The following is a 144,179-nucleotide window of genomic DNA, read 5'->3' on the forward strand; positions in this document are numbered from 1 at the left end:
GTCTGCCCTCCATTCTTAAAGCTCCTAGGTGTCTAATACTAGGTCTAGTGTGTTCCAGAATTAGTTAAACTCTTAATTCATCAACCAACATCAATTAGACTACAACTTATGCAAGAAGGACCTAAACCGGAACAACTACTCACTCATGATCATACTGTTTCAAGTGATCACCCATGCGAACCAGATTAAGTTTAATATTTTCCCAAGGTGTTCCAGCGTTGATTAAATCCTTAATTATTTAATTAAAATCAATTAAAACATAGAGTAAAACATGGGTTTCACAAGAAAGAGTTCAAAGTAAACAATAACCAACTTATAAACACATTTAGGTTTAGCTATTTCAGACATGCAAACCCAGTTTAATTTTAAACCTTTATATATCCCTGGAATTGTATTAGAGATGCAAAGAACATGAGCCTAAGGGAGAGAGTTAGGATTAGAACTTGCCTTTGAGATTTCGGTTAAAAATCCCAACGTCGTCTTCGTAAATTTCTCCAGCAAACGGCCGTAATCCTCCTATGTTCCTTCTCTGCCTCCACTGTCGTGAATAGGGTTTCCTAAAAACCCTAGGCAGAACTTAATACGTATATTTATAAGTTTATATAAAACCTAAATTCAATCCAAACCCTACAGTGAACCTAGCCGGCCCATAGAAAATCCTAATTAAATCTACGTCGGCTACCAAGACTTGACTTCTAAAACAAAACCCTAAAGTAAACGTTAACTAAACCCTAATGTAAATCAATTAAGCATTTAAAAGAATTAAAATACAAAAATACAATTAACTAATCAATTAAATAAATTAAAACACCATAATTCAAACAAGTCACAATTAAGTCAAATCCTTAAAAAGTCAATTAAACATAATTCAAAAACAATTAATGAACAGATAATGAACAGAAAACAATTAATTAACAGAAAGCGATTAAACAAAATACCGAGACTATCCTTTTGAAAATTAGGGGTATTACATTCTTCCCCCCTAACAAAAGGAATTCCGTCCTCGGAATTCGCTCTTACTTTCTTCCAAAATTCCCGAAAATTGCGAGCGAATGACATCTTCCCGTTCCCAAGTAGACTCAGCCTCATTGTGATGACTCCACTGAACACGAACCAAAGGAATAACTTTATTACGAAGAATCTGATCTCGGCGGTCGACAATACGACACGGTGGCTCTAAATAAGTTGCATCCGGTTGCAACTCAATCTCCCCAACATCGATATGCTGATATCGATCCTCATCTCGCAGAAATTTCCGCAACATGGAAACATGAAACACGTTGTGAACGCGATCCAAAGTATCCGGAAGTGCCAACCGATAAGCGACAGCTCCAACGCGATCCGTAATCATGAATGGACCGACAAACCGCGGAGACAACTTCCCTTTCTTCCCAAAACGCATAACACCCTTCATAGGAGATACTTTAAGAAGAACCTGATCCCCAACCTGAAACTCCAAAGCACGAGTGCGACGATCAGCATAGCTCTTCTGCCTACTTTGGGCAGTACGCATGCGATCTCGAATAAGAGCAATCTTTTCAGAGGTATCCTGAATGAACTCAGGACCTAAAAATCGATTCTCTCCAACCTCTATCCAACAAACAGGTGATCGACACGGTCGACCGTATAACGCCTCAAAAGGTGCCATCCCAACAGTCTTCTGGAAACTATTGTTATAAGCAAACTCCACAAGTGGCAAATATTCCTCCCAGTGGCCCTTGAAATCCAGAACACACGACCGAAGCATATCTTCCATAATCTGATTCACCCTCTCAGTCTGTCCGTCAGTCTGAGGATGATAAGCAGTACTAAGGTGTAACTCCGTACCTAAAGCCTGCTGAAAACTCTTCCAAAATCCAGATACAAAGCTCGAATCCCTATCCGATATAATAGACAATGGAATGCCATGTAGCTTCACAATCTCTGAAATGTAAAGCCTCGCCAACTGCTCCGAAGTGTAGTCAGTGCAAATAGGCAAGAAATGAGCTGACTTGGTCAACCTATCCACAATGACCCATATGGAATTATGCCCCTTGAAAGAATTTGGCAACCCTTCCACAAAATCCATAGATATGCTCTCCCATTTCCACTCCGGAATTGGTAGTGACTGTAGAGCTCCTGGCGGCCTCTGATGATCAATCTTAACCATCTGACAAGTACTACACTGAGAAACAAAAAGAGCAATATCCCTCTTCATACCTGCCCACCAAAACTGTCGTTTCATATCTTGATACATCTTATCGCCTCCCGGATGAACAGAGAACTCAGAGTGATGAGTCTCAGTCATCACATCCTTCCTCAAATTATCAGCAGAAGGTACCACTAGCCGTCCCTTGTACCTTAAACCTCCATCAGCCCCAACATAGTAGAATGGAACCTCTCCGGAAGCTATCTCTGTGACCTTGTCGACACACTGCTGATCAGTGAGTTGTGCTTGTAAAACCTTGCAAATGATGGAAGGTGTAACCACCATGCAAGCCATAAAAGCATCTGACAACTCATCTACATTCTTCATAGCATTCCACTCAGTAGTGAATAGAGTAGAAAGACCACCAATAGGTCGGCGACTGAGTGCATCCGCCACTACATTCGCTTTCCCTGGATGGTATTGTATAGAAAAATGATAGTCTTTTACAAACTCCAACCATCTGCGCTGTCTCATATTCAGCTCCCGCTGAGTGAACAAGTACTGTAGACTCTTGTGTTCACTGAATAATCTGAAAGACTCACCCAACAGATAATGCCTCCAAATACGCAAGGCAAAGACCACTGCTGCCAATTCCAAATCATGTGTCGGATAATTATGCTCATGAGGCTTAAGTTTCTGAGATCCATAAGAAATCGGTCGCTCCTCCTGCATCAATACACATCCAAGACCCTGAAACGATGCATCCGTGTAAACAAGATACTCTATCCCGCTCCGCGGAGTAGCCAGAACCGGTGCAGAAGTCAGCTTCCTTTTCAGCTCATCAAAAGCTCGCTGACAGTGTTCATCCCACACGAACTGTACACCCTTCTTGGTCAGATGAGTGAGTGGTCCTGCTATCTTGGAGAACCCCTGGATGAATCTCCTGTAATATCCTGCCAGACCGAGAAAACTCCGAATCTCTGTAGGTGATGTAGGCTGTCCCCACTCAACCACCGCCGAAACCTTGGCCGGATCCACTGCGATCCCCTTTTCTGACACCACGTGACCCAGAAATTTCACCTCCCGCTGCCAAAATTCACACTTCTCGAACTTGGCATATAACTGGTGTTCACGCAGCGTCTGCAAGACTATGCAAAGATGTCTAGCATGATCGTCCTCCGACCGAGAATAGATCAAGATGTCATCAATAAAGACAATAACAAACTGATCCAAATAAGCCCGGAAGACTCTATTCATTAAGTCCATGAACACTGCAGGTGCATTAGTCGTCCCAAACGGCATAACACGAAACTCATAAGAACCGTATCTCGTGAGAAACGCTGTCTTAGGAACATCCTGCTCCCTAACCCTCAGCTAATGATACCCAGAACGCAGATCAATCTTGGAGAAGTATGTGGCTCCCCTTAACTGATCAAACAAGTCATCAATCCTGGGCAAAGGATACTTGTTACGAATCGTAACCTTGTTCAACTCCCTGTAATCGATACACAGACGAAGCGAACCATCTTTCTTTTTCACAAATAGAACCGGTGCTCCCCAAGGTGATGTACTCCTACGAATAAAACCCTGGCTGAGTAACTGCTGAATCTGATCCCTCAGCTCTCTCATCTCTACCGGTGCCATCCTATAGGGTGCCCTAGCAATAGGCACAGTGCCTGGAGCTAAGTCTATCACAAAATCGATCTCGCGACTAGGTGGCAACCCTGGAATCTCCCGAAATACATCCGAGAAATCCTGTACAATTGGTATGTTATCCAATGACACAGTAATCCCCTCATCCTTTTCCTCCTCCATATGGAACAAATAGGTGCTACCGCCTCCTTTAGAACGTGGCATAGCTACTACGTACATATCCTGACCAGGTATAATAAACATAAGAGATCTAACGAAACAATCAACTTGGGCATGGTAGTGAGACAACCAATCCATCCCAAGTATCACGTCATAAGTGTGCATGTCCAGGACCAATAGATTGGCTAGAAATCTGAGTCTGCCAATATCTAGTGTCACAGGCCCATCACTCTCATGTACAATAGCTGTATCACCCAATGGTGTAGAAATACCCTGAGGTCTAGTGCATACCCTCGTCCTCATTCCAGATAAAGCAACAAAAGTCCTAGCTACAAATGAGTGTGTAGCACCCGTATCAAATAAAACACGTCCATATAAACCATGAATAGGAAACTTACCCTCAATAGTCTGAGGTGCCTGAACATCCTGTGGCTTGGGGTTATACACCCTGCCATAATGCAACTGCTGTGGTGCCTGTCCCTGAGTTTGTGGCGGTGCCGGTAAAGCCAGATGTGTCTGTCCCTGAATCCGTGGAACCTGTGGAGCTGGTAGAGGCACTGGCCCCCTCTGTCCCTGCCGCACATACTGTCCCTGTCCCTGTCCCTGTCCTGCTTTAGGACACTGCCTGGTGGTATGACCATACTCTCCACAAGTGTAACAACTACCCTGGAAAGTACCAAATGGCCTCCTCTGCCGATTAGCCTGTGGCTGACCCTGTCCTGCCTGTGGTCCCCCATTCTGTTGCCTCTGAATGGGTGCCCCATTCTGATGAGCATCTGAACCACCCTTGTGCTTCTTCCAAGGCTGTTGCCCTTGGAACTTGCCTTTGTCATTCTGCCGGTGACCATTGCCATTCCCCTTTTCAGCTGACTGATTAGTAGAGTCTTTATCTCCCCGCTTCTCACCACGAGCCTATCTGATGTCCACAGTCAACTGATACTGTTGTAGAGCGGCGTCTACCACCTGAGCATAGGTAGTATAGGCTGGACTACCTGTAATAGCTCTCTTGATAGACCACATCAGTCCCTTGACAAAACTGTTGCGCTTCTTCTCCTCTGTATCCACCTCCTCCGGTGCAAAGAGAGATAAGCGTGTGAACTGCTGCTCATACTCCGCCACTGTCATGTTTCCCTGCTGCAGACTTAGAAACTCGGTCTTCATAGCTGCCCTGACGGCATAGGGAAAATATTTCTCATCAAAGCGAGCACTGAACTCATCATAAGACAATGTCATCCTCTCCTCTGAGGTGGTAACTGACTCCCACCACTGTAGTGCATCCCCAACTAACTTGAAAGTAGCAAGCATCTGCTTCTGAACCTCCGTGCACTGAACCAAACGAAGATGACGCTCAATGTCCTGCTTCCACTGGTGAGCTGCTCTCGCATTGGTTGAGCCTGAGAACACAGGTGGACTCCCCTTTGTGAAAGAGCTCCTAGCCTTTCCCCAAGAATCCGTCTGACCCACTGGTGCTGGTACAGGTGCCTGCTGGACCTGGGGTTGGTTTCGGAGTGCAGCTGTTACCCCAGCCTCTATAGCCCGAGCAACGAGGTCATTGAGGTGAGGAGCAATCTCTGGATCTCTGTCCCGACCCTGAGTCTGTTGAACTTCCTCCTGCTCCTCCTGAAACCCTGGCATTTGCTGCTCTTCTTCTATTTGTTGACGCTGTAGGAGATATTGTTGCCTACGTGCCGCTCTCCTTTCCTTCCTAGTTCCTTGCATGTTCTGTCCATTTCTAGCGTTAACCATCTGTTAACACGACAAGACAGACATCAGTACCATTTCTATATGAACCATAAGGAATACAATGAATCCTAACTTAAGCTCTATTCAAGAGAACGCTACGCGGAAGACTTAATACGAAAACATCCTAGAGACACTTGAACCTGGAGTGCTCTGATACCAACTGTGATACCCCTCGGATCCGAGACACGGGTTGATCAGGCCCAGGCCCAAACCCGAGGGAATATCAAACAATTAATATGTTATAGCGAACATGGAATACAAAATGAATTACGAAATGAAAGTTTAAAGCTGAAAAGAAACTAAAAGATACTCCTTAAATAATTAAATACTTAAAGTTGATAAACCAAATATCCATAATTTGAACAGCTCGGGAATCCATCTCTAGTGGACCCCTAATAAAAATCTCACATTAAATGAAAGTAAAAAGAAAGATAAAACCCAAATCCAAGATCTGGAAAGAAATCCTACATCGTCGGTAGAATGGAAGATCGTCTCTGCACAGCACGAACAAGCTCAAGCCTGGAACTGACGTACACCTGAAAAATAGGAGTGGGTCAGGCCCACGAACAAGTTCTATCCTACTACAATCCAAGCAGAGACTCGATACGCATGTACATTCTAACCAATTCAACAATAGCTAATAGTCCATACATATGTATAATCACACTACAGGACTCTCACTGGACTATGGAGAAGGTCTCAACCTGAATAGAAGGTAACATGCGAAAACGCACCCATAGGTGGGCATGAGTACCTAGACCTAACAGGGTACACCACAACCTCCCATATCCAGCTACGCATCCTACTGCATATACGCTCCCTAACCGACGACTTAGAGACTCAAGCTCATATCGCGATACCATAAAAATATATATAAAGTCCGATCCTAACTATCCATCCAGAATCCAGTTAGTCATTCAGCTTGTGCAGCTTCTTTGACTTGAGCATAAGTAGGATTTATTTTGAAATCCATTCCCTTATTCCATGTAGGTAGGATGTAGTATTTTTAAACTAATCCGTCCCTAGTATGTCACCGTCCCATACCGGTGCATACAATCCATCCATCCAGTAGTTGGCAATACAAGTATATATGTAAATACCAACTAATCCATAAATTCCACAATTGATAATAATATATTACATATAGGCATCAATTGTTCCACAATAACTGGCGAAATTTAAATAACTGTTTACATTAATTAATTCCATACAAGGCATAATAGAACTTTGTAAACTAAAATGCTTGTCTTATACCACCGTTGCATGATTCTCTCATAATTTATTGCATAGAGAATAAGTATAGACATCCTTTAATCCGTGCTAATCATAATCAAAATATATATTTGGACATGCTTAGTTTATACCGCTACATAATTATCCAAGAATTGATATTATATTTAACACATGTATAAATCAATTTATCCTCTATAAGCATATAATAATTCTGTAATCTGACATGCTTATATTTCACCACTGGAACATGATTTAAATCTATAAAATCATTCTCAACAAAATTGCTAAAACCATGTTGAACAATTTTGTAGCTTCACATTTAAACAGTATACTAACTTGTGCAAGAATTCTATATTGTTCAAACTATAATACAAGGTGATTAATTATGCATTAACAAGGCTCTTGGGAGATTTAATTTGCTCTTAGACACCTATGAAAACCTCCATTAAGGCTTTGAATTAAACTGGAACCGTTAAAATCCAAGTACCTAAGCAAAACTCTCGCTGAAACTTTAAAAAAAATGGAAAAACCACATTGGAGCCGGCTCCAAAAATAAGTGGAGCCGCCTCCACCCTATTGGAGCCGCCTCCAATAACATATGGAGCCGGCTCCACTTCAATGGAGCCGCCTCCATTGAAGGGTGGAGCCGCCTCCACTCCTCCCAGCCTCCGTCTTCTCCGACGCCGGTTATTTTCTGACATTTTGCTCGGCTGCCCTCCATTCTTAAAGCTCCTAGGTGTCTAATACTAGGTCTAGTGTGTTCCAGAATTAGTTAAACTCTTAATTCATCAACCAACATCAATTAGACTACAACTTATGCAAGAAGGACCTAAACCGGAACAACTACTCACTCATGATCATACTGTTTCAAGTGATCACCCATGCGAACCAGATTAAGTTTAATATTTTCCCAAGGTGTTCCAGCGTTGATTAAATCCTTAATTATTTAATTAAAATCAATTAAAACATAGAGTAAAACATGGGTTTCACAAGAAAGAGTTCAAAGTAAACAATAACCAACTTATAAACACATTTAGGTTTAGCTATTTCAGACATGCAAACCCAGTTTAATTTTAAACCTTTATATATCCCTGGAATTGTATTAGAGATGCAAAGAACATGAGCCTAAGGGAGAGAGTTAGGATTAGAACTTGCCTTTGAGATTTCGGTTAAAAATCCCAACGTCGTCTTCGTAAATTTCTCCGGCAAACGGCCGTAATCCTCCTATGTTCCTTCTCTGCCTCCACTGTCGTGAATAGGGTTTCCTAAAAACCCTAGGCAGAACTTAATACGTATATTTATAAGTTTATATAAAACCTAAATTCAATCCAAACCCTACAGTGAACCTAGCCGGCCCATAGAAAATCCTAATTAAATCTACGTCGGCTACCAAGACTTGACTTCTAAAACAAAACCCTAAAGTAAACGTTAACTAAACCCTAATGTAAATCAATTAAGCATTTAAAAGAATTAAAATACAAAAATACAATTAACTAATCAATTAAATAAATTAAAACACCATAATTCAAACAAGTCACAATTAAGTCAAATCCTTAAAAAGTCAATTAAACATAATTCAAAAACAATTAATGAACAGATAATGAACAGAAAACAATTAATTAACAGAAAGCGATTAAACAAAATACCGAGACTATCCTTTTGAAAATTAGGGGTATTACAACCTTTGTGAGCTCCTTCTAACTCAATCTCTAGTTAAATCGTCGGCCCTCGTGATGGCAAGTTCTTAATTTCTTAGATAAATCGTAAGCCCGCGTGGAGGCAATTTATTTTTCTTTGTATATTGTTGAAAGCATAAGAGTATGGGATCAATGTATGTGGAGGATTGTTGATTATTGATTTGTTCCGGGGGCGAAGTGCTTGATTCTATTGATTTGTTGGTGTGTTACTTGAGGTTTTGTGTGGTTCTTCGCTTACCCTTCATCTTAGGCATTCTAATGGAAAATCTAAAGGGTAATCTTGGCTATTTAGACCCACATTTCATGGCACACCCCCCTCTTAACCAACATCCCCATGGAGTTCAAGCTCCAATTCCTCCAATGATTCTTCGTGATCATTACAATATTCATGAATACCATGCACCAACTTACATCATGCTTCCTAACTTTGGGGCCAACCAATATGAAATTAAGCCCGAAACCATTCAAATGTGTCCACTTTTCTATGGCTTAGATGACGAGGAACCATATAAACATCTTGATGAATTTCTTGAAATATGCTCCACCGTGAAGTACATGAATGTCCCGGAAGAAGTTCTTAGACTACTTTTCTTCCCTTTCACTCTAAAAAATAAGGCAAAACATTGGTTCAACAATTTGGGGGCAAATTCAATAACTTATTGGATACAAATGCAAAATGAAGATGATATTTGGCATCTTTTTGAAAAAAAATGAATGAAAATTCATTGCATAAGTCTCACATTTCTCGGTTGAGTTATGATTCAATTAATAAAAAGAGAACTTTGAAAGTATATCAAATTGAGAGTCCAATGGAGATTGTTGCCGAGGTTAAAACTCTCACTCAAAAACTTAATCAATTTTTATTGAGTCAAAAACCGGTAACTCAATCATCTCCTCTTCTTAATCATCATCTTTATCATTCTTGTGAGCCATGCATGACTTGTTCAAGTGTATTACACACTACCTCCAATTATCCCCATGGACATATGCTTGATGAACACTATGAACAAGTCAATGCCGCATTTGTTTACCCTCTTCCAAATGCTTATGTTCGGTGTGGAGTGAACATTCAAATCTTTTTCAAGCTAAAAAATTTCAAAACCGATATATTCCTCCTCATCAAAGAAATAAAGGTTCAAAAGGATTTGTTTCATCCTCTTCTTATCATCAAAGAACGAATCATTTCTCTCATCCTCAAGCTTATAATTCTCAAAGTAGCTCTAATCATCCTCATGCACTTTCTAGCAATTCCACATTTGAAGATAAGGTCTTAGTGGCTTTGGGTAGTTTGGAAATGAACACGAATTTGTTGCATTCTCATTCTTAATCGATATCAAAGCTTAAGTCTCAAATCGGGATGACAGATAATGCATTAAAAGCAAGAAAAATTGGTAAATTGCCTAACCAACCCGAAAGGAACACAAAAGCCCAATACTTTATGGAAGTAAACTCTACATCAGGGTGCCCTTCTCAAGAGTAAGTACAAGCAATTACCACTTTGAGAAGCGGTAGGCAAGTTGACAATAGGGTTGAACAACCAAGTGAATATAGTGAATCGGTGCAACCAAAAGTTGACACCCGTCCCGTTTCCAATCCTACTCTTACTTCCTTGGAGGAAAATGTTCCAAATAGGAACTTTCAACCCTCTCCATCATTCCCTCAAGTTGCAAGGTCTTTCGAACCAAAAGCTCCATTTCCTTATGCTTTAAAAGAGACTTCGCCTTTTGAGAGGCAAGAAGGAAAAATCCATGACATGATGGAGGTGTTTAAATAAGTAAACATAAATTTCCCTCTCTTGGATGCAATTAGGCAAATTCCGCCTTATGCAAAAATTTTGAAAGATCTTTACACGCAAAAGAGAAAGGGTAAGGGACAAGGCCCTAAAAAAGTGTTCCTAATGGAATAAGTGAGCTCCATCATTCAACATAACACTCCATCTAAGTTCAAAGATCCCGGTGCTCTGATCATTTCATGTGTGATTAGAAACTATGAAGTTCGTATAGTTCTTCTTGACTTAGGAGCAAGTATTAATTTGATTCATTACTCCATGTATGTCCAACTAGGTTTGAATGAGGTGAAGCCAACCTCGGTGGTGCTTCAATTAGCCGATAGATCCATCAAAACACCTAGGGGCATGGTTGAGGACATTCTCATTAAGGTTGACAAGTTTTATTTCCCGGTTGATTTTGTGGTTCTTGACACTGAACCGGTTACCAACCCTACCAATCACATCCCAATTATCTTGGGAAGGCCATTCCTTGCCGCTACAAATGCAACCATTAATTGTAGATCCGGAGTTATAGACCTTTCTTTTAGTAACATGATGGTTAAGCTTAATGTTTTCAATGCAAGTCGATATCCCATAGATGAAGACGAGTGTTATCTCATAGATGTCTTGGATGAGGTTGTGGAGGAGTTTATTCCTTCTATGATTATAAAGAAACCAACCGAAGACAATCTTTCATCTCTTCAGTCCGAGGATCCCCTTGCATCTTGCCTCCTTGAAATGTATGAGAATTGCGGGTTTGATAATAAAGGGTCAATAAGTGTAGTTAATGAATTAATGGAATCCGTTACAAATTTGGATTTTTCACCCTGGAAGGTTCCAAAAGAACCTCTTCCACCACTTTCTAGCACTCCACCAGTCCCATCGTTAGTCTATCCACCTACTCTTAAGCTTAAAACTTTTCCTCCCGATCTTAAGTACGCCTTTCTAGGCCCGAAAGAGACTCTTCCGGTCATCATCTCTTCAAATCTTGAAAAAGATCAAGAGAATACTCTTTTGAATGTGCTTAAAGAAAATAAAGAAACTATTGGATGGAGTGTGGCGGATCTACAGGGAATTGACCTTTCCATTTGCATGCATCGCATTCTTATAGAAGATGATGCAAAATCTTTTAGAGATGCCCAAATGAGATTAAATCCAAACATGAAAGAAGTGGTTAAGAAAGAAGTTGTTAAGCTCTTAGATGCTGGTATAATCTATCCAATCTCTGATAGCAAATGGGTGAATCCAACTCAAGTAGTTCCCAAGAAATTGGGGATTACGGTGGTTGAAAATTTGAAAGGTGAGGCAATTTCTAAGCGTACCGCCAATTCATGGCGTGTATGCATTAATTACCGTAAATTAAATGCCGCTACTAGAAAAGATCATTTCCCTTTGCGATTTATTGATCAAATTCTAGAGAGATTAGCCGGGCAACAATATTATTGCTTTCTTGATGGCTATTCGGGTTACAATCAAGTAGCCCTAGACCCTTTAGACCAAGAGAAAACCACATTTACTTGTCCTTTTGGCACATTTGCTTATAGACAGATGCCTTTTGGATTGTGCAATGCTTCTGCTATATTCCAAAGGTGTATGATGTCAATTTTCTCAGACATGGTGGAAGAGTATCTAGAGGTATTTGTGGATGATTTTTCGGTCTTTGGATCTTCACTTGAGGCATACCTAAAAAATCTAAATTTGGTGCTTAAAAGATGTCGTGAAACAAACCTTGTTATTAGTTGGGAAAAGAGCCATTTTATGGTTCAAGAAGGTATTGTTTTGGGTCATGTCATCTCAAAAAGGGGAATTGAGGTTGATAAAGGAAAAGTTGAGCTTATTTCTGTATTACCTCCACCTTTTACGGTGCGAGAGGTTAGCTCTTTTTTAGGTCATGCTGACTTCTATCGCCGTTTTATCAAAGACTTTAGCAAAATTGCTAGACCCTTGTGCAATCTTTTTGCCAAGGAAACCCTATTTGCCTTTGATCAAGCATGCTTTGATACTTTTCATAAATTGCGTGACTTATTGTCATCTGCTCCTATTATGCAACCTCCCAATTGGTCATTACCATTTGAAATCATGTGTAATGCCTCTGATTATGACATGAGAGCAGTTTTAGGGCAAAGGGTAGGAAAACTTCCATGCGCCGTATACTATGCAAACAAAACCCTCTCGGAAACTCAATTGAATTACTCCACCACCAAGAAGGAATTACTTGCCGTAGTATATGCCCTTGATAAATTCTGATCTTATCTTTTATGATCCAAAGTTGTTGTCTATTCTGATCATGCTGCTTTGAAGCATCTTTTGACAAAAAAAAAGAAACAAAACCTTATTTGATAAGATGGATTTTGCTTCTTCAGGTTTTTTGTTTTGAAATCAAAGATAAGAAAAACACCGAAAATGTGGTTGCCGATCATCTCTCAAGGTTGGTAGTAGAATCTTCCCCGAGCCCACCAATTCATGATTCATTTCTGGATGAACAACTCTTCCAAGTTTCTAATGGACAAATGCCTTGGTTTACCGACATTGTGAATTTTCTTGCAATTGTCAAACTTCCAACTAATTGGTCAAAGCAAGCAAAGAAGCGTTTCTTTGCTAACATCCAGAATTACTATCGGGAAGATCCTGTCTTGTTTCGATATTGTCCGAATCAAATTGTGAGAAGGTGCATTCCAGATAGTGAAATTCCAAGTGTGCTTGTGTTTTGCCATACCTTTGCATGCGATGGGCATTTTAATGCAAAAAAAAGACTGCTTTGAAGGTGCTTCAAAGTGGGCTATTTTGGCCCATCATCCATAGAGATGCCTACAATTTTTGCAAGGAGTGTGAGAGATGTCAAAAAATTGGATCAATGTCGAGAAGAAACATGATGCCCTTGACAAATATTCTTGTTGTTGAAATCTTTGATATTTGAGGCATTGATTTTATGGGTCCATTTCCTATGTCTTATGGATTTTAATACATTTTGCTTGCCATTGACTATGTTTCTAAGTGGGTGGAGGCTTGTGCTACCAAAACCAATGATTACTCCGTGGTTGTTTAATTCATTAAATCCAACATATTTACTTATTTTGGTATGCCAAGAGCTATAATTAGTGATGGAAGAAAGCATTTTTGCAAGCAATTCTTAAGGCAATTATTTCTTAAGTACTCCGTTACTCATAAAGTCGCCACTCCTTGCCATCCTCAAACAAGTGGGCAAATAGAAGTTTCAAACCGGGAAATTAAACATATTCTTGAAAAAACAGTTAACACGACCTGGAAAGATTGGTCACGCAAGTTGAATGATGCTTTGTGGGCTTACCGAACGATATATAAGACTCCCATTGGCATGTCTCTTTATAGACTTGTTTATGGGAAGCCTTGCCATCTTCCGGTTGAGTTAGAACACAAAGCTATGTGGGCGATTAAAAAACTCAATTTTGACCTTAACAAAGTCGGAGAGAATCGGTTACTCCAATTGAGTGAGTTGAAAGAATTGAGACACAATGCCTATGATAATGCCGAACCTTACAAAGAGAGAACCAAAGCTTTTCATGACAAACACATTGTGAAGAAATGTTTTGAACCTAGTCAAAAAGCTTGGCTTTTCTACTCTAGATTAAAACTCTTTTCTGGGAAGTTGCGGACCAAATGGGAAGGTCCGTATGAGATCATCTCTGTTGCACCTCCTGGGGTGGTTGAAATTCAAAGTTTAAAGAATGGTAACACATTCAAAGTGAATGAGCAAAGGTTGAAACCCTACATTAAGGGACAAGTTTTTTCAACGACATGTGAAAGCTGCCCTTTTGATAGATCCAATCTATGAAGAGATATAGTGCTGCACTCAATGTTCTCAGAAGAAATCCAATTTCCTGCATATTCTTGCATGGTTGATCGATCTCAAAAGAAGTTCGATCGATAGAACAGTCATCTCTGCATCCAATCAGCTCTCTGTTCCATTGTGCGAAATATTCCTGCATATTTCAGCTCTCTGTGTATCGTGCGAATTGTCTTCCTAATCGATCTGAAAATTTATCAATTGATCCAGTTTCTCTTGGATCGATCGAAGTTCTATACTCAGAAAATTTTTAGATTTCTGCATATTTCCTCTCTCTGTGTATCGTTCGAAACTGTCTGCAGAATTTCAGAGTTTGGATCGATCGAAGTTTGATCGATCAGAATCTTCTACAAATAAATAAATAAATAAATTAAAATTAAAAATAAATTAAAATAAATTAAAAAAATAAACAAATTTCCACTTCAAAGCAGCATTCCGTCTTGCTAGAGACGTTAAACTTAGCACCCATACGACACGTTGTGTCTTTTATCTCTTGTATCATACATGTTCATTTTAATTCTTATTTATTTATTTTTCTTCCATTTTGTATATAGTTGCTTTCATAAAATGAAAAATACCAAAATTTGTTTCACCATTGTGCCCTTATTAGTAGTCATGCTACTTTCGTATTTTCTAGGGTTTAATCTCTTATCTCTCTTGTATATTGTGCCATATTGCTTTAGAATGCTTGGTTTGGTTATTTTTATCCCATTTGATATTTGATGTGAGTTTGCTAGTGTGGTTATTCAAATAGGTTGTTGATTCCAAGTTTGGGGAAGACCATTTTCATATTGGATCATTGCTGAGCCTCATGTCTTTGCCACCATGGTATAATCTTTCCATCTTTTCCATTGTTGTCATTGCATATTGAGGACAATGTATGGTTTAAGTTTGGGGGTAAGGTGACTTTGCTGCAATCTACTTAAGTTTGAGACTTAATTGCATGATTAAGATTTGGGATCCATTCAAGCTATGATTTTGATCTTTTGAGGACTGTATTGCTTAAAATTTAAAAATTGCTTGACTTGAGAGTCCAATACTCCTTGTATGCCTTGTGGATGTCATTTAGGAGTAAATTTTTCGAAAGATTGATATCTTGCTTGCATTTGTGGTCCATATCATCCTGATTTTGTGATTGTTTTGAGATTCACTCTAGGATTCTATATTAGCACAGGCGCAGACTATCATTCATTTGTGGGGTACATGCTTTGTTGATTATTGATTTGGTTATATCCCAATTGAGTTAGTAGTGCATTGAAAGCTTTCATCTTGACAAAAGTGGATAACAAACCTTTTTCACTAAGTAGCTGGGATTCTAGCCTCATCAAGTATTGAATTTCTCGTGCCGAAAGGTGGAGGGCCCAAACTCTAGGTTAATAATTGAACTTGCTAAAAAAAAAAAAAAAAAGTTGCAAAAGCAATTAAAAAACGAGGACTTCTCCCAAAAGGTGAGAAGTGGGAAATGATTAGATGGAGGTTGTTTTGATTTGTAACCTAGTTGATTTGAGCTTGTAAGTCCTTATAGGTATTTAAACACCTAGTGTCCTAAAGCCGTCTGGTTTGGGAGTCATTGACCTAACGCTCGATCTCATGGATCGCTACACTCCAACAAATATCATTTTTACCGGCGGTTTATTTACGTATGCTGCTATTAATTAATTATTACCGGTGGTTTAGTAAAAACGCCCTTATTTGTATTTATACCGGTGGTACATTTAAAAGTGATGGGAAATATTAATTATTTCTGGTGGTCTTTTTAAAAGCGCCGAAAAGGATGAATTATTTCCAGCAATTCTTTTTTAAAGCGCTGGAAAATTGAAACTATTTCCTGCAGTCATAAACATTGTGCCGTAAATATTTAATTGTTATTATTTTATTTATCATTATTTTTTCCTAATATAACAGGTTTTGGGTTTAGGTTATGTTTCATATCGTGATTCCTTTCTTCTCTCTTACCCACGACATCAGGTCTTGGTGGTGTGTGAGGTATGGCTCAGGGAAAAGCACAGCGGCTGTGGTCGATTGGTGGTGCGGGTCGTGCGTTGGTGGTCGATTGGTGGTGCATCGGAGGTTTGGACAGTGGTGGTTGAAAGGTTGGGCTCTTGTAAGTTATAAGTACTTTAAACCCTAATTTCCCCTTCTTGTTCTTGTGATGAAAATTTGCCCAAAATCAGACAAAGCTTCTCTCTCATAACCAAAATAATAATCGTAGTGTGGGTACATGGTACTGTTATAAGAAAATATTTTTTTTCAAAGTATAATGATTTACCATAATTACATGATTTTGAGTTTAGAATGAAATCCCAAGGTTTTAATTATCCATGTGAACTTACACCATGTAATTTGATTGACAGTTGATGAACATTTGTTCAGAAAAATAATCTTGTTGAAATCACATATTACATTATAGGTTTCCAATAGAATTAGGATGTTTAGAGGATGCCTTTGTGTGCTTAGTCGTCGTAATATTAATGGTGATGGAGGGATATGGCGTGACCCAATCTTAGACTAAAGTTGTTATTGAAACTCCATCTTTTAATACATAGGGTTTGATTTTGCCTAGGAGCGATGAATTATTGAAGACTGATGAACAATTGTTTGCCAAAGATTTTGGCAAGATTGTTTTATGGAACATAAGAGAGAGGACCAGTAGGAATTTAATACTTCTAGGAATTCGAGATGCAAGTAGATACAAGGTTTTAAGAGTAGGAGGTTATGTGGAGAGCCTCGTATCACTTTTCATGGGTGTTTGAACAAAAGAAAAATTAAAATTAAAAAAAATCAAGTTATGTCTTTTCAGTTATTATTGTAGTTGTTTTTATTTTTTATTCTTTTGGTATGTAATGTAATATAGTTTTCATCCATTCTGAAATGGTTTCATCTCCAGTGAAGGTTTTAACCTCATTGGAATTGATCCTCTCTGTAATTTTCTCAGGTATCCAGAAAGTAGGTAATTGAGGCCCTCTTCCCACATCTGAAAAGGCCGTCTAAAGCATAGATACTACACAATTCACAAGTCAGTGCACAAGGGTACTTATTTTTTTGTAGGATTATGGAGTGTGAGATTAAAAATATAATACATAAGTGAAATCAGGTTGGGTTCTCACTTCTAAGACTATATGGCATTCTTATTGAGGTTTGGAAGTGTCCAGAAGATGATGGTGTGTCTTGACTAATAAAATTGTTTAAACAAATGCATACTAATTTTAGCTTAGTCAAAAAAAATAATCTTACTGATTTAGGTACGGAATGAATAAATAAATAAATCAAAAAAAGAAAGATCTTAGTAATTTATCCATTACCAAACAAAAAAAAAAAAAAAGATTTTATAATTGTGACTTTTATATTGTTCTCAAATGTAGGCTGTTGCAAAGTAATTTAAACTCAGTGAGTCTGAGGTTGAAACACTGGGAAAAGGGAAAATAATAATTTAGTGTTTTGTCCTTGTCCAAGCCCAATCTCCATGGCCCAGATTACAACACTCCAAGAGTAGGGTTCTCAACATTGTTTCTATTATTTTTATATCAAGAATCAAGTTCTGGCTGGAGTATTAATTGTTTCTGGCAAATATGATGTTCATGAACAATTTAATACTTTATGCTCATAAAGCCTGTCTAATGATTGTATGGCGCAATTTGTTAGGTGAAAATATATTCAAATCCAATGTAGTCTAAATTTAATATTGTTTTTTCTTTTTTAGTTACTACATTCCTTTTTGGATAAGTATACTAATTACTATATTCCGTGTCTAAGAATCCTAAATTTGAATATGGTAAATCTAAGACTTGTTTTTTGTTTCATTTTGAATTCTATACTGGGACCAATGCATTATATCCGAAGAACATGTTGTTACCTTATCTGGTTAGTAGTTGAAATATGAGTCCTATTTGGGCAGTTCTAGTTTGTCTGTTGAACCTTCACAGATTGTTATTTTAAACTGATAGTAGTTCATCTGATGCCTCTTGTTGTTGTTGTTGTTGGCTTATTTATTATTATTATTATTTTGGGTGTGTGTGTGGCAATAATGTGTTCCTATTTATTTGGTCCAAAATCGATGGCTTATTTATTATTATACCATTTTACAGTGTGAATGAGTATGGATAGCCTAATGGAGCCGATGAAAAAAATTTCACTAATTATTTGGGCACAATTGCCCGTAATGGTCGCGCAGCTCCCTTGTCTTATAAAAATTGGAGGAAAGTCCCTGAAATAATTAAAGAGGACATGTGGATGACAGTCCGGGTAAAATTATTTTGACTCTTCACATCTTTGAAATATTTGAAATACTCGATTCTTTATTTATTTATCTTTTATGTTTAGGGCAAGTTTGTAGTAGAAGAAATCTCAAAAGATTGGACATTATCATCCATTGGTCATAAATGGAGAGATTGGAAGAGTGAGATAAAGAGTAACTATTATAAAATTTGGTGTACAGATGAACAATGATATGCAAAGCCACCGCCAAGTGTTGAGGAGGACCAATGGGATTATCTCATTAGATATTGGCATACAGATGCAGCACAGGTAATTCATAATGTTATTTAGGTTATTTAATAATATTAGATTTATCATTCCATGTATGTAGGTATATTCCCATCTAATGTGTATTTAGAGAATTGGATAATGCTTTTTTTTTTTTTCAAACGGTAAGGATAATGCTTATTTACAATTGGATAATTAAAAAGGACATGTGAATTGGTGGTTCTGGGTTGCTGTTTGGTTGCTTGATTTGGCTGTTGAAGTAGGTGATTTTTTTTTTTGACATGTCACTAGAATTAGTTTCTAGCATTTTTTTCTAGTATTAGTTTCTAGTATTGTTTCAGTCAAGGAACAGATAAGAGCAAGAAGGATGGCAAGCTAGTGATGAACATGCTGCCAAAATGATTGTAAGTATTTTTTTAGACCATCAATTCTTTATTTCCTAGTTTGATTAAGTGTAAAATATGAGTACTAAAATTTATTATATTTGATGTTTTATATTTTTTTTTTTTTTGTGTTTCCTGATCCATTCTATGTATGCAGACACAACTAGAAGAGCTTGCTAGAAGAGCTTGCTGCAACTCAACCTTCTAACCTAGATGAACCTTCACCCCATGATTTTTATGCCCAAGTTAGGGGAGAAGATAGAAGGGGCCATGTTCGGATGTATGGCTTGGGATATTTTTATTAGCCCTTGACATTTTGAAACAAAACTTATATGTTTTGGGATGCTATTGAATTTTAATGCAATTTTGTTCTATGTTACATATTAAATTTAAGTTGTTAGATGTATTCTGATTGGTAAATTATATTTGATTTCATTGAATAGGGAACAAAATAAAATATTTTACTAATATGTAAATTAAACCAGAAAATAATATTTTTTTTTAAAAAAAAAATTAACACATTACCGGTGGTTTAAAATGCTCCTGAAAGTAAAAAATTCTACATTACCGGCGCTTCAAAGTGCCGGCGTATACTTTATACATCGGCGGTTTAAAACGCCCCCGAATTCTACATTACCGACGCTTCAAACTGCCAGTGTATATTGTTAAAATGACAGTTTACTATAATATATCGGCGGATAAAACTGCCGTTACTTAAACTTTCACCGGCGGTTATATGCATCCGCCGGTAATTATTACAACCCCGGCGGTTTTTTAAAAACCGCCGGTGAAATCTAGCGGCGGTGCTTATACCGGCGGTTACACCAAACCGTCGCTAAAGGAATTACCGGCGTTTTATGTATATTATAGTGGCAGTTTCGACCGCCGCTGAAAACTTTATTTGTTGTAGTGCTAGAAAGCTTAATAGATCACTACATTGAACCATGCTTCCATCTTTGATCCTCTAGGTTAGTAAAAAAAATCGAGTGAAAAGAATAAGCGCACCTAGATGAATAAAGCTTTAATAAAAGGTCCACTCTTTATTTTGATGATCGGGACTAGATTTGTGTGCTAATTTGAGGGTAAGGATGTGATCATTTCTTTAGTTGGCTTAGATAGCAACATATTTGATGCCGGTCCACTCAAAAGAATTCTAAAGTTGTTTTGATTTGCATGATCATCGTCTTAATGTGTGGATGACCGTATTTGCTTGCTTGATGTTGAGATTTTGGGAGATTGCTTAGAAATGGTTGAAAAATTGCATACTTGAGGTAGTTTTCTCGCAATGTTTGTTTGCAATATTGGTACCTCTTTAATGAGAATGAGCTTAATGTTTGTGGGTATCATTTCTGGAAACCCTCACGAGACTTCACTCATCCACTGGGGGTAACTTAGGGATTTAAAAGGCTTGTTGCATACGCTAAATGCAATCGTGTTCCCTACGAAAGTGGCGTTATCCTTTTATTGCTTTTTAGTTCATAGTTGTATAGTTGTTCATTTCATTCATTTACTTTATAGTTCATTGTTAGGGACTAGCAATATTTAAGTTTGGGGGTGTGATGAGCGCTGAAAAGTGCGCATTTAAACCCCTTAAGCTTGAGTATTCTAGGACCTTTATCTATCTTATTTTCCCGTTTTAAATTAATTTCATGTTATTACCCTTTTCAGGTGCTTATCCTCAAAATAAGTCAATTCAGCTAAATTAGAGCATAAAAGAAGCTATCTCAAGCTGAATGGAAGAAAGGAGCAAAGTAGAAGCAAAGTGGAGGAAATCAGCAAGCTTCGATCGATCAGACATATTTTCTATCGATCTCACAGTGATCGATCAAGCCTTGCCAAGATGGATCAAACCCCTTGTCCTTATCCTCAAGAATTTCCATCTTCGATTGATCCAACTTTCTTTCAGATCGATCGAACTTTTTTAATCTTATCCCCACCTACCATTTTTGTCTTTTTCCCAAAATATCCAAAAAATATCTCAGATTTGTCTCTTTCCAAAAAAGCGCCGCCAATGATTGATCGATCTGGTCATAATTCAATGGATCTAGCCACAGTTTGATCGATCTCATCTGAACTCAATCAACCGAACCTCCTCAAATCCGAAATAAAATAGAGTCCAGCTCATTAAAAGATGGCTCATGGTGCAATCATTCAAAGTGCCCTAGTGCACGAGACTTGACCATTGGGTGTGACACTTGAGCTACCTATAAATGGATTTTGAGCCATTTTTATAAAAATGAGCAATATACAACTTTAGACATTTTTTATACACTCTTGGAATGGAGGCTAGAGATTAGAGAGACATACACCATTCAAGAGTTCTTCCATTCATCTAAGGTTTCCATCAAGGAGAAGATACTTCCTACCATGGAGATGGCCCTTGAGGGTTAGATGACTACATCAATGAGTGGCTAAACATCTTCTTTGGGTTAGAGTTAGCCCTAAGCATGCCTTCTAGACCTTGATGTTTTGTATTTTGAGGGGATTTGTGTTGTAATCTTGTCTTGACATTTGATTTATATATGAATCTTGTTTTTACAATGATTTGTGTTGCTTAATACTTCCAAGTGATCAATTCATTCTATTCATTTGTCTATTTATGCTAAAATAGATGTTCATGTGTTTATTTCTAAGTTTTGTGTTATTAATACATGTCTATGTGTGTTGATGCTATGAATTTAGATATTGTTAAGACATAGTGCTTAAATAGAAGACTCTTGTGGTTTATGTAACGGCACACCCGCCCACAGGGTTATCACAGTTTATTTGATGGTTCATACTCATTTATTGATGGATTGTACCTCTACCTTAGTTTAGTTAGTTTAATTTTCATGTCCCTAGCTTAGTTGTAGTGTAGTTGCCTTATTTTCCTAGATAAGAGGCCAATCCATGCTTGTTGTTTAATGTTCCATGCTTGCGAATGCAAGTACTATAATTCTCTAATTTGTTAATGTGTTCATTGTGAGCTTAAAGGAAGGATTAATAGCTTAATTTAATAATTGTGCTATTCACTAGGTTGTCTAGATAATGTATACTTAATTAATCATTCATACTTGTTGATTCAATCATTCACACCTCTTTGTATTGCAACACATGTTTCCCGTCATTCATTACACATTGAGTGTCTAAAAATGTGATGTTTAGTGGTGACCTCTAAATCCCAAGACCTCTCATTCTTGTTTTCTACCCTTTATTTATTTTAATTGCTTTGTACTGAATTTGTTTACATTGTAGCTTAATTAACCAACCAAACAACCTTTTGATCATTCGACCTACTAGTCCGACCTTGTTTTCATTTCAAACATTGCCCCTAATCCCTTGGGACGATCCATACATTCCCAAGCTATGTCAGTAGTTAGAGGTAGTAGTGGCACTTTATAAATTTAAGCTTGGCCACACTTTTCATTGCAATTTGGGTGTTGCGATGACCACGTACCAGCACCAACCTCCATCACTTCATTTTCATCTTCATTCATGTTGGTGTTAATTTGAGTCAATGATTGTGGTTCCATCTAATTTTCTAGCAACCAAACACAAAGCAAAAATTATAACTCAGGACATAGTATATCCTATATGCACAACAGTAAACAATAAACAGTCTGCAATCTAGTCAAATAATAGAATGCCGCCAAAATTTATTGAAAAATGAAAATAATCTACTACGTCTCAAACATTCTCTATCGACTTGTAATAACCCGAATTTCTATTTAGGATTTGGGAGTTGCCAGTGTGATTAACTTGTTAGTGGTTGAATTTTTTATAAGCAAATTATATTTTTCAAACTTTCGTAAGAAGCTTTTTTTTTCATGAGATTTGAGGGAGAATTTGGTGGTGGGCTAATCATTTATTAAGGATAGGTATGAATTGTTTGGGTGCACATAATACATTTTACATGGTGATAAAGTTAGTATAAGTAAGGAAATTAATAATATATTTAATGTGATGATTATATATCTATATATTGTAATGCTTCTGGGAAAAGCTTTGACCCACCTTTAGTATATTACATATATATCAAGTATAAATAGGAAACCAAATAGGTAAGAGGTTTGGCCAGAATAGGAGCAGAGAAATCATAGAAATAAGAGAAAGAAAGGAAAATGGGGTGTCCGACCGTGGAGGGAAGGAATAATACATTGAATTTTTGGGCGTTACACTACTAATCAATAGATCAACCCCAACACAAACCCACTTACAGATCTAATATTATTCACATTATGCCTATTTTCATGTGTGTGTTTATATATATATTTACACACACACACACACAAACCCATCTACTGATCTAAACAACCATCAAACCCTAAAAATCAATATCAAGAAATTACAAATTTCAAAACCTAAAACGAACAAAAAATAAGTAATTTCAACCATAAAATACATCAATATTGAAAAATATCTCTTAAATATGTTCAGATCTGCTCCAATATGTACATATCTTATATTTTTTTTTTTCCTGAATGGTGTTTTTTTGTTTTATATATAAAAAAGATGTTGTACAATTACAAATAGGAGATTAAAACCTCCAATAAAACAAAACAATAATGGACTAAATCCATTAGCCAATCACAACAAACAAAAATTAAAAAGATAAAAATTCCAGCCCATTTAGAACATAACAGACCAATTGATGCACTTGAAATTTCTTGTGATAAAGCATACTAAGAGCATAAGTCTTGTCAATCCAATCCAAAAAACGGCCAACCTGAGCACATAACCAATTGCACAGCTCTGCAACTTGAGTGCCACTATAATGAAAAAACAGTTATCAGATCCTGTAGTGTAATACTAAGATATGCAAGCACATCCCAAACTATGGCTTGAACCACATATTCAGCATCATCCTTGAATCCATTATACAGAGCTGAATTTCTCATAATCCAAATCTTCCATGTTGTAGCCGCAAAAAGTGCACACAAAAACTTAGATTTGGTATTGTGTGCACTAGTTTGTATCACAAACCAATCTATAATGTCAGTTTAAGAATTAAGTCTCGGCCACTGTAACTGCAGCAGGTTGAACAAGCTAATCCAAATTTCCTTGGCATACACACACTTGAATATGTACATATCTTATAAAATACCTTCAATAACTTTGAAGACTGATGAAAGAGTTGTTTGGAAGTCGAAGAGAGAAAGAGAGAGAACGCTCTGATAGGAGAGTTGTTGAGTTATAATAACAGAAATTGATGTAGTCAGTGTGTCGTTTAAAACTTTTAGCACCGTAATTTAAGCAAGAAGTAAGTGATGAATAGTGTACTTTTTTTAGCTCCGCCTTTTTTTGAAGAAATACAAATCACAAAACCAAAGCTTCATTTGAAGCTTTGAAAATTGTACCAAAAACGAAATGAAATGGGTTTGACTTTTGGCTTTTTTCGATAAGGCCCAAAATTATAATTGGTGTTACCAAACAGCTATGGGTTGCGGTTTCCAAAATTTTAAATACCAAATTGCAAAATGAAAAATGAAAGGGTTACCAAATGAGGCGTAAGGCATTGAACTTATTTATTCATCCAAAAAGCCTTTGTTACCATGACTTGGTAAAAGACTTTAGGACCCTTACATCTCTGATGAAAATCTAAATTTTTGATTAAGTATGAAAAAATAAAATTTTAAAATAAAGATATTTTTAAAATAAATTTTCCCGGTATTTACTCATTAAATATTAAATAGCCAAATGTGATTTTATTATCAATTTTACATTAGTTTTTATGAAGAATCATTTTTTTCTAAAACTTTCGAGAATCTTACTTTATACTAAAACTGGATTTTTACATTTTTGATTTAGTGGGAATTCAATTTTCTTTTTTATTGAATCCAAATGAGAAGTACTTCCTTATTTACATTGTAAACGTAAAGTAAAAAGATAAATAAAAATTGTAAAGATATTTGGAACCATGTAGTCGATCAGATGACCAAAATAGATTACCTGTAAATCTTCATTTTGCCATTAACCGATCAGATCACCAAGTAACTGATCAGATGCCACCATGTAATTGATCAAATCATTTCATGTAATCGATCAGATGAACAAAATAGAGAACAAATCTATTATTGCAGTTCATCATGTAATTGAACAGATCACAGATCTAACCGATGAGACGAGTCTATGCAACCGATCAGATGAAACATGTAATCGATCAAACGATGTTCCAAATTTGATCTAACTGATTAGATCATGGCATCTAACCAATTAGATGGTCCTAGATCTGATGTAATCAATCAGATGGTCTCAGAGAAGCGTACCAACAGATATATTGACCAATTGACCTCATATGAACTTACCATATTTCCCCTAAACGGCTATATTCTTCAATGGGGCTATAAATACACAATGTATGGATATTGTGGATAATGTAGAACGATATAGAGAAACATTCTTGAGCACCAAATAGCTTTTGTTCTTCATATTCTCATCATCTCTCATACTTATTATTCACAGAGTAGTGAGGTTCATTTATATTCATTTATACTATAGTTGTGAGTTTTGATTTGCATATTAATCTTTGAGAGATGTATTATTATGCAATAACTTTCTACCTACAATTTATTGTAAGGGTTGGTGTGACCCAAAACCTAAGAAAAGGAGTTTCTCTTAACAAAGAAATAGGAAACAAGTTTGCTTCAAATTGTAAGGGTTGGTGTAACCCAAAGATTGGTGTAATCTTGTAGAAGTCTAAGAGAAGATTTTTCTCTTAACAAAAATAAGGAAAAAGGTGTGCTTCTTGTACCGGTTTGCTCTCCAATCGTAAGAAGAAGTCATAGTGGATTGGAAATTCTCAAGAGCGATTTTGAGTCGAGGAGTAAGAGTTTCCCAACCTCGTAAAAATCATCGTGTTATAGTTTACAATTTCTCTTCCCTTATCTCTATTTCAATTGTTCTATTAATTGCTTACTTTCATATCTTGATTATTGCATAATTGTTATAAATTGTTTGTTATAAATTGTAAATCTATAAAATTAAAATTTGACCATTGTTTGCCATAGAATGTATTCACCCCCCATCTAAAGGCAATTCTTGGGTAACATAAAGGTCCTAATATACTATCAAATAGATGAATTGTAAGCATATATCAAGGCAAACTTTGAGCCAAACACCCACTCACAAAACGAATCATCATCTCTCTCTCTCTCTACATTTCCGTAGTCACCAACTTTTTCTCTCCAATATAGCTTTTTATGTTGGATCCAAGACTTCTTAATCAAGCTAAAAGTCAAAGATCAAGTTATATTTTTTATTAATGGGTCAATCAAGGATGACAACATGCAATTTAGGGTGGGAATGTCATCCCCATCCCCATCCTCATCTTTGTTTAGAATAGCTACCTCCATCCTTTATTAAATGAGGTTAGGTTGGGGCGGGGTGGTGACATGTTTTATAGAGTATTTTTGTAATTGTATTTCGAATCTAATAAAAATAAATTTTGAGTTATGGTAATAATATATATATTTTTTACCTTATGCGGATAAAAACCATATTTAACTTCTCAGTTGGAACTTGAGACTTAATATTATCGTAGGAACATCAAAATAATATGTAGAAGTTCTCAAAGAATAATATGGAGTAATAGAAAATGATATTTAGTGATTTAAATAGTAATAAACTAGCATTTTCTTATTATATGCCTAATATTATTTAATATAAGATAAAGTAAAAAGACAAAATTGTAATTTTTCACAAGACGAGGAGGGACAGAACGAATTTTCCCCATTCCTGCCTTATAACCATGTGAGTTTTTTCCATTCCAAAACCATTTAACCACCCCCCATAACCATTCTAAACGGGGCGGGGTGGGGTGGGGCAGTTATCCGACAGGACGGGATATTTTGCCATCCCTAGGGTTAAGTAAGTCAAGCTTTCTTGGACTGGTCCAACTTTTCATAACACAGCTCATACTTGCTCTAATTGGACTTGATTAGGGGGTTTAATACGGGACTTGACACAATTTTTATTTTTATTTTTTGCTAGCATATAAGTTTACAAAAAATGGTTCTTACTTGGGGTTAAGGGGGAAAGGGGGTTTATGTACTTTTATTTATTTTTACCTTGACAAGAAAGTCACACATCCATTTGGCCTCCATGAGGACTTGAACTCTCCCTTCTAGTGAGAAAATTCCACTAAACTACAACCTCGGTGGTGTGGGGGCGTTTGGAGGAGAAGGGGTTTGTTAAGTTTATATAATAAATAGTAAAACTCTTATAAATAAATGGAGTAACCTAGGGGTTTAAAAGTCTTATTGTATAGGCTAAATGCAACCGTAATCCCTACGAAAACGAAGTTATTTTTGCAATGTCCCTGAATTTTCTGGATTTTTTAAATATTTTATTTTATTTTATTTATTTTTCGTGCCTCGTTTTGTGTGCCACGCTGGCCCCGAGGGCTATTTAGGTCATTTATTGAGCCGAGGGTTTTAGAAATGTATTTTTATTTATTTTAAGTCATTTAGAAGTGACGGGATTATTTTTAGGATTTTTGGAAATTCAGGACAATTTTTGGGCTCATGAATTTCTCCCGATTTTGCCATTTTCATTGAGGGAGGCCATTCCACACATATATACATACACATATATCTATACATTAAGGCAGATATTTTGGGGATAGATAAGGCATTGCAATGGAAGGACAAGGGCAAAGGGGTAATTTTGCCAAAAGTGGGAATCAACCATAGGTTGACATGTGGCACTTGGAGAACCACATTTGGGGTTTGGAAGACAAGGCTAACCCTTGTTTCCTCTTTATTCTCGGCCAAGGGCCTTCACTCTCTTCCTTTTTTCTTTCTCGCTCTAAATCTATCTATACACATATATTTCAAGGTTTCCAGGCCATTTTTGAAAGGTTTAGAATGAGATTTTAATGAAGCCATAGAATGAGAAGTTAGAGAGCATGGCAAGGGATATCATTCGACACCAATATTTAAAGGGTTTGGGGATTTCAAAATTTGGGATTGCTTTAAGGCTTGTTTGGCTTGCACTTAGAGGTAGGGATTTCTAATGCTTTAAACTTTGTCTTTCATTGAACACCCTTGCTTGAATTCTCTTAAATTCATCCTTAGGTGTTAAATTGTGGATTAAAATGATAGTGATATGTTTATGTGGAGAAATCATGCTATCATATGGGCAAATGTGTGTTCTTTTCATGCTAATGAAGTATATGATGTTGTTTTAGTGTAGAATTACATGAAATGTAAATGCTAGCATGAATTGGGATGATGTGAAATTCTATGATGAGCATGCTTGTGGTTGGTTTCAATAAAATGTCATGCTTGTGCTTGAATTCTAGAAAATGTTATGCTTATATCCTTTTTGGCACTAACAGATTGTGCACTTTCTTGGCATTCCGCTTCTCCAATTCCAATTGCAAATGGTTGCATTTTTGCTTCCATATTTCGCTCATAAGATGAGTTGTCTTTCCCTCTATGCGCTTACTGAAAATCTCACATAAAAATGCATTGCTGATCTTCCGACATCTGTTCTGCCTAAAACTCAAAATCTTTCTTCAAACCTATCTGAAAATTGGGTTCACATTGTGAGTTGTGTTTGCCTCCTTGCGCCCTATGCCATGGTTGTCAAAAATATGAAATTGAAGTTAATTTGATGCAATTAAATCACATGCATGGCATGGTAGGACAATTGAATGAGAAACACATTAGGTCATCTTAGAAGGGTGACAAAGTCGAATAAGATTGAAAAGTAAGCCATCTTAGAATGGGCGAAAAAAATAAATTTAGAAATGGATCGAGTATCATGAGCTCGGTGCTAACTTAAACTAGAGGGAGCATGGTCCGGTGTAGGACGTGTAATGTTGGTACTAGGTTCTAAATGATCAACAAAATAAGGCCAGGGATAGTATCAATCTCGCCTCGGTAAAGTCGGTTAATGTAAGTGGGAATTGGGGTCGGTTTGAGACTACGTTCAGAAATGGGTATGCATTGCATTGCATTTGCATTCGTAGTGCACAAAGTTGTATCAATGCTATTGATGATATTAGTTTGTGGTTTAAATGCTATAAAATTCCCCAAAGCATGATCTCGGTTTCTCTTAATCTCCAATGTGTGATGTGTGGCTCAAGGGAGTTCAAAGTTGGCGCCTTAGGCATTTTTTATTGAGCCTCCGTGCTCACCCTTTTCATTAACATTTTTCAGGCTATGACAATGGCGCAGTTGAGGATGGACCCTCACAAGTGTAGTTAGGATTGACGGAAGTACCATTTTGTAATATTTTGTATCACGTGCTTAAATTGATGTAAAGTGTTGTAATTGTGGTCGTAAGGGTCTATACTTGTATCTATAATATTTCGAACTACTTTCGGTTCATTTCAGACATGTAATTGATGAGAATTGCGACTATGTTCATACTTTAAAGATTTGAAATGAAAGATGACTTAAAAATGTATCTCAATGTTTTAAATTTATGCATTAATTTCATTAGCTTGTATTATGCATGCTTGTGAGTTGGAGTAGGGGCAAGGAGGTAAAAAATGACCAAATAGGTGTTCGGGATCACGAACGGGGGCAAAAAGTGGCGAAAACCCATTTATAGGCTTATTTGAGTGCTCTCTGCTCAGCTGCGAATGCTTGAATTGCACGCTGAGGTGCTCAAGACATACCTCGAGCGCTCTCATGGTGCCCATTGAACGCTCCGAGGATGTCCATTGAGCGTTCGGGGCATGCGCTGGGGTGCTCGTGGCACCTTCCGAGCGCTTTGAGGACGTCGACAGAGTGCTTCGTATTAAAAATTAGGTACTATTTTTTTGAAAGTTTTTCATTGGCCCCGAGCTTCAATGTATGGGTCCCACTGGGTATTTAGAGGGCTTAGATCACTATGGCCCCCAAAATGCGAGCGGAATGGCCCGGAATGACATTTTTACCCTTTTTAGCCCTAAAATGGGTGACGTCGAACCAATTTATTTTCTTTCATTTACAAATGACTCTGAGTGACTAAATATGACCTAGATGATAGTTGTAAGGTCCCCAATGCGCTGCATGGTCCAAAAGGACCAAATTACCTTTGTAATCCTAGGTAGACCAATTTGAGGACGGAGTTGATTCTTTCATCCGTAAGTGAATCAATTTGATTAGTAATGACCATTATGACTTTATTATGGCCTTTAGTACACTGTATTGGTCAAAATGACCATTTTACCCTTGGGTGTTCCTAGGTCGGATTAGGATCCGGTTAACGATTCGGACCCCGGGTTTGGGTTGTTACAATCCTCTTATTGTTTCATTATTTATTTATTTTATTACTTATTATAATTGCTTTTATTTCTTTCTTTGCTCATTGTAAAGAAACTAACAATATTTAAGTTTAGGGGTGTGATAAATGCTTAAATATGCACATTTTAGCCCTTAACCTTGGATATATTAGAACATTGATCTATCTTTATTTTCTCGTCTTAGTATTAATTTGCTTTATGCCTGATTCTAGGTACTTAGGACTAAAGTATTGGCAAAGAGGAAGGGTCAAAAAAAGGAAAAAAGCTATAGAAAAGTGATCTACTTGATCGATCAAGCCTTTAGCTGGATCGATCGAGTCTCGACAGATCGAGTGGGTTGAGAATCTTTTAAAACTTCAGAAACAAGCCCTCTTGAAGGCCAAGCCGTGGTGCACGATATAACTAACATTGGTGTACGGGGTCTAACTTATTTGGGCAATCAAAGTCAACTATAAATAGATTTTGTATCCCCAATTTCATATATACACATTTGGGATCAAATTGGGGGCTCTCTACACACTTTGTCTCTTTAGGGTTTCAACACACAAGAAGAAGAAGGCAGAGATGGAGCTGAGATTGGAACTGGTTGTTCTCATCTTGAAGACTGTCTTCCTTTTCTCCATGGCCGGCTAAACTCTCCATTTAAGGTTCGGATGAACCCTAAGCTTATGTAATTATAACTCATAACTTTATTTTTGGGGGAAATTGTAATTGTATAATTACTAGGCCTAGAGAATTCTTTGTTGGTTGTACCAAGCAATGGCATGCTTTATCTCTATATCAATTTTTTATTCTCTTCATTTTGTCTTGTATTTGGATGAATTACGATTGATTTCTACCTTGAATGCTCTTTGTAATTGTGTTTAAGGATGACCTTACATTTGTGCTAATTTGGATACACTTGCTATAGAATTTGATGAATTATACTCATTCTTGATGAATTATACCACAATGTTGAGTAGTTATGTGGATAGTCCATTAATGAGGTTGATAATTCATACTTATTGAATGCATGTGTAGCATTATTCGCACCAATATCACCCAAAGACGCCCACGTTGCTTGCACCTGCATCATACTATACACCGATGAAGTTGGAGAGAGAGAAAGATAGGAAAAAGGGGGAAAAGAAGACCCAGAAGATCGTGGTGTAACCGTTGTCTAGTCTAAAAGAGAGGGGAAGATGAATGGATTGCACACACATATATTTTTTTTTCTTGGACTAGCAAGTAGGATTCTCCCTAACAAATCGGCCAAAATCATCTCACGACTCTTTATTTTTTTGTATGTCTATGAAGAATTAAACCATTAACGAGAAAATACTACTAGGCTATAAAAGGGGACCGAGGGGTGTTTGTTACGTGACTCGAAACTTCATATGGCAAAGTGTATAACTCTTCTAAATATTTATTTATTTATTTATTTTTTTTAAAATATAATTATTTATTTATTTCTTCTTCTCCTTTCAGTATATAAAACACAACAAAACTGTTTTATTTTTTTGACAATCCAAATGTAGAAATTCACACTATTAGTAGTATATTTCATTTCACTCCCGTCGTGATCAAATGAACGGGTCCCTCAACAAAAGCAGCAGTGCACATTTTCCAACTTTTTCCCGCTACATTTTTTCATCTTTTTCTCTCTCAACTTTTCCCCTTTCATTTTTCGCGGAGAAAAACAGAGGAGAGAGAGAGAGAGAGCCATTGGCTTCACTCACTTTCTCGCTCCTCATAGTTTATCTCTCTACAACCTGCTTCGTAACTGACCCAACACCATGAACTCGAGAGATCTGGCTTTGATCTCAACGGCCTCTCTCTTCGGCGCTGTAGTATCTGCAATCGCAACCCGTTTTTTCTTCAACCCTAACAAAAAGCAATTCTCTCGAATGGATTCGTCACTCCACGACGACGTACCTGAGAAGATCACTTCATCGCATACTCATAGCCCCTTCGATCCCTCCAAACGCAAAGGGTTAGTCAATAATGCTGATTTTATACTATTTAATACTCCGTACTTAAAATCTTCTTGTAAGTTCATTTGAAGCTCTGTTTGGTTTCCGGGAAAAGTGAAGGAAAGAAAAACCCATAAATTAACTTAAAGGAGACTTCACGTGGCTCACTTTCAGAGAAAATGAAACACTTTTTAAAGCTTAGTCAAGCTAGTTTCTAATTTTTTTACCTTTTTATTTTAAAGATTCAAATTTTTTTTTTTTTTTTTTAAAACGAAATAATAGATTTTGTTTTCAGATATTATGTCCTTTTATTTTTCCAGTAACGCCTTTACGAGTTTATACTATTCAATACTTGAATATTCTTGTAGAACTGTTTTATCATTTTAAGCGCTATTTGATTCCCTAGAAAAACCAAAGAAAAATTCTCAGAAAATATGAAATACGCAGCTTTTAAGTAAATAATTTTATGAGGCTTACTCAACCAAAAAATAAAATACTCAGTGTCAAGGAGATAAGTTAACAAGTCTTAATACTGTCTTATATATATATATATATATATATATATATATATCTAATCCAGTTAAAAAATAATATATATTGTTTTTGGTTATTATGCCCTTTTAGTTTGTGAGCAAAGCAACAGAGCGAGGGTTTTTATAGATCATGTTTGGATGCAGGTATTTGTCATGGGATGACTATTTCATGGCAATTGCATTTCTGTCAGCTGAAAGGTCCAAGGATCCCAACAGGCAGGTCATATATAGTTGTTCTATTATGTTTTTTTTGGGGTTCTGTTGTTCTTCATTTTATGTAGAAGAGTACTGAAAAAGTGGAAGGATATTATGCTTACTTTTGATGTGAAAACATATTAATTTATGATTTGTTTTACCAAGTAAAATCATTTCGGCCCTTATCACATTGTCTCACTGGTCCCTGTAATTGTGAAACTATATATACAATATGCTGTTTGATAAGTATAAATGATTTTTTGGTGCTTCAGGGAGGAAAAAAAAAGAAAAAAATCTGCTGTACTTCACTTCTTGAATCAATGTGTATGTCTATATATATACACACACATCTATATCATGGAGTGCCTGCTTGTAATGGAAAAGAATGAAAAATGAGAATTCATGTGCCCGACCCCATTCATATGGGTTAAGGCGGGGATGGTCATGATGGGGATTATGGGGTGCATAATAGTCTTTGTGTCTCTCAGCAATTTCTTGGAGTGCAACATTTGGCACCTAAATTTTTTGATAGTAAAATAGTGGTGTTGAACACTTCAGGTAACTTGATTCTTAGAAATTGAAACCTCAAGAGTAGATTCATAAGTTATGATTAAGATTTAAAACCACCATCCACCAAATGTACAACATACAACAAAAACTTGCTTATATTTGACTTGAAATCCATGACCTTTCTTAAAATAACATATATATATTTTATATGGTAAGTAATTGTGTATTATCAAGTACACTTAATAGAGGGACTAATGATTATTTTAAGTTATAAGCAGTTAGTAGGATTACCAACCTTATAAGCATTGCTTAAGGGCCTCCTACAGGCTCCTGAGTAAGCTAAGGGAAGAAGAAAGCTTCAGTGCATCAAAGCAAGTACCTTGCAGTTTTGATTGCACCTTTGTTGTTGTAAGCACAAAATTGACATGGAGTTGCATTAACTAGTGTGGTGCCACATATATAATATTCTTTTTTCTTTTTTTGATAACTAAGAATACCATGTATATACTATTCATATTATGACATTTTAAAGAGGGTGGATGGTACCAATAAGGGGTGGCAAATTACGACACGACAACACGATACGAACACGACACGAGTTAAAAGGGTTTGGGTATGGCATAAACGGGTTTGGGTCATAAAAGGGTTGACACGATTAACCTGTTTACTTAACCGTGTCGGGTTAGGGTTAAGGGGTTCAACCTGTATAACCCGTTTATAACCTATTTAACTCAACATGTTATAATTGGGAATATGATCTATATAATATGTTACCTGTTTAAATCCAATTACTATGGATATTTAAGTCATTTAAACGTAAATCTTGTCTATACCTTATGATTTTTCTTTTTATTTTGAATATTTGGGTTAATTATGACAAATTTTTTCTATTATTTAGTATTTGATTAAATATTAAATGTCTCGTTTTGATAAAAAGGTCATTAAACGGGTTAACACGTTTATTTATTTAATAAACGGGTTGGGTTAGTGTTAAGGATTCTTGACACGATTATTAAATGGGTTGGGTTTGGATTTACCTATTTAGTATAATACCCTTATATCGACACGACACGAATACGATCCACGAACACGAATTGTCACCCCTAGGTACCATGAATCAAAGCAAGAATATATATTTTTTCCTTTGTTTTAATTCTTGGAAAATGATTGAGGAAGACCAAGGGCTATAACCTTGTGATCTCCTCTACATTCTTAAGTGGAAGGTCGAGGGTTCAAGTCCCATAATGGGCAAAAATTGGGGTGTGAATTTCAACTAGGAAAAAGAAAATGATTGAGAAAATTATTTTTCTTAGATGGCTAAATAGAAACCTGTTCCTCATTACATTTCTTATTGGTTGTAGTTGTATATTCACATATTTGATTATGTCTATGATTTGTAATTCTAGAATGATTTAACTTATAGAAGAATAATTACAAGGATTTAAAATAAGTAGAAATAAAACTGAATATATGTAGTGTAACTTTAGTAAATCTAGAAATAAAAATGAGGATGTAGTGAGGATTGAGAATCAAGACTCAAGAGGTACAAAAAAGTGAACATCTTCTCTATTTAAGCTCAATTATTCATAATGAAGGAGAAACTAGAGATGACCTTAATCATAGAATAAAAGCAGAATGGGTTAAATGGAGGAGTGCATCTTGTATATTGTGTGTTAGGCGTATCTTCTTATGATTGAAAGGGATGTTGTATCAAACAGCTATTAGTCCAACCATATTTTATGGCAAAGAATGTTGGGCAGCTGCGAAACAACATATGCATAAAGTGACTGTGGTGGAAAATGCGAATGAATTAGAAATAAACTGAGAGAAAATCGGTTAAGATTTGGACATGTGCAAAGAAGACCTTTAAGTGCGCTAGTTAGGAAAAGTGACATAGTCCACATTGAGGGTAATACTAGGGGAAGAGGAAGACCAATGTTAATGTGGGTAGAGTTAGTAAGGAAGGATATGATAGCATGTGGATTGATTGAGGTTATGGCTGTAAATAGAGCGGAATGGAAACATAATATCCATATAGACAAACCCCAGTAGTTGGGGTAAAAGGCTTGATTGTTGTTGTTGATGTAATTAGGAAAATAACATTAGGAGGAAGGATTTTCATACAGTTTGTAGAATGGGATTAGTGAACATGAAAGTATGCTTTTATGATTACTTTACTAAGGAGTAACGGGTGGGTGGTGTTCATAGCCAAGTTGTGGGTGTGGGTGTGTGATCTCTCTTAAAGCATTTGTGCAATTTCCTATATCCCAAAATTCTAAATGATATCCACCAGTGTATTGCATGTGGTTTACTGCTGCAAAGTTTGTTAGGTATTTAGACAAATACATAGCAGCCTTTCAAATTTTTAGGCAGTAAAAGTATTTGCCGTCTCATGGAAACTGAATCTGTTCTTTAAGTGACTCCTTTGTGCTATCTGCTTGCAGAAATAATCCCTAAGGGCATTTGAATATGTTAAAAATGGCCGAATTTACCTTTCTCGAAAAAAAAAAAAGGCCTAATTCTATTTAAGCTTTTTGATTGTTGTGATGCTTCCTTATCAGTTGTCATAATACATGTAAAACACCAACGATGCGTTATGGTTGTGTAGTGTATATATATATATATATATTCAAGAATTTAGTTATACATTTTCCCTAAATGGTTGTCTTAAGGTTTGAGTGAAATTTCAATTTATATGTTAGTTAAAATGGTCAACATTTCTTTAGCATTTTGACATTGTCTTTGCCACTGCAATTGTGTGGAATACCATTAAGGCCTGAATTCCTAACTTTTACTTCCCCCCCAATCTTGTGTTCTGCTTCTGATCTAGTTTCTTTCCGACTAAGTTTGATCTGTTGACTTGAAACCAAATTCCTTTTTTCCTTTTATTTGTGTGTGTCACAGGTTGGTGCATGCTTGGTCAGTGAAAATGGTGTAATACTTGGTAAGATCACTTACTATTAACTTCTGAGCATATGTTTTACAAAAACACAATATATTTGGTAGTTTTTATATTAAAACATTGCTTACAAGAGGGAGAAAAAAGAAGAAGAAAAAAGGGCAACCTCAAATATATAATTAGTTGATCAAGAAGAATGCTTCATATCTACTTTAAATGTCTTCTGATGCACATGGTTGATTTGGGGCAGTGTTAACATCTACAAGACTACAACCAGAAGAATTTCATAATTCATAGTTGGTGGAACTGTTAGACTATTAATTCTTGGGAAGGATCCGTAGACATAGATAAACTCTTATTTTAAGAAATTTGAATACATTTGGAAAAGGTAATTCGTTATTAGGGAATATTCTCTTCTTTCAAGTGTCATTTCTATTTTCTATGTGGCCAAGAATAGAATCTTATTTCTAGTGGTCTCATTGAGGGATGGCTATTGCTGATTGCTGTACATGTGTCTGCTTACTGATGGGCCTTTTACTTACCTTTTAATGTGCTGTAATTTTGCTTTGAAGGTTTTCCATAATTTTCATGGAGTGTTGGCTTCCAGAAAAAACATGCTATGGAAACACTTCTTCCCCCTATCATCAGTCATCATGGTCATCAGGGGTCATTTGGAAAGGAAGAAATGTAATAAACTAAACTACACAAAATGCAAGAGAGAACTTAGTTACTCCTTGCAATTGGGTATCCGCAATTCAGCTTTTCTAAATGGGTATATAGGACAATGCTAATTTAGGAATGGAAGAGAGTTGTCTATTGTTAGAATCTCTCTCTCGTGTTATTTGTGGGGAGGTATAACAATTATAAATAAAAGGCAAGGAAGAAGAAAATTAGAAAACCAAAAACACTGGACACTTGGAGACATAAACAATGGTCCTGGTCTTTTAGGATCATGAAGAAAAAGCATGCTACGGAAACACTTCTTCCACCTATCATCAGTCATCACCGCCATCAGGGGCTATTTGGAAACGAAGAAATGTAATAAATTAAACTACACAAAATGCAAGCGAGAACTTAATTAGTCCTTGCAATTGGGTATCCTCAATTCAGCTTTTCTAAATGGGTTTCTAGGACAATGCAAATTTAGGAATGAAAGAGAGTTGTCTATTGTTAGAATCTCTCTCTCTCTCTCTCTCTCTCTCTCTCTCTCGTGTTATTTGTGGGGAGGTAGTAACAGTTATAAATAAAAGGCAAGGAAGAAGAAAATTAGAAAAGCAGAAACACTGGACACTTTTAGACATAAACAATGGTCCCGGTCTTTTAGGATCATGAAGAATTGGTTGCATCCTTTATAGGTAGCCCATCTCTTTTATTGCCTTTTAATTTGGTCAGGGCTTATTTCTTTGCATCGATAATGGAATTGGAAGCATAAACCTCACTTTTATATGTTCTCTTTTACCTTTGTTTCTCCTTCCCCCTGTATTGAGCATTCTGATGTTAAATCTGGTATATCATGCTACTGTTTCATCTTTTCAAGGAATTTATTTATTTTATTTTTGTTGATAACTCTCATTGAATTTTATTTCAGTCAAGTTTCCGAAACACTAATAATCAAACTGAATCTTAATCTATATAAGTCTTAAATGTCAGAGTTAAGTCTTATATGTAAAAAATACTGATCACACTTACTATAGTAATCTTGAGTTTTAAAAAACACAAGATTTCATGATCATAGTTAAGTTCTACATGTTGCAATATTTTGCTGTTTCTAAGTAATTTATCTTTGGTCAGGCATTGGCTACAATGGATTTCCACGTGGTTGTTCAGATGACAAACTTCCATGGTCAAAGGTTGGTAATTTTTTTTAACATAAAATTGATTGCATATATTATTATGGATTGACTAACAGCAAATTCATCCTCTCACATATTAGAAATCCAAGACCGGGGATCCACTGGAGACAAAGTATCCGTAAGTGTTTCACTTTCGTGAACTGTTTTATTGATTTCAAGTCATTGACTGATCTAATAATAACATTTTGTGCTGCCACTGAGTGCATTGAGCAAAAGACATACCCTGCCTATCATAACCACGGCATACTAATTATTAATGCTGAAGCTTCATTAAAACCTTCAGCTTAACTTCTTTACTTTTATATGATTTTGTCCATATCTGAGTTGCTGTCAGTCCATTTTAATTCTCGTGCAGTTATGTTTGTCATGCTGAAGTCAATGCTATCCTTAACACAAATCATGCATCTGCTGCAGGGCAGGTTAGATCCAACTTTATTCTGAACCTTGTTCTCTGCATATCTTGCTTTTGTTTATGTACTCTCTCACAACTTTTTGTGGATATGCTGGTATAGTGAACTTTCTGTTTGCATATCATTGTGAAACCAAAACGGAACTTTTATTAGTGTTAATAAAAATAAAAATTAATCTGTCATTTAGGTTATATATTCTTAATGTGATAATACTAAATAGTATGTTCTCTCTCTATTTCTGTGCAGAGGCTTTATGTTACAATGTTTCCATGCAATGAATGTGCCAAGATAATCATTCAGGTGAAGTCTCCACGCTTCCTCGTGTACTACTACTGCAAAATACATAAATTGACCTTGGAGTATGCAAATGCTTAAATTTGTGGTGTTGATACAAAATTTTGCTCATTTTTTCTTGAAACCTTGATGAGAAGCCCCTGGAAGAATGAAGAAATAGAGGTAAAAATATCAATCACAGAGAGCTTAAAAGCCTACTGGACATAAAACATCCCTGTAAAAGAGAGGAGGGTCATGAGAGGGGGTCGTTGATGAATCTCACTCGCTGCTCTTGCTTGAGAAATGTGTAGACATGCGGTGATTGATGGAATGCGGAAGGTGTATGGCTGCACTCTATAGTTTGCACCAACATCCTCATGTTATGGAAAATGCTATAATAACTCAGGAAGAAATATCTTGGCAAAAGTACTGAAAGGAAAAATGAAGAGAGGAGAAAGAAAGATACCATAAAAAAAGTGACATGTTAAGCCTTAATGGCATTTTCTTACAGAAATTTCTGGAATTAACTTTAGACATGGTCAAATCGGAAGCATGTCAAGTATAATCTTAGTGTTAGTGAACAGACTTCTTTTGAACAAATTTTTTTTTTTTGTTTCATGCTGATTGATTGAAGGGCATACAAGTATTTTTCCTGAAAAGTGAACCCCTTAGTGGCATGTAGCTTCTCTTAGACTTCTGAATGGTGTTTCTTTTTTAGTTTCAATTGAGTCAATTATTGATTCTTACACCTTTTCCTTTATTTTTCTCCATGTTTTGTAATTGCCATATCAAGATCTGAATCTCTCTTTCCCCAGTCAGGTGTTTCTGAAATTATCTATTTTGTGGAGAAGAGGTTGAACAATTCAGACCATACGTATATTGCTTCTCACAAACTTTTGTCAATGGCGGGTGTAAAAGTAAGTCTTGCTTCTGGCTAAAATATTTCTTAGGAAAACATATTCATCAATTTGTTTTGAATTAAGTTGTTTAATTCATTAAGAAACTGCTTCACTTAGTCTAGCTTACAAATGCACTTTAATGGGTTCCTTCAGTTCACTTTGACTAGTGGTGGTGCCTTTGACCAATGGTAAGTAGAAGGCTTTGTTAGCTGAATTGATATAGGGGCCTATTATAGTCCACCACGACACTCTTTTATGTAGTCTTTCAAAGGATGCAATGACTTTGCATTTTTATTTTGTTTTGATCAGAAAGGAGAAAATGAATATTGTTAAAGATGGCGGATAGAAGAGTACTAGGGAAAGGATCAAGGATAGAAGAAAAATCTAAGCACCATATATATATATATATATATATATATATATATATATATATTCACACAAATGAAGAAAAAGTAGAAAGAAAAACTTTAGTGGCTTGCAATTTTGATTTCTTTCTTTTTGGTTGACAAATTCTGACTGTAAACACATTTGGAATATTTTTGGACTGTTTCTGATATGATTTCATTAATTTTATTTTAGGTTAGGAAACATCAACCTCAGATGAACCGGATATTGATCAAGTTTGAAGATCCCTAGTTCCTTCCCCGAAAATCTGTTCTCAAGGTTTGCTCCATTTTCTTTTAAGTATATGTATCAGCTCAAGCCGCGACGTTTTACCATGGTGGTGCTTCTTTACAGGCAGTAGATGTGAAGACATCGTTAGACCTATTTAAGTCATATTATATGGTGGCCGCGGGAGATAGAAATTATAGAATGGTGGTGTCTGAGTGTCTGATTAGTTAGCGGCATGCGGGAATTGAACTCAAAAGTATTCTCGCCTTTGGTTGTCAAAAGCAGGATTCAAAGATCTTATTATGGCTCTCTCCTATCGGAGTCAAACCAATTCTGTGTTGTAAGATGTGTACACTCTGTTTTGGAACTATGCCTACTAAAGGGGTTTGCATTTTGCCACAGTTTTAGGTAAAATGGTAGACATTGTGACTGCATGGATGTGTTGCCATGACACAAAAATAGCAGAATTTCTTAAACTGGAATTCAAATTTGTACTTTTATCAGTAGTGACTTCTGCATGCAGCCCCTGGCTAAAAACTGTGTGTGTACACACACATATGTATGTATATCTTTACGCAGATATTTGAATCAAGTGTAGAGCACAGCAAAAAATTAACTTTATCTATAAATTACTATACAAAAATAGAATTACAACTAAAAGTAGTAGTAAACCTTGATGAGTATTGTGACTGCTGATTGATGTGGGTGAAGTCTACCTAGTGAATTTGGAAACTTCCAGTCACGAATATATCTTTTGTTGTTTTTATTTGAAAATTATTGGAGTCAGATTTAATCTTCTCAATCACAAGTTCTAACCTATTAGTCAGACGGATAAGATTTAAGTCACGTAAAGAAGTGGAAGTAAAAATAAGAACAGAGAGTGTGAAACCGTTAAAGTTCAAAATTATTTGAGAGAGCCTTTCAACAGGTGGGGGACAAGGCAAAGTTGTTCGAAGATAAAAAAGAAAGGGTCGACACCTAATTATATATTATTTATATATGTTATGTGAAATATAAAATGCATTTGATAATATATTTGGAAATGTATAATTTAATAAACATTCTTGATAATTAAATAAAATAGTTTTTTTTTTTTTTAATTTATATTGAAATCCCAAAACAAGCCCATATTAAGGGCAGCAAATACTAAATAGGGCTGCAAATTTAGACCAGATATACTTATATTTTATTCCGGTTAAAAAAAAAAAAAAAAAAGAAAAGAAAAAACCTTATATTTTATTCGCCCATAAAAATTTTAATGTTTTAGAAGTCCATCTTATTAGCTGAGCACCACCATTGGTTTGTTACACTAGAACCCAAAATCCCTGGTAACACCTTTCCTCGCCAACAGAATCCACAGCCGCTGCAACTGCCTTTCGAATGCTATCACTCTGCAATGGAAACCCTAAACTGCATTTACGACAAGAATGTGATTTTGGCTCTCTCTCTGATGCAGTAGCCTGCGATTTATTTGTTTTTGTGTGGATTCCTGATAGACTATCTGAAACGAAGGAGGACTCACAGTGAGTTCGCGAATTTATGCCGTTTTCGCTCCCAAATCGCAAATACGAGTGCGGAGCTCTGATTCGTCACCATCCTGTGACTTAGAGCAATAGTCCACTACGAGTTGAACTTTCTGTGTCTCTTCTCTCTTCTCTCTCACACGCACCTGTGATCGAATATGGCGGACGTGGTACAGTACAGGCTTGAGCGCATGGTGGACGAGCTCGACGACCTAGAACGTCGAGGACTCTTCACCCGCCTTGAGATAGCAGAGATCGTGAAACAGAGACGGAAGTTCGAATACAGACTTAAGCGTCCGAGCCATCTCAAGCAAGATTTCTTGGCCTACATTGACTACGAGAAGCAGCTCGATGCTCTTCGCCTTCTTCGCACGAAGGCCATCTCTCGCCAGTTGAAGAAACAGGGCAATAAGAAGTTGAAGCAATCACTTTCTGATTTTTCCTCTATTTCCAGGATTATTGGAGGAACGGTCGTATGAAGAAGGTACTTATATATATAAAACTTTGTATTCATATGAACATGAGCAGCAGTTAGATATTCATTTTGTTATATTGTTGTTAGGTACTGCTTGTATTAAGATGCGAAATTTAATCTTTTTATATTTAATTTTATTGCAAGTGGCTTAATTGAGTTTAAATCAAGTGAACACAAGTCACAGCTCATAATCAAAAACCTAATTTAAAATCCGGGATGTTACATTCTACCCTCCTAAAAGAAGTTTCTTCCTCGAAATTTATAATGTAACCAACCTCACACCCTTTTCCTATCATTCAATATATATAGTCCATCAAACACAATTATAATGCTCACACCATACTCCCCAAACGTAGATCAATTCCACCATTGTTGTGTTTTCATTCAACCTAAAATGTAATCCCTTCCGTAACAGAATTGAGATGATTCAGCAGGCCATTTGTTTCACGATAGACAACCAGCAAAAAAGATGCAAACAATCATAAAATTATTCTGATCCCGTACAAATTGGGTATCAAAATAGATCAAGTACTTGACTTGTTGCAATCAATAGATAAAGAACTCCTGTCTGCTTAGCCAATAGAAATTCCATATGAGAGTTCTAATTTGCTAGCTGCATGATGAATACTCTTCCAAATCTATAAAGTTGGACCCTACTACCATCTAAAAGAAAACTGTGTTTAACTAACTCCGTAACTTCATATTTTCAAGTTCCATCATATGAGGATCATCTTATATATCCTTAAGTTTCTTTTCCTTCCACAACTTCAAGTAGGGATTTAAAAATAAATATATATATATATATATTTTAACATCCAGACAAGGAAGTTTCTAGATTTCTTTCAATGACAGTTCTTCAATTTGAAGAAAATCATTTACACTATCCTCAAGTAATCCCAAAAGAAAAGAATGATGATTTAAAGATTTGCAACATTCCAAATAGTTATCCGTGTTTCAATCCCAAACACAGAATTCAATTCTTTAGATATGTCTAAATTCCAAGTCCAAATATGGTGGTTAAAGAACCTCCCTTTAAGTTCACCAATATTATACTCAACATCATCTGTATCCATCCACTAAATCATTTAATGAGACATATCCTTAATCACTCAAAGGGAGTGGAAACAAAAGGATAGATTCTATGAATTATGAGAAATGGAAAGAATGTAAACACTCCCACCATTCTTCTCATGCGTGCAAAATCTATGAAGGGATTGCTCACTCACCACCAACTGAATAATTATTAAAATCTTACCATTACAACTTTCAGCTTATTTTCCCCCAAGGCCAACACACCATAAATGAATAATACTGAGAAAAACTCTCCGATTCACATAGGGAGTTCTGTGTCTTCAAACATTCTGCAGGCATGCTCCTACAATTGCAAAGTGAGTCTTCCCACAGAAGATCATCCACCTGCTAAAACATCGGACGTATACCAAAAATAGAAAAAGTATAGGCACCGAAAATCCTTAAGACTTTAAGAAACCTGTTCCACATATACAACATCTATTATAGTCACCCCAAAAAATTCCAAACATTTATAGAAATCAACTATGGTCCTAAATATCGTAAGCTTCTTCCATCTAGCAACAATCCGAGTCCTTTCAAACATTAGTCCTTTTAAACAATTTAAGTTCATCATTCTTTTAGCACCAAACTAAGACTGCTTGTGATAATACTCAGCACTCCCACAAATTGTTACTATAGCCATTGCTGAGATAATCAATGCAAAAGAATCTTCAAAATGATTCAGCCAACTATAGCACAGATCAATCTCACCTAATAAGTCATTACCCTATATCAATATAGACTCATATAGTCTTTTCTTCCATAATGATGTATACCAGGACATTATAAGTACCACATAAAACTTCAATTCGCATTTCTACATCGATCTTTAATTACAACTCATTTCTTTTTGAAGATCCTAATATTTTTAATAGATCTATTGAAAATCCACATTCAAGCAAATTACTTCCGAAGTTCCAACCAAATTGATAAAGAGTAACTCTACTAGGATTAAAACCTTAACCTTATATAACCCGTAATTGACAACACACAGCAGATCCACAATTAATTTAGTCAGATACTACAATAGCAGTCTCATACTACTTTAGTCGTATCACCAAACAGAATCTTGTCTCCTTCGAATTAACCAAACATTACTTCCTTTAGATTCTAGTTTAGTTGATGATCAGCCTCTCCATGTAAATCACAACTTAACAGATAAAAAGTAGTAATGGTGTAATGAAAAAAAGCAAACAATGCTAGGAAACAACAGTAGAACCTGTATGGTCGTAAGTTAAACAAATAACTATCACCAAAATGATGTGGACACAGTCATCATCAACTTCTTGTCAATTCAGAGAGATTTAGGAAACAACTTTTAGTCCTATTCTTTACTAAGCCATCGGCCCATATAGAAACAGTCCCACCATGAATCAAAACTATACAGTCACTATCCAACCAAATATCCAACAATATAAATCGAGTTTATTTTCCTGAATGAGTTACCTAAGTCACCTCAGATAATTTGAAATGGCCAGACCTAAATAAAGATTCTAGTTTCTCATTCCTGACTGTTTCACATGTTAGACTTCAAAACCCAAAAGATGCCTATTGCCTCCGTAGTCTTGCATTTTCTCAGTAGCCAAACAGTAACTAAACAAGAAAATTAGCCTCCAGAGTGAATATTTTTTTTTTCCCAATGCAATCTGTAATAACCTCAAATGCTTTATCCCCAAATGCGTAACAAAGATAATATAGAATACTAAATCAACAAATATTTCCTTTATTATTATTATTTTTTTAAAGGCACTACGTGTAACCGAAATAAGTAGAAGAATTAAATTTCATCCAGAATAATTCCATAATTTCGGTTCAGAAAACACTTGATAAACATTCAAAAGTCGTTAGTCAATCATACATAGCTACCGGGTAAAATGGTATGGAAACCATTATATAAGCCACCACACTATGAATCTCAAGATTTTCAACAATAAACACAAGCCTTGGATGAGTAGATAACTCAAGAACAAAAAAGAAAAAGAAAAAAACAAAGTACATGTTAAGCCCCCACAATTATAGCAACGTCCTCAAGTGGAATTTCCGACACTTCATGAAAAAGACGATACATAAACTATTTACTCACGGGTGTCCTCTTTCAGTCTGTCATTTGCACAACATTTCCAGCCAACCATTAACCATGGTGTCGATCTCAACCCCTTTGGATAAATACCCAATATACTAACGCCATAGCTTGATGCAAGAAAATTACACATAATCTACCAACTAATGAGAGGTCCAAACCTCCACTCACTTGTCCCAAGGTATTCAAACCTAGGGCTCTGATACCATTTTGTCACACCACCAAGACCTGGATAAAGTCACTTCTTGCTTGATATCATAGATAGAAACATGATCTCTAAACTAATAGCTAAAAGTCCACTCACTTATCAACCTTTCACACAAAAGGTAATATATATATGACAATTCATTCTGTATGTATACACAGTTACATCACACCAAAAGTTCCAAAATACAAGTTACATAATGGAAGCTACACAAGTCTCCAACCAAATGGTGCATCAATAATTACATAACCGAACTGAACACCAACACCCAAACCCAAAAGTAGACTGCATCTCCCACCTAAACCACAGATCACCATGAAAAGCTATAGTCCTAGTGAGCACGTCACTCCAGCACCATCCTCGGCTCACCACTGCTAGGACCTAAAAATGTTATAGAAAAAGAGTGAGCTCAAAAGAGCTCAGTAGGTTTCCGGAGTTTGAAACACAAAACTTTGTTGTGGAGGTCATTTAGAAGAACAATTTGTTTAGAAAAGAAGTAACATAACATTTTCGGAAACTGAACCAAACATTTAGTCTAGACTGCAACCAATGCTAATATATCAAATAAGTTGTACTATAAAATCGCTTCCAAATTCAATTCGTCTCAATCATTTATTCAAAATGTGTAGTTGTACAACAAAGCAAAATAAGAATAAAAGTATCACCAAATGTAAGGAATTCTGGAATATGATAATCTCATATCCAAACTAGTACTGTGTATCCCTTTTGCGTCTTCAGGGACCTACCCCCTGGGACTGCCGTGCTCCGTCCTTCGGCTTTAGGGGCTTGCACGACCGTGAACACCCCCTCATTAAAAACCCTGTTGTTTAATGTTTTTCAACCTAAGGGAAATGCTTACCCTACCTATTTTGTCTTGGGCGCATACTCAATTACCAAAACATACTCAATTACTAAAGCATGTTTATGTACATAATTTCCATGAGTCAAATTACTCTTTTTCCATAGCCACACATACGTATCAATATTCGTCATAAATTTAGTACTACAAATTAAGTAGTATAAATAAAATTCCAGGGAAACCATTACACATCGAACTTATTCTTTCAAAATTCCATAATCAAAGTGTAGCATAGACCTATAATGAAAATTTCCAGAAAGCACGGTCAATAGTAAGACCTCAGCAAAAAACTTGTTTCAAAAAATTCGTCAAATTTACTTTGCTGGTCTAATCCAATATCCGAAACTTTTAGAAGCAAACTGGTTGTATCAAAATACTAGCAAATAATCATCACGAAAACATTCACAAAATCAAATCAAATTTTCTACTCAAAATAAAAAAGGAAACTAAACAGTTGTGCAACAGATTTCAAGCTCCTTTGAAAATTCATACTTAACTCAAATCTTAACAAAATTAGTTCAAACAAAATCCCACAACATCAATAGTCAATATATTTCAAAATCTCAAAATTTCAATTTCAAATAACCAAAGTAAATCATGTAAAAATAACAGTCCCAACGTATTGTTCAGTCCACAGTCTCCATAACAAAACTAAATTTAGGGATCAACACCTTTTTCAGAAATTTTCATGCTCGTGACAAAACTGTTTTAGAATAAATTCATGATTTTGCAATTTAATCATCAACACTCTAATTTTATAAATTTCGCCAATTTGAAAGAAAACACGTGTTAGGAAAAACATTTTAGTTTGGAAACCTACCTCGGTTGAAATCGCCCTTTTTGAATCTTTCCCTGTTCTTCCTTTTCTGCTCCTCCTCCTCCTCCTCCTTCTCTTTCTGTTAGCTGAGCCTATCATTGTTATATCTCTCGTTCTCTTTCTCTCTCTAAACTCACGGCCAAGTCTGTACTCCCTCTTTTTCTGGTTCCTCCTTTCTTTTGTTTTCCTCTCCTAGGTGCTATATGGGAGTCAAAAGTAGATAAATATCATGGTAAATAACTATAGTACAATTGTTTTGTGTGAATGCCTAATAACCAACAGGTCTAAGTAAAATGAACTTAAGGCGGGACACGTCATGCTTTATCTCCTATACAAGTGCAGGAGTAATCTAATACACGTCCTAGCGCTAAACCACTAAAAGAACTTTAGCATATTTTCATTGCCCTCCCTACTAACAACTCTTATCACACCAAGGTCCTTATTTACATTCCACATCTTCTAAAAATCCACTTGTATCCCATTTCTTCCATAAAAACACCCAAATGATATAAAACAGTCTCTAAAATTTAAATCAAGTGAACACAAGTCAAAACTCATAAAACCTAATTTAAAATCCGGGATGTATTAAGATGCAAATTTTAATCTTTTTATATTTAATTTTATTGCAAGTGGCATAATTGAATTTCATGCTCGACTCTCTGTGTGTCATAACCTATATCTGTTCACTGTACCACAAAATTGTCACAAATACACTACAATTTTCTGTTTTGGGGACTTGAATCCTCATATTGATTTATTTGGTTACTGAGTCACAAAAATTGTTCACTTGCAAATTCAACTAACACTACAAACACAATACACTTGCTAATTGATTATGTTTCTCATGTGGAGACTGTAATCAGAGAATTTCACTCTTCAATGCAATTATTTGAATTTTCTTTAATTTAAATTTTATGCAGGTCCTTGCTCAGTTGACCAGGCTTCACCCAAAAGTTCCTGGGGTTTGGATATATGCTGCTGCTTTGGAGTTTGACCATAACTTAAATCCTATGGCTGCACGTGGACTCATGCAGAAAGGTTTGAGAGTCTGTCCAACTTCAGAAGATCTATGGGTGGAGTTTCTATGAATGGAACTAACATATTTTAATAAGTTAAAGGCCAGGAGGGTTGCTCTTGGAGAAGATGAGGGGACATTGATTTGTGAGCATCCTGATGCTGGTGAAAAACAATGGAGAGATGATAACAAAGAACTTTTTATGGCATTAGGTGAAAAAAGAGAGAATGATGAAACATCGGACGTTCAAAATGGGGAGTCTGAGAGGAAATTTGATTTGTTTCGGGAACAAGGTTTGGATGTTCTTTGAAATGCTTACAGCTGTGCAGTTGAAGCTCTCCCTTCTAGTTTCAGCCTGAGAACGCATCTTTTTGAGATACTGGAAGCAACAGATTTAGAACATTCAGAAGAAATGAGAAAAGAGATATTGGCTGACATGTAAAGAGACTTTTCAAACGAAATAGAATATTAGAACTGGCTTGCAAAACTTGAAAGTACTAATCCCAACAGTGGACAGGAGATGGGTAAATAAATCATGCCTTGTCAGTTACACAAAGCAATTCAGGTATGGTTCCATGTGAACTCACTAAACCTTGATGAGTAGTGTTACTGCTGATTGATGTGTGTGGACTCTACCTAGTGAATCTGAAAACTTTCAATTACGAATATATCTTCTGTTGTTCTTATGTGTTGCGGCTTGTACTTATTTTGGCTCATTTGGTTGTTGCACTTCCAGACATTGTATGCACAATTGTTTATGCATTCTTCATATACTGTGTAAACTAATGCTGAGGATGTCAAAGTAAATTGTGTTAATTGAGAGCATTTTTGGAAAGAAAATTTATAGATCAGGAATGCGTGTTTCTTGTTATGTATTTAAGTTCAGATACCTTTTTAGCAACCACCCAACCACATTGAGTCTCTCCCCCTGGACCGTTAAATGCAATAACACGTTTGGTGTGAGGTGTAGAATGGGTGGTTTGTTGTTTGGGTATATTGTCATTCTTCAACATATACATACATGTGGTGAATATTTCAAATTTATCTGAGGCTTAGAGCATGAATAGGGTGGCTATTACGTTCTTTTTTTCTTTGCAGTTTAAAAAGCCTTGTGCTTTCTTCTCCTTCTAGAGTTGTTTTATCCGTATGCTTCTCTATAAACGAATCTTGATTATTGTTGTTGTTGTTTTCGTGGGTATAAACGGTTGATGATCATGTTTTCTGTTATGCCACGTGTAGGTCTATGAGAAGGCTTTAAAAATTGTGCCTTATGCCATGGTGTTTAACGTGTACATAAAGTTTTTGATGGATTTTATTGTTCCTAAAAATGGAGAAACTTAAGTTCTGTGATCTTGAGCAGTTCTGATGATCATGTTTTCTGTTATGCCACTTGCAGGTCTATGAGAAAGCTTTAAAAATTGTGCCTTCTGCCATGATGTTGAACCTGTACACACAGTTTTTGATGGATTTTATTGTTCCTAAAAATGGAGAAACTCAAAGTTCTGGGATCTTGAGCACTTCAGATCATAGTTTAGATCCTATTTCACATATGTTGATGGTATACGGAAGGGCTGGAAACATGGGGTGTGTTGCTGAAGATCTTGCTTGCCAACACATTTCATTTTACTTGCAATTGGGGAGGTTGGACGAAGCTAGGGAGCTGGCAGAAAAGCTTTGCAATGGAAAACTTTCAGATTCAGTGTGTTTATCGGTTTTAAGGCTCTCAGCAGAAATGAAATGTATTGCAAAGAAGTCTCACTCAAACAAAGCTGATCTACAATCCATCTTTCTTCTCCTAAAAGATGTTCTGACAAAGGTGGCCATTCCAGAAGCAGAGAGCTTGTGGCTCATGGTATGCAAACAAAACTCCCATTTTCTCCCTTCCCTTTTGTCGCAATTCAGAATGTCAGAAATAAAGGTTATTATGGACTTTGTTATTCTATGACACTTAAATTCTTGGCATCTTGGCTTTTGTAGCTCCAAAATATGGTTTAAGAAGCAGCTGCTATTTTGACTGTTTGTTTAGGATACTAATAATATCTACCTAAACTTTGTGTATGAAATATAGATTGCATGGCACCACATAGTTCTTCCATTTTGAACCAAGGGACAACTTATGTAAGTCCTGAACATCAATAATGTAGCAATTATGCCTGAATTGTAACTTCCACGGCATGACGGAAGAACAACTGTGTGAATTGATACATCTTGTTCCATAGTAATTCTGATCTTATAATTAAGGGTAAATTACACTGACCTTCCTCGAGGTTTGCCATAATTACATGGACCTCTCTTATGGTTTATAAAATTACACGAACCTCCCCTAAAAATCAAGCCTCGTAATACGGACCTCCCTATTTAACGGTGTGTGTTAGTCAATGACGGAAGTTCTGATGTCATATACATAATATTAGTATATTACTAGAATGCCAATATTACCCTTGTTTGCATTAAAAAGACTATTTTAACTATCACATGTGATGGTGAATTACGAAAATAAAATTGGGCATAGTCTGCATAGATGCATATGTGTGTGTGTGTATAGTAGGAGAGGTGGGTCAGATCGTTGGGGAAGTAGATATAAGAATCCGGTGAATGGTGGAGTATATTCCCAGTGAATGTGTGGTATGTTTTTGGATTGGTAGCAATTTACAAATTGTCAGGATTCTTTAGAACTATCTTAGACCCATTGTCGTAGTTTCCATGGTAGAGCATGTATATGTGTGTGTGTATATATGGAGAGAGAAAATGGGCTCACAAAATTGCTTTTTCAGATGAAACCCGATACAAGGATCAACTTTGCACTGGGGCTTGATTATGATGAGAGTTCCTTTCCTCTGAAGAGGATGGGGTTCAGTGATAGGTGGAGGAGATGGATGCACTTTTGCATTTCCAGTGCTCGATTTTCGATCCTTGTTAATGGTGCTCCTTCCGGTTTTTTTTCTAGCTCAAGGGGCTTGAGACAGGGGGATCCTCTCGCCCCCTTCTTATTCTTGTTTGTGATGGAGGCCCTTAGTAGATTGATGAGAAGGGCTACAGAGTTAGGCTTTTTGAGGGGCTTTCGGGTGGGAAGGGATGTTTCTTCTTAGTTGGAGATCTCTCATTTGATGTTTGCTGATGATACTTTAGTTCTTTGTGATGCGAATGTGTCCCAGATTAGATATTTGAGATGTGTCTTGATTTTGTTTCAAGTTGTTTCTGGGCTTAAGGTGAATGTGGGCAAGAGTGTTTTGGTGCCGGTTGGGGAGGTCCCTGAGATTGAGGCTTCTGCGGACATTCTTGGTTGTCGGACTGGGTCATTTCCCATTTCTTACTTAGGTTTGCCTCTGGGTGCTCCTTCGAGATGTGTTGGGATTTGGGACCCAGTGGTGGACAGATTCGAGAGAAGGTTAGCGGGTTGGAAGAAGCAGTATCTTTCCAAGGGTGGCAGGGTCACTCTGATTAAGAGCACCCTCTCTTTTCTTCCTACTTATTTTATCTCTCCTTTTCAGATTCCCTCTTCAGTTGCGGAAAGGATTGAGAGGTTGCAGCGTAATTTTCTGTGGGGGGCGTAGAGGTGAAGAGTTTAAGTTTCATTTGGTGCGATGGGAAAAGGTTTGCAGGCCTATTCGGAATGGTGGGTTGGGTCTTTATAGATTGGTGCCTTTTAATAAAGCCCTCCTAGGAAAATGGTTATGGAGATTTGGTGTGGAGAGACATTGGCTTTGGAAGAGGGTAGTGGCGTGTCGTTTTGGGGAGTTGAGAGGAGGGTGGAGTTCTTTGGAAGTGTGGGGTTCTCGGGGGGTCAGGGTTTGGAAATTTATTCGGAAGGGGTGGGATGAATTTTCCAAACACATTTGGTTTTGTCTTAGAGATGGGAGGAGGATTCGTTTTTGGGAGGATGTGTGGTGTGATGATTCTTCTCTTGCTCTCGCTTTTCCTCAGCTTTACAGGATTGTTTCGGATAGGCAGGCCATGGTGGTCGACTGTTATCATCTTGATAATTGGAAACTGGTGTGGGATGTCCGTTTCAGGCGTTTATTTCAGGATTGGGAGATCGAGGAGGTTATTCGTTTCCTGGAGTTGCTGTATCGCCAAAGGATTGTGGGAGAGGATTCGGATTGTTGGTCATGGGTAGCAAACTCTCAGGGGCGTTTCGAGGTGAGGTCTTTCTTCAAGTGTCTCTCTTTTGCTCCTGATGTTCGTTTTTCGTGGAAGTCTGTTTGGCGTTCTAAGGCTCCTCTCAAGGTGGCTTTCTTTGTGTGGACTTCGGTTCTGGGTAGGATCTTAACCTAGGATAATTTGCGAAAGAGAAGCCAGGTGGTGATCAATCGTTGTTATATGTGTTTTTGTGATGAGGAATCTGCGGATCACCTTCTCATTCATTGCTCTTTGGCTAGAGATTGTTGGGATTTGATGCTCGGCTTATTTGGGTTTTCTTGGGTTATGCCTGGATTTGCGAGAGGGTTGATTGAGGCGTGGAGAGGTTGCCCTGTGGGGGCTCTCAGTCGGGATGCATGGAGGGCTACGCCGCTTTGTGTGTGGTGGTGTATTTGGCTTGAAAGGAACAGAAGATATTTTGATGGAAATGCGATGTCGATTTCGGTACTTAAATTCTCGATTATTTCCACTCTTTTTTGTTGGGTTTCAGGGAGAGATTTTAGATCGTTGGAGGAGATTGTTGATTTTTTGGCCTCTTTGAAGGCTTGAGTCCTTTGTGGCTTCTTGTATTTTCATTGGGATCCGCTTCCCTTTTGAGCCTTTTTTTATAAAATCTTTATTTATCAAAAAAAAAAAAAAAATATCTACATACATATACATATATAAAGCGATAAAAGCTTTGATTCAAATCCTATTTCAAATGCTACAAATGGGTTCCCTATTTCCCTCTCAACTAACTGTCTACTGCTGAAATGAAAAACATATTTTCTCTCGCCGCCGACACCAAACTCTCTCCCAACGCTCACCACCTGAAAGAATTCCCCCATCTCTCTATCTCCCTCTAAACCTCCTTTCTCTCTCTAAATCTATTTCTGTATTTATGCTTTATTTGTACAGGAACATTAGGTTAACTGTGATAAACAATTTAAAAAAAAAAAAAAATGGAAATGGGATGAGAACAAGGGAAGGAGAGAGGGGGGGGGGGGGGGGGGGGGCTTGTTTGTTTCTTGATCTCATCAGAAAGAGATGGCAGTACAGTAAATTTATTTTGTTATGTGAGGACATATAAGTAAATTATGCAAATCCGTTAGTCCATTTAATGGTCCGTGACTATAAGGGGAGATCCGTATAATTATGACAAACCTCAAGGGAGGTCAGTTATATTTATCCCTAATTAATTATGGAACTTTCCAATGCACGCTATTCCCAGACATAGTTTCTTGCACCAATCGTATAAATTCCAAGTTAACTCATTGTCTAAATTCGCTGGTATGAAATAGGGAGTTATAGCGGTTTTCATATCATCCCATCATGTATCTAATGGCAACATACTTTTTTTCTCTTTTGTATTTTATCCACCAAACTCTTTCTGTCCCCATCAGTTTAACCTCTACAACAAAGAGTTTTCTATGATTTATAAAACAATACCACTTGAAGGGGCTTTTTAGGCTCTATAACGAACTAAGAAATGCTTCCAGATTGTTGTCTCCATGAAAGTTACCTACTTCAAATTTAGTTTTTCTATCCTTGTGAACCAATTCATGTTTTATTTGCAAGTGTCATTTGGTGGAGGAATTTGTTCAAACGCTTGTTGATAATGAATGGTGGAAGGAGATAACCAGTGTCTGTACTATTAGTTTAATTAGCTATTTTCCTATGGCAAAGGAGTCACAAACAACTAGATGATAGTAAATGCTTGGACTGGTATCGTATTAACGTTATTTTGTTCTGCAGGGCCTCAAATTTTTCTCTGATCAAAGACATTATTTTGACAAGAGCTATCAGTGGTTTCATTGGCTAAATTTGGTTGCAGCGACAGTGGATTTTCCTTATCTTTTGCCATTGTAAATTTGGTTCTTCAAAAGAATGGAATTCAGTGCGCAAGAGAGATGTATAAGCGGTAAGATGCTGATGAGTTTATTTATTTATTCCTGTTAGTCATTATGTAATTACATATAGTTGGTAGGGTCATTATGTAATTAGTTGAGTCTTGTATCTTTATATAAGCCATTGTAGGCTTAGGGTTTAAGATATGAAATACATATATTCTGTAGCCACCATGATCTCTCTCTCTCTCTCTCATCAGTTTGAACATGGAATCAGAGCGGTACGAAACAATGGGAAACTAAGATTGTGGTTGTGATTGCATCTGTGGTGTTCTTCTACAAATCGAAATCGAGATTGAAGTCGATTCTGTTCTTCGCCGAAGGGTTCGCCGTCGTTCTGTTCAGAGCCGGAGATTTGAAGCTGTCATTGTGTTCAGCGCTTCTTGTCCATCGTTCTCAGATCTAAAGCCCTTCGTTTTGTTGGTTGAGGTTGCCTTGGCTGTCGTAAGTTGCAGAGGTTCCATCATTGCGAACCCTCTCTGATCGGTTGTTAGATCGCTGTTGGTGTTGGGTTGTCGTCACCGCTGCAAGGGCTAGGGTGTGTACTAGCCTTGATTCTCCATTGTGAATCTCGGGTGTTGGAGTTTATTGTCGGTGGCAGAGTTCTGGTTATCGCCGGCGCTGATTGTGAAGGAGAAGGGTGGTGTTTGGCTGCAGGCGTGAAGTTATCCCACCCTTGGTTTACTAAAACCGGAATAGCAAAGAACCGGTTTTGATTTGGCCCGTTTGCCCAGATCCAAACCGGGTGCCCAGATCTGGCCCGTTTTACCAGATCCGGCCCGTTTGCCTAGATCCGGATTCAGTTTTTTTTTTTTTTTTTTTTTGTTTTTTTTTTTTCCCAGGTTCGGTTTTTCTTCTCTCTCTTTCCTTCTCCATGGCTGCCGGTTCAGACCTGCTCCTCCCATGACTTCGGTCAAGCTCAATGGCAAGAACTATATTTTATGGGCCAAGTCAGTAGCTATTTTTCTGAAAGCCAAAGGCTTTGGCTCTCATTTGGTTAAGGATAAGCCTAAAGAAAGTGATGCAGATTTCAGTTCATGGGAACGAAGGGATGCTCAGATCATTTCCTTAATGCTGAATTGTATTGAACCTAATATCAGCTCCAACCTGTTGTATTTGGATACTGCCAAGGAGATATGGAATCGCATCCAACAGCTATATTCAGGTACTGGTAATATCACCAGAATTTATGAGGTGTGCAGACAATTCTTTGACCTCCGGCAAGGTACTCACAGTCTTGCAGAATACTTCTCCCAGTCAATGGGAATTTGTGAAGAACTGAACTTGTGTTAGCCTATCACCTCTGATATGAAGAGCATGCAACAACAACGCGAGGATTTTAATGTTGTTCGGTTTCTCACGGGGTTGTCACCCAAATATGAATATGTTCGTGCACAGATTTTGGGTAGCCCTACAATTCCCTCTCTTCCTGATATGTTCTCCATACTCCAACGTGTTACTCTATTTAGTGGCGCTTCTGGGAGTGCTTCAAGTGGTGTCACTACTCCTTCTAGTAGTGAATGTTCTGCATTAGTTGTGAACCAGGGTGGTTATCAGCCTTCTCGTGGCAGTGGCGGTCGTTTTACCCGTGGACGTGGCCGTGGTCGTGGCAGAGGCAAGACGCAAAACTCTGCACTCACTGCGGTCTTACTAATCACACTGTCAATTACTGTTGGGATCTTCATGGGAAACCGCCACCTTCTTCCTATGCATATCAAGTAACCTCTAATGAAGGGGATTCTTCTTTCTCTGCCACACCAATTGCTCCACAAGTGGCTGTTGAGCTTGCTATGGTTATCATGACAGTTTCCTGCGATGAGTATGCTCAGTTTATGTCTCAACAATGGCCTTCCACCTCATCTTCCATGGTTTCCTTTGCCCAATCAGGTAGTGCACCTGCATGTCTCTTATCCTCTCGTCAGAATCCCTGGATTCTTGACTCTGGCGCATCTGATCACATGACTGGTAGTTCTCATCTCTTATCTGATTTTCAATCTGTTCCTTCCTCTCACAGTGTTATTCTTGCTAATGGCTCCTTTACTAAAGTTTTGGGTGTGGGAAACACCCAACTCACCTCTTCTATGTCCCTTTCCTTTGTATAATATATTCCCCAATTCCCTTTTAATTTGATGTCCATTAGTCAAATTACTAAATCTCGCCGTTACATTTTATCCTTCATGTTGTATTTTTCAGGATCTCAAGACGATGAAGAAGATTGGTACGGGACATGAGGTAGGTGGCTTGTATTACTTTGATCTTGCACCATCTCCCACGGCTCTTCAATCATCTTTGTCTCCTTTCCAGTGGCACTGTCGTCTCGACCACCCATCATTATCAGTTTTGCAGCGTCAAGTCCCCAGTCTTAGTCTTAGTCGTGTTGAGTCCATACCTTGTGAAACATGTCAGTTTAGTAAGCATTGTCGTGTATCTTTCAAACCGAGAGCTACCAATCGTGTTGCTAGTCCTTTTTAGTTAATTCATTCAGATGTATGGGGCCCAATATAAAATATTTCTATTAATGGATTTCGTTATTTTGTGACTTTCGTGGATGATCATTCTCGTATGACTTGGTTGTTTTTAATGAAAAATCGTTCTGAGTTATTCTCTATTTTTCAAATATTTCGCAAAGAAATAAAAACTCAATTTGGATGTTCCACTAAAGTTTTACGTTCTGATAATGCCAAAGAATATTTCTCGGACCCTTTTGAGACTTATTTTCATGCTAAATGCATCATTCATCAATCATCTTGTACTTATACTCCTCAACAAAATGGAGTAGCTGAACGTAAAAATCGTCATCTCCTAAAAATATGTCGTGCCCTTTTATTCCATATGCATGTTCCCAAACGTTTTTGGAGTGATGTTGTTCTTACAGCCTGTCATCTTATTAATCGGATGCCTTTGTCGGTGTTACAAGGGAAATCTCCTCATTCTGTTCTATTTCCCAACTCTGTATCGTTTAATCTTACTCCTCGGGTCTTTGGATGTGTGTATTATGTCCATAATCTTGGGCCTGGTCTTGACAAACTCGACCCTCGTGCCACTAAGTGTGTCTTTCTTGGGTATTCTCGCACTCAGAAGGGTTATCGTTGCTACAGTCCTCATTTTTAGCGCTATTTCACTAGTGCTGATGTCTCATTTTCTGAGTCTCTCCCATATTTTTCTGATTCTACTACCCCTCTCGATATTACTCTTGAGCCACCTATGCCAACTGTTCCCTCTCTAGTTCCTGCTCCCACACCTCCTCGCTTAGCTGTCCCCTTGCAAGTCTATACTCTCCGACCTCGACTGCCTGCTTCGCTCCCTCCATCTCCTTCAGAGTCTTCGGATCCGACGCCATCTACTTTGCCTGATGATTTGCCTATTGCTCTCCGTAAGGGTACTCGGTCGTGTGTTACTGCACATTCCATTTCTAACTTTGTCTCCTACCATAATGTTTCATCCTCTTTATCTTGTTTTTTATCCAAAATGTCTGCTACTTTTGTTCCCAAGACTTTGCAGGATGCTCTTTTTAATTCGGATTGGCGTAAAGCCATGGTCGATGAAATGGATGCCCTTCACCGTAATCAGACTTGGGATCTTGTTCCCTTACCTCCGGGCTCCAAAATAGTTGGTTGTAAGTGGGTCTATACTGTTAAATACCTTCACGATGGGTCTATTGAGCGGTTGAAGGCTCGTCTGGTGGCAAAAGGGTACACTCAGACTTATGGCATTGACTACGATGAGACCTTTTCTCCTATTGCTAAGATTTCTTCTATTCGGGTACTTATTTCCATTGCTACCAATTATAACTGGCCGTTGTTTCAATTGGATGTCAAGAATGCCTTCTTGCATGGTGACTTAGTTGAAGAAGTTTATATGGAGCAACCACCTGGGTTTGTTGCTCAGGGGGAGTATCGTCACACTGTTTGTCAGGCCCTGTATGGATTGAAACAATCTCCATGGGCCTGGTTTGGAAAATTCTCTGAGGTGGCATTAGAATTTGATCTTAACAGATGCCAGACCGATCATTCGGTATTTCACTAGCGCACTAAAGCTGGCTTCATTTTTCTTGTGGTGTGTATAGATGATATTGTGATCACGGGTGATGATTCTGAAGGCATTGCTAAGTTGAAGTTGTTTTTGCAAAATCGATTTCACACTAAAGACTTGGGTAAACTTAGGTATTTCTTGGGTATTGAAGTTGCTAGATCCAAGAAGGGTATAAGTTTATCTCAACGCAAATATGTGTTGGACTTATTAGAAGAAACAGGTATGTTGAGTGGTTGTCCAGTTGATGCTCCTATGGATTCAAATACAAAACTTGTGTCTGATGAGGGTGATCTATTTAATGACCCGGGCAGATTTCGTCGCCTTGTTGGGAAATTAATTTATCTTACTATCACTCGGCCTGATATTTCATATGCAGTTAGTGTTGTAAGTCAGTTTATGGGAGCTCCTAGAATGCCACATTGGGTTGCTGTTCTTCGGATTATCCGATATCTCAAGCAAGCTCCAGGTTTTGGGTTACTAAATAAATCAAATGGTCATCTCAGGGTGGAATGTTTTACAGATGCTGATTGGGCTGGTTCTCCTTCAAACAGGAGATCTACTTTAGGCTACTGCACATTTGTAGGAGGAAATCTTGTTACATGGAAAAGTAAAAAATAAACGGTGGTAGCTCGATCTAGTGCTGACGCTGAGTATAGGGCAGTGGCCCATACCACTAGTGAGTTGACTTGGATACAACATTTTCTAAAAGAACTTGGGTTGACAGTTGAAACTCCTACTCCATTGTTCTGTGATAATCAAGCAGCTGTTCACATTGCATCAAATCTTGTGTTTCATGAGAGGACCAAACATATTGAAGTTGATTGTCACTTCATTCGAGAAAAAATATTAAGTGGCAGCATCTCTACTCCATTTGTGAAGTCTGAAGATCAATTAGTTGATATATTTACCAAAGCATTGTGACATAATCGGTTAGGGTCCGTTTGGATGGCGATAACGTTATATGTTATGGTTTGGTATGATATGAAAACAACCGTTTTGGTATTGATATGTTTTTAGTAGAAATCGGATCCATGTTTGGTAGCGATTGTTTTGTTTTTGATAATTGTATATCAGAAACATAATAACACGTTTGGTATTGTCATGCGTTTTAAAGAATCCGAAAACAAAACACGTTTGGGAAGTTAGTTTTGTTATCAAAAATTCTGAATCAATAACAAAAACCTGTTTGGTAAAGACTGTTTTGTTTTTGTTTTGAAAAATTATATATATGAATACAATTATAAGTTTATATATAAATAGTTCATTTTTCTTTATGATTTGAGATAATTTGTTAAAATTAAAAAAAATATATATATTCTGCATTAGAGTTGGAAAAAAAAATTATGAATAAATTTATATGTATAATGGCAACCAAACCAAAAGAAACAAAGCCATTTAGCAGATCTTTGCATTCCATTTATCTTTTTCTTTTGGCTTGCATTCCATTTAACTTTGTTTTGTTTTATTTCATATATATATATATTATATAAATTCATGATGAATGTAAGCAAGAGATCCTTGTAATTGAAACTAACAAGAAAAGCCAAAACATTGATCTTCTTGAATTGGTCAGAGTTGAGATTTGATGGACAGTGAAGCTTGTGAATAGTTTTACTTCACTGAGATTAGTTTGAAATTTTGTACTGGAGGTCCTTCAAATTGGTAATATTTTTTTTTGTTTAGTCACGAGACCATTTCCCATTTTCTTGAGTATTTATTTTGATAACTGACTTCTGAATATTTTATACAATCTCCAACCATAAGCAGAATTGATAAATATGAATACAGATTAAAAACAAGCAATCAAGGAAGATCCCTCTCTTACAAGACTGAACAACATTCACATATATACTTCCACTTATAGTTTTGCTTTGTACATCACAATCTTAAAAACTTGAGTGTTGCACCATTCACATCTATACTTCCACATATAAGGAGCTAGACATTCCTTAAAAATAGTATGTGTGTACACACACGCTTCATTACACTTACTTAAAATGTACACAAAACTGGAGATCACTAATATTCATTCCATAAAATGTACACCCACTTCTTTATACTTGCATAGGCCTCCATTTTATTAACTTAGAGATCACTAGCTTCCTGGAGTTGCAGCAGCTGGAGAATGCTTCCTATCAATCCCACTGGACATTCCATAAAATATAAAGCAGAGTTAAATTCAATTTTTTTGATTTTTTTTTTTTAAAAAAATTCGGCATGATTTCCCCTTAAAAATTGACATTTCCAAAATTCCAAAACACAATATACACAAGGGACACCGCCCACAAAATTAATTCAACAAGGGACACCGCTCACAAAATTCATTTGAACAAGGGACACCGTCCACAAAATTCATTTAACAAGGGACACCGTCCACAAATTTAATTCAAGCAAGATATATCTAACCTTTTTTCAGGCTAAGCTGCAAATTTAGAGTGTAAATGACCTCATGTAAAACAAAACACATGAACAATATTAGAGAAAAACAAAATAAAATACGGTAGGAATGAAATAATTAGAAGTAGTAAGCAAGATATATCTAACCTTTTTTCAGGCTAAGTTATAAATTTAAAGTGTAAATGACCTCGTGCAATTGGACAAATGGGTGTGTGCGATTACCTAGAGAAAGAAAATAAAAATAAAAATAACAAATAACAAATAACAAATTTGATTTTTGATCTTGAAACCATGGTCGTACAGTATTGAATTGCCTTTGATGTGATTCCTTCAAAGAGGAGGTGATCATTGGCTCTCAAGACTTTGCAAGGAAAAAATAACCCAAAATTACCTTCTCAAATGATTATTTTACTCTCACTTCCTTAACTGAAAAGGAAAAGTTATTTAAAATAGTGCAACTATCATATGCAAATCTAACATGCAGACAAGCACACACAGTTCAAAGAAACACAAGTGCAAAGGCTAATGGTGAGATGAATAAATGCTTTGCATCTAAAACCCAATGCACGAAACAATCAGTTGTGTTGTGATCCACTTCTTTCCAAACTTTGCCCATTCTAGAATCATACAGCTATGTCCTTTTAAATTCACAGGTGACATTTTATTCAGAAATACGTAGCATGTGCATGTACTGCACTACTGCATAGCTTTGCCTTTGACAAGAGAGAAAAATAGATGAAAAGATATGTACAAAAATCCACCCAATAGGGATGCCAAGAATATTTTAGTCACTTTCAACAATATGTGTTTTCTGCTTTTCTGGAAAAAGAGAATAAACCATGGCTGAAAAAGAGTACTACTGCATATCTTACTAATTGCAATTTTAATTGAAAATAAAGAATAGGTTTAAAAATTGTCGAAAAACATAAAATTAGCTTAAATCTTAAAAAAAGAATCAATATATTAAACATTGAATTAAAGATGGGGAGGGAGGAAGAAAAACTAGAAGTCCTGAATCTTAAAACATTAAACTCCCACCTCTCTAAAGTTGCTTCTTTTTCTCATTAACTTTACATAACTGTATATATAACTTGTGTAATGAATATATGTTGATGGGGTACCCACCAGAAATATATGTGTATCTGCTAATAAACTAAAGTACATCATAAGCTTAGCGAGAGATTAGATTGACAAGTTTGCCTTCCAAAATGGTGGATGTTCAGAAAGCAGATTCGTAATATAACTTTATAATTTTTTTAAAGAAAATGAAATCACTTGCTCATGACCTCTTATCTTCACAAAACCACGCAACAATTCCCGCTTGTAGTGGCAATCACCACTTAGATGACCAGCACGAATTTGTTTCACATGGAACATAGAAAAATGAATTACAGAAACTCCAACAAACTGACTGCAAGAAAATAGTCTGCTGGCATAGGGACGCAAACCTCGCTACAGGCATGATGAGCACAATTATACCAGTCCAAGTTTGCAGCACGACAGTCATCATATGCATGAATGAGCTCATGAATAACAACTTGATTGACCTCATCTTGAATGTTCATGTGATTACTACATACCACTATCTGAAAACCACAAAATATAGAATGAGAAATGGAATAAGTATGTCAAAATGTCATCCAACAAAAAGAAGACAACACAGATCAGTACGAAACACTCTAATAAGGCACACACAAAATTGAAAAAGAAAAAAGAAAAAAGAAAAAGGATTTTTAAAAGAGAACAAATTTTACTATCGATCTTGATAATTGACAAAAGATAACTTGATCAATCAAGATGACTTTAGAAAGAAAAGGTGCCAAAAGTTTACCAAAATTGTTCAATCAAAAGATAGTTATACTTGACGATAATTTAGCTCCAGTGCCAACCATATCTCATTGACATTGTAAGTGATCATTCACACACTAAACCACCAGGTTCAAGGGAATAAGCAGAAAGATAGTATTATTTCATTATTTAGACTCCACCTTTAACATATTGAAGTATGTATTTGGTTAAGCAACTTTTATCACACATGAAAATTCAGATGAAATTTGAAAAGTTATACTTTGGCCTAAATTTAAATGTGTGAGTTTCAAAGGTACCACAAAATTTGGAGAGTGGATGAACAATTAATTAATGATTCACTACAAGATTTATGCTTTCCAAAATTAATCTTTCAATTTAGGTCTTTGGATCAAATAAGTTTCAGGCACAAAAACTTTAAAATCGTCATGATGTAATCAGAAACAACTTGTAATCACTAAGAAGTGACTGGGGTCATAATTTGAGCTTGGTTTTTGATAAGTATTTGAAACCTATACTGAAAGATTAAATTCACACCTACAAATGAGTCTTTGACATTGAAATTTATTTGTTCAGTTGAACAGAAATGTGTACATTGATATAAGAGTATAACAGAGAGAATCATTACCCCCTCGGCCCGGACGTAACCGCCACTGATATGCTTGTCACAATGAACGGCCTTGATGAACTTATCCCCAATACTGCATCCAGATTTCTCCAAATGTTCCTTCAATAATTTGAAACCCCAAAATCACATACAAAAATGTGTACATCGATATAAGAGTATACAAAAGCCTCGAACTACCTCGCATAACGACTGATGAACTGAGAAGGGTTAAAGTTGAAACCCCAAAATCGCATCAAAGAGATGCGCGAAAACAGAGATAAATCATACAACAGACATAGATCTGAGAATCGAGAATTTGGATTTTGCTACTGTATATATGTATAGAGAGAGAGACAGAGGGAAAGAGCACCTAAAAGAGCGTCGATCTGTGGTTGCGAACAACTCTAGGGTTTCAGATTCGGGTCACAGAAATACATAACAGAGAGAGGATTGAGCTGAAAACCAAGTACGGGAGGGTTGATTGATTTGTATCCTAGCAACGACGATGTAAGGAAGGTTGAGATAGATCTAACTAGCTACGAAGGTGTAAGGAAAAGGATGTCGAATACTTGTCGCCCATGAAATCGCTTGCAAATGAGCTGCGTGATGAGAGAGAAAATGACGATGAAAAATGGTAGGTTTTCTGATATGTGATTTTTTATACTTGATATCACCGCTACAGTTAAACGAGGGTTGATATGGTTTTGGTTTGGGTTGATATGGCCGCTACAGTATACCATATCACCCAATATCAACAATTCTTTGATATGGGTTTTGGCCCAAATCTCATAATGTTTTTACACTGTTCAATATCACATCAGCTCACTCCAAACATGATATTGGCCCAAAAATGAAACCAAAACATGAAAACAATAACAGATATGGGCCTTCAAACAGGCCCTTAGAGACTATCTGTTCCAAGATGGGATTATTTGATGCATACTCTCCAGCTTGAGGGGGAGTGTTAGAATATTTTGGGTCATTATGTAATTACATATAGTTTGTAGGGTCATTGTGTATTAGCTGAGTCTTGTATCTTTATATAAGCCACTGTAGGCTTAGGGTTTGAGATATGAAATACACATATTCTGTAGCCACCATGATCTCTCTCTCTCTCTCTCTCTCATAAGTTTGATCTTGATGAGTTTTGAACTTTTGTTTCAATTGACTTCGTCAAAGTCATACTTGAATTGCTGTACAGCATGTGTAACACTGCAGTTCAGATGCTTTGATAATATATCTATTTAGATAAAATTAGAAGATATGCCTTGTACTGATGTTTAATTATTGAATTTTAGACTATCTAATATATGATAATTTACCATGTTCCCTTTTCCAATGCAGGTTTCTTGCTTTACCCCATCCAGGTCTTGCTATATATAAAAATTGCATTGAATTGGAATTGATGATCCTTGCATCTGCTGCTGGTGATAAAGAGTGTCTTGTAAGAGTCCGGAAGTTATATGAATCTGCACTTGCATCTTATGATCAGGATGCAAGCTTGTGGCAAGATTTTTACTCTATGGAGATTAAGGTAAACTTACTCGCTACATCTCCATAAAGTATGTGTGTGTCACTGGGTATGAGTGATGATATTCCAGACCCATTGTTCAACCCTTGCCTCGGATTAGTTCCTGGCGAACTCCATTGAGTTGTGGGCAAATGGATGACATAATCTAGAACTTCTTCCTGATCGAGATTATTATACAATTCCACAATCTATTGGGTTATTAATTAATTCTGTTAGTTGTCATATATGATGCAGAAATTTCTTAAGACAACTTATTTAGCACTAATTTTGCAGATGGGGACATCAGAAACAGCTAGTGCTATCCGTTGGCTTGCTCAGAAGACCCTTCTCAAAGACAACATTGCACTTTTTGCTTCTGCAGATTTGTGATGGTATAACCAATGACAGACATTCAGTTTTGAAATGTGTGATTTCTTCATTTGATTTATATATCTGATTGTAAAATACTTCGAGCAAGTAATATAATATTAAAAATCTCTCTCTCTCTCTCTCTGTGTATATGCATCAGCTCAAGCTGCAACGTTTTACCAAGGTGGTGCTTTTATATATATGGTGGCTGCGGGAGATAGAAATTATAGAATGGTGGTGGTCTGAGTGTGTGATTAGTTAGTAGCATGCAGGAATTGAACTCACAAGTATTCTCACCTTTGGTTGTCAAAAGCAGGAATATTCAAACAGCTTATATATTGTGGCTTTCTTCTATAGGAGTCAAACCAATTATGTGTTGAAAGATGTGTATGCACAGTTTTGCAATCAAAATGGGGTTTTGTTGGATCAAATTAAGTTTAAAGTGCTCTTTAAAACAAAATTTAGTTAACTCACCCGTTTGACCCTTAGGCGGTTCAAAAGGCCTGCATCCCAACTCATGTAATCATCTCAGTTGTTTCTGTGAGAGAGAGGAGGGGTAGAATAACAAATTTATATACTTCAAATAGCAGATCCCATTTTGTAAGAACATTCATTACACTGAATACACATTAGGAAACTCAATGCATGAGAGTCTTGCCATTATGGGGTTTGAAAAGGGTTATTCCATCTTACCTCGAAGTTGTTTTTGTATTTCTAATTAGTGACCAAATGGGAATCTCATAATTAGAATTAGAGTAAATTTAGTTCAAACCCCTCTAATTTTAACTCCAGGGCACAACATCAAATTAAACGAAGCTTGCTGATGCAACAATTGTTTGGGATTGATAGGTGTGAGTTTAATTTAAGTCACACAATTCTTCTAAATAAGTGTTGCTCTTCCATTTCGAGGGTGCTCCCACTCCTATTCCTACTTTGGGTCTGGCAGGATTTGAATTTGGTGTCTTTACATGTCAGGATATAGCAAACAATTCATTATATTGTCCATCAATCCATTTATACTTCAGTTCGATTCTTTTATCTCCCGTCAATGCTTAGAGCCCGTTTTTATTTCAATTCATTATATTTTTACCCAGGCAAATTATATGCTAGTGAATTCATATCTGATTTGTTAATTTATCAAGTATCCGATCCGATAACTCGATATGTTAACATGTATATTTTATGTTATAATAATTTTTTTTTTTTAAAAAACCAACAGACCTGTGGCCTAGCGGTATAAGGCTCCTACCTCCCAAAGGGAGGTCAGGGGTTCGACGAGTCCCAACTAGAAAAAAAAAAAAATTTAAAAAAAATAAAAGAGAAGAAGGAGAGAGAATGGCTAAAATATATGAAAAAGAGAGGATAAATCAGTGAGAAAAAAAACCAATAGCAGAAGACAAAATAAAATTTTTTTTTTTTAAATAAAGAATAATTTATGTACTTTAAGAATTCTAATCCTACAGATAATAAAATTCTATGCAAACAATACTTTGATTAAAATTTTCATCAACCAATACCAATTAAATGACAAATAATATATATATATATATATATATATATATATATATAGATGGCATATTTTATTTTACTAGTAAAACGTGTGATGCATGTGAATGAAAGTATGTGTATAACTGTAAAGTGTAAAGTAAAGAAAATAAAAAAATAATTTATCTATATAGAAGAATAATTTTACATTACTATTTATTATATATAAATAATATTAATTAAAAAAATAAAAACTCATAAAAATTGGGTAATTTGTGTTAGAGTTTTATGGAAACTCTTTTTATATTAATAGGTAATTTGTGTTACAATTATATAGAAACTCTTTACAAAACTCATTTTATATTAATTAATAATTTTTAATAATTCTATAGATATATTATTTATAAATTAATAGCTTGGAACACTCTAACTCCTTATTTTATTTTAGTTGGTTTTTGATTATTGGAATTTAGTATTTTTTTTTAGTTGATTTTTTTTTTATTGATATTTAATTTACATTATCTTATTAAATTAATTATAAATCAATGATTTGAAGATCTCTAGCCCCCTTGTACTTTTATTTTAAGGGTTAAGTACAAAAAAATTCTTTCACTATATACAAAATGTGCAATTAATTACCGCTATTTTTCAATAAATTCTTCTACATTTTATAATTTGTGCAATTAAGGACTTTTGAGAAAATTGAACAATAAATTGACTAATTTGTCCTTATAATAAAAATAATATATATAAAATAAATAAAATAGGGTTAAGTGCAAAAAAAAAAAACCGCTGAACTAAAAACCGCCCCCTGAACTATTAATTTGTTACAATTAAGGACAAATTAATCTCAAAACACTATTTTACCCTTTCTCATTAAAATTTTCATTTTTTATTAAATTATTTTTATTATTTTTTCTTTTTTGTAAATATTAATTATACTATTTAACTTAATTTTATTTTTAGTATTAATTTATCATAAAAATGAAAAAAAAAAGATAAATAGATTTGTAACTACCATTTTCTAAATTGATTAACTTATTATTAAAACTTTATTATTTATAATAAAATGTATCAATATCATTTTTCTATACAATATATTGATGAAAAATTAATAAAATACTTTTGAAAAAAATACCTTCTTTTCACGTAATATATTCATTAAAAATAAAAAATAATTAATTTTTTTATAAAAAAATTATACTAAAATTTTGTATTTAAATAAATAATTAAAAAAAATTAAAGGTAAATTTATGTATATTTAATGAAAAATATCTTATCAAATTAGTATGAATTTTTTCATAATTTATTTAAATAAGATAAATATATTAAATGTAATTCAATAAGAAAGGATATTATGGTCATTTCATAAAATATAGTATAGTATTATTTACAAATTCAAATATAGTTATAAGGGTTTGTGCCCGTATATGGACCAAAAAAATATAACTACTGTAAACAGTTTGTGCCCGTATATGGACCAAAATCCTCTCCATTGGAACAGTGCTCCTGTTTTGGCCGGTTTTCACTGTAGTAGCAGTAAAAAAGTAAAAAAAGTTAAAATCTGTATTTATGGAAATATAAATTATATACAGAATATATATGAATTATACGCATAATATATACATATATAAGAACAGTATTGCAGCCAATTTGAAAATTGAAATTTCAAAAGCCCGCCCTTTATTGTATCTTCTTCTCCCAAATCTCAAAATAGAATTAGATTTTTATTAGTTACCAAAACAAGAGAGAGGTCTTATTTCTTTCCTAAAATTTGTTCTTCTTTCTTTTTTTACTTCCATGGATAATGGTTTCCAAAGAAACAGGGCAACTGGTACATGCAGTGAATCCTCGGGTACATGAATGGTTGGAAAAGGAAAGTTGTAAGAAGGAAGAGATAGAAGAAAAAGATTGCGAAAGTGTCCGGCGTAAATTATTTGAATTTACAAAGATAAAGACTTCTCTATTTTCAATATTGTAAGTTAAAGTCGTTTCCAATATATTAGGTTTGTTTGTTGTTTTAGTTTGTTAATGTATTTATAAGTTTATTCCTGATCTGAACCACTATTAAAAGTTATATATATTGTATGGTATCTGAACCCTAATTAATGTTGGAGACAAATATTGCATTTATTGTTCTTATGATTATTTGGATTCGGATTTTGTAAAAAAAAAATTTGGTTCATTTTTATTTAAATCTAGACCTTAATTAATGTTGGAAATAAATATTGCATTTATCATTTTACTGATTCTTTAGGATTGTAGTTTGAAGAAAAAATTTCAGCCCTTTTTAATGTTGGAAACAAATATTGCATAATTATTGTTCTTATGATTAATTGGGTTCATATTTAATACTACCTCCGTCCCTTTTTAGTTGTTCATTTTTAGTTTTATAACTTTTTAAGGCGATATGCAATTAATGCATTGTCCTCTTTTCAAATTACTAAATTGTCCTTCAAACATTAACTATATATAACACTAAAGTTTGAAATTTTTTAAAAAGATAAAGGACAATGATGGAAATATAATGAAAATATGCTTTGACTTTTCAAAGAGGACAACTAATTTGGGACATGTAAAAAGAGAAAAATAGAGTACTAATAAGGGGACGGAGGGAGTAGTTCATATTGCAAAATTTTCGAACTATAAGTATTGTTGGAAACAAATATTGCATTTATTGTTCTTATGATTAATTGGGTTCATATTTTGAAGAATGATTTTTAACCCCATTTTTTTTATGACATGCAAACCCTAATTAATGTTGGAGAGGAATTTATATTTTTAAGTATCAGTAATTAATAAATGGATGAGAAATTATTCAAATTTAATTGCTTATACATACTAGAAAAGAGTTGGGATGTACTTTGTTATACAGAATGGACCATATGTTTTTGTTTAATATTGTTTGTAATGGTAATTGAGAATTATGAGTGGTTGTAATAATTAGTAGTAACTTAACATAGTTTTAATATTTAAGAAAATACTAGCTTCAAAAAAGATTTGAAGTTCATGTCTCATTGGAAAAAAAAAAAAAAAAAAAATTAAACTGTCACATTATTATACGAAATTAAATATATTCATTGACTTTAATTTTTTTTATAGTCTTATCCTAACGTTATAGAAAATGGATTAGCTTTGGTTTAAATTTGGTTTGCAATTGAGGGCCTTAGATTCTTGGTACATTGTGTTTGTTTAATAATCTTAATGGGTCACACAACTGCAGTCGTAAATTTGCTGAGATGAATGCAATTTATAGTTGTGGTAAAGACAAAATTAGGGAACAACAAAAACACTGACAAAATCCCCAATAGCTTCCATTGTAAAGATCCATGTAAATGAAAATATAAGAGGTTGAAACCAACCATGGAGCTAAAGATTCACAATTAGATGAACTCAAGGAAAGGAACAATTCAGGTTGAGGTACTTTTCTCCCCTGACCGTTTTCCATGTAGTTTTATAAGTAATACCATTTGTCTATTAAATTATGCACACGTAATAAATCTCATTATTATGTTGCAGAATTTCACTGAAGCTCCTGTATATGGAGAGGCAGGTGGCAGTCAAAGTTGAACAATCCCGTACCACCTGTTCGTTACTGGCAGTATTGTTGCAACTATAAGAATTTTCATATGCGACTGCACCAATACCTGCAATATTAATGGTGGTGAACTCAATACTCCATTAACTAACCAGACAATCAAACTTATATATGCATGTGGGGCCTGCTGCAGTTAAACATTTGTTACTATAATCAACATGAATTTTTTTAATTGACGTGGCCCAATCTGAGCCACATCCGAACAGGAGGGAACAGGAACATGAGAGGATTTTTGCCCGCCTGTATATATCATTTTCTATTCTATTTTTTTTCCTGTCTTCTTCACTGGCATAGGAAAAAACTACCACTGGGGCCGGTATCAAAATCGCCATCGTATCTTTGTTGTTGCTCCCACAACATCATCGCAGACATCCGTTCTACTTTATATTCAATCGCAACTCCATCGTAGCCCTTGTATATGGAGAATTTCACTGAAGCCTTTGTATATGGAGAGGCAGGTGGCAATCAAAGTTGAGCAATCTCCTACCACCTGTTTGTTATTGTCAGTATTGTTGCAATTATAAGAATTTTCATATGTGACTCCACCAATACCTGCAATATTAATTAACCAGGCAATCAAACGTATATATGCATGTGGGGCCCGCTGTAATTAAACATTTGTTACTGTAATCAATAGTAATTTTTTTAATTGACGTGGCCCAATCTGAGCCACACATCCGAACAGGAGGGAACAAGAACATGAGAGGATTTTTGTCCGCCTGTATATATCATTTTCTATTCTATTTTTTTTCCCGTCTTCTTCACTGGCACAGAAAAAAAACTACCACTGGGGCCGGTATCAAAATCGCCATCGCATCTTCGTTGTTGCTCCCACAACATCATCGCAGACATCCGTTCTACTTTATATTCAATCGCAACTCCATCGTAGCCCCTTGGATGACCTGGGTTCTCGCTTTCAGTTCGCAATCACAACTCATTGGTTCTCTTTTTGCGTTCGCAATCGCAGCTTCTTGGTTTGCAATTACAACTCCATCTGGTGGCTTCATCACCCTTGGATGCCTCAACCACCACAATTACAGCCATGGCCATCACTGGAACCTCGACGGCCACCTCAATTTCTATTCAATCTCATCTCTCACCACCACCTCAATTACATATGAGAACTCTTGTGATTTATCTTTCAGAAATTCTCTCTTCTTGTTAGAAGAGTATAAAAGCTATTGTTGTGTTTTATTTCACATCTAGTATGTGAATACCCATTTGTATTGCGTTTATATGTGACTTTGCAGATGCCAGTACCTCAATATTTCGAAAGAAGTGTGGAGGAGACTCTTAGTGACCCGCACACTCAACTCAAAGAAGTTGAAATTGGTGGATTTTGTGGAACTTGGAATCAAATTGATTTTGCTATTTATTTGCTCAAGAATGCTGTTGGGCTTGACAAGATGGTCATTGATGAGTGGTTTAGAATACATTTAGGAAGTGGATGCTGGAGACATGCATAAACACCTTTTAAAAAGAAGCGCAAGTTTATTTATGATCTCTTGGTTGATAAGATTTTCTGCAGAAAAGCACAAGTGATTATTCGATAACTCAAAAATGTGATGCATAAAATGTCTACTAGTGAAGTGTGCTGACTTTGTTGATGGCCCGTTAACTAGATCATTGTGAACTAAATTATGGGGAATGTTATTTCTTTTGGGCCTGTTGAGCTATTTTATGGTGAACGTTATTTCTTTTGGAACTTTTTATTTATTTATTATTTATTCCTAGTAAACTAGGGGAGGGAGGATTCAAACACGGACACACCTGCTCTGGCCTTTTTCTTTTGGAACTCAGATGTTTAAGTTTCTTAAAGTTGGTATGGATTATTTTAGATAAGTAGCTACTACTACCATTTCCCTTTTTTTCTTTAAATTCCTATGACGTAGCGTACTGTTTTTGAACCAACCACCCAACACGCACAACATAGAAGTCGTCAGGGCACAATACTTGTTGAGAGTTTTGGTACTCACTCTGCAGCTAATCTATTACCTTTTTACTTTGGCAAATAACTAATTTAAAACTGCATACAAATTGAAGTTGAAAATCTATGAGGTGGTGGTGGCTTATAGATGATAGGTGGTTTCATTTCATTTCATATATATATATATATATATATATATATATATATATATATATTTTTTTTTTTTGGCGTTCCAGAAGAATTAAACCTCGGTGGCTTTCTTGCAGGAGCCATTACGTTTCAGTACCGATCACTTGAGCCCCACTGCTCCAAGTGCTTGCTTAATTTCCACCAGGTAGATTGTTCTTTTAAGTTAAGAGCCACAAAAACTAGTAGCATCTCGAGTGCTGCAAGCAAAATCATGTCTTTTTCTCGTCGTGTGGTAATATCTTCCTTTGAATTTAAGTGTCAGCACTGCAGGAACCCAATTAGATTAAAAGGAAAATTTTTTTTTATTTTTATTTATTTTTAAATAAAAGGCAACTTGTAGAAATAAATAATAAAAAACTTTATTGATTAAAGCGAATAAATGTTGTAATTACGAGAAGTGGGCCGGTGATTCTCTTCGGGAACAAGAATAATTTATGATCTATTGTGAATTCCTAAAGTTGAGAATAAATCAAGTTTAATAAAATATTTTCACTTTTTAATTTTAAAAAATTATTTTTAAATTCTCATATATTTTCTTAAATGTTGTAAAGAATTAGTTCCTACTACATGCGAAACCTTTAAAAATTTGACATTAAAAATATATGGTTTATAACACACAGACATAGACCCTTTTCTCTCGAGACGACATCCCTTTATAAAAATAAGTGAAAGCTATTATTATTTTGAAGTACTAAAAAATTTAGATTAATAAATGTAAAGAGTCAAAATATGATACTTCAAGATTCATGGGAGGCACTACTTTTAATATAAATAGAATATTTATAGTAATTCAATCCGATCAAATATGTATATATTTATATCTATACTATTATTAATTCAATACAAGATGCAAATCCGGCTGACTTTAATTAGTGAGTGAAGAAGGGCAAATCGGAATTGAATTGGATTTTCTTTGATCTTGGCTAATATTAAGGTCCTGTTTGTTTCGACGTGAAATATTTATTTTACAATTTTTTTTTTAAGTAAAATATTTATTTATTTTTACTTTATTTCATAAATATTTTACAACAATTAAATACTAAAAAAATTAAAAAATATATATATTTTAAATATTTTACATTAAAACAAACTAGCCCAAATGAGACTGAGATATCTCTGCTGGGAGGTTAGTCGTGTGCTTAAAGGCACGTAAATGTCCATTGAATTGGTTTTGGGTCTTTGTGGTGGGTATAAAGGGCTACCGGGGAAGCATCTACAAAAATTACTGTATCCAAGCATCTCTCATTTTCCTTCCTTTCAAACACTTTTCCAACACACAGTCATCCACCAATGGCTTCTTTTCTGACATCGGTTCAGTTGAATTTAGTTTAATTGCTTGTTACTATACTCAATTGTATGCTTTAAATTTTGTACTCTGCATCATATATATAATACATATCGACCGCAACTCTCATCTCCATTCCGCCATCACCAATCACCTCGCCACCTCCGCGGCCACCACAGTCACACCACCACCACATGACATATTTAATTTAGGCTCATCTAAATTAAACTTCTATGTAATCATTTAAAACCTTACCCATTGACATATGTCCTTGTTCTTGAATCAATGACTTAAGACTATGGCTTCCATTCAAGTATACGTATAATATACATATTTATATTTATATCCACAGCCTTCGCCCTCGTCCAAATTCTCATACACTGCCTCCAACCGCATTCACCACAATCCATTCCCAGAACCCAAAGCAAAGAAAACAGAACTTTGCATCATCGTCTTATTCATCTCTTATCCTCTCAAAATATCTCTATGAGAAGCTTTCCCGTATGAAGCTTCAGAATCCAAGTCAATCGTCACAAACTATTCCTCAAAGGGATCTCACCCTCTCTTCACTAATCATATAATCTTTAGACAACACGGACACTAGTCCTCAAGGAGACTCTCATACCAAACCTCTACGTCGTCCAACCATGGCTTCTGTTCCTTATTGCCTCAAAATTTGAATCTGCTCAAGCCATTCCTCTAAATTCTCTAATCACTGAAACCAAGTTTGGTCATCCCACCTATGAAGATTCTCACCAAGTCCAGTTGATTAGATTTCACGGTAGACGGACTTTTGATGTTCTAGGTTTGAGTTGGGTTTTGCAGAGATTGTATGGTACTAAAATTGCTAATAATCAAGAGACGAGTGGGATTGAAAATTGGTGTTCTATAAGAAAATAATGGTGGGATTTTAAGAATCTGAAAATTGGGTTATATGTATATGTGCATGTACATGTAGTCTAAAAATGAAAATTACACACACACACACACACACACACACATATATATATTCCATACTTACAATACTGATCTTACTTTACTTCCCTGAATCTTCGGTTAGCACTCGAATTCAACCCCAAAAAATTCTCAATTGATTCAAAAAAATCCTAATTTTTACCTTAAACCTTGTATTACTACTCAAATATATACATATATCACTAGATCAATTTATGTAACAACAAAATCCCTATCAGGTAATCTCTGTTTTAGATTTATTTTTATCAATTCACAGAATCTCACTGATCCGAACATTGTTATTATTATTATTATTTTTTGATAAGTTGATCCGAACTTTGTTATAATAGCGAATTGAGTTGGGTTTTGTAAGAAAATGATTCTGTTTAGCTTTAACTAAAAGGTACAAGCTGTGTTTTTGGGCAATAATTTGGGATTTATTTGGTTGGATGAAGTGATTTGGAGTGATTTAGAGAAGTTCTGTAGAAAACTTCAGTAGCAGATACAAGGGTAGATGGAGATAAATAAAGAGAAATAATTTAAGAAGGACATGTATTCCAGAACAACGTCACCCTGGTTTGAGTTTGTCTCTTCCATAAATGATATGAAGCATTATAAACCGTTAATTGAATATAAAGATGGATAACGAAAAAGAACTAATTCAAGTTATGATAACTTACAACACATAAAAGAAGTAAAGATCAATATCAAAAATGGTATGTTGTGATGGCTTACCACTACATATAGTTTCTGCAAACTATATTGCCGATCTTATTGAAAGAGATTTGAGCTGAGGAAGAACTTTAGCAACTTCACCGAATATGTACGACATACCATTCTGGCAAATCAGACTAAAAAACACTTTTTCCAACTTGGGTACATTAGAGAATGAAATTTTTATTACTGCGCAATCAGAAAGTTCAAAGGTTGTCAGATTAGTAGCAGAAAGCTCAAGATTTTGTAAACCTTCACAAAGTCTTAATGCAAAAAACTTCAAATTGAAGAGGTCACAAATGATCAATTAAACGAGAATCCTCCCTTCCAAGGCAAAAAGAAATCCTGAAGTAGCTTATCTTTTGACCCAAGTAAAAGATTAGAAACTGATTTAATATTTTCACGAACTCACGCCTATACTTTGGGCAACGGTGCATACTTGTTTCATTATTCCATACTTGACTGAAGGATGGTGCCCCAAACACAGTATGCAAATCCAAATTGAGGTGAGGCAGTGATACACAAAGATCTCTCCATCTTCTTGATAGCATTCTTGCTTTAACAGCATCTCGAAACAATGGAATAGAGTATGTCCTCCGGCAGTGTGCTGATACGATCATCCTTAGAAATCAAATACTAAAATACCAAGAAAAAAAAAAAAAATAAATCGTAAGACATGTCAGAACGATGCTGATGATTATAATAATAAACTCCTCATTGAATTTCCCATCATGTATGATTTTAAAAGCAATGTCAAAACTTCGCTAGTTAAAAATATATATATAAACTTAATTAATTTATCCACCATCATGTTAGAAAATTTAAATAACCATTCAAATCATAAGATTATTTTTTGAGCCTTTGCAAAATTCATGTGATTTCCAAAATATAGTAGTGTGTACAAGATTGGGAACCGTAATATTGAATTAGCTAATGATATCCATGGCAGAACACTGTGGAACATTAATGATGTGTGCTCAATACAAGTATATTTGAAATTAAATTGAATTAGCTAATGATATCCATGGCAGAACACTGTGGAAAATTAATGATGTGTGTGTGTGTGTGTGTGTGTATATATATATATATATATATAAATTACATTTGTGATGCACTTACACATAATAAAAAAAATAATTGTATAATATACACATAATTAGATAACCTAATATAAAGTTAGTGACTTCTAATAATGTATCAGGAATAACATACTGGGAAGAATTGTATAATTTAATTTATGCAAAATCTTTTAGTTAGTAGAATGATGAATTTGACTTGAGCTAACTATAATTTGATGTGTGATAGTCAGAGGAGGAGAAAATAGGGAGGAGAGAGGAAAGAAATTGTTATAAGTATAAGGTTAGAGAAGTTATTTCAGAATTTAAATTAGTCAATATAAAAATTAAAGGGTAAAAATGTTAATTTATTACTATTAAGGTGTATTTGGTAAATGTATCAAATTTTAGGGGTGTCATTGTTCCAAAATAAATAATCCAAAATAAATAAACTTTTGTCTGAATGTTCTTTAAGCAAATCTAAGAGTGTTACCGTACTTTATCCTAAATAGAACAAGAGGGTAAGGATCCGTAGTTGTCACACCCCGACAGTTCCAATAAAATCCTCCATTTATTCATATACAAATACATCAAAATACACACATGATCATAAAAATTACCCCCTCTTTTATACAAAATTAATTTCCTCAAATACACAAAAAATCTCCAAATAAAAAAAAATAAATCCTGTAACGCCAACTCTTCATCCTAAGCCCGTTTCTACGATTCCCGTCCATCTTCGGTACCTGAAACTGGCAACTCTTCATCCTAAGCCCGTTTCTACGATTCCCGTCCATCTTCGGTACCTGAAACTGGAGGGTGATGAGACAAAAAGTCCCAGTAGGAAAAACCATAACAAGAATTCCATGGAGGTTTAATAAAACAGCTTCACAACATAAACATATACATTTAATACATATGCATTTAATTAAAAATATTTAATAAAAATATTAAAGTAAAACCTCCCCATGCCATTCAAGGTATAGAGAACTCTACACTGAAAAATCATCAAGCCTCAAAACTCCGGCCTGCTGTGAAATCTTGGCTCCTCTGCAGACCCTCGAACCTCTCTGTTTCTCAAAACTCTCTAATTTATTTATTTCTTTGCTCTCCTACAAAGTCCCAAATACTTGATATATAGACAAGGCAACCCACTATCCTTACACAATATCAGCCAACAAGCGCACGTGAATCCCACTGCTACACTCCATCAGAACCCACGTGAAGCCCATATTTTTGGCCAAACAAAAATCAATTCACACATCACAAGTTCTCTCTCTTACTTTTGGCTGACACCTTTTTCCTTCCCCCATCATTTCAATCTTCACTTTCCAAACATACCACCTAACGACTACATCAGCCCAACAAAAACCAAGACGACATGAACAATTCAAAGCCAAGCAAAATTCGCCAAACAAATCCTAGTGAACCCACATCAAATCATCAGCATTTCCTTCATTTCTTTCTTCTTTAATTTCGCCACCCAACCCATCATCTCTATCTCGGCTGCACCCTTTTTCCATCCACAGATGCAATAAACTATATATATATATATATATATATATATATAAAATATGCAACAAACTAACCAATTCTTTAAATATCAAGTGGGCCGGCCAATACACTGCCCTTTCTCATTTCGCAGACCACAATTCCTCCAGATGCACAAAATACATATATATATATATATATATATATATATAATCTATATGTATAAACATGTGACAAAAATCTAAGCCATTAAAACACTTTCACAACATTCAAGTGGGACCCGCGCCAAAGCCATTTCCTTTATCCCATTTCGTTGCTCCACTTCTTATCCCATACTATATATATATATATATATATATATATATATATATATCAAACAAACTAAACAAAACTTATTAAAGAAAATCATGGGACTCCATCAGTTTACACACACACACACATATATATATATAAACTATATAAAAAAACTACAATTACACCTTCATTGAAACAGTGTAACGAACTTAAAATTATAATAATAATAATAATAGAAATAAAATTATAAATTAAAATATAAGAAAATTCGGGTCATCACAGTAGTAGTTTGAAGACCCGTCTGCCGGCCCATCTGTTTTTTTTTTTTTTTTCAAGATAGGGTGGGCTAGTCTCATGATATAGTGCCAAAGAGGCCCCAGATGCAGGCTAGTGTGGTGGGGCTTTTCCAAAAAAATTAATAATAATAATAATTTAATATTGTGAGATAATAAAATAATTATAATAAAATTTAAATTAAATTTTGGTAAACAAACTTAAATAAAATTACTCTAAAATTATTTTAAAAAAAAATAAAAAAATAATTATCAATTTCAAAACTTAATTACTAATAAGTCACCACATGATAATTTATTAGGTAAATATCTTTCTTATAATATTTTATTTTTTAATTAAAAAATTTACCTTACTTATTAAACCCAATTAAACACTTATTTTACCATGTCTGGTGAGGCAGTAGTTGTTCTGACTGGGGCTTTTTGAGTTTTTTTTTTCCCTTTTTTTTTTTTTTTTTTTTTTTTTTACCTCATGTCCAAATCAAAAGGTTTTTTCTCTTCCTCTTGTTAGCACACAAAATGTGTTCTTTTTTTTTTTTTTTTAACCAACAAACATTGCAAACCACAGGAAAGATCATCAATGGAGTTTCTGAGTGCTCAAGGAATGAATACACATTAAAAGCATATCCGAATGATAATAGATTGGCCACCTCATGCCCCCAATGAATTCCCTTCACGACCAATGATCTAATACTCTTAGTTATGGACTATGATATGTTTTCGGATCATGGTGAAGGGGCTATGGAAAAAATATAACGTTGACAAAGAAACCCTAATTTTAAGAGATAATGAAACTCAAATTTTTTAATTGGTAAGCTACAAATAAAATAAAATAAGTAGAAGGATGAGGATGATGAATCTAATGGGAATTTTGTAATCTAAAAATTATTTTTAAAATATTTAATAAATAAGGAAATATTTTTGACCAAATTACCCTTAATAGGTCATTGTTTAAAGGGAGACTTGTCCCCGATTCTGATAGAAAGTGAAATAGATCTATATAAATCGGGTGTTAAGTGTTAACCTAATTTTAAACTGCTCTTTATTTGGATAGATGAAAATAGTAACCAAAAAAAGAAAAGTATTGAAAAATTTAGAAGTTACCATAGTAGGAAATAACCATTGAACTTCTTCGGAAAATTTTGGTACAAAAAGCACAAGAATTTTTTTCATTTATTAAGAATGTTTTATGAAAATAACTTTCATGCTATAAAATAGTAATTTTTTCAAAATTTTCTTTAAAAAGTTTAATGCTAATCAAATAAACTATGAAAATTTTATTTTTCTTTTATTTATTTCACTTTCTTTCACTTTACACTATCATGAGAAAAATTACATTGCAAAAGAAAACATTTCTTCTTGTTTGGTTAGCACAAAAAATGTAAAGGAGGAGGAAATATGAGGAAAATTAGAGAAACATGTCATTTTTCCTTTTAATATTTTTTGTCCTTCACATTCCATATTCCATTCTCCAAGTATGAGAAAATACGAGGAAAAGTATTTTTCCTTTTCTTTTCCATTTCCTTTGATTTTTCCTTCACATTTATTCAACCCTCTCTGAGTACAAGAAAATACGAGGGAAATCATCATTTTGCCTTTTCATTTTCTTAATTCTATTTCATTTCCCTCACTATATCTGCAAATAGAACACAACAAATTAACAGAGTTAAAACTTAAAAGAAAACGAGAAGGGAACCTAATTGGAGTGAACCCTGACAAACTATATATATACTTGGAAAACTTTAAGTCAATTAATGTAATACCATTGAAACATAAATTCTTGTAATAGTTGTTTGAAGAGTCCCTGACTCAACCTTGGGAGGTACTTTTTTTTAGTGCATCCATTCCATGGTAATGTCACATTGTTAAAAATGCTACTAAAAGGCAATAAAAGATGACAAAGCTACAAGTAAAGGGAAAACAAATGGCATTCTTGGTTCAGCTCTCAAAAACTCGAAAAACCGTTCTCAGATAACTGAAATAAAAAAAACTCTAAATCTAATCCAAATCATAAGAGACCATTTGAATTAGATAGTTCAAAACAACGTTTATTAGGAAAATCGAAATAATAATTCTAATAAATTTAATAAATGACTTTGTAATTACTAGTTATCATGGTGATTTGGCTGCTCATCGTGCATGCTACGAAACGGTCTGTTCAAATGAAATGGGAACAAAATTTAATTTAGAATGCATAGTCATTAGGTTTTACAAAATCATATGACAAAGTGCAAGCAAACATCTAAATTCTAATTAACTAACTAAACAATCAATTTACTAAAACAGAGAAGTTTCTGGGAAGTTCAATGTCCATCAAATTACTCATTAGCTCAAAATTCTAATAGCTCACTTGAAGTTTATTTGGACTAAACGAAGCCTAATTGATATTTGCAACACTAAGTGTTAAATAAGTACCAAAAGAGAAGGGAGAAAAGGAAGAAAGACCATAAAAAATAATGTATAAAAAGACATTCAATCCGACGTCAATGAAGAATCCAATATATAAAAGCAATGGAGAGACTGAATTAACACAATGCATCTCTACACCATCTTATTCTATCTCACTCAGCGGTGAATTGTTTGGATTCTTCAAAGGAAAGAGAGGTCTAAGGCAAGGGGATCCACTATCTCCCTTGCTTTTTGTCCTTGCCATGGAAGTACTTTCTCTCTCAATCAAGAGCTCTATCAGTGCTTCAAACAGTTTCAGGTTCCACAGGAGATGCAGCAAATTAGACATTACACATTTGGCTTTTGCTGATGACATTCTACTGTTCTCTTATGGAAATCTCCCTTCTGTCCTAGTACTTTTTGGTGCTCCTAACAATTCCTTCACTTATTCTGGGCTTTCAATTAACCAAGGCAACCATACTTGCCCTCCATCAAATTAATGCTGGACATTACCTATTACTTACCTTCGATTACCTCTCTCTTCCTCCACCATTTGTGCTAGAGACAGTCAAACTCTAGTGGAGAAGATTACTTCAAACATTAGTAGATGGACTTATAGGTTCCTCTCATATGCTGGCGGGACAGTGTTGATTAAGGCCATTTTTTACTCTATGAAAGCTTATTGGTCCCATACCTTTGTGTTACCTAAGAAAGTGTTTGAGCAAATTAATCAAATTCTCATGAGGTTCTACTGGTCAGGGATAGAATTGAACAAGTCAGGTGCCAAGGTGGCCTGGATTTCTATTTGCAGGCCAAGGTCGTACTGTGGGCTAGGGTTTCCATGTTTGGAAATGTCTAATCTTGTTGCTAATCTTAGGTATTTGTGGAAGCTTTGCATCAGAAAGGAAAGTTAATGGGTGGCATGGACATTCAGATACCTCATCAAAGCAAGGAGCATTTGGACAGCCAGATCCTCCACTCTCAGTTCTGGATTTTGGAAGAAGTTACTTAAATTAAGATGCATGGTAAGAGGGTTGATTAGACACAAGATTGGCTCAGGCAAGGATACGAAGATGTGGTTAGATTTCTGGCTACCTAATGGTCCTATTGTCACACAACTTGGTCTCACTGAGTTGGAAATTCTTCAAGTGGACAATATTCATGCCACAGTTGATAGCCTAATTTCCCACAATCCAATACCTGCAGTTCTTTCAATCCCAGTTGTTCATGAATCAACTCAACATCATCCATGCTTCACAGAGTGAGCCAGACTTGATTGAATGGAAACTTAGTCCAAACAAAACTCTCTCTCTCTCATACATTGAGGGCCTTCACTCCCCCTTCAATAACATTTGTATGGCATAAAATTGTTTGGTTTAAGAACTATATTCCCAAGCATGGCCACATTGCTTGGTTAGCTGCCAGAAGCAGGCTTTACACTTTGGATTCCAAGCCAATGCTAATCAAACACTACACAAATGCTTGTTACTTGTGCCTCGTGGAAAGTGATTCGTCTTTGGATCACCTCTTCTTCAAATGAAAATTCAGTAACTACATTTGGAGATTCATACAGCATGTTGCTGGATTCTTTATACTCTCTAATTGCTGGAAAGACCTCATTGAATGGTGTTCATCTAATTGGGGTTCAAAGGAATTTCTGCTTCACAAACTTCTTTTTTCTGCTGCTATCTACTTCATCTAGCAGGAAAGAAATGCCAGAGCATTTAGAAATAATAAATCTATTGATGCAAGGCATACTCTATGCCTTATCAAAGGCAATGTAAGAGGAAGAATTTCCTCCTTGAAGTTGAAGAGAAGTACTGATCTGAAAGATATGGGATGCATGGAGGACCTTGATCATCTTTTCATTCAAGGTTGTGCCTTTGCAGGGTGCCAATCTTGGGCTTTATCTGATTGATTCTCTGCTGTGTGTGTTTTGATATCATAATAATCTTAATGTTGTTGTTCCTTGATGAGTAGTGAATGTTGTGGCACATGCAATGTGCATTGTTGATGAGGATGGAAATGCTGAAGATTTGAAGAAGCTGATCTGTGGTTGCTATGGAAGGAATAAAGATCCTTTATTTTGCTCCCTGCTGTCTTTTGCTTCAGTTTTACACTGATTTGTTATGTGTTTAGTCCTTATAGGACCTCTTGTATATTCCTATTTTTCCTTATTTAATTGATTCAAAGCTTACCCATTCAACTAAACAAAAAAAAAAGAAAAGAAGCATAAAACCCATTCAATCCTCTTCAACAAAAATATGCTATCCCCCTTCAATCACAGTCAATCGAAATATGCTCTCCACCTGTTTCGTACAAAAGTATGGAGCACATTATTCGCATAAATTTACCATCCTCAATTTTTACTTTCTAGATCATAATAAAATAGTTTTGGTGTCCCAAATTCAAATTTATTAGGTGCAAATAGCAAGAGTAAAATCTCACCTGTATGTATGGTTCCTATTGGTATCTTCCTCGTCACATCATCATCTATTAGTGGCTTCCTCTCATGCATCATTACGAGGCTTTGTTTGTTCCAATGCTCCAATTCCATGCTGCCGAACACATCCTAAGAGTAAAATAAAACAGGCCGAACAGAAAATGAACTGCAAACAGAAAAACAAAGCATCACTTTCAGAGAATCGTTAGGATGTTCAAGGAATAAATGAATTAGAGGTTAAATCCAGTAATAGAGCATGATATAGCAGAATTTACTTAAATGCCGTTAATATAATGAAAGCAGGCATTACCCGATATCTTACTTGCCCGTGCAGCTGAGTGGAGGGAAAAACTAGACTTAACTTTTAGCAATTTTTTTTTGTGACCACTGATTTAATACATATTACCACTGCAAAATAATGTCACAAAAAGATTCCTGCTAACCAGCAGTGTGAAACTCAGAAAAACAAACTGGTTATTCATAATAATGCAACTCTATCATGTCATGATTATTGGTCACAAAACTCTCCTCGAAACTTTTGTTTCACTACGAATACAAGAATTATATCCCCCTAAATAGATCCAGATGCAAAGGCTCAAAAAATCCAGATGGTTGGGAGAATGCCATTAAAGGATGCCCACACTCTTATCATACCTTTCTAGTGGATAGATGCAGGTGACGCCTATGCAATGGGGCTGAGCTAAAGCCCCTGAAACAGGCACCACACAACATCTATTTGAGAAAATGACAGCTTTGTAAATGTGCTATGCAGTGAAAGTGAAAGCACACAACAAGAACAAAATTACAGTTCATATAAGTGAATACAAAATAAAGAACCAGTAAATAAATAAATAAAAATAAAAAAAGATTAGGAGGAAACAAATTGAATTGTCCAGACATCATTGTAGAAGAACAAGAAAATGATGCTTAAATTGCACAAATTGAAATAAATCAATCTTAGAGCATAAAAAGCAAACGTCTACAAAATGCCTTGGTTACTTTAAGGGAAAAAAAAACCCGCTTAGGACTAATGGATGCTAGGGGAACTTCTCCTGAGCTATATTTTATAATGCCACTGTCGCTACTCCATACAACTTCCATATAAGCTCCCAATAACTATTTGTCATGCACTTGTTGTAATACATGATAGTGAAGCTGTTCTTAAATTCCCCAACTAATGCAACCATTCATGTTCTTAAATTAAAAGGAAACCCTTGAAATTGTATATTGCCTTGACGTGCTTCAACGACTTCAGGAATCACATTCTGGTACTTGCTCACAAACTTCCCCACGAACAACTTTTCAGTCATTTTGAGTGTATAATTAAGCTCAGGTCTTCGTTGATCAGATTTTTTGACATCAGAAGTTGCAGAACTGCACACCTTGGAACAATCCCCTTCTCCAAGCTAAGAAGCAAAAGACCTGGATGCTTGGAAATTACTTTGGGATTCAATTTCTGTTGGGTTTATTTCCTTCTATATGGAGGAAAGCCCAAAGCCCAGCTCTTTAGGGTGAATAACCTTAAGGAAGTCAGAATAAAAAGAGAGGAAGATCAGCCGTAACTTTCACAACAAAAGAGAGAAGAAAAATGTTTGGTTTTTTCTATTCTGCCCAGATTTCATCAAACGTCCGATCCAGCTTCGTTTGTGGTCCGATCGAGCTGAAATGTGGAGGAGAGGTTCACGACTCAATGAGTTAAAATCTGAACGGTGGAGATTGGATTTTGAGCTCGGGAATAGTGATTCGTGCCCGTGAACATAACCGGGTTTTGGTATTTTTCTCTCCAATTCTCTTTGTTTTTTGCCAAGATTTGTGATATCTTGATGAGATGTATTGTAGCCTCTAATTACGATTAGAGAAGATTTTGTGTACCCATTATTTGGTTGATAGTGGAGATTTTAACTGGACTAGGTCTCGTGGTTTTTGTTCCTCACAATGGGCAAATTTTCCACGTAAAAAATTGCTTGTGTTCTTATGGTTTGGTGTGATTGATTTTCTTTTCTATTATTTTCAGTACATATAAAATTAGAGATACACTATATTTGCTTGCATATAGGGAGAAGAGTTATTCCATTGTATTTGTTTATTGTTATCTCTCCTAACAAAGTGGTATCAGAGCTTCAGGTTGACAAATTGTCAGGTTGGCAGTTTGAGTTATGGAAGCAAATATGAGTAGAATGATTAATCTCAATGGTTTAAATTATCACATATGGAAAGGAAAAATGGAGGATCTTCTTTATGTGAAAGATTATTATCTACCGGTGTTTAGTGCTGAAAAACCAGAAAACAAGTTTGATGTGGAATGGACTTTGTTACATCGACAGGTGTGTGAGTATATGAGGCAGTGGGTAGATGATAATGTTTTGAACAATATTAGTGGAGAGACGAATGCACGTTCTCTATGGAGTAAGCTTAAACAGCTATATGCTAGAAAGATTGAAAATAATAAATTGTTTCTGATTAAGCAGATGATGGCATTGAGATACCAGGACGAGACTCCTTTATTTGATCACCTGAATACATTCCAAGGAATTATTAATCAGCTGGCTGGCATCGGTATTAAGTTTGATGATGAGATACAAGGGTTGTGGTTGCTTGGTTCATTACCAGACTCGTGGGAGACGCTTAGAACTTTATTGTCTAACTTCGCTCCAGAAGGTGTAATCACAATGGAAATGGCCAAGAGTTGTTTGCTAAATGAAAAGATGAGAAGAAAAACACAGGGATCCTCTTCACAGTCAGAGATCTTGGTTACAGAAAAGAAGGGGAGAAGTAAGAACAGAGGTCCGAAGAACAGAAATAATGATCTTGGTTACAGAAAAGAAGGGGAGAAGTAAGAACAGAGGTCCGAAGAACAGAAATAACAACAGAAGCAAGTCCAACAAGTTTGCGAATGTTGAGTGTTATCATTACTGGAAAAAAGGGACACATTAAGAAATATTGCAGGCAATTGAAGAAAGAAAACAAGAATTAGAAAGGGAAGGGAACTAAGAATGGTAATGACAAAGATGGTGATGACAGAGTTGCTACCACCATTCCTGCAGACTTCCTCATTGTTTATGATGATGAGACGATAAATGTTGCATACCATGAGACCAGTTGGGTAATTGACAGTGGTGCTTCTATTCATGCTACATCTCGAAAGGATTTCTTTACATCTTATAAATCTGGTGATTTTGGAACAGTAAAGATGGGCAACGATGGCTTGGTTAAAGCCATTGGAATTGGGGATGTGTATTTGAAGATGAATAATGGCACGAGGTTAGTTCTCAGAGATGTGAAGCATGTTCCTGACATTCGTTTAAATTTGATTTCTGCAGGTAAACTTGATGATGAAGGGTATTGCAGCACTTTCAGTGATGGCCAGTGTAAGCTCACTAGGGGTGCTATGGTTGTGGCTCGAGGCATGAAGCACTCTGCACTATACGTTCTGCAAGCAAAGATCTCCAACGACATTGTTAATGCGATGGAGGATAATGATACAACAGAATTGTGGCACAAAAGACTGGCTCACATGAGTGAGAAAGAATTAGCTCTACTAGGGAAGAAAAGTCTACAATGTGGACTGAAACGTACACTTCTTAAAAGGTGTACTCATTGTTTGTCAGGGAAGCAGAGTAGAGTCTCTTTCAAGAATTCCCCTCATTCGAGAAAGTCAGAGATATTGGATTTGGTACATTCAGATGTGTGTGGCCCTATAAAGACGAGAACACTTGGTGGCCCCAGATACTTTGTGACCTTCATAGATGATTATTCAAGGAAGTTGTGGGTATATACCTTGAATTCAAAAGACCAAGTGTTAGCAGACTTGGAAGAAACTGAGATGCATTCGTACTGATAACGGCGGAGAGTATTCTGGTCCTTTTGATGAGTATTGTAGACAGCAGGGTATCCGGTATCAAAAGATAACTCCTAAAACTCCTCAATTGAATGGCGTAGCAAAAAGGATAAACAGGACACTAGTTGAGAGAGTGAGATGTTTGCTTTCACAAGCCCAGTTGCCAAAATCCTTTTGGGGGGAGGCATTGAGCACAGTTGTTTATGTGTTGAATCTTACACCCTGTGTTCCTCTACAGTTTGATGTGCCAGACCGAGTTTGGATAGGTAAGGATGTCTCCTATAATCATCTGCGTGTTTTTGGGTGCAAAGCATTTGTGCATATTCCAAAAGATGAAAGGTCCAAACTTGATGTCAAAACGCGACAGTGTATATTCCTTGGCTATGGCCAAATTGAGTTTGGGTACAAGCTTTATGATCCAGTTGAGAAGAAAATTGTGAGAAGCAGAGATGTCGTGTTTGGAAAAGATCAAATGATTTAGGATGTTAAGAAAACAGGGAAATCTATGTCTCAGTAAGGTGATATCTTGATTGATGTAGATCCAGCTCCTCTGAAGAATCTGCCATCTTAGGTTGAGAATGATGTTCAGGATGACCACCAGTGTACAGGTGATATAGATGTTCCCCTATAGGTTCAGGGAGATGTTGAGACTGATGAGCAGTTGACAGCGCCAGAGATTCCACCAGAGATTCCATCCAGGAAGTCTCATAGAGACCGACGTCCTTCTACTTGGTATTCAGCAGAGCAGTATGTGTTATTGACTGACGGGGGAGAGCCCCAGTGTTTTGCAGAAGCCATAGTAGATGAATACAAGATAGAGTGGGTTGAGGCCATGCATGATAACCACACCTTTGAGTTAGCAAAGCTACCTAAAGGAAAAAGTGTTTTGGAAAACAAGTGGATTTACAGGAAAAAGCCAAATGGGTTTTCTTCACAGCCACGGTACAAAGCTAGATTGGTTGTCAAAGGGTTCGGTCAGAGAAATGTATTGACTTTGATGAGATCTTCTCTCCAGTCATAAAGATGTCATCGATCCGTATAGCACTCGGCCTAGCAGCTAGTCTTGACTTGGAAGTTGAGCAGATGGATGTGAAAACTGCCTTCCTTTATGGTGATTTGGAGGAAGAGATTTATATGAAGCAACCAGAGGGTTTCAAAGTAAAAGGGAAAGAGGATTATGTGTGCAAGCTGAAGAAAAGCCTATATGGTTTGAAACAAGCACCGAGACAGTGGTATAAAAAGTTTGAGTCTGTTATGGGGGAGCAAGGCTACAAGAAGACAACTTCTGATCACTGTGTATTTGTTCAAAAATTCTCTGATGATGATTTTATTATTCTACTACTTTATGTGGATGACATGTTGATTGTTGGCAGGAATGCTTCAAGGATTGACCAGTTGAAAAAGCAATTGAGTAAGTCATTTGCTATGAAGAATTTAAGGCCAGCAAAGAAAATTCTTGGCATAAGAATCAGTCGTGATAGGAGTGTCAAGAAGTTATATTTGTCACAGGAGGAGTACATTGAAAAAATGCTTCAGAGGTTCAATATGGACAATACTAAAGTGGTTAGCTCTCCTCTTGTTACCCACTTCAGACTGAGTACAAAGCAATGTCCTTCTACAGATAAGGAAAAAGAAGACATGGAAAGAGTTCCTTACGCCTCAGCAGTAGGAAGTTTGATGTATGCAATGATTTACACAAGACTAGATATAACCCATGCAGTTGGTGTAGTTAGTCGATTCTTGTCAAATCCGGGAAGAGAACATTGGAATGCAGTGAAGTGGACCATGAGGTACCTTCGAGGCACTTCCAGTTTAAGACTTGGTTTGAGAAACGGACAAAAATTATTAGTTGGCTACACAGATGCAGATATGGCAGGGGATGTGGATACTCATAAGTCTATTTTGGGTTATTTGATCACTTTTGCAGGTGGGGCTGTAGGTTGGCAATCGAGACTTCAGAAGTGTATTGCTCTTTCTACCACAGAGGCAGAGTTTATTGCAGCAACGGAAGTGACTAAAGAGTTGCTATGGGCAAAGAAGTTCTTGAAAGAACTTGGTTTCAAGTAGCAGAGGTATGTGTTGTTTTATGATAGCCAAAGCGCTATTCATCTTGCTAAGAATTCTAGTTTCCATGCAAGATCTAAGCACATTGATGTACAATACCATTGGATCAGAGATGCATTGAACAATAAGTTACTTGAACTTGAGAAGGTTCACACTGATGATAATGGTTCTGATATGTTGACAAAGACCTTACCAAGAGAGAAGCTTGAAGTTTGTTGTTCGATCGCCGGGATGGCGATTGCCTCCACATAGTGGAAAGGGGGAGATTTGTTGGGTTTATTTCCTTCTATATGGAGGAAAGCCCAAGTGGGTTTTATTAAAGCCTAAAGCCTAGCTCTTTAGGGTGAATAACCCTAAGGAAGTCAGAATAAAAAGAGAGGAAGATCAGCCGTAGCTTTCACAACAAAAGAGAGAAGAAAAATGTTTGGTTTTTTCTATTCTGCCTAGATTTCATCAAACGTCCAATCCTACTTCGACCGTGGTCCGATCGAGCTGAAATTTGAAGGAGAGGTTCATGACTCAATGAGTTAAAATCTGAACGGTGGAGATCGGATTTTGAGCTCGGGAACAGTGATTCGTGCCCGTGAACATAATCTGGTTTTGGTATTTCTCTCTCCAATTCTCTTTGTTTTTTGCCAAGATTGGTGATATCTTGATGAGATGTATTGTAGCCTCTAATTACGATTACAGAAGATTTTGTGTATCCATTATTTGGTTAATAGTGGAGATTTTAACTGGGCTAGGTCCCGTGGTTTTTGTTCCTCACACTGGAAAAAATTTTCACGTAAAAAATTGCTTGTGTTCTTGTGGTTTGGTGTGATTGATTTTCTTTTCTATTATTTTCAGCCCATATAAAATAAGAGATACACTATATTTGCTTGCATATAGGGAGAAGAGTTATTCCGCTGTATTTGTTTATTGTTATCTCTCCCAACAATTTCAGCTGATTTACAAATAAGCTCATTGATTTCCTGATCTTCTCCTCTGAACAACTCATATACAATGGTTCTAACTTGAATGCTGCAATAATGTCATCTTTTGACAAACCAAAACTAGAATAAACTCCCAACTTTTGCTCCCAAAGTGATTTGCTCATGAGTGTCATTGAATGGATGGCTGACATGAATCACTTATTTATGGGATGCAAACCCATTTCTTCAACTTCGCTGACCACCTCACTAAACTGATCACTTTTTAAAAGTAGGAACTTTGGCTGATACATAAACCATTTTAGAACTAATGACTTGGGTACACCACGCTTCAACAAGATTGCAATATTTGGTTCCAACACCTTCAACGACGAGTTGTTATCAGATCTTTTATATGGGTCGGAGTTAAACCATAGGTTTTCCAAAGGTTCAAGACTGAGTCTGGTTGGTCTGTTTTTCCAAACTGGAGGACTCTCTAAGGACAACATACATGAGTTTAATAGATAAAAGACAGTAAGTGTAATACCCCTAATTTCAAAAGAATAGTCCTGATATTTAATTTATGTTTTAATTTTCAATTTATGTTTTAATTGACTTTTTAATTGTTTAATTGTTTTTGAATTATTTGACTTATTTGTATTATTTGAATTAATTATTTGGTTTACTTGTTTTATTTGATTTAATAAATTGTTGAATTCTTAGACTTATTTAACTTACATTAAGTGTTGCATTTTTGTGATTGGATTTATTATCTGTTTAATTGTTAATATTGCTTTAATTCTTTTATTTAATTTTGTTGATTTTTAATTGATTTATTTGCAATTGGTTTAATTATTTTTAAGGCAACTTAACTGTTTTAAATTATTAGGATTTTGTTTAATTTCATCGTGTTTTAGTTTGAGCCAACTTGTAGGTGGTTTAGGATTAAGGTTAGGGTTTCAACTGAAGCCTATAAATACATATGTATACATCTGCTAAGGGTTTTTGTAAACCCTATTCACCTTAGTCACGTATACAGTGATACAGAGAGTTGTGAGGGCAGAGAAACAGAGAGTGAGTAATTTACAGAGAGGGCATAGGAAGGCAGAGCAAGGAAAACTAAAACTCAGAGACGTGGATTCAGAGTTTCAACTTTGAACTTAAAGGCAAGTTTCTGATCTTCTCTTTCTCTGTAATTCGTGTTCTGTGCATGCCTAGTTTAGACTCCAGGGATTAAACTAAGTTTTAATTACATCTTTTAAACATGTTTAATCAGAATATTGAAGCATTGAATAAATCCGGTTTCAATTGTTTTAACAGTTCAGTATTGAATCTTATTATCGTTGCTTTAAAAGTTGATGTTTAATTCAATTCTAAGTTGTATAATTTTACCTTGTGATCAATCTGGGATGAGGATGGAACCTTAATACATGTAATAAAACTGTATTCAGTGTCTGGAAACTAGCGGGGTCGGAGAAGACAAGTAGTACAGGGGAAACGGCTCTTAAGGGTGTGAGAGACGGCTCCCAAAAGGAGGGAGCCGCCTCCCACAAAGCTAGAGCCGGCTCTCTAGGGTTGAGAGCCAGCTCTCAATAGCCTAGAGCTAGCTCCCAAGGGTGGGGTGCCGGGTCCCCTTGAATGGAGAAGGCTCTCCAAGTTTCAGAGCCTTCTCTCTCTTTTGTTTTTGCGCGTACTGAGTTTTAATGGACTGTTTGGCTGAGACTGAGTTTCTGAAACTATTTCAAGGCTACTGAATGATGTAATACACTACTTAAGACTTATATATGGATTGAGAAGCAGGCTTATATCCAGGAATTTGGGATGGAATTAGCCTAGGTTTCAAAGTAAACCTGTATGGGGTAAGGTTTGACATAAATTGGTAATTGCTCATTGTTTTAGTAAGTTGGTTTCTCTGCATGTCTCAGAATTATAAATCATGTTTTGCAGCTGTGTTATAAGCATACTGTTGTTTAATAATATGCATGCTTAGTGGGGATTAACTGATGATTAAATCTGTTATCAATTGTATCTATTATGACACTGTTCGGAGAAGTTAAGTGTATAGTTTTACTTTGCCATATTAATGGACTGTAATTGGGATTCAAATGCTTATATTGGATGCATAAATTGGTTATATATATGTTAAACTGTATTTGTGCTTGTTCTAGGATTGGTTGATGATAATTTAATACTGTATTATTAACCGTATTAACTGGAGGATGGTATGTACCGGTATGGGACGGTGACATACTAGATATGGACTAGGTTAAATACTAAGTCCTATCTAACATGGATTAAGGTATGGATTAATCATATAGGTTAAGTCCATCACCTACTTGTGTCATATCAATTGAGAATTGAATGACCTACTATGGTTTCAGGATGGATTGGTTATACATATATCAGACCACTACACAGATAGATGGTATTTTGTATTAGGAGGAGTAAGGACTTTATATATATATTATATGGTGCCGTGGTATGAGCTTAAGTCTCATGACTATGGTTAGGGCGCGTATATCGCCTAGGATGGATAACTGGACATAGGTGTTGTTCCCTGGTAGGTCATGTACTCATGCCCACCTTAGGGTGCGTATTCGCATGTTGCATTCTATTCAGGCTGAGACAGACCTACTGGACTAGTGAGCATCCTATAGTGTGTACTATATACATATATGGACTATCCTAGATATTTTTGAGTCTTCCTAGTGTTAGTAAAATATATGCTTCATGTGATATTTAAGATATCACAAATCTTATACTAATATGTCATTAGATAATTAATAATATGTTAAGAAATCATTAATTAAATATGCAACTCTATATTTAATTAAATATGCAAAATAAATTAATAAAATCATAATAATCAATAAAGAACCTGGACCGAGGCTAGTATTGAATACTATGTCCTTAAGACAGATTCGCCCCGCTATGGTGCTAACGGACTCAGTGACGTCTATTTCCCAGGATACAACGGTCTACATCCACCAGTAGCAGCACTACAAACTCGTGGATACGGCGAACCTTCTCCGTGTAATACACTCTCTGACTCAAAAATGCATCTATGCTATATAAATGCTGAATTGGGTGCAATTCGAATCAAATGGTTCGGACCAATCTTAATACGGCTCAATGAAATTGGATTAGGGTCTAAGTGGTTCGGACCACTTTGAACCCACTTGGGTTGGGTTCAAGTCTAGAGAGGGAGATAGAAGAAAATGAAAATGAACAACTTGCAAATGATCCAAAGGGGGGTATTTATAGAAACAGAAATGCCTTTTCTGATTGGGTGCGTCTCTTCATCATTGGACACAACCATTACAATAGGTTGCAATGGTTCACATGGTGTCTATTCACCACTAGACACATCCATTCCAATAGGTTGCAATGGTTCACATGGTGTCTGTTCACCAATAAACACATCCATTCCAATAGGTTGCAATGTGTCTTTTCGAGTGGGTGCAACCATGGGTCATGATGGTTTGGAAAAAGGTGTAACCTTTTGAAAAAACTAAAAAGTGGTTTTTTAATTTAAAAGGTGTAACCCTTTAGAAAAACTAAAATATGGTTTTTTTAATTTAAAAGGTGTAACCTTTTAGAAAAACTAAAAAGTAATTTTTTTAATTCAAAAAACCAACCACCCAAAAAACCCACTCATTTGTAAAACTCATTTAAATAAGGCCAGCCCAAAATTAGGCCCAATCTAAAATTTCAAAAAAGAATAATCTGGACTTTACAATTAGGCCCAAGCCCAAGCCCAAATCCTAAACTCAGCTTATTTAAATTTCAATTTGTTTCAACATTTTTTCCATGTGGGACAAACACTTCCCACATTTTGCATACCCATTTAGGCTTATCAAAACACTACACTTTGGAGCTAATTTCTCATTCATCCGGAAATGGATTTCAGAAAGTAAATATACCATGTTCATCTCCTTGCGGAGAGAAACGCGCTTTTCTAGAGATCCGTAAAAAATTATTAGCAGAATCTATTTCAAATCTCATCCAAAGTTTATTTTTTTAATGCCCCCATTTCCAACAATCCCCCACATGAATGGAAATTTGCGTAAAATGCAAAAGATGATCATGCAGACACTAGAGAGAGTATAATCGAAAAGTTACTGCATCAGGATAGGTGGCTTTTGGCTTTGAACCTTCCCTAGTGTATTGCTATCGGATTTACTGGCTAACCAGTGAACGCGATGTCTTGAACTGTTCAGCCGTTTGTGTAAACCAAGACAATAACAAACACACAGTAGCTTTCCTCACAAAGTTGGTTCTCATTGTTGTGTTCATTTTGGCTCTGAACAAGTCCTGGTATTCAATGAGTGCTCTAGAAAACTTAGCCTTTATAGTTCTCATAGAAGCGGCCTTACTTCACACTCATATAGGTGACTTCTTATTAAGAGTATCCTACCAAACCCCACTTGAATTTTCAAGGTATAAGAGTCATTAAAAGCGTAGCTTATCTTGATCATCGCTGTTGGCAGCACTGTCTCATCATAGAAATGGGTAGAAGATTTATATCTTCCCAGTGCTTCTGGTGAGTCACTCAGAATTTCTGTTGTCCCTTTAAACCTAGATCTTGGGATCTCCAGTCAGCTAGGTTGGGTTTCCATTAAGGTGACTCGTTAGCTTTCGGCTTTAAACCCCATTCCCCTCGATGAACTGTACAATTGCTCTCTAGTACAACCTTCAATTTTATATGTGGCCACAAGGTTGCGTTTAGAAATATTACACTCTGCAGAGATTTCTCCAAGTGAGAGCAACTGTATACTTTGTGCCCTAAAATTGCTTATTGTTAGCAATATCATTTTCTTTGGTGGCACAGGTGTAGGCTTACTTTGAATTGTCCTCTAGGTGAAGTCTATTGACATCCCTATTTGATTTATTCAAAGTTTCTAACTTTGAGTTATATTAAGAACATAGAACTACACCTTTAATATAAAAGACATATCCACTATTGGATTTGAAGTCTTTAATATCCCATATCCAGATTGCATCACTGTTACACCTCCAATTTAGTTAGATACCTCGATCTATGCAATATTGGATTTAGGGTGTATCTCAACTACCCAATTTATTGTTTTTTAGTGATCCGATCCTGGATTGAAAATGTGCAATTAAACACAGTTATTAAGTTGCCTTGCAATCTCAACCAATGATATACTTTGGCTAGTATATATATTTGAGATTTACATCTACAAAAGTTAGCTAGGCTTTTGTTATCATAACTAGTATTATCTCAATCTCACTCTATTGAGAATATACTATATTATCAGATGTTAAATCTTTCATATCAAATATACCAATCAGTATATCATTTATATTTTAAGGCATACAATGACTTACGCATCACATTTATGTCATTGTCTCGGTAGTAGCTTTAATCCATTCAAGGACTTATAAGTTTGCACACTTGACTTTTCAACTGGAACAAATAACTCAGCACTCCAACTGAAAAAAGAACTCTTCTAGTTGTTCCATAATATTTTTCTCGTAGAAAATAATATGCACGTACTATTGTTATAATAATATAAATGATTTTTGGTTCTATCCTAAAGCTCTTAGGACTTGGAACCCCCCACATTTATAAGTATTTCTGTTAAGATGAGTGACTCGTAACAAATTTCATCTATGGATAATATCTCCCCACAACTTTGGGATAATCCTGAAATTTTATCTCTAATGTATTTAATATGATTTTTCAACTTTGAAAGTACCATATATTAAATACTTCACCTCATCTACCTTTTCAAGGTTCCATATTCGCTTCTCAACAAGCATATATAATAGTCTCTAGTGCATATGTACTCACTTTATCTTTAGCATATTCTTATAATAATTCACCGACATTACCGTGAATTAATGCTAAAGATATTAATTACAATGGGCTCTAATTAATATTTGATTTTACTTCTTTTATATTTATAAATTGAGTTATTCTTGTTTAGGTTCATGTTAAGTCAGTCATATTAACATGTTATTACTTTTCATGTGTCACACATCACATAACTCAATCATTTAAGCAAATAATTATCTTATTATTTAAGCTTTGGATACAATCACTACAGAGTGAGCACTCACTTCTCAGTTATCATTACTAGTCAAAAGTGAGTTCTTAACTATCATTACTAGCTTAGATTAAGTACACTCTTCTCATATCTCACTACTAGGTTATGATGAGCACCCACTTTTTAGCTATTACCACTAGCTTGAAGTTAAGTTTGTTTAGCTATCAATTCTAGTAGTTCATAGTTTTAGTACACTTATCTAAGTAGTCTACCTTGGTAGTAGAGTAATTTGTTTTGAAGAATATTCTTCAAAAACTACTACTTTATAAGTAGTATTATTCCCTCCTACATGAGCAGATATGATGAATAGCTCAAATAGCTTATGGCTAAAATAGCTACTCATCACCCTCGTGTTTTTTACTATCAAGTTGAGAGCTAGAACCAACTAACAGATTTTCCATCTTCCTCTTAGGTTCTGTGCACCTCATTAATCATTTTAGCTTATAGCTAAGCTACCTTGTTTGCAACTCAGTAACATTTTAGCTTTTAGCTAAATTGTACATTAGAGTTAACTAGTTTGATTTAGCTTGTCTCAGTGTACTAGCTTAGTGTATCCATAACATTAAACTCTTTAGAGTTATCGAAAAATCTTTTCTTATTTAGCGCATTCACAGCTATACGTGTCTTAGACACTAGTATAGATCTTTCTCCCTTGACTATTGGAAGAATTGACATACTTAGACTAATCAATTTTTGTCTGTTGTATTAAATACACAAACCAGTCATGAACTCATACAAAATTAATAATATCACACATTAAATAAGCTATATTGTAAAATTAAATTACTACGTACACTAAGTAATTCAACCACATATCTCAATATTATAATTTCAAATAATAAACTTTTGTAAAAATAATATTGAATTTGCATAACAATATAGTTTCATATTATATCACATGATTAATTATATCACATAATTAATTTAAGAAAAAAAGATTTGTGGCTCATTCTCCAATAAACATACTAGAAAATTAGGACCAAAAGATGTAGACGTTCTAGCCTACAAGAAAATGATATGCACTGATGTTATAACCTATCAAAAGTTTTATGTAACGATCCACTCCATCACATAGTATGATATTGTCCACTTTGGGATCAAGCCCGCACGATTTTATTATTAGATTTTATCTCAAAAAGCCTCGTACCAATTGGAGATAACACCACTACATAAAATCACTTTACCTTTCCCTTACGTAGGTGGTGTGGGACTGTGCACCTGTAACTTGCTCAATGTGATAACATGTCAGTGACTCTTGCACCCGCCCACGGCGCACCCACCCACAAGGTTGCCACATTATAGGTCTCACTTTAACTTTCTTAGGAGAAAGTACAACCTTAGTTAGACACCCCCACATTTTTAAGAATTTATAAGAAGGTTTTCGAATTTTTTATAATTCATATGGTGCCACATTTCTAAGGTTTCATCTTTGCTTCGTGGCAAATACACATAACGGTATCTTGTGCAACCAATGATAAAAGTAACAAAGTATCTTTTTTCACCTCTAGTTGATACATGTTTAAGGTAATGTCATATACTTCATAATATCATATTACAAAAGTAAATAATTCAATCAAAATTGAATAATTCAATAATCCACTTATATAACATGCTTCAATTTCACATAATATTGAATGCATTAATATTTAACATATTATCATATAATAATGTATATAACATTATTTTATCATATCTCAACTATTAGTATAATATCTACTTGTTTATATCTTAAATAGAAACATATAATAAAATCTACGCAAGGAAGGAATCTGTCTTAAGATTGTTGGAAAATATATGCTTCATGTGATATTTAAGATATAACAAATCTTATACTAATATGTCATTAGATAATTAACAATATGTTAAGAAATCATTAATTAAATATGCAACTCTATATTTAATTAAATATGCAAAATAAATTAATAAAATCATAATAATCAATAAAGAACCTGGACCGAGGCTAGTATTGAATACTATGTCCTTAAGACAGATTCGCCCCGCTATGGTGCTAACGGACTCAGTGGCGTCTATCTCCCAGGATACAACGGTCTACATCCACCAGTAGCAGCACTACAAACTCGTGGATACGGCGAACCTTCTCCGTGTAATACTCTCTCTGACTCAAAAATGCATCTATGCTATATAAATGCTGAATTGGGTGCAATTCGAATCAAATGGTTCGGACTAATCTTAATATGGCTCAATGAAATTGGATTAGGGTCTAAGTGGTTCGGACCACTTTGAACCCACTTGGGTTGGGTTCAAGTCTAGAGAGGGAGATAGAAGAAAATGAAAATGAACAACTTGCAAATGATCCAAAGGGGGGTATTTATAGAAACAGAAATGCCTTTTCTGATTGGGTGCGTCTCTTCATCATTGGACACAACCATTACAATAGGTTGCAATGGTTCACATGGTGTCTATTCACCACTAGACACATCCATTCCAATAGGTTGCAATGGTTCACATGGTGTCTGTTCACCAATAGACACATCCATTCCAATAGGTTGCAATGGTTCACATGGTGTCTGTTCACCAATAGACACATCCATTCCAATAGGTTGCAATGTGTCTTTTCGAGTGGGTGCAACCATGGGTCATGATGGTTCGGAAAAAGGTGTAACCTTTTGAAAAAACTAAAAAGTGGTTTTTTAATTTAAAAGGTGTAACCCTTTAGAAAAACTAAAATATGGTTTTTTTAATTTAAAAGGTGTAACCTTTTAGAAAAACTAAAAAGTAGTTTTTTTAATTCAAAAAACCAACCACCCAAAAAACCCACTCATTTGTAAAACCCATTTAAATAAGCCCAGCCCAAAATTAGGCCCAATCTAAAATTCCAAAAAAGAATAATCTGGACTTTACAATTAGGCCCAAGCCCAAGCCCAAATCCTAAACTCAGCTTATTTAAATTTCAATTTGTTTCAACATTTTTTCCATGTGGGACAAACACTTCCCACATTTTGCATACTCATTTAGGCTTATCAAAACACTACACTTTGGAGCTAATTTCTCATTCATTCGGAAATGGATTTCAGAAAGTAAATATACCATGTTCATCTCCTTGCGGAGAGAAACGCGCTTGTCTAGAGATCCGTAAAAAATTATTAGCAGAATCTATTTCAAATCTCATCCAAAGTTTATGTTTTTAATGCCCCCATTTCCAACACCTAGGATGTATCTGCGTATCGGATTACTGTTAGATTGTAGTAGATCAGGACTTGCATGTGGGCTTGACCCACTTCTTTATTTTTCAGGTGCTCGTCAGTTCCAGGGTTAGAGTTTGGACGTGCAGAGCAGATACAGCTATTCATTCCTCCGATTATGTAGGAATCTTCTCTATGTTAGCTTTGGATTTTATTTTTATTATTTCAGTATATTTTGAGAATTTTAATAAGGGGTCTAATGGATGGATTTCCGAGTTGTAAGCTTATGGAGTTTTGGATTATTGGATTTCAATATTTATTTTAAGGATTTTCAGTTAGCACTCTTTCAGCTTATTATTTTTATTTCTTATTTCGTCTTGTATTCTGCGTTCGGTTACATATTAATTGTTTGATATCCCTCGGGTTTGGGCCTGAGCCTGATCAACCCGAGTCTCGGATCCGAGGGGTATCACAGTAAGAGATTGTGGGTCTGTTGAATTTGAACTACCCAAGATGGGATTGACTGATGAGGTTGAAAACAAAGACACGTGACATGTAATTGAAGCTATATGCCTTGTATTTTGAAGTCTACTGCTAATAAATTGAATCATTGTACTGATATCTATATAAATATATCTACTTGTATATATAAGCTTACCAGATCTTAGAATCGAGAATACATATACTTCTGTGCACTCCAATGGCTTCCCTCTTCATTTAGGTATGTTTCGATCGACCAGACAAACCCTATAATGCATTGCTAAACACATTTGCCGAAGCATTACATAGAACTTCAACAATGTCGTTTAATTACGTATAACCATCATTTCTGATCAGGGTCGCCGCAAACCTATATATATTTTGCTGGGACCTACTTGCTTGGGCCTAGGAATTCAAGAAAGTGTAATCATATATGGCCCTGTTTGGCGAAGCTTACTAGGCTTCTTCAAAACGTCCAACTGTTCAAAAGATTGTTCAAAGAAAGAGGCTTTTGGAATTCACTTCTCAAGTGTAAAAAAAAAAAAAAAAAAAAAGAATTCACTTCTCAAGAGGGGATGAAGTATTTCAGTGATAAATGTTGTAATGACAATTTTAACCTTATAAATTATAATATATTTCTAAATTAACCTTCTCTATTTTACTAGAAGAGAGTATCCATGTCTCGAATCTTTTCTGCGAAGAGCGGTGTGGACTTAATTAGAAGAAGAAACTTTCACACGAACCCTTTTATTTTTTCTGACTGAGTTACACTGTTACAAATCATTACTCAGCTCCTAAGTGTTTGGAATTCTTCGAAGTCTTGGTGATAATTATGTTGTTAGGGTTTTGAAGACCCATCGTATTTATATATAACATTAAGGGGAGAAACACACACAGAATGCAATTTTCATACTATTCTACAATTTCATATAATAATATGGAAGATTCGGAAGGTGGTGAAATCAAGTGTTGCTACATACCTATTCATGGAATTCTTCATCCGAGTCTGATCTGTCCCCTATTTGTGACTGCCTTGTAATTGAAGAATCCATCAAAGTTTCTATAAGTTCATAGCTATATGTTTCTAAAAATTATTTATTACAAAATAAATTTGGCCACAATTGGCATCTTTAGGAGATGAGTGAGTCCAAATACCTAACTTATATGTGAAACAGACTTGAAAAAGTAAAAAAAGTTAGTTGTAACTTGTTGTCCTGAACTCGATAAAGCTTTAAACAAATTGGAATCATTGGAATATTGCATAGCCTTAATAAAATTACTCAATTTGACAAACTTGTTAATTGCATAAAAATTACGTGAAATTGAAAACAATAGAGTTACTGAATGTGATAGGGTACATGCATACCACTAGAAGAACTATTGCATCTGCCAAACACACATATTAAGCAGTTCAATTATTTTAGAAATCAAAAGTCACTTATGATTTATTTCTTCAAATAGTGGCTTCAATATAATCTGCTTAATTTTACTTTCTACTTTTATTTTGTATTGGTATGTCCAATGATTGTTGGGGGACCAAATATAAATGAGCTAAAAGGTAGAGGAGTGAAGTGAATTGAAAATATTAAGTGAGTGCTATTTGGAGAATTTATAGAGATTAGCAAAGAAGTTCAGTAATTCAATTAGGAAGGTTAGAGTTTCTCAAATACCGATAATATAAAGTGATTAAAAATTAAATATCATCTTCCCTGTTAATATCCAAGATTCTTTTATCATTTATTCTTCCATCCATAATAGATTAGGTTTTAATTATATAGATTTGGGCTAATAACGGCAAAAATAGTGATAAGCACTTCTCACCAAAAGATAAATAAAAAATAAAATTAAAAAGTGAAAAACTTTTATATAAAAATAAGGTGGTTTGGTTTCAAGTAAGTCAAGTCGACATAATTATTTATTTAGAAATGGTTCTCTTCGTATTTTTTATTTATTTTTTGTTTTTATCAATCTATGATCAATAGGGTGGGGCCACCACACATCATCCTCAAGTGTATTCACATGTGAGCAAGGGCGGATTTAGAAATTGTCAATGGGGTGGGCTAAAATTAGACATAAATTTAATAAAATAATTTCTTAAGCAATTTTTTTTATTAGGGCTTGTTTGGCTTGGCCTTTATTTTAGTATTGTGACTTAACTGATTTGGGCTTGTTTAGGTGGGCTTATACTAATAATAATATATATATATTTTGGGCTGGGTTAAAATTACCCATAGTAATAAATTTTTATTTTATTTTTTGGGGTGGGTTGGAGCCCAACCTACCCTAGATACGCCCGTGCATGTGAGTTTGTTTGGAACAATTATTTAGTGGCTAATACATTGATTTAATTATACTTTCTAATAGAGTAGGTGATGCTGGGTCAATGCTCATCCCATAATGAAGCTGCAAATCACTTTCTTATTACCAATCAAAGCGCGGCCACTTGTGAATAAACAAACCTTAAAATGAGGTTTAAATAAGGGTTAAGTGCAAAAAAAACCTTTCATAATATATAAAATGTGTAATTAATTCTTTATTGTTTAAAAAATTCCCCTACATTTTACAATTTGTGCAAATAAGGACATTAGGTCAATTTAGCCATTGAAATGTCTAAAATACCCAAATAACAAAATTTTAAAAATATATAATAGTAAAAATAAAATTTTCTCTTTTTTTTTTTTTTTTTTTTGAAAGGTCTCTCTTTCTAGCCACTTTCATAGTTTTATTAGTACTTGGAGAATAAGTTTGTGGTTTGTTTTTATTAAACGAATGCCATTTCGAGAATTTATAGAAATTACCAAAGAAGTTCAGTAATTCATATGTAAAGATTAGAGTTTCTCAAATACCATAATATAAAGTGATTAAAAATTAAATATTATCTTCCCTGTTAATATTCAATATTCTTTTATCATTTATTCTTTCATCCATAATAGATTACGTTTTAATTAATTATATAGATTTGGGTTAATAACGGCGAAAATGGTGATAAGCACTACTCACCAAAAGACGGATAAAAAAATAAAAGTGAATTTTTTTTATATAAAAATAAGGTGATTTGTCTTCTTAAGCTAGTTATTTATATAGAAATGGTTCTCTTCGTATTATTTATTTATTTTTTGTTTTTATCAATCAATGATCAATAGGGTGGCCACCCCACCTCATCCTCAAGTGTATTCACATGTGAGTTTGTTTAGAACAATTATTTAGTGGCTAATACATTAATTTAATTTTACTTTCTGGTAGAGTAGGTAATGCTGGGTGAATCACCCCATAATGAAGCTACAAATCACTTTCTTATTACCCATCAAAACATGGCCACTTGTGAATAAACAAACCTCATGTCCACACCTCAATTTCAATTCCATGGACAACAACGTCAACATTTAATATTGACGTGATTAAATTTATTATTCATCCATGATTTCACACATAAACCATTATTATTTTATATAACATCTAAATAAAATAGTAACAGCAGAATATCATTTTGAAGCTATTCTTAAAGTCACTCTCTACAGTATATGGTTTTGTTCATCATGGTGGGACCTCAAGTCTATTCTTTTATGAATTTGTTTAGGACAATTATTTGCCGGCTAATACATTGATTTGATTATAATAGGTGATGCTGGTCAATGCTCATCCCCTAACGGAGCTGGAAATCACTTTCCCATTCCCAATCAAAGTGCGGCCACTTGTGAATAAACAAACCTCAAATTGAGGTTTAATTAATAAGTGATACTTTGTCCGATCATTTAAGGATTTTTCTAAAATGAGATGAAAATGTTCACTTTTCAATTGCCAATATTTAAGAATTACGACATGGCAAAAAGGGATTGGTGAATCCTAAGAGTTAACTTGTGTGATAATTTATATGAACTTAGTGTCTCATAAAATATCATGTAAAACAATTAATTGGGATCATGTCGCAGATAAAAATTCGACTTTTATCCAATTCGTGTGAAGGTACACTTTGCACAGTATCCCGCAAATTTAATAGGGCAAAGTACTGATGGCCCGGTTACTTAAACAACAAAGAGATTGGTGCCCTCCATCAACTACTTGACATAACCATCTTCAATCTATCTTTTGCTAACCTTCAAATCTAGTTAATTTATCTCTGTATTATTTGTAAGCCATTGGAAAGATTGTCATATCTGTCCGAGTTGAAAAATTTTGTTGATTTTATCCCTTGAGATGGAATTACACTAAGCTGGAAAGATTTTTGAGGCCTTGGAAAATTAGAATCATTGAGCAGTTTGGATAATATCTGCCTATAAATAAGATGTCTAACCTTAACATGCTTCAAACAGCTTGCATCTTTACCATCCTTATTTGGAGATGAGTGATTCCAAAAACCTTGGACAAGGACGCATCTGTGAGATTTGAAGAAGTTAAAAAGAGTAGTTTTATTAGTTTTGGCCTGAACTTTAAGAGATTTGGACCAAATTGGAATATTTAGGTTGTTATCTCTGCCTCTTTTTTTTCAAAAAAAAAAATCCTCCATCCCTCTCCTCTTGCATATTCTCACTATTGGGGAAATATTTTGCACAAAAAATGAATATTTTTTGGCCATGGAATTAAGATGGACGAAAATGTGATTGCAAGGTATACAACTTTTACTGCAATAATAATGATTGGAATAGAATATATATATATATATATATATATATATATATATATATATGTAAGCATAGATATTGATGGAGTTAGGAAAATACAACCAAAAGCCTTGTATATAGAAAAGATGATAGAGAACGGGAGGTTAAAAGAGAAATAGAGACTATCGTGACTTGTTTAAGATAAGAATAAAGAGGAGGGAGGGAGGATCTTGTTTTTGGAAAAGGTAAGGGAAAGAATTTATTAGAAGTTTTATACTTAAATGTATATATTGAAGTATAGAAGATGTATATTGGACATGAAGATGCCTCTAAGGCATGAATAAGTCTACTTGACATGAAAATGCTTATAAAGCATGAAGGTACCTCATCATGAAATTATAAAAGGTACATACTCGGATCGAGAAAGAAAGTAGGAATATAAGACCTACAAAGCTTGAAGATGATATTAAAGAAATTAAACTGAAATTGTCATATATATATATATATATATATATATATATATTATGCTGATATGGCCACTGGCTGGGTCTAGATTTTTGAGTTTAAGCAAGAGAAAGTCTTCTGCATTAGATGTAATTATTGTAGATGGGTTTGGTAGTGAATCTTGAAGATGATATTAAAGAAATTAAACTGAAATTGTCATATATATATATATATATATATATATATATATATTATGCTGATATGGCCACTGGCTGTGTCTAGATTTTTAAGTTTTGGATAGGAAAATAAGCAAGAGAAAGTCTTCTGCATTAGATGTAATTATTGTAGATGGGTTTGGTAGTGAATCTTGTAATTAAATGTTTAGTTTTATTAGTAGTTGGAGAACAAGTTTGTGATTTGTTTTTATTAGTAGACTATTAAACTTGGACTCTGGCCTAGAGTAGAATCACCAAAGTTTGATGTTAATAAAGAGGTTTACATTTCAATTATTCTATTTATTAAATAATATAAATTGGTTGGGATGTGCCATATATTTTAAATTTGTTTTAATTTATAATTGATTTACTAATTAAAATTATTGTGTTTATTTTAATTTATAATTGATATATTGTCATGTTGACTTGACTGGGAAAGTTAATTTGGGTGTATGGGTTGTGTTCCTATCATTTTCCAATTCCAGCTAGAGAATTTGCAGATCCATTTCCCAAACATCATCGATCGATCGAGAGAGATTTGCAAATATAATTTGGGTATTTGAATGTCTCAATTTGCAGATCCAAAGGCCAAACACTGAAGTGAGTTAGAGAGATTTGAGTTTGGTTTCATAGGGTTGGTAATACTCGTACAAGATTTATCTTCCACAATATTGTGTTTCTGATCGATCGAGCAGAAAAGACACAGGAGATTATATCTGAAATGGATAGTGAGGCTGCTGGTCCAAGTAAGAGGAGGACGATTATATCTGAAATGGAGTCTGATGCTTCAGCCACCTCCGTTCCTGTTCCAGGAGGCGAATACGAAGTGTTTTTGAGTTTTAGAGGTCCAGACACTCGCTGCACATTCACAGATTTTCTATATACCTGTCTCATTGACGCAGGTGTTCGCACCTTTCGGGATGACAATGAGCTTCGCAAAGGAGAAGAGATCGGCCCTGAGCTCCTCGAAGCAATCAGGGAGTCCAGTATCTCCATCCCCATCTTCTCCAACAACTATGCTTCCAGTAAATGGTGCCTCCGCGAGCTGGCTCAGATGGTGGATTGCAAGAGAAGCACTGGACAATTGATTCTGCCAATCTTCTATGATGTTGAACCATGGGATGTGAGGCATCAATCTGGGAGTTACGAGGAAGCCTTTCGCAAGCACGAGAGGTGTTTTGATGAATGCACTGTTATGAAATGGAAAGAGGCACTCAAACAGGTTGGAGAACTCAAGGGTTGGCATGTCAACAAAGAAGCTGATCGGTATGTTAATCCCTTCCTGCTAATAACCCCCTTATGTTAAATTCTTAATTTGCATATATATATATATATATATATATATAGGAACTTTATAATAGCATTGGAATCCAATAAAAACTATCAAATTAGAGGGACAAACACAAAATTATGAGAAGAAAAACAACATGATAAATGTTGGTTTCATGAGTCAACTACTCGTCCCTAAGGTAGAACACATCAATCATTATTTTAGCTGCTTGTTTACGTCTCGGTCACTAATTATTTTTTCATTTTCATCTTGACATTAATCAGGCATGGGGAATTAGTCAAAACGATTGTTCAAACAGTGTCGTTGAACCTGAAGAAAAAATGCATGGTTACATTTGACAACTTAGTTATGATGGATGATCATCTGAATGAAATGATGAGATTATTAAATGTTGGTTCAAAAGATGTAAGGATTGTTGGTATCCTTGGCATGGGTGGTATTGGCAAGACAACTATTGCCAAGTCCATCTACAACAAGCTCCTCCATGACTTTAAAAATTGTTGTAGCTTCCTTGCAGATGTTCGGGAAAATGTCAAACAATACAAAGATAAAGGTATTGTTGATTTGCAGAATCAGCTTCTCAACGACACTCTTAAGCCGCACCCTCCCATTACTAGTGTTAAGGATGGAAAGAACGCTATCAAAAGTCGATTTCCCAATAAGAAAGTTTTCATTGTTCTTGACGATGTGGATGAAAAGTCTCAATTTGATTGGCTTGTGGGAAACCGTGATTGGTTTGGTCCAGGTTCTAGGATCATAGTTACAACTAGAAACAAGCATGTTTTAAATATTCTTGAAGTGGATGAGACTTACGAACCTCCATTTATGAGCCCATACCAATCTCTTCAACTTCTCAGCTTTCATGCTTTTCGGAAAAAGTTTCCTCCAATGGACTTTGATAGTATCTGTAGAGAGGTGGTGTCAGTTACTGCAGGGCTTCCTCTAGCTCTTGAGGTTATAGGTTCATTTCTATCTGACAAGCCAAAAACAGTATGGGAAGATACATGGAAGAAGTTGAAGAAAATACCAAATCATGAAGTTCAGGAAAAATTGAGAGTAAGTTATGATGTATTAACCCATGAGCAAAAACAGATATTTCTTGATATTGCATGTCTTTTTATTGGGATGGATAAAACATATCCATTTTACATGTGGGATGACTGTGATTATTTTCCGGAGACGGAAATTAATGTCCTTTGTCTCATGTCTCTAGTAAAACTTGAAAATGATAATGTATTGAGAATGCATGATCAACTAAGAGATTTGGGTAGGGAAATCGTCCGTCAAGAAGATTTTGAGAATCCAGAACTGCGCAGCAGGTTGTGGGATCGACAAGAAGCCTCGGCTGTATTTGAGGAATGCATGGTAAAAATTTACAGCACTAAAATTTTTGCATTGATTAATGTTTTCTTAAGTCTCTTTCATGTCATCTCATAATACACATGCTCTAAATAATATTCATGGTAGCATCCGCATAGGTTCCAATTATGGAGCTAAGTTGTTGACCAACCTGAATTTGCATCATCTATGATGGGCTTGGACAACTGTCAGCTCGGATTTAAATTGAAAATGGAACTCAATTTAAATTATTTAAAGGTGTGAGGTGAGTATTTATCTAATAAAAAATCAAAATCAAAATCAAAAGTTTTAACTCATCTCATTGTCATCCGACCAAACTATCATTATCTTTTTTGGGGGTTAAGAAAAGAGTTTTGATGTTCTTGTTACTAGCTAGTAAACCTGGTTACAACGGAAAGTAGGCATGTTGTACATTTAGATTGGTGTAGCATTTGTAATTAAGTTGTAGGCTACAATGTTATGCATGATCTTTTAATTATTTCAAGTTATTTAGAATTGCTATAAATGAAAAAAGAATAAAAATAAAAAATGAAGCAGAATTTGAAGAAGAAGAAGAAAAAAAAAAGAGTTCTGAATGTTTGAATCAATCAACCTGAATCTAACCCAATCTTAACTCAAAAAAATGACCTTTATTTTATATATAAAAGCAAAAATTATCTTAAACACCAATAACTGTTTCTGAGAAGTCATTAAAAATAGGTATTTTTTAAAAAAGTAAGAATAATAATTGATATCTAATATTAATAATTCCTTTTTTAGCACGGGGCAAATCATTTCTTTTATTTGTTTACTTATTTTTATGGTTTTTTCACTGACAGGTAACTGAAAAGGTCCAACTCCTAAATCTTGATGCTGCTGGAAAGACGTTTGAGAATGACAAATTCGCAGAACGATCTAAACTGCGGTATCTCCAAATAGATGAAGCTGAAGTTGTTGTTGGGGATTTCAAGAATCGCTTGTTAAACTTAAGATGGCTTTGTTGGCGAGATTCCCTTCTGCATTTTGAAGCAACCAATTTTCATATGAAGAAACTAGTCATACTTGATCTAAGTGGTAGTACGATCCCAGAGAACTGGAAGGGTTGGAGTCAAATTAAGGTATATACTACATACATTTTAAAATCTCATAGTCTCATAATCTCAATTCATTTCTCATCTCCCATTACATACATACAAACATACATACATATTGGAGCATGTATGATTGTTTCTATATTTTTATATATCTTGTTAACAGATGGCAAGTAACTTAAAAGTGCTTGACATTTCAAACACTGAAATACGGGAGCTACCTGATGAAATTAGGATGTTAAATAAGCTGGAAATTATAGATGCACGTGATTCTAGATTGACAGGTAACATTCCAAGTTGCATTGGGAGATTGATTATCATGTTTGATCATATACTTAAGCAGCTTTTATTCGATCTACAGGAATTCGAAGCCTACCAACAAGCATTCATACCCTTGACCTAGGACAATGCGTTGATCTCGAAGCACTGCCAGAGCTTCCCTCAAGTTTACAAGTTTTACGTGTAGAGTTGGGGAGTTTTCATGTTACCCCTAATCTTGCAAATCTGGTTAATCTGCAAGTCCTACGGTGTAATGAGATTCCTGAAAACATGAATCAGATAATTTTCAAGGATATTGTTGAATTATCCAAATTGCAGAGATTGGACTTTGGATGTAGCAACGTTATGACGCTACCGAAAGAGATTGATGCCCTTTCTCAGCTCAAATTCCTCAATCTAGAATCATTCATTGAACTTCAATGTATATTGGGTTTACCTCCCAACCTGGTTGGATTATATATTGTTGATGTTCCGGCATTGGAAATACTACCAGATCTGTCAAATCTGAAGCTCTTGTCGGAATTGCGGCTTAATGAGTGCGAAAAGCTGACAAAGATTGAAGGGCTTGGGAAACTACAATCATTGACGAGTTTGATAATAGAACAATGCATTGAACTGAGAGAGATTGAAGGACTTGGAAATCTAGAATTGCTGGAAAGTTTGAGAATAGATGGGTGCGGGAAGCTGAGAGAGATTCGAGGACTTGGAAATCTAGTATCGCTGGCAAGTTTTTGTATGCGATGGTGCTATAAAATAGTTAAACTTGATCTGCTTGAATGTTCGGCACCTCTAACATCCTCAGAGATGAGGAGGTACAAACACCCTGAAAATAAACCAGATCGGTCCAACTTAAACAAGTTAAAAAGCTTTGAAGTTCTTGAATGCCGGAAGCTCGAAAAGATCGAAGGACTACATTTATTGGTATCATTGGAATGTTTGGTTTTGTCGTTTTGCTCGAAGCTATCAAACTTGAAAATGTTGTACCCTGAAAATAAACCAGATGGGTCCAACTTAAACAAGTTAAAAACAATTGGAGTTACTAATTGCAAGAATCTCAATAAGATCGAAGGACTACATATATTGGTATCATTGGAATATTTGGATTTGACGCATTGCTCATCCCTGGTAAGAATGCCGAATCTATCAAACTTGAAAATGTTGAGACACTTGCTGCTCTATGGTTGCAAGAGTTTACGTGAGATTGAGGGCCTTGAGGCTTTGGAAGCCTTGGAGGAACTGGACATCAGGGGGTGCTCATCGCTGGAAAAAGTACTGCATCTGCCGCGCGAACACATACATTTGATGAAATAATCAAACATTGATGAAGAGCATAGTATCAAAAGAATACTCCTAGTAAGAAAGGGTAAATGCTCTCTCTCTCTCTCTCTCTCTCTCTCTCATGAATGAACAATCAATAATATTATTATTCTAGCTGTTTGTTTCTTATCCTCTCCTCCTCATTGTTTTCAGTACTACTCTATTGGTCTGTCCCTGTTCATATATGGTTTGAGAATGAAGCTTAATGGCTTTGCTTCCACTGGTGATAAAGGTGAGCTTCTTTCTTGTATTGCAGATCAGAAATTAACGGAGTCTGAAGCAGGTTTAATTACTAATTTGCATTCATCATCCATGTTCATTTTTTGCTCAACTTAAATCTGATTTGTAACTTGACTTTTTATCAGATCTCCAGACAAGTGAGGTGAGGACGTACAAAAAGAGGTATAAGGTGAATCCACAAGCATTATGAAAGAAATGGTAGCTTACATTATGGAACACAGGGATGGCTACAAGCTTGTCAAAAGGGTTGTGAAGAATAATTTTTAGATGTTTGTGATCAGTTGTACAAAATAAATAAGTATTGTAGTTAGACAGAGAGGTTTGATGCATCACTTTTTGATTAATTAAATTCGTACATTTGCCTCATGTTCATTCCATTCATTAGAGCAAAAGGCCAAGTTTATTCATTAGAGCAATAGTCAGATCTGCTAAGTTAGTGAAGAGTACATATTCAATCTAATACACCGTATCAGAACATCTAATCTTTGCCATGCACGTGGCTTTTTAGCTCATTCATTCACTCTATATCTATCTTGTATTCAAAGAGCCCAACGTAATGTTTTCTTTCAACGATGATGTATTACAATAGTCACTACTATTGTTAACATAATTAGATTATAATTTTTAACTGAACCTAATTGACCGGTTGACACTAACAAGCGTAAACGCATAGGTTTTTGAATAATAAATGTAGTGCGTCGTTCTTATTGAGATTCCAAGGTTTTGCTTCCAAGGTTTTGCTACTACCCCTATTCCAAGGTTTTGCTTGATCATGGTACGTGGATCAAGCATAGGTCTTTGAATAATAATATCTGCAGATGTCACTTAAATGAATTAGGACGACATATTAGTATTATTACAGGGTGCAATTTGTAATATTTAATGATAAAACAACCAACCTCAAACTTCTTTGTTGAGCTCTCAAAAATGATATTTTCATGTAATCAAAATCCATCCTAGTCCACCAAATTAATAACCCTTCGAATCTGTGAACATTAACAGGCAAAGGCACTCATTTATACAAACCGTTTAGAAAATGGTATCTAGTCATTTGTAGGGACCGAGTTGATTAAAAGTGTCATTCCTAAAAAACCAGAATTAATGAAACGCCACCAGCAGATACAAGATGAGAAAACAATAACTATAGATCCTATGAAGGAAGAGCAACAGATCAGATGGCTGTGTAAGTTCCACATTTTTCATATTTGTCAAGAGAAAACACCATAAATATATCACCTAAAAAACACATTATGCTACTACCACCCCATTACATAGGAAGCAAAACAACCTCCACTCATTTTAACTTCAACAGGTGACACATGTTCATATTCTTCCACAAACATACTACTTGAACACCATGCAGCACCTAATTTTTTTTCTTTCTTTCTTTTTTTTTTTTTAGTACACTATAATTGTCTAAGCTCTTTATCTTTTCTCAAAACCATTTATATCTTCCTTCAATATATAAAATACGACTAACACAATACACTTGCCATTGTTGTTATAATAAAATGTTGAATATGTATGAAAAGTCAAAGTTAAATACTTATTTTTCTGATTGATTTCTAATTTTTAGTAACTTCATTCTTATGATTTCATATTGATAATTAAAAATTATATATATTTATAATTGCAAAATTCAGGGGATTTTATAACTTTTTTTAATGGATTAAATATCCAAAATAAATGTTAACATTTATTTTTCATCACGTGTGAATATACTCACTTTTACTCATAACGTTAAGATCTAATCTAATGGCTACGGGGGAGAATAATTATTTTTGAAAAATAACATTATTTTAATTAGCCATTAATTATGAAATGACTATATTAGGTACATTCTTAAAGAAAAAAAAAAAAAAATTAACCATGAACTATCAGCACCCCATCGCCACTGTCACCTCTATCCCGCCACCACCTCCCCCACCACACCACCTCCACCACCACCTCCACCCAGTGATGGGTGGCAGTATGTGGTGGTGGTGGGTGGCAGTGTTGTGTGTTGTGGTATGATTAATTGGGGGAGGTGGTCGTGGTAGTGGGGTAGGAGGAATTTATACACTAGTAATTTTGTATTTAACACCATTTGGGTCCAAATTAGTCCTTATCTATAATTATACTAATTACTATCTTTCTCAAAAATCATCTGTCACACCACCATCCACCCGCCCACCATTTCTCACCGCGAAACACCACCACTCTCTCTCTCTCTCTCTCCTCACTTTCTCTCCATATATTATATACACCCACTCCCCATTTGTCTGTTGCAAACTTGCCATATTAGAATTTCACTCCCGTCAAAGGAGCTGGCGCCACTACACGCTATGACGGAGAAAGAGCTGCCAATGACCTCAATCTCGATCTCGACGATTCTTGCTCGTTCTATCAGATCTTCGTCGCTGTTCTTGCTCTCTCTCTCTCTCTGTGTACTGTGGGCTTTTTTCAAGCAATCTTCCATGACATCGAAAACACCGTACAGTACATGGACTAGCACAAGAAGAGAGAATTCCTAATGGATCATCAACATGCTTTTAATTGATCGAAGCTTTCAAGGAGAATTATTCAAGTGGGATTAAGGCGGGCAAGCATGGAGGGTGATGGATGGGTGGTGTTGGTGGTTTTTTTCCTTCAATTAAGGACCCTTTTGTAATGAGATGTATTGGCGCTTTTTACAAATATCAAAATAACTGTTTTGTTATAACAATATGTTAAGTAAAAATCGGAACCATAATTAGTAACAAAAATTTGTTTTGAGAAATTTAAAATTTTACTTTAGTTTCTTGTTACAATGTCAAAACACACAATATTACCAATTTGGTTACATGAGTTTCAGCCAAAAAAATCTAATATGTTATGAACTATTCTAAACCAATATTAGCCGTCCCAAAAATGAATATCAATATCAAAAAAATAATATCATAACGCATGACAAACGAGCCCCAAAAGGGTTTTGATGATACAAATAACCATATAAAATGGTTTTGATGATACTAAGCTTGAATTAGTCAGCGGAGTGCCAACTGAGTAGGTCAGACAAAGTATTTTCCTTTTTCCTTCTAAGGACAGTTTAACAAAAGTTTCCTTTTTCCTTCTGAAGGAAACTTTCGTGACCACCTCGCAGATCTCTTCATCTTTGGAGCTCAACAACGTCACCGGCAAGTCTCCAGTGGTCATGAAAGTTTCCGGCAGATAAAAATGGCAGAACCTGAGCTTATCCCTATTTCCAGCGTTCGTGATGTGATCCACAGGGAGTATGAGGGAGGACTTTTTGTGGCTCTGGTTTCCCCTTCCATCACTCCAATTGAGTACAGCAAGGTTATAAAGCGTTCGGAGAATCTTGGAATTGATCTCCTGTATCCCAGAGAGCAACCATGTGCACCTTCTACCATCACTTTCATTCCACATTTGATTAGGGACATACAAGATTATGATGCACCTGCTGGTGTCTGAGTAGCAATTGAAGTTCCTAGATATTGGATACCACCAGAACCATCAGCCGCACCTTCAGGTTCTCTACCACGTAGTTTTCAGCTGCTTCGACTAAAACATCACACAACAATTAGATGAAATTGATTAATTTTTAGATATATAATAATAATAATAATAATACATTATTAATTAATGAGATTAATATTGAATATTGGCCAAAAATTGGGTTTTTATCCATTACAGCTATTAGCAGACCACCACTTATGACAGCACACAGCGAAAAGACTCCCCATTTAATCCAATCTTCACATTTAAAAAATAAAGAAAAATAAATGAAATAAAATCAATTAATAAAAATTTTACTTAACACTGATGCAAAAATATTATTTCAACTATGATATTAGAACCTTTATATTAAAGAACTTACCTCTATTAGCTTTACCATTCTTCACACAGATTGTAGCATGCTTCCCATTTATGACATCAAATTTGTGGTTAAAAGCAGCAGCAACCATGTGGTCATATAACTTGCCGTCAAACATATCAGGAACTTCAATTGCTACTCGGACACCAGCAGGTGCATCATAATCTTGTATGTCCCTAATCAAATGTGGAATGAAAGTGATGGTATAGAGGGTGCACATGGTGGCTCTCTGGGATACAGGAGATCAATTCCAAGATTCTCCGAACGCTTTATAACCTTGCTGTACTCAATTGGAGTGATGGAGGGGGAAACCAAAGCCACAAAAAGTCCTCCCTCATACTCCCTGTGGATCACATCACGAACGCTGGAAATAGGGATAAGCTCAGGTTCTGCCATTTTTATCTGCATTAGAAAATCAACATTAGCATAATATTATAAAGAATTTAAGATTAAAAAATAAGAGGGAAAACTAGAATTACATCAATTGCATAATTCCAGCAACATATAAACAGTGTTTAAAGAGATTTTGCTAGTATACTCATTTCTGAAAAAATCTCACACCAAGTCTCAGAATCCACTCTCAAGTTGAACCTTGCCTCTACCTAACACCCATTAATTCTCCCAACATTTGATTTGCATTACATTTCTCACTCTCAACCAAACCAACCTCAAGTATTTGCCTTGCCTCGAGAAAACTCTGCCATGCCAGGATGGTTGAGACCCCGCTAACCTTCCAGGAAGGAACAAAAAGGAAAATATTTGGCTTTAAAAGTTTGAAAAAATAAACCCCCCTCTTCCACTTGAAGCCTCCAACACTGCTTTGCTAGAAGTGCCAAATTAAAGCAATCCAAATCATGAAATCTCAATCCACCCTTTGCTTTTGCCTCAGTTAGTTTATTTCCAACTCACCCAATGGACTTTGGCTTGATCCTCACATCCTGCCCACCAATTAGCCCTGCAATCTTCTGTAGCTTGTCACAAACAATTTCAAGAATCTTAAAACAAGACACACAATAATTTGGTATTGTCTGCAAGACACTTTTAATAAACACTTCTCTACCACCTTGAGAAAACAAGGTTCCTTTCCAACCTGAAATCTTACCCTCTATCTTCCCCTCCAAAATTGAGGATAAACCTAAATAATTACCAGACATTCCTAAATCTTAAAATATTTCTCATCTCCAAGGATGTGTTGGAACTGAAGAAAGTCGTGGATTTATCCAAATTGATTGCTTGGCATGATGCTTCTTCAAATGTCTCAAGAATTCCCGCCAAATTTTGAACTTCCTCAATTGAGGCCATGCAAAACAATAAATTTGCCCGCCTGAGATCAGCCCAGTATTCATAGCAGTAGACAAGCTCCTTGATAGATCCTTTGCACACATAAGAAAGAGGTACCAGACAGAGGATCCCCCAGTCAAATACCTCTAGTTGGGATAATTATCCCATGAGGACTGCCATTTTATCAACACAGAGTAGCTAACTGTACTCATACATGTGCCCATAAGTCGGACCCAAGCTTCTGAAAACCCCAATTTTCTAATCACTGCCAATGACTAACCCCACTCAACTCGTTCAAACCCCATTTCGGAGTTTGATGAAGCCATAGTTAGCAAAGCGATGGAACTCAAGAGCTATCTTTTGGTGGTCTTGGGTTCGTGATTGGTAGAGTTTCAAGTTAGAACCAAGCTATGGTTTGCATACTTCAAGAGGTAGGGCTGCCTAACCCATGAATTCCTAAATTATTGCGAGTATTTAGATGTTTTTACATGTTATAGCATGATAAAATTGATGAATATTCCATATTACTCGTGATACCTAGCCTGCGTATTACTAGTCTCCATGTTACCTTGTTTAAATAGATGAGATCATGTATCTTAGTTTGATGAATTGAGAGTGTATATGTTCTACATGTTGATTATGTAGCAAAATGTGCAATAGTATGCCTACTCTAGAGAACACGACTATTTATTAATGAAATTGCTCAATTAGTGTTTGGTTGTCTCTATTAGAATTCTTTGTGAACAACCACCATGCGTATGATAAATTGCCGAAGTGAAGCTACGTGTTTAAATTGAAGTTGAAAAAGCATGTCTAGTTGAAGTGTTTGGTAAAGTGTAAAACCTCATGATAATTTGTGGAGTGTATGTCATGTGCACTACCATTCATGTGTGGTGCGGGTTGTGTGGGGTGATAAGTACGATGGGAACGATTGTCCGAAGTTATGTTGAGCTCCCAAAGGTCGTGGTGAGGTTTTGGCTTTGCACCGGAATGTCGGTGGATATCATTTCCGAATGGGTTAACGGACCCAAAAAATTTAGTATTCTAGGCCCCAAATGGCGGTTAAGGATTCTATGCCAGAGATAGATACCAACCCTTTTGTGGCGTAGACGGATACCTTGCTGAGTTGCGTTGATGGTATCGTTGTGAGTTGCATTGATGTGGGTTGAGGGTGTGAATGACAGAATGGACTGGGTGGAGTTACGTGTGTGTGGCAAGGTCGGCGTGTGTGGTCATACTCATGGCATATGGCATTCACGATGCATGGGTCTCTATTGGGGTGTGTTAGCTTGTTAATGATTCTATTGCTTTTATATTATCGTTGATATGCCCACTTGTTGGCTTTGAACCAGAATGTCGGCGCATACCATTTTCGGATGGGTTAACGGACTTAAAAATTTTGAGTATTCTAGGCGCCAAATGGTGGTTAAGGATTCTATGCTTGGGATAGATAATAGATCCTTTGAAGGAAAGGAATCCTCGATTGCTGTTCTTAAGTTAGCTTTTATTTCATCTTTATGTTTTTGGGGTTCGGGTAGGTTTTGCTCCTCACCGGAGGAGATGATTGATTTTATTTCTTCTTTGGGACCTTAGGTTCCCTCTGTTGTTTAGGGGACACGTTCCCCTTTTGAACGTTTTTTTTGAATGAATTTGCTTATTTATCAAATATATATATATATATATATACCAATCCTTTTGTGACGTAAGCAGATACCTTGTCGAGTTGAGTTGATGGTATTGTTGTGAGTTGCATTGATATGGGTTGAGGGTGTGAATGACAGAATGGACTGGGTGGAGTTATATGTGCACGGCAATGTCGTTGTGTGCGGTTATACTCATGGCATATGGCATTCACGATGCATGGGACTCTATTGGGGGTGTGTTAGCTTGTTGATGATTCGATTGCTTTTCTATTATCGTTGATATGCCCACTTGTTGGTTATTTGAATTTTCCCCGTGGAGTATAATCCCTCTTTCGTTCTTCCTCTTCTTATGATGTGCTACTCACGTGGCCTTAGTAGACATGTTTTAGTCTTCTCTACTTGCTCACCCTATTGTTAACATTTTTAGGTGATAACGAACAGGTGGAGATACCATCTTTCCACAATGATTAGAAGAGGGCAGATTTGGTTCTTGAGACATGTTTTGTTACTTCTAGCTCATCTTCATTGTTGGCCATTGTAGAACTTGTAATGTTACTCTAAACGATGAATCATATAGGGAAGATAATAAGGCTAGAAAAACTTTTGTAATGTAATTATATTATTTTGGGCATATACATCTTGGTTATAATTTCATTGTTGTAAAGGATGTTATATACATGGCATGTATGTGAATGGACTTGGGATATGTATAAGTGCATAAGGTGAATGAAATGCTTAATTTGATCTAGCTTAGAATGGCTAATATAATGTATGTGAGTGTATCTACCCATATAAGTGTGATTGGGATAGGTGTGAATGGGTTAAAGACCAAAAACTGAATTAAGGAGGGATTATGTAATTGGGTATTTGTATTTATGCGAAATCTGCAGGTACGATAGATCGTACCCTTGTGGGTTTAAATTTGAATTTGTTTTTCACTGCAAATCAGAAAGTTGTGATTCGTGCGATCGATCGTAGGATGCCAAGCCACGCGTGCGCATAGCCTTCCCCGGGCGTTGTGGCGCAGGAGTGGACGACCTGCGATCAATCGTAGGGCACCCTACGCTCGATCACAGGGTCCTTGATACCTCACCTTCTATTCATGCCTCGTGCACTCGATTCCATTGATGTACTTTGACCTGGACATGAATTGTAGTGACTAAAAAGGCTTGATTGAGGTAGGAAGCAAGTTATTGGGTTGAGAAATGACCGTTTTACCCTTAGTATGTCCTCGGGTCCGGGCAAGGACCCAGAATCTTATCACAGCCCGTTAATGACTTGGATCCACCGGATTTAGATCGTTACACTCCTTGTTGCTCTCCTTGGGTCAGATTTTTTTATCTTGGGAAACAGCACCAAATTTGTAAGATTGAGACTTTTCAAAATGCTTTCACTCAGTAAGAAATCATTGAATGCTTGAAGAAGATCTCCCTTCACCAAATTCCCATACTTCTGAGTTCAAATATAACAATCGTGAAGATCCATTAGGCCTGAGAGCCTGCGCAGGGTCCAAAAAGCGCAACTCTAAGTTCATCCTCAGCCCCCATTTGTAACAATATGTTATTTTTGGAATATGATCCAAAAGCTGACCATACTCTAAATTACCATTTGAACAATAAAGCTGCTGAAAATAGGATTCAATAATTCTCTGCATTTGCTTTTCATTCTCACACCGAAACCAGTTAGAATCCTCTAACCATGCTATGGTATTCTTCTTTCTTTTTTGTTGAACTTTAGCATGGAAATACCTTGAATTTCTATCTCCTTCTTTAAGCCAAGTAACTCTTGATTTTTGTTTCCAATAAATTTCCTCATTTCTCCACAATCTATCCAACTGTCCTTCAAGAGATCTGAATTTATTTGCACCAAAAAACACTTGCTCTTGAACCCGTTTTAATTTCGCTTCAGTTTCAATAATATGCATTTTTTGAATTGAAATTCTTTACCTTACTCCAACTCTTTAAAAATTTCTTACAGCTGCTAATCTCACTTTTTAATTGAAACATGAGAGTACTCAAACAAATAGATTTCCATGTAGATTGAACAACATCAGTGCACCCATTATCTGCCAACCATCTAGCATCAAATCTAAATGGTCATCCACTTTAATTGCAGTTGCCCTCAGTATCTACAATCAACGCCATATGATCTAACCCAACCACTTGCACATGATGTAGAATAGCGGTGTCAAACTAAGCCACCTAATCCCTGTCACCTATTGCCCTGTCCAGCCTTTCACGAATGTTGAATGCTTAATCCCGCTGATTATTCATTATGGACGGGCTCTCCTTTCCTCTCTCGACTCTTCCCCCCTTCCTTTTAGGGTTTCCGAGAGCCGCCTTTTCTTTTTCCTGGCTGTGCGTGAGCTTTCGATGGCGGCTCTCACTCATCAAGCTTCAACGATCTAGGGTTTTCATGTTTTCGGAGGGCGAGGGAGGTTCCGTGAGAGATGTTGAACCGCGTTTCAACATGTTCCTCGCTACGTCGGGGTTCTCTGTTTATCAAAGTTTGGGGTTGTATCTAAGACGGTGTGGTTTTTCTAAGATGGATTCCATCTCTTCTTTCGTCCGTAGGTCTTGTAGGTTATCTGGACCACAGAGTTCCTGTGCGTGGAGGATTGTTCATTTGGGGGGATTTGATACCCAATTTGTGCCGATCTTTCCTTTTGATCCGGGTGTTGCTCCATTATCCTTTGTTTCTTGTTTATATCTCATGTTTTCCCTGTGTTTTTTGGTTTTTAGATGTCGGTGCTTGGCTTCGGTGATACTTTGCATTGCGGTTGTCTCCATGACTTTTGGGGTTCATGGTTACAATTTCTTGTTCTATTCTTGTGGGCATCAAGGACGTCTTTCTACTCTACGGGGTCGTCGGAGATGGATCTTTCTGCCTGATCCTCTATGGAGTTTATTTTTATGGAGCAATTTGCGATGGGCAGTTGATCTGAAGCTTTAGAGCACTGTGTTGGAGTCCGAAGTTTCTGCTGCTTACGCTGATGTGATCGGTGGTTCATTGCTGGGTCGGCTCCGGCAATCGATCCGTGGTTCTTCAAGTGATAATCATTGACGTCATAGCTGGCATTTACGCCTGTGATTTACGATGTTATGGTTTGATTGCTGGTGCGCCAGGGCCTTGACTAGCTGACCTTTGGTCTAGTAAGGCGGTGCATATTTATATGTTTGTGGATGTTATTGCTCTCACTTTCATCGACACCTGCTGGATGTTGTTGTTGTCAAGGTTGCGATCTTGACCTTAGTGGGTGTCGTCTGATGTTTAATGTGGTTCTTTGTTCTATCTATGATCCTATATCCTTGCTCTTGTAGATGCCATATCGCATGGCGGTTTTCTTGCCAGGGTAATTAAAAAATATATATATAATAATAAAATAAAATAAAATAAAATAAATCCCGCTGATTATTCCACGTAAATGGGTATCCCCAAAAACCCAACTCCACCAAACAACAGTCAGTTATGAATGAATTAAAGGCTTTAAGAGTCCATTGAGGTCCGCATCAACCACCCATCTTATCCTTTCCAGACCCTAAATCGTTAAAATCCCCCAAAAGTGATCTTTTTGAAGAACCTTGCAACATTTTTCTCTTTAAAATATCCCATTGTCCCTTCCTCTTAATAGCATTTTGTGGAAGCATACATTCCAGTCAATGCCCACTTTATTCTTTTCTTATCATCCCTAGTCTTCTGAGCTCAAAATCTCAACATCCACCTCCTCTCACCAAAGCATTGTCAACCCTCCTGCAGCCCCAACAAGATTCACACTAGACCTATGACGATCCGAACATGAGATGCTCTGATACCACCTGTGACGTTCTGAATTTTCACAAACTCGGATATATCAATGTGACCCGAAAGTTGACCCAAAAATGAATTCGGAATGTAGAAGCGAAAACAAAAACAAAGTCTATGGGGATGTTCGGTATCCCTAAGACATCATGGTGACTTTCCATAAAGTCACAGAAACAAAAGAAACAAATGAGGAAGCAAAAAGATGAAAATAGACCAAGTATGCCCCCAAGGGCAAAATGGTCATTTCACATGCAAACAAAGTCTCAAGAGATGTACATCATCTCTAAGACACAAACATGGCTTCCCATGAAGCCACGAAACTTAAAAGAAAAGAAAAATGCGGAAGGGACGTTTTAAAAACGGACAAGTTTAGCCTTTGGGGCAAAATCATAATTTCTAGAAAGTTATGGGTGCTAACGAGCACACCATTGGATAGACAACAAAAAATTAATGAAGTTAGACTTAAAAATCACTTGATCCGGAGACCGGACTGAAGAGAACGGGCGAAAACAAAATCGGGCGTCGTCGCGATCGAGGGTACCAGGGCGAAGCCCAATGCGCGTTGGGCATTTACGAGCGTTCGTCGCCCTTGGACGAGTGGTCGTCCATGTGTGTGTGTGTGTGTGTGTGTGTGTGTGTGTGTCTGGGTTCAGCACTGCACCTCCGACTTTGGGTCGTCGTATCTTCTTCGTTTTAACTCCGAATTGGTTCGTTCTTGAGTCTAAATTAACCGAGTCGAAATAAACTTTCCAATGATACCAATTACAGCTTCAGATTCTACTTGTAGCTCAAGATATTCAAGTTTTAGTAAGGTAGTGTCAGGATTTGGTTCGAATTTCCCTTCCTTCGACTTCAGGACGTGATATCTTTGCCGTCCAGACTCCGAATCAAGTGATTCTTGAGTCTATATTTGTTAATTTTTCGTTGTCTTTCCAATGGTGTGCACGGTGGTACCCATTTCAGTTTGAAATGACCATTTTGCCCTTGGTCCATTCCTTGGAGGGTTTTGAAACCCTAACTCCGGTTTTGCTTCCGCTGAGTCACGGGACTCCTCGGAAGGTCGTTCTTATGTCCTAGGGATGATGTACATCTCTATATACTTGTTCATATTTAGCTTCCGCATTTTGGATCCGTTTCGAGTCATCACAAGACACACTGGATTTGTAAAATCCAGGGTTGTCATAGGTGGTATCTGCGCGCGCATGGGGCTTAGCGCTGGTGCCCTCGGCAGCGAGGATGCCTGATTTTGTTTTCGCCAGTTCTCTTCCGTCTGGTCTCCGAATCAAGTGATTTTTGAGTCCAACTTCGTTAATTTTTCGTTGTCTATCCAATGGTGTGCTCGGTAGCACCCATAACTTTCTAGAAATTATAATTTTGCCCCTAAGGCTAAACTTGTCCATTTTTAAAACGTCGCTTCAGCATTTTTTTTTCTTTTAAGTTCCGTGGCTTCATGGGAAGCCATGTTTGTGTCTTAGAGATGATGTACATCTCTTGAGACTTTGTTTGCATGTGAAATGACCATTTTGCCCTTGGGAGCATACTTGGTTTATTTTCACCTTTCTGCTTTCTCATTTGTTTTCTTTTGTTTCCGTGACTTCATGGAAAGTCACCATGGCGTCTTAGGGATACCGTACATCCCCATAGATTTTGTTTTTGTTTTCACTTCTGCATTCCAGATCCGTTTTCATGTTCACTTTTGGGTCACATTAACATATCCGGGTTTATGAAAATTCGGAACGTCACAAGACTTTTTTTGATAACCAAGTTGATGCCTCAACTTGTCCAGAACCAAATCTTTATTTTTTGTCTCAAAAAGGAAAATTGTCAAGGGATTCCCCACATCTTGACAATTCCAAGACATTATCTTCATCTTTGGGGTTGGGACCAGTTAGGGCTGGTATCCTCCACCAGCTCATATAAAATAGAATCTTCTTCAAAAGAAGATTGGCACAATACCTGGTTTCCAATGAATTCCCAACACTTAATAAATCTATATGCTAAATCCACTAATACTCCTTCCCCCACTTCCACCTTCCTCTTATTTTGTTCTGTTTGCTTACTCACCTTAGAAATCTAACTTCCACCCATTCGCACCAGTTGCTTCCATTTTTACCCAGCGAAGAGCGCCTATCTTCCCTTTGCTAAACTTCATCTTTTCCCATGCAATCATTGACATTTAAGTCTATAATCCCGATATTACTACCATCATCTGGAATCTCCCTACAAGATATTTGTTCGTTTCTCCAAGTTCTGGTTGTTCACTTTAACTCCTTGGGCTGAAAATCAATTGTTTTTGTTGAAATATCTGTATTATTATTATTTTTATTTTGGGTAATTTGCAATGACACCCCCCGGGTTTGCTTAAACGATAGGTACATACAATTTAGGCCATTTTTGGACAATAACACCCCCCAAGATTACAAACTTGGACAATGACACCCCAAATATGATGAAAGTACATGTTTACCCTTTGACCATTCTTTTGACCACGTAAAATGACCAAAGTAGCTGTAATGTTTTTAACCTTATATATATATATATATATATATATATATATATATATATATATATGTTAAAGTTAAATAAAATTTAATTCAACTGTGGGGCCCACCTGTGATATAAGGGTCATTACAGACCCATTTAGTTTCCAATTTGCTTCATCTCTCGGACAGCTTAAGCCTCTTTCTCTCGCTGCTTCTGCCTTTTTCTTTTCTTTTTCCTTTTCAACTTTAATCCTTGATTTCTCTCTTAATTCTTGGCGGATTTAGGTGCCGTTTGAGGCAAAACGAAGCCCACAATGAGCTCTACGCGCTAATGTAAGCAATTCCAGATTTGGTGCCCTTCTTGGAGTTCGAAATTCAAGACCCATTTTAAGGGTTTTGTGCAAATTTGAGGTAGGGACACCTTAATCCATTATTTTCTTGTTCCATTGTGAGTTATAATCATTTGTTATGCCAAGCATGCTTAATTAGAAGTTAATTGTATCAATGATTATTTTAAATGTTGTCTAGAGAAATTCATGTATTTGAACGTGAGTTGTTTTATGTGTAAAGCATGCTTAAATGTATTTTGATGTATCTTAATGTGTTAATAATTACTTGGAAGATGTTGAACATGTTGAAGGTTTAATTTTATGGTGTAGAATTTTAAATGCCATGACATTGAATGTATGGAACATATATACATGCACATACCATTGAGTTTGCATGAAATGGGAGAAATTGTTCTTGAAATAAATATGAGGAATTTCAGGGAAGTGTTTTTGATGAAATGGTTTTATGTGAAACCCGGTCGCTGCGGGGTTACCAACGGGCCGGATGTTAATATAGCCTAGAGGGGACTAGGGAGTCGCCCTAGCGTGGTTGAGCTAGCTGGGTTCCATAATGATGCCGCGGGGTTACCAAGGGTCAGGGACACTAGCCAATCCTCCTCTCGTGTCGCGGCGGGGCTACCAAAGGGCGAGCTGTATTAACAGTTTGGAAACGATGTTTTGGATTATGAAAATGGGGAGCGACACTAGCATGCATTGCATCTCATACCATTGCATTGGATATACTTGATATTGAATCGTTATGCTGTATTATTTCCCGACATTGTATAATCCCCATTTCCCATTGGCCTATGCTTTGTTTGGATTCACAAGGACACAAGATGTGTGTCTTAAGTGTCACCTGCTGAGCTTTATGCTCACCCTACTATTTATATTATTTTTTTCAGGTCTTGGAAATGAACTGGTGGACGACAATCCACATCAAGCTTGAAAGTTGTTAGAAGGTTGTTTGCTATTTTGTATTTTGACCGTTCTATGTATATTCGTAGTTGTGGAAATGTAACTAAGTTAGTATTCATGGCTTTGTAACTTAAGAACGAACTTATCTTTTGTTTGATGTAAATGAAACTAATGGAATTATGGTATATGTTTCCATGCAATTGTATCCTGTAACGTTGTAAGACAGGGATTTTAAATCTTAACTATGTATTTTGGGACTGTAATTATGATAAGTTGGATTAAACGGTATGTAAATGTTCCACCATGAGATGAGCCACGTTGAGGTATAATGAACGGATGGATGGGATGTTGGAGTATATTAATTTTATTATGTGTTTGAACAGGTTGGAGGTGTTTTAAAAGGCCATGAAGGGCCATTGCGTTTTTTATTATTTATTTGAGCAGGTGGTTGTAGTCCCCTTTTTAGGGGAGGTCATGCCGAAATTTTTGTATAAATGGTTTTAGTTTAGGGTCGTTACAAATTTGGTATCAGAGCGATGGTTCGAATACCATTAGGACGACGGGTAGAGGCTTGCCTAGGGTTGTCTGGGAAGTCATTTGCATTGTTATTTTCTTGTTTGGAAAAGTGTTTTGCTATGTGAAAAAGCATGCTTAACTGCTTACTTGCTTACGTGCTTATGTGTTTATATGCTTACATTAATGTGTTCATTGCATAGTATTACATGCTAAATGTTTGTACAGTATGTTTTTGTGTTGGGTTGTTCACGGTTGGACCTTAGTGTTATCGTTATTGAATTGTTTCCTTTGTTTTATAGAACGATGTCACGGCGTGAGGAAATCAGGGAAGTTGGCCCTAGATCGACTAGGGGTGATGTTGGTGAGAGCTCCAGCTCCAATCCGGAGGAGCTAAATGATGAGGACACACTTCTTAGGGACTTGATTCCCCCGAGAACTGTCCCCACAAGGAGGGATAATGTTGAAGCACCCGTAGAAGTGGGTGAAGGTTCTGTGGCACTGGAGTTTAATCGTTTGTTGCAAAATGTCGTGAGGGCAACAATTGCTGCTCAGTCGCAGTCGGCACTACAACCTACAGTTCAAGTTGAGGAGACGCCAGCTCAGAAGCATCTCAAGATTATTAAGGGGTTTTCTCAGCTGATGCCGGTTATGTTTGAGGGCGGTGCGGATCCAATGATAGCAGATGACTACATGGAGCAAGTTGAAACTCAATTGACTTCTATGAATGTGACAGAGGATCATTTGAAGATCATCCTAGCTACTTATAAGTTTGCTAAGGATGCCAAATTATGGGGGAAGTCGGTTACGAGCCGGTACAAGGTAGAAGAGATGAGTTGGGACAAGTTTAAGGAATTGTTTTATGAAAAGTACTTTCCGCTTTCCAAAAGGTGGGAGTTACAAGACCAGTTTCATAACCTTATCCAAGGGAGCATGTCAGTGGCAGAATATGAAAACAAGTTCACTTCACTTTCTCGCTTTGCTCCAAAAATGGTGAGAGATGAAGTTAACAAGACTCGGAAGTTTGTTTCTGGTCTTAATGATCGGATGAGGCCGTTGATCACGGCACAGTTCATTAAGGTTTACTCTGAAGCAGTGAAAAGGGCTTTGATGCTGGAAGCTGATAATAAAGAGAAGGATGCAAGAAGAGAGCAGTTGAAGCAAAAGAGGGGTGCAAGGCCATCTTTAGAAGGATCTTCTTGAAAAAGGAACAGGGGCGGTCCATCTCAGTTTCAGGGACAGCAGTTTGCACGATCTGCTCCTACCACTCCGTTGCCAGCTGGGTCTGATAGGAATGCAGTTATTTGTTTTCAATGTCAGCAGCCTGGGCATTACAAGTCCAGTTGTCCTATGAGATTGACTTCAGTTTCTTCAGTTTCGAAGGCTTGTTATGGGTGTGGCCAGCAGGGCCATTTGATTCGTGACTGTCCGAGTCAGGGAGCAGGCACCACTAGTGGCAGAGGGTCATGGCAGAGGCCGTTACAGTTAGCTACGATTCAATCAGGTTTCAGACCACCGCCGCCACCACCGCAGCCTGTTTTATCTTCTCAGGGTTCACGACCAGCAAGAAGGGATACTCCTACTGTGTCGGCACAACAGTCTGGTGTTCAGATTAGTAGTTCACAGGCACAGGCACCGCAGGGGAGTGTCTTTGCCCTTGCATCACCGACTGATGCATCTCTTGGATCTTCAGTTCTCCGAGGTATATTTCCAGTGTTTGGTTCTTGGGCCCGTGTTTTGTTTGATTCTGGTGCATCTTATTCTTTCATTTCATCATCATTTGCACTTGCATCGGGGTTAGAGGTCAGTTTTATGGATCGGACGTTGTGTGTTGATACGCCAGTTGGAGTTTCAGTGTCTTTGAGCCTAGTCGTGAGGGACTGTTCCATTGTGATAGCCGGGCGGACTTTTGTGTTTGACCTTATCATTCCTGGAGATGACTAGCTTTGATGTCATTCTCGGGATGGATTGGTTAGCTTCCTTTCATGCCACGATCGATTGTTTCAGAGGAAGGGTTACAGTTTGTACTCCCGAGGGAGACTGTTTCTTTTTCGTGGGAGATCAAAGTGATTCCCACATTTCATCGTTTTATGGAATTCGTGGACAGAGTCGTGGTGATTACTTTTTGGCTATCCTTATAGCCGAAGAGGATGATGTTGTGGAAGAATATTATCCTGCAGTTGTTCGTGATTTTCTGGATGTGTTTCCGGAGGATTTGACAGAGTTGCCTCCATACCGAGAAGTGGAGTTCTCTATTGAGTTAATGCCAGGTACCGCGCCGATTTCTATGGCACCGTATCGTATGGCACCAGTTGAATTGGAGGAATTAAAAAGACAGCTTGATGATTTGAGGATGAAAGGTTTCATCCGACCGAGTGTGTCACCATGGGGCGCACCGGTCTTATTTGCTAAGAAGAAAGATGGATCTTTGAGGTTGTGCATCGATTATCGGAAGTTGAATCGCGCCACCATTAAGAACAAATATCCTTTGCCAAGGATAGATGATTTATTTGATCAGTTGAGAGGAGCCAGTTGTTTCTCCAAGATTGACTTGAGGTCTGGCTATTATCAGTTGCGGGTTAGGGATGAGGATATCCTGAAGACAGCATTCTGTACACGGTATAGACACTATGAGTTCCTTGTTATGCCTTTTGGCTTGACTAATGCTCCAGCGGCATTCATGGACTTAATGAACCGCGTCTTTCACGATTACTTAGACCAGTTTGTGGTAGTTTTCGTGGATGACATTCTTGTGTATTCACGATCTCGGGAGGAGCATGAGATCCATTTAAGTATTGTTTTACAGATTTTGCGGGAGCACCGGTTGTATGCCAAATATGAGAAATATGAGTTTTGGCTACAAGAGGTGAAGTTTTTGGGACATGTTGTTTCAGAAGGCGGAGTGTCAGTTGATCCATCAAAGATTGAAGCTGTTTTAAATTGGGAGCAACCCAAGAATATGTTTGAGATCCGTAGTTTTCTTGGTCTAACGGGTTATTACCGGAGATTTGTGAAAGATTTCTCCCGTTTAGCAGCGTCTATGACCCGTTTAAACCGGAAAGGGATTAAGTTTGCATGGAATGAAGCCTGTGAGTCATCTTTCCAGGAATTGAAGACAAGATTAACTACGGCTCCAGTGTTGGTGATACCTGAGCGTGGCTTGGGTTATGTGATTTATTGTGATGCTTCACGTGATGCTTTAGGGTGTGTGTTGATGCAGGATGGTAGAGTAGTGGCTTATGGGTCTCGATAGTTGAAGACTCACGAGTACAACTACCCTACTCATGATTTGAAGTTGGCGGCAGTTGTGTTTGCTTTAAAGTGTTGGAAACACTACTTGTATGGTGAAAGATTCGAGGTGTACTCGGATCATAAAAGTCTCAAGTACCTTTTCTCCCAAAAGGACTTGAACAATAGACAGAGAAGATGGGTTGAATTCTTGGAAGATTAGAATTTTGAATTGCAGTATCATCCAGGCAAGGCAAATGTGGTAACAGATGCCTTAAGCCGAAAATCTCGTGGAACTTTGGCTTGTCTGGCTATTCGGAAGTAAAAGATGCTTAAGGATTTGGCAGAGATGGGATTGTATTATTTTGATGACGATATTGACAGCGAGCCGGCATTCTTGTTTAGTCTTATGGCTCAGCCTACTCTTATTGTACGAGTGATTGAGTCACAGAGACATGACCCGGATTTAGATGCCATTCATGCTTTGATCTCCAGCGGTGAGACAGTGAAAGATTGGGCCTTGTATTCAGATGGGGGTCTACGATTCAGGGGTTTGTTGGTGGTTCCTACGGTTTGTCGTGAGGACGTCCTACGGGAGTTTCACATTTCCCGCTTTGCAGTTCATCCAGGTGGTACCAAGATGTATCAAAATTTGAGATGTCAGTATTGGTGAAACGGGATGAAAAAAGATGTTGCACAGTTTATGGCTAGATGCCTTATCTGTTAGCAGGTGAAGGCCGACCATCAGAGACCAGCCGGTTTGTTGCAACCATTACCTGTAGCGCAATGGAAATGGGATCATATTGCTATGAATTTTGTGACAGGTCTTCCAAGGTCATGAAGGGGCAATGAGTCCGTATGGGTCATCATTGACAGATTAACTAAAATGGCTCACTTTTTGCCTATTAAGGCAACAGATGATGCAGAGAAGCTTGGTGTTCTTTATGTGAAGGAGATTGTAAGGTTGCATGGAGTTCCAGTAACCATTGTTTCAGATAGGGATGCTAAGTTCACTTCGAAGTTTTGGGAAGGACTTCAAGCAGCGTTTGGCTCAGTGTTGCACCTGAGTACGGCATTCCATCCACAGACTGACGGTCAGTCGGAGCGTACTATCCAGATTTTGGAGGATATGCTTCGAGCATGTGTGCTTGACTTGGGTGGTAGTTGGGAGGATTACCTTCCACTTATTGAATTTGCCTACAACAACAGTTATCAGGCGAGCATTTAGATGGCTCTATTTGAGGCGTTGTATGGTAGACCTTGTAGGTCTCCTGTTTGTTGGACTGAGGTAGGTGAGACAGCCGCCTTAGGACCTGACATTGTACTCGAGACTACTGAGAAGATTAAGTTGATAAGACAGAGGTTACTTACAGCTCAGAGCCGACAGAAGAGTTATGCGGATAAGCGGAGACGGTCATTATCCTTTGAGGTGGGAGACCACGTTTTTCTTCGGGTTTCTCCACGGAAGGGATTGATGAGATTCGGGAAAAGTGGCAAGTTGTCGCCACGATTCATCGGACCGTTTGAGATTTTAGACCGTGTAGGAGAGGTTGTCTACAGACTTGCTTTACCACCACAGTTGGATAGGGTCCACAATGTTTTTCATGTATCGATGTTACGGAAGTACGAGCCAGATCCATCTCACATTTTGAGTTGGGTTGATGTAGACATTGATGAGGATGTTTCCTACGAGGAAGGACCAATTCAGATCCTTGACACACAACAGAAGGTGTTGAGGAACAAGATGATACCAATGGTGAAAGTCTTTTGGAGACACCACGGAGTCGAGGAGGTTACTTGGGAGCTCAAACAGGAGGTTCGCTCCAAGTATCCAGAGTTGTTTTCTTCTCCAGGTATGTCTTGATTTCGGGGACGAAATCTTTTAAAGTTAGGGAGAATGTAATGTTTTTAACCTTATATATATATATATATATATATATATATATATATATATATGTTAAAGTTAAATAAAATTTTAATTCAACTGTGGGGCCCACCTGTGATATAAGGGTCATTACAGACCCATTTAGTTTCCAATTTGCTTCATCTCTCGGACAGCTTAAACCTCTCTCTCTCTCGTTGCTTCTGCCTTTTTCTTTTCTTTTTCCTTTTTCAACTTCAATCCTTGATTTCTCTCTTAATTCTTGGCGGATTTAGGTGCCGTTTGAGGCAAAACGAAGCCCACAATGAGCTCTACGCGCTAGTGTAAACAATTCCAGATTTGGTGCCCTTCTTGGAGTTCGAAATTCAAGACCCATTTTAAGGGTTTTGTGCAAATTTGAGGTAGGGACACCTTAATCCACTACTTTCTTGTTCCATTGTGAGTTATAATCATTTGTTATGCCAAGCATGCTTAATTAGAAGTTAATTGTATCAATGATTATTTTAAATGTTGTCTAGAGAAATTCATGTATTTAAATGTGAGTTGTTTTATGTGTAAAGCATGCTTAAATGTATTTTGATGTATCTTAATGTGTTAATAATTACTTGGAAGATGTTGAACATGTTGAATGTTTAATTTTATGGTGTAGAATTTTAAATGCCATGACATTGAATGTATGGAACATATATACATGCACATACCATTGAGTTTGCATGAAATGGGAGAAATTGTTCTTGAAATAAATATGAGGAATTTCAGGGAAGTGTTTTTGATGAAATGGTTTTATGTGAAACCCGGTCGCTGCGGGGTTACCAACGGGCCGGAGGTTAATATAGCCTAGAGGGGACTAGGGAGTCGCCCTAGCGTGGTTGAGCTAGCTGGGCCCCATAATGATGCCGCGGGGTTACCAAGAGTCAGGGACACTAGCCAATCCTCCTCTCGTGTCGCGGCGGGGCTACCAAAGGGCGAGCTGTATTAACAGTTTGGAAATGATGTTTTGGATTATGAAAATAGGGAGCGACACTAGCATGCATTGCATCTCATACCATTGCATTGGATATACTTGAGATTAAATCATTATGCTGTATTATTTCCCGACATTGTATGATCCCTATTTCCCATTGGCCTATGCTTTGTTTAGATTCACAAGGACACAAGATGTGTGTCTTAAGTGTCACCTGCTGAGCTTTATGCTCACCCTACTATTTATATTATTTTTTTCAGGTCTTGAAAATGAACTGGTGGACGATAATCCACATCAAGCTTGAAAGTTGTTAGAAGGTTGTTTGCTATTTTGTATTTTGACCGTTCTATGTATATTCGTAGTTGTGGAAATGTAACTAAGTTAGTATTCATGGCTTTGTAACTTAAGAACGAACTTATCTTTTATTTGATGTAAATGAAACTAGTGGAATTATGGTATATGTTTCCATGAAAATGTATCATGTAACGTTGTAAGACAGGGATTTTAAATCTTAACCATGTATTTTGGGACTGTAATTATGATAAGTTGGATTAAACGGTATGTAGATGTTCCACCATGAGATGAGCCACGTTGAGGTATAATGAACGGATGGATGGGATGTTAGAGTACATTAATTTTATTATGTGTTGGAACAGATTGGAGGTATTTTGAAAGGCCAGGAAGGGCCATTGCGTTTTTTTTATTTTATTTGAGCAGGTGGTTGTAGTCCCCTTTTTAGGGGATGTCATGCTGAAATTTTTGTATAAATGGTTTTAGTTTAGGGTCGTTACAGTAGCCTTAACCACTACTCACCAGTCACCACCACCGCAACCTCACTCACCACCACCGCAACCTTCACAACCACCATTCTTCGCCGTTCCACCACCATTACACAAAGCCACAAAAACCCAACAACTTAAAATTACACATATATCTATATATACATATATATATATATATATATATATATATATACATACATACAAAACATAGGGTTTCAAATTACACACATATACCCATAAATTACAAGATTTTTGTGGCTGTGACCCATATGATAGGCTTGGGAGAACTCTTATTGACTGTCATTCACCGAGAAGCACAGGTACGGCAAGCAAGCTTCACGGACTGTATCTTGGAGTTTTTGTTGGCCAAAGGCCGTTGCCGGCCAAAGTATAATTTGCGCCGGCAATGAGGAATCAGTGACGCTTCTAGCGACGATTTTTTAGTTCACAATTCGATGAGGATTGTGAATCGTATTGTAATCAAGATACCAAGTGGCCACCACCATCGCCATCTTCTGTTACCATGTCACCACCACCACTACCATCTTCTATTACCTCGTCGCCGGTCACACCTCACGTATAGAAATTGCAGCGGCCAAACACCCCAAATCCCGTAGCCAATCACCCCTCTTCTTCTTCACATCCACTCCCAAACTGTGGCTTAACGACGGCGATAGCGACATCAAATAGAGGGATTGTCGAATCAAACAAAAGGATCGCTGAATCGGTGACCTCACTTCCAGTTCCAGCTCCGACGAATCGTACTTACCGTATATCCCCGCCGCCGTCTAATCCATCTCTTGTTCCACCACAAAACCTTACCACCGTTTGATCCACTACACATCTGACCACCACCATATCCAACCACCACCAAAAAACCAATCGACTTCGACAAATCTATTTCATCCACGACCTTCGCCGCCACCACCCGACCACCACATCTTCATCCACGACCTTCGCTGCCACCACCCGACCATCGCATCTTCACCCACGACCTTCGCCGCCGCCACCCAACCACCGTATCTTCCCCTACGACCTTTACTGCAGCCACCCGACCACCTCATCTTCACCCACGACCTTCACCCCACCACCACATCTTCACCATGACCTTCGCCGCCACCACCCACGACCTTCGCTGACACCACACATCTTCACCCACAACCGCCGCCGTCGCCACCACCACCCAATGAGATGAGGGGTTGAAAGAGAGATGAGAGTCTATTTGGCCAAATAGGGATTGAAAAGATAGAGATAAACAAAGGATAGTTTGGTTATTTTATGGGAGGATTAAAATAAAACTTAGGGCATATTAGACATTTCATGTTAATTAAGGCTGGCTCCTTTTTATAAAATGGGGTGTCATTGTTCAAGTTTGCAAACCTGAGGGGGTCATTGTAATTTACCCTTTTATTTTTATTAGCTGTTTTTAGCCTTTTATTAGGTATTTTATGTGATACCCCCGGATTTCCGGATACGGGTTGGCCAGGCCCACGCCCGATTACCCGAGGATATCAAACCAATTAGCAATAATCGAACACAGAATACAATTAAGAAAACAGGAATAAATAAATTGCTGAAAAGAAACTAGAATAAAAATCCAAAAAAAACCTCAGAATAAAATTTTATTAGTAAAGAATTATTCTGATACATCCAAATTCTCCATTTCTAATACAACTCGGGAATCCATCTAGTGGACCCCTAACAATCCTAATTGAAACTTTACATAGCTGGGAAGAAACTCATGTCTAAAGCATGAAACAAAGTCCTACAGCATCGGTGGAGTGAATGACTGTATCTGCTCAGCACGATCCAGTTCTAAGTCTGGAACTAACGAACACCTGTAAAAGTAAGAGTGGGTCAGGCCCACATGCAAATTCTTCTCTAACTACAATCCAAACAGTGACTCGATACGCAGATACACCCTAGATATCTCAACAATAGCTATTTAGTCCATACATATAGATATATCCACACTAAGGGACATTTACTGGACTACAGTAGGGGTCTCAACCTGAATAGAAGGCAACATGCGAAAACGCACCCAAAGGTGGGCATGAGTACCTAGACCTAACATGGTACACCTCAACCTACTATAGCCAGCTACGCATCCACTGCATATACGCACCCTAACCAACGAGTCTGAGACTCAAGCTCATCTCGTGGTACCATAAACATATATTTAAAATCCATTCATATCCATCCATAGGAAATCCAATAAGTCGTTCAGCTTATTCAGCTGCACAGACTTAAATATAAGGAGAATTATGTTTTTATAATTCGAACCCTTAATCCAAAATAGGTAGGACTAAGTTATTTTAAATCAGTCTGTCCCTAGTATGCCACCGTCCCATACCGGTGCATACAATCTACAAAATCCATATAATTGATTGAACAGGTAAAACTGTTCACCAATTAAAATCCATAAGGTAGGAATGAGCATTTTGAGCTAAACCATACCTAGTATGTCACCGTCCCATACCGGTGCATACAATCCTCCATATCCATGTAAATTACAACATATAAATAATAAGCAAGTAATTTACAGTCCAAAACCAATTATCCATATCATTGCAGAATAGTTTATACAATGCCACAACAATTACAGTTCAAAACCATAATCCAATTAATTGTAAAATAATATATAAGATTCCACAATTAACATCCAACCCATGTAAATTACAACACATAATTAAAAGTTTAGCAATTTACAATCCAAAACCATCCCAAATACTTGCAGGAGACTATTTATAGTTTCAGCAATTTAAATCCAAGTGTTAAACCATGTATTTGCAGGAAACGGTTTAAAGGTTCAACAACCCTGCATCCAAAGCATGCGTAGATCACATCTAATATATCAATGACTCTATCATGCATTACAAATAAGTTTTATAATCATATTATAATCCAATCAATTGCTAAACTAATCTAGGCAATTTAGTTCCTTTCGTCCGATAACAGCGTACTAAGTTGTATACTCGTATTCTGTTTCATCTTTTAGCACAGAGCCATACACCGTGAATATAAAATAAGTCTAATTGGTTAATTAAAATACCTCACCGTGAATATAAAATAAGTTTTAATAACTTACTAAATCCCATAACAATTGCGGAAATTTACTTAAGCAATTTATTTCTCTTCCATCTGTTAACAGCATAGAACATTCCTTAATTTTATACTGTTTATCCCATTGACTTAGAGGTCAACTTTAATCAACTTAAGGTCTTAATTACACCCAAAATAAATTTCTTAATACCTCTGTGTAGACCCAAACCCATCCAAACAGTTCCCATGCTTTAACAGTTGCAAACAGATCGTAAAAAAAAAAATTCAGAAAACCACTATTTAAAAGAGCCTGCTCTAAATTCCAAGAGCAGGCTCTTTTTGAGCCTGGAGCCGGCTCTATGGACTTTAGAGACGGCTCAATGAGTGTGGGATCCGGCTCCCACTTCCATGGAGCCGGCTCTCACCTCCTTTGAGAGCTTCCAGTCCCCGTTTGCTCCGTCCTCGTCCTTTTGCTTCTTTTCCGGCCTATGTCCACCCTTCAGTTGATTTCTAAAACTTATCATAAGGTCTTATTAATACCAAAACAGACTCCCAATGGTTTTAGAACAACAATTTGAAATCAAATACAGAGATTTAACTAAGCAATTTACTAGCATGCTTAAAGAGCAAAACTGGAACAGCCAAGAACGAATTTATTTCAGACCAATTTCTCAGACAACAGATAATGAAATTTGACATATAATAATCATGCAAGATCCATTTAAGACTTAACAAATTCCCTAGAGTCTAAAATTACAACCGGACTAACAAGCTTTTCCAACAAAACTGAAAACAGATATGTACGAATCCTGTAATAGATTCGATTGCCAAAGGGAAGGAGAAAGTAGAAGAACTTCCCTGTAGCTTTGGTCTCAAAACTGTGTTATCGTCTTCTTAATTTCCGGCAACCACTGACCACCTTCAAGCCTCCTATGGTTTTGGTTTAATCCACCACAACTTTCCCTTGGCCCTCTCTGTTCTCCTTCTAAGTTTTGTTCTGTTTTTCTCTCGCTCAGTTCTCTCCAAACTCTCTGTATTTTCACTGTGCCGTGAATAGGGTTATCAAACCCTAGGGACGTATAAGTTATATATTTATAACTAACTCCAAATCCTAGGTCAATAAAAACCCTAAACGTAAATCCTAATTAATTATGTCGGCAAGCCCATAAAAATACTAAAACCCTAAAAGATAATTCATACACTTAATTTAATTAAACAGTTACGTCCATGCAAGAAAATAATTAATAATACAATTAAAGTAACCATAGCAACCAAAAAAATACAATTAATTTAATTAAAATATATTTAACCAAATAAGGCAATTAAAATACAAAACTAACATAATTCAAATACAAAACTAACAGTTTAAAACAAATAAACCAATTAAACATTTAAGCAACTAGTCACATAAAAATGCAATAAAGATAATTGAAATTCCAATTTTATCCTTTCTAAAACTAGGGGTATTACATTTTATGTAAGATCCCTATTATCATAGGATCGCATAGATAAGATCCCCATAATCATAGGATCACGTAGATTTTGGCATATTTCCTGCTTTTCTTTGATTTGGTTTCCTTTCTTTGTACCCAATTCTTGTATACAAATATACCTCTTGGCTCTCAGTTTGAGTAAGCCAAAACCCAAAACTTCTTCTTTTTGGTATCAGAGCAAAACAAAAACCTTCGCCTCCCCATCTTCCTCCCCAACGCTGCCACCTTCTCTCTCCATCTTTCCATTTCCCCCACCTCCAACGCACCTCCATCTCCTCCCAGCCCTTGCACCGAACCCCTCGGGTAACCCTTCGTTTTTTACTTCTTTTTTAGGAGAATTCCCTTAGGTTTTTTATGACCTAAGGGTCCTTCTGGTGTTTTTTTTTTTTTTTGTTTGTAGGCTATCGGTGTTTATTTGACAGCATATTTGGAGGAAAGCGCCAATTTTTCTGGCCTTGTTTTTCTCTTTCCTCCCACTTTGATGTGTGGACCAACCTTATTTTGGTACTATGACTGATTCTAGTGGCCAAAAGGACACTTTATCCTTGGTCCAGCATACTTTATCTTTGGCACATCATACTCTGACACAGCGGGTTACTAGTGTGCTCTTGAATGGGCGCAACTTCGTATCTTGGTCTTGTTTTTTCAACTCTATATTGAAGGGAAAGGGAAAACTGGTTGGCTTTTAGGTCCAGTCAAGGAACCGGAAAAGACAAATACTAAATATATTGCATGGGACATAGATAGGTGCACCATTCTGGGTTGGATCTTCAACTCAATGGAGCGTATCTATAATATGTTCATGTTTCACACTTTTGTTTTTCGTTTGTAGCTAGCCCTTAACAAGATGTTTGCACATTTCCGCAATGACGGTCGTATCTTTGAACTCTATTAGGAGATTGCTCATGCATCTCAGGAGACATTCAAGCTGTTAGTATGTATTTTGGGTACCTCCAGTCTAGGTGGAAAGAATTAGCACAGTATGAACCTCTCTCTGATTTCTTTGAAGGAGCTGCAACTCTTTTGGTTAAGAGACTGAATTGCCAGCATACCTACTAGTTTTTGATGGTCATGATCTGAGTTTAATGCTCTTAGAACTCAAATCATAAACACATCTCCTATGCTTGATTTATATGATGCCTTCGCTATTGTTGACCATGAGGAGCATAGACGTCAGATCTCTCAGCCAGTAGCTTTACCAGAGACTCCAGTTAATCAGATGGCTCTTGCTGCTAATTCTAGACTTTCACAGGGAAAGATTATTTGTCAACATTGTGGAGCCACGGGTCATGTAAAGGATCGTTGCTTTAAGCTTCATCCCGAGCTAAAGCAAAAAATTTCTCGCAATCGTCCTTCTAGCCGTGGCCGCACTGCCACAATAGCCGATACTATTGATGGGTATATTACTCCACAGATTGTTGTCCCTCCAGCTTCAACTCCTACCAGACCATCTTTTCAGGACTTTAATCAGTTACAGTCCCAGATTGGTTAGTTTTAGGAGCAATTTAAAGCGTTATCTACCAGGGTTGGCTCTTCTATTCCCACGGCTACTATAGCTATTGTTTAATTCTATTTTATTTTTCTATAATTACATTAATTGTGAATTAATTATTTAATGGTGTTTAATTGTATTTTATTTTTCTGTAATTACATTAATTGTATTATTAGTTTTTTCTTTCAGGGACGTAATTGTTTGAATAAGTTAAATGCTTTAATAGTAATTTAGGGTTTTGTTTTATTTCCTTCACGTGGTGGCCGACTAGAGTTTAATTTAGGTTTTCAATCTCTAATTCTAAGTGGACTAGGGTTTTTAGAGATTTCTGTATATATATACTATCATATAAGGTTTTGTCTAGGGTTTATGACTAAAACCACGAACAAAGGGTATTGAGAGACAGAGAGGGAATTTAAGAGATAGACAGAGAGGTTCAAGGAGGACGGGACGGAGTGCTTCTGGGTTAAACCAAGAGCAACAGAGGAGTGGAATGACAGTCTAGAGGGTGGCCGGAAAACTCAGAGATTGAGGTTTAAGATTTCTAAACTGAAATCAGAGGCAAGTCTCTGTTCTAACTTTTTCTCCTAAACATGTGTTCTGTGCATGCCTAGGTAGACTCCAGGGGTTTAATTAATGTTAAAACAAGTCATTTATGCATGTTTTAACTATATGTAATTTTGTTGAATTAAACTGGATTACAAGTTCTTATAGTTCGATAAACTGATGCATGTTGCATTTGAGTTTAAGCTTAGTTTAATTGATGTCGTTGATGCATGTCAATGCCTTATAACTATTATGGGACATTGATTAAACACTATAACAAGTATTAAAAGAATTACAGAGGCCCTAGGAATCACCGGAGGCGAGGAAGATGAAGAAGAAAACGCAGACAGCTTCAGAGAGTGAGAGAGCAGGCTCCCAAAAGGAGGGAGCCAGCTCCCTCATCCCTCATCAATGGAGCTGGCTCCTAGCTCCATAGAGCCTACTCCCTAAGTTAGGGAGCTGGCTCCCATGCCAAAGGAGCAGGCTCTCAATTTGTGAGAGCCTGTTCTTGCCCAGAATTATTTACGGTTGGTTTTAAGGCATTGTTTGGACTGTGCAGGGTAGTTCTAATTCGTTTAAACTGCTTGGAATGTTGTTTATGATTGTTATAAACTTATAAAAATATAGAGAAATAATAATTCATAAATGGATTAAGGAACGGACAGTGTGAAATTAGGGAAAAGTCACTGGAACTTGGAGATTCTTATATATGATTTTATATTGTTTAACGATATTGAAATAAAGTTATAATTATAGTGAACTACTTGAAGTTTACTGTGCTTGGTTTGGATTAAATTGGGGTTTAATTTGTTATTAACCACATCAAGTAATGAACTGTTTGGAGGATTTAGATGCCTAAACTTATTTTAGTTGGAACATGATTTTTAGAGTCTATAATGAATACCTAAGATCGTTATATATGTATTAACTTATATTGATGCATATTTTGGAGAATGGTTGATGAATATATAGTGTTGTTTTATTAACTATGCTATTTGGAGGATTGTATGCACCGGTATGGGACGATGGCATATTAGGGATGGATTAGTTCAAATACTAAGTCCTACCTATTCTGGATGGAAGTATGGATTAACCATAAAGGTTAAGTCCTACTCATATTAGAGTTATGTCAATAAAATAATTGAATGACCTACTACATGGATTGTTATACATATATCAAACCATTATACTAGGAGTATACGGACTTTATATATTTATGCTATAGTGCCATGGTATGAGCTTGAGTCTCAAGACCATGGTTAGGGTGCGTATATCACATAGGATGTATAACTGGATAGTAGTTGTTATTCCCTAGTAGGTCTAGGTACACATGACCATGTTATGTGCGATTTGCATGGTATCTCTACTCAGGCTGAGACAGACCTATTGGACTAGTGAGCGTCCTATAGTGTGTACTTATACATATATGGACTACTCTAGATATTATTGAGCTATCTAGGATGTATTTGCGTATCGGGTTTCTGTATGGATCGTAGTAGAATAGGACTTGTATGTGGGCCTGACCCACTCTCTTATTTTTCAGGTGCTCGTCAGTTCCAGGGTTAGAGCTTGGTCGTGCAGAGCAGATACAGACACTCATTCCTCCGACTACGTAGGACTACTTTCTAAATTTAGCTTTGGATTTTGTTTATAGTTATTTCCTTTTCAGTTTGGGATATTTGATAGGGGTCCACTAGATGGATTCCCGAGTTGTTAAATAAATGAGGTTTTGGATTAATGGATTTTAACATTAATGTTTTGAGGATTTTTAATTAGAATTCTTTTCAGCCTTTATTTATTTATTTCTTATTTTTCGCTTTATATTCTGTGCTTATTTACATATTAATTGTTTGGTGACCACGCGTGGCTCTAGAATCGAGGGGTATCACAGTTGGTATCAGAGCACTCCAAGTTCAGTATCTCTAGGATTCTATCGTTTAAGACTTTCGCGTAACGTACTCTATTGTTTAGAGCTTAAGTGTAGGATTCGTTGTATTCCTTTATAGTTCGGTTTAATCGTACTGATGTCTGTCTTTCTGTGTTAATAGAATGGTTAATGCTAGAACCAGATGGAACAATCAGCGACGAAGGGAAGTGGCCCGTAGGTAGTTTCAGGATGATGATGGTTAGTTCTATGGAGAGCAGGAGGACGTTCAGCAGACTCAGGATCAGGGTAGAGATCCAGAGTATCCTCCTCATATCAATGACCTTATTGCTCGGGCTATTGAAGTAGGGGTAACAACTGCACTTCGGAATCAACCACAGGTTCAACAGGCACCTATACCAGCACCAGTGGTTCCGACTGATTCTTGGGAGAAGGCAAGGAGTTCTTTCACAAAGGGGAGCCCACTTGAGTTCATAGGCTCCACCGATGCGAAAGCAGCTCATCAGTGGAAGATGGATATTGAGCAACATCTTCGATTAATTCAGTGCACGGAGGTTCAAAAGTAGATGCTTACTACATTCAAGTTGGTCGGGGATGCACTATAGTGGTGGGAGTCAGCTACCACCATAAAGGAGAGGACTTCATTGACTTATAATCAGTTCAGTGCTCACTTTGACGAGAAGTACTTTCCTTATGCAGTCAGGGCAGCTATGAAGATGAAGTTCTTTAATCTACAATAGGGGAACATGACAGTGGCAGAGTCTGACCAGCAGTTTACGCGCTTATCTCTTTTTGCTCCAGAGGAGGTGGATACAGAGGAGAAGAAGCGCAATAGTTTCGTTAAGGGATTGATGTGGTCTATTAAGAGGGCTATTATAGGTAGTCCAGCTTAATTATACTACATATGCTCAGGTCGTAGACGCTGCTTTACAACAGTATGAGTTGACCGTGGACTCCAGACAGGCCAAGGGTGAGAAGCAGGGTGATAAAGACTCTACTAACCAGTCAGCTAAGAAAGAGAATGGCAACAGACACCAACAGAGTGACAAAGGCAAATTCCAGGGGTAACAACCTTGGAAGAAGCACAAGGGTGATTCAGAGGCTCACAGGAATGGGGTACCTATTCAGAGACAGCAGAATGGGGGACCATAGGCAATACAGGGTCAGCCACAGGGTAGTCGACAGAGGAGGCCATTTGGCACTTTCTAGGGGAGTTACTACACTTATGGAGAGTATGGTCATACCTCCAGGCAGTGTCCTAAAGCAAGATTAGGACAGGGATAGCATGTGCAGTAGGGACAGAGGGCACCGGTACCTTTACCCACTCCACAGGTTCCACGGATTCAGGGACAGACATATCCGGCATTACCGGCACTGCCGCAACCTCAGGGACAGGCACCGCAGCAGTTGCATTACGGCAGGGTTTTTATCCCATGCTGTAGGATATTCAGGCACCCCAAGCTGTTGAGGGTATGTTTCCTATTCATGGTACAAAAGGTCATGTTTTATTTGATACGGGTGCTACACACTCATTTGTATCTAGATCATTTGTTATTTTATCTAGGATGACGACTTGGGTATACAGTAGACCTCGGGGTATTTCTATACTGTTAGGCAATATAGCCATTCTACATGAGAGTGATGGGCCTGTGACACTAAATATTGGTAGACTCAGATTTTTAGCCAATCTTTTAGTCCTTGACATGCACACTTATGATATGATACTTGGGATGGATTGGTTATCGCACTACCATGTCCAAGTTAATTATTACGATAGGTCTGTTGTTTTTACCATACCTGGTCAGGATATGTATGTCGTCGCTATGCCACATTCTAACAGGGTCACTATCACTTATTTATTCTATATAGAGGAGGAAACGGAGGAAGGGGTTACTGTATCTTTAGATAGCATACCAATTGTACAAGATTTTTTTGGATATTTTTCAGGAGATTCCAGGGTTGCCACCTAGTCGAGAGATCGACTTTGTGATTGACTTAGCTCCAGGCACTACGCCAATTGCTAGGGCACCGTATAGGATGGCACCAGTGGAGATGTGAGAGCTGGGGGATCAGATTCAGCAATTACTCAGCCAGGGTTTTATTTGTAGGAGTACTTCACCCTGGGGAGCACTGGTGTTGTTTGTGAAGAAGAATGATGGTTCACTTCGTCTGTGTATAGATTACAAGGAGTTGAACAAGGTTATTATTCATAACAAGTACCCTTTGCCCAGGATTGATGATCTTTTTGATCAATTGAAGGAAGCTACATATTTCTCTAAGATTGATCTGCGTTCAGGATATCATCAACTTCGGGTTAGGGAGTAGGATGTTCCGAGGACGGCATTTCTCACTAGATATGGTTCTTATGAGTTTCGTGTCATGCCTTTCGGACTGACTAATGCACTAGCAGTTTTCATGGATTTGATGAACAGAGTCTTCCAGGCTTATTTGGATTAGTTTGTCATTGTTTTCATTGATGATATATTGATCTATTCTAGGTTTGAGGACGATCATGCTAGACATTTTCGGATTATGTTGCAGACACTTCGTGAACACCAGTTATATACCAAATTCGAGAAATATGAATTTTAGCAGCGGGAGGTGAAGTTTCTTGGTCACGTGGTGTCAGAAAGGGGAATAATGGTAGATCAAGCCAACGTTTCAGCAGTGGTTGGATGGGGATAACCTACTTCACCTACCAAGATTCGGAGTTTTCTCAGATTGGCAGGATATTATCATAGGTTCATCCAGGGGTTCTCCAAGATAGCAGGACCACTAACTCATTTAACTAAAAAGGGTGTACGGTTCGTGTGGGATGAACATTGTCAGAAAGCTGTTGATGAGCTGAAGACTAAGTTGACTTCAGCACCGATGCTTTTTTGCAAGGTCTTAGATATGTTTTGATGCAGGAGAAGCAACCAATTTCGTATGGATCTCGTAAGCTTAAGCCTCACGAGCTTAATTATCCAACACATGATTTGGAGTTGGCAGCTGTGGTCTTTGCCTTACACATTTGGAGGCATTATCTGTTGGGAGAATCCTTCAGATTCTTTAATGATCACAAGAGTCTGCGGTACTTATTCACTCAGCGGGAGCTGGACATGAGACAGCGCTGATGGTTAGAGTTTGTGAAAGACTATCAGTTCTCTATACAGTACCATCCAGGGAAAGCGAATGTGGTGGCAGGTGCATTCAGTCGCAAACCTGTTGCTAGTCTTTCTGTTCTATTCACTACTGAGTGGAATGCTTTAAAGATGGTGGATAAGTTGTCGGATGCTTTCATGGCTTGCATGGTAGTTACACCTTGTATTATTTACAAAGTTTTGAAAGCACAACTCACGGATCAGCAGTGCATTGACAGAGTTGCAGAGATAGCTCCCGGGGAGGTTCATATGA

General features: G+C 36.5%; 3 protein-coding genes, 2 long non-coding RNA genes and 1 pseudogene across 10 annotated transcripts; 4 read left to right on the plus strand and 2 right to left on the minus strand.

The window, feature by feature from the left end:
• The first annotated feature begins 16,115 nt into the window (after window positions 1–16,115).
• LOC132285969 (uncharacterized) lies at window positions 16,116–19,526 on the plus strand. 3 transcript variants are annotated; one of them, XR_009472644.1, is made up of 5 exons: window positions 16,116–16,308; window positions 18,290–18,446; window positions 18,525–18,728; window positions 19,028–19,090; window positions 19,227–19,526. It is a non-coding gene; the product is annotated as an uncharacterized LOC132285969 (long non-coding RNA). The 3 variants fall into 3 exon arrangements; XR_009472643.1 differs by having other exon boundaries at window positions 18,525–19,090; XR_009472645.1 differs by having other exon boundaries at window positions 16,116–16,297; window positions 18,525–19,090.
• Window positions 19,527–31,919: 12,393 nt separating this feature from the next.
• LOC132285667 (uncharacterized) lies at window positions 31,920–40,914 on the plus strand. Of its 2 annotated transcripts, XM_059787860.1 has the most exons (10): window positions 31,923–32,256; window positions 32,914–32,989; window positions 36,379–36,418; window positions 38,165–38,223; window positions 38,307–38,344; window positions 38,582–38,645; window positions 38,883–38,936; window positions 39,725–39,826; window positions 40,388–40,471; window positions 40,547–40,914. In XM_059787860.1, exons 1-9 carry the CDS (start codon window positions 32,060–32,062, stop codon window positions 40,442–40,444), a joined length of 687 nt encoding a protein of 228 aa, XP_059643843.1. In that variant the 5' UTR covers window positions 31,923–32,059; the 3' UTR covers window positions 40,445–40,471; window positions 40,547–40,914. The 2 variants fall into 2 exon arrangements, 1 of the variants encoding a protein (XP_059643843.1); XR_009472587.1 differs by lacking the exon at window positions 40,547–40,914 and having other exon boundaries at window positions 31,920–32,256; window positions 39,729–39,826; window positions 40,388–40,469.
• A 450-nt stretch (window positions 40,915–41,364) lies between these two features.
• LOC132285347 (uncharacterized) lies at window positions 41,365–65,504 on the plus strand (annotated as a pseudogene).
• On the minus strand, window positions 60,363–63,462 carry LOC132285538 (mitochondrial inner membrane protease ATP23-like; the record flags this gene model as incomplete). Its single annotated transcript, XM_059787726.1, has 3 exons — window positions 60,363–62,281; window positions 62,371–62,506; window positions 63,355–63,462. Coding segments are annotated over 3 exons (360 nt in total), but the record flags the coding sequence as incomplete, so codon positions are not given.
• A 15,441-nt stretch (window positions 65,505–80,945) lies between the features above and the next one.
• Window positions 80,946–84,628, minus strand: LOC132286771 (uncharacterized). Its single transcript, XR_009472856.1, has 3 exons — window positions 83,639–84,628; window positions 83,334–83,494; window positions 80,946–83,194 (listed from the first exon to the last, which is right to left on the minus strand). It is a non-coding gene; the product is annotated as an uncharacterized LOC132286771 (long non-coding RNA).
• Window positions 84,629–105,552: 20,924 nt separating this feature from the next.
• Window positions 105,553–111,014, plus strand: LOC132285970 (disease resistance protein L6-like). Of its 3 annotated transcripts, none has more exons than XM_059788214.1 (7): window positions 105,553–106,358; window positions 106,647–107,748; window positions 108,561–108,839; window positions 108,979–109,096; window positions 109,174–110,454; window positions 110,562–110,691; window positions 110,774–111,014. In XM_059788214.1, exons 1-5 carry the CDS (start codon window positions 105,814–105,816, stop codon window positions 110,400–110,402), a joined length of 3,273 nt encoding a protein of 1,090 aa, XP_059644197.1. In that variant the 5' UTR covers window positions 105,553–105,813; the 3' UTR covers window positions 110,403–110,454; window positions 110,562–110,691; window positions 110,774–111,014. The 3 variants fall into 3 exon arrangements, with proteins under 3 accessions (XP_059644197.1, XP_059644198.1, XP_059644196.1); XM_059788215.1 differs by having other exon boundaries at window positions 110,782–111,014; XM_059788213.1 differs by having other exon boundaries at window positions 110,562–110,640.
• Window positions 111,015–144,179: the final 33,165 nt, after the last annotated feature.

This window comes from Cornus florida, unplaced genomic scaffold (assembly GCF_030987335.1).
Source record: "Cornus florida cultivar Cherokee Brave unplaced genomic scaffold, ASM3098733v1 CherokeeBrave_3.0.0_Hap2_Chr11, whole genome shotgun sequence".
NCBI lineage: Eukaryota > Viridiplantae > Streptophyta > Magnoliopsida > Cornales > Cornaceae > Cornus > Cornus florida.

Excerpts from the sequence above, each read along its gene's own strand:
- LOC132285667 (XM_059787860.1), top strand. The coding sequence starts at position 32,060 with ATGAACTCGAGAGATCTGGCTTTGATCTCAACGGCCTCTCTCTTCGGC. Across the intron at positions 38,224-38,306 it reads ACAAACTTCCATGGTCAAAG|AAATCCAAGACCGGGGATCC; the intron begins GTTGGTAATTTT and ends CTCACATATTAG. Across the intron at positions 38,345-38,581 it reads CCACTGGAGACAAAGTATCC|TTATGTTTGTCATGCTGAAG; the intron begins GTAAGTGTTTCA and ends ATTCTCGTGCAG.
- LOC132285970 (XM_059788214.1), top strand. The coding sequence starts at position 105,814 with ATGGATAGTGAGGCTGCTGGTCCAAGTAAGAGGAGGACGATTATATCT. Across the intron at positions 107,749-108,560 it reads CTGTATTTGAGGAATGCATG|GTAACTGAAAAGGTCCAACT; the intron begins GTAAAAATTTAC and ends TTTCACTGACAG. Across the intron at positions 108,840-108,978 it reads AGGGTTGGAGTCAAATTAAG|ATGGCAAGTAACTTAAAAGT; the intron begins GTATATACTACA and ends TCTTGTTAACAG.